Source organism: Haliotis cracherodii, unplaced genomic scaffold, assembly GCF_022045235.1.
Source record: "Haliotis cracherodii isolate W230 unplaced genomic scaffold, xgHalCrac1.p SCAF_3, whole genome shotgun sequence".
Taxonomy (NCBI): domain Eukaryota; kingdom Metazoa; phylum Mollusca; class Gastropoda; order Lepetellida; family Haliotidae; genus Haliotis; species Haliotis cracherodii.
Window position 1 is genome coordinate 44,024,319 of NW_027266286.1, and position 124,183 is coordinate 44,148,501.

The 124,183-nt window shown below is 40.6% G+C and overlaps 6 protein-coding genes and 1 pseudogene across 6 annotated transcripts; 2 read left to right on the forward strand and 5 right to left on the reverse strand.

Annotated features, from left to right (window-relative positions):
• Positions 1-9,187: 9,187 nt before the first annotated feature.
• On the reverse strand, positions 9,188-14,645 carry LOC139474772 (peptidase M20 domain-containing protein 2-like). The gene is made up of 6 exons (XM_071257897.1): positions 14,254-14,645; positions 12,831-12,979; positions 12,387-12,529; positions 11,603-11,757; positions 10,101-10,347; positions 9,188-9,516 (listed from the first exon to the last, which is right to left on the reverse strand). The coding sequence occupies exons 1-6, from the start codon at positions 14,620-14,622 to the stop codon at positions 9,383-9,385; spliced, it is 1,197 nt and encodes a 398-aa protein (XP_071113998.1). The 5' UTR covers positions 14,623-14,645; the 3' UTR covers positions 9,188-9,382.
• A 4,913-nt stretch (positions 14,646-19,558) lies between these two features.
• Positions 19,559-26,759, reverse strand: LOC139474648 (peptidase M20 domain-containing protein 2-like). The gene is made up of 6 exons (XM_071257743.1): positions 26,368-26,759; positions 23,615-23,763; positions 22,803-22,945; positions 21,569-21,723; positions 20,637-20,886; positions 19,559-20,003 (listed from the first exon to the last, which is right to left on the reverse strand). Exons 1-6 carry the CDS (start codon positions 26,734-26,736, stop codon positions 19,870-19,872), a joined length of 1,200 nt encoding a protein of 399 aa, XP_071113844.1. The 5' UTR covers positions 26,737-26,759; the 3' UTR covers positions 19,559-19,869.
• A 2,483-nt stretch (positions 26,760-29,242) lies between these two features.
• Positions 29,243-41,731, reverse strand: LOC139475444 (peptidase M20 domain-containing protein 2-like; annotated as a pseudogene).
• Positions 41,732-46,925: 5,194 nt separating this feature from the next.
• LOC139474866 (peptidase M20 domain-containing protein 2-like) lies at positions 46,926-64,514 on the reverse strand. The gene is made up of 6 exons (XM_071258050.1): positions 64,155-64,514; positions 63,482-63,630; positions 61,941-62,083; positions 51,012-51,166; positions 50,189-50,435; positions 46,926-47,174 (listed from the first exon to the last, which is right to left on the reverse strand). The coding sequence occupies exons 1-6, from the start codon at positions 64,512-64,514 to the stop codon at positions 47,041-47,043; spliced, it is 1,188 nt and encodes a 395-aa protein (XP_071114151.1). The 3' UTR covers positions 46,926-47,040.
• A 5,887-nt stretch (positions 64,515-70,401) lies between these two features.
• On the reverse strand, positions 70,402-78,282 carry LOC139473968 (xaa-Arg dipeptidase-like). Its single transcript, XM_071256835.1, has 6 exons — positions 77,875-78,282; positions 76,115-76,263; positions 75,372-75,514; positions 74,450-74,604; positions 72,301-72,547; positions 70,402-71,969 (listed from the first exon to the last, which is right to left on the reverse strand). Exons 1-6 carry the CDS (start codon positions 78,235-78,237, stop codon positions 71,836-71,838), a joined length of 1,191 nt encoding a protein of 396 aa, XP_071112936.1. The 5' UTR covers positions 78,238-78,282; the 3' UTR covers positions 70,402-71,835.
• An 8,707-nt stretch (positions 78,283-86,989) lies between these two features.
• Positions 86,990-101,526, forward strand: LOC139474752 (leucine-rich repeat-containing protein 74A-like). The gene is made up of 13 exons (XM_071257870.1): positions 86,990-87,507; positions 88,505-88,692; positions 90,313-90,420; positions 92,556-92,649; positions 93,910-93,959; positions 94,756-94,837; positions 95,263-95,348; positions 98,094-98,288; positions 98,864-98,956; positions 100,037-100,154; positions 100,391-100,527; positions 100,662-100,759; positions 101,005-101,526. Exons 1-13 carry the CDS (start codon positions 87,315-87,317, stop codon positions 101,480-101,482), a joined length of 1,920 nt encoding a protein of 639 aa, XP_071113971.1. The 5' UTR covers positions 86,990-87,314; the 3' UTR covers positions 101,483-101,526.
• Positions 101,527-115,481: 13,955 nt separating this feature from the next.
• On the forward strand, positions 115,482-118,070 carry LOC139475076 (uncharacterized). Its single transcript, XM_071258306.1, has 2 exons — positions 115,482-115,548; positions 117,053-118,070. Exon 2 carries the CDS (start codon positions 117,065-117,067, stop codon positions 118,013-118,015), a length of 951 nt encoding a protein of 316 aa, XP_071114407.1. The 5' UTR covers positions 115,482-115,548; positions 117,053-117,064; the 3' UTR covers positions 118,016-118,070.
• The last annotated feature ends 6,113 nt before the right edge of the window (positions 118,071-124,183 follow it).

Here is a 124,183-nt window from a genome sequence, read left to right on the forward strand (position 1 = left end):
TCACATTTGATGTATAGCCCCCGTCTGTTCTTCAGTGAACATTTTTCAGTCGTTGTTGCATGTGACACTGAATAAATGAGGTACAATAGATCAGGTATGCTACAATTGAAACGTTGTTATCGTTTTAAAGCTGAATGTGAGCCTCTTTCATGCATAAATGTCATTTCTGTTGTTTTTTATTTTTCTGTTAATTTTGATATCTTAATGTATACTTTTAGTATTTATCAGTCAGATCAAGTTCTGAACGAGAACGTATTCTTGGTAACAATTGATTTACGAGGCTGTGCTGGTGCCGACCCTCCAGTGTATCATGTCAGCCATTGCAAAAACAGACGCACTAGGTTAATCCTAACACCAGAGACATAACACCACATCAATAACTACTTTCTTAGTCCTTTTACATGGAGTGCTTTGATTCTGGTGTATCGAATAGCTATCTCTTTATTACCGAAAACATAAAGATGAAATGGGAGTGACGTTTTAACGAAGTCTTTTATATGTCTGTTTAATTAATGTCGGCCGAGTGGATCAATATCAGGCTTTGTCGAGCGATTCACGACATCTTGATGGCATACTGTTGATTAACTTGCGCATGGTTGCCCTCGGTACCGATATTGCCCCTAATTCCGCCTGAAGAGCTACGCCAACCTGGGCCATCTTGTCGGATGCTGAGTCTCTGGCGTACACCTTCACCCGAGAACATACCACAGATGCTTTATTTGGGACACGTCAGGGGACTTAGCGAGCAAGTCTAATGTCCGTATGCCTTCTCATTCGATCAGCGATGACGACCTGGGCACGATGTGGTCTGGCATTGACTTCTTGCAGTTCAAAATCAGACAATACTAGCCAATGGAACAGCGACAGGACGCAAAATGGTTCAAATGTCCATTTACAATAACAAACCCAATTCGCCGGCCATGTGTGATAACGCCCCACGCCATAACACTACCGCCACCGTATCATGGTTATTTATTGTTGCCCTGGCATATCGCTCGCCGCTTCGTCGCCGACAACGTTTTCTGTCATCTATGAATTGGAGGCAACACCTTGATTCATCCGTAAACATGGCGTAACGCCATTGGCACATAGCCCGCTATACCTTCGGAGGGCGCCTTGCGTTCAGGCGAGTTGTACAGAGCCGGATGTTGAAGATCGCCTTATTTGTATTACACGGATTTCTCTGGTCAGATCAGGTAATACACTAAATGTCATTTGACGATCTTGTCTATTTTGTCGTTTTTCCAGGCCTTTCACGCCCGGGTTCCATTGCAACACCTCACATTTGGTGCGGAACTTGTCCCACAGTCGAGCAATTACACATTTTGATTTGCCAAACATTCGGACAACTCTGGATATTGGCATCGTCACACCTCTATCATGCCCACATTTCGCCATTTTGTCTGTTCATTGAGATACTGTCTCGCAGGCGTTTTGAGCGTGTGCTTATCTCATTTCCATTAGTGGCTGTGAGGTCCCCTACGTACGGACACACTTTGGCATCTGTGTGCACGTTCATCACGAATTTCATTGTGATTTGATGTTGCGTTCAGATGCAATGCCACGATATTGTATATGTACAACTCAATCATAGCTAAATTCAAATCATAAGTTCCTTTTTTTTGTCTGTAGTGCATTTGGTACAGGTAGAAAACGTTGTTAGAGAAAAGCAACAGGATCTGATCCAATTGGTATTTGCCATTTGGGTCAAATGTAGTATAAACTATACAATTATATCTTCACGTATCCTAATGCACTCCAACGAATAAACATTTATATGAAACAGTGTCGCTCGAGCTGCAAATAGATTTGTACTGACGCCCGCGTAGATATATTTGATGGATATATTTGGACATATATCCACTTTGTACATAATCCTCCTTGGTCACATTGCAGAGATGTGAAAATCCATTCATGAGAGACAGAATCATATGCTTTCTTGCAGTCAATCCAGCACATCTAGAGGTTGCGGTGATAAGTGTTGATATTTAAGGTTCGTTGTAGAGGGAAGGCGGACAGAGGGTATTAAATATTCTGTTCTGATTTTATTAAAATAACTCGCCGGTAATACTTTTCATCCGTTCGTTTTTTCAGTCTATCAACCACGTGCTAATATGGAATGAGAAAGAGGGATAATTCTAGATTCTAATACCGAATAACTAAATGCAACTGAAAGACAGTCATTCCAGCCATTCCAGGCGATGTGCATATCTAACGTTGCTTGCCCCACTTCTGCTGACATTCTCGCAGCTGTGACTTTGATTGGGTGATAAAAAGTTAATGTATTGAATACAACAAAACGTACGGAAGCGTAGTAGGGCCACGGTGAAATTTGTTTTGTCTAAGTATCTCCCACGTTGGACTTATTATCTCCTACGTAGGACTTAGTATCTCTTACGTAGGACTTAGTATCTCCTACGTAGGACTTAGTATCTCTTACGTAGGACTTAGTGTGGCCTAGAATCACTATTTATGATAATAAGTCCAACGTAGGAGATACTAAGAGATACTAAGTCCTATTAAGGAGATAGCAATTCTAGGTCATACTAAGTCCTACGTAGGAAATAGTAATTCTAGGCCATACTAAGTCCTAGGTATGAGATAGTAAGTCCTACGTATGAGATAGTAAGTCCTACGTATGGGATAGTAAGTCCTACGTAGGAGATACTAAGTCCTACGTAGGAGATAGTAATTCTAGGCCATACTAAGTCCTACGTAGGAGATAGTAAGTCCTACGTAGGAGATACGATGTCCAAAGTAGAAGATACTAAGTCCGCAGGGGATACTTAGACCCAAAATAATTTCACCATGCCCCAACTAGGCTTCCGTAAAAGGTGTCTAACGTTTTGGCTGTTGGTTTTGTTTGCGTCTAATTGATAATAGCGAGTTATTTGACACTCACCGATGTGGCGTAATCGGATTTCACTGTTGGTACACGACGTGTTTAACACTAGTTTAGTTAGAAAGGATACCAGCCAAGCTTTTTCCTGTTGCGTAGGGATATATTTCTTTTGGATAACAGCTGCTAGACATTTAGAAGGTGGTAAAGAATAAAATCTCCAGAGGCTTGACTAAATTTGATTATGTGTATTATAAAAATAACCAACTGGGAATATTATGGTTTATCTTTCCCTTCACAATTAATGTCATAGATCTCTTGTTGAAACATGAAAGACTACGTATACCCTGCTGGGAATCAAGGGCATGCACATTGTGGGCAGGTTTTTTTTATAGGTTTTGTCAAAGTCCGATATTATCAAGTCGTTACGTAATAGCAGATGTATTACTCTCTGATATAGATGACAAAATCAACCGATGGGGGTACAAAGTTCCATTAGAAAATAATCTTACAACAGCTCCGCTGATTCCCCAGAGTACATTGTAATGCTTGCCTCGAACTTGGGAGATCGATTCCGTGTCATGTAACGTGTTTTTCAATATGAAGTCGTCTTGTAAATGTAGGAAGGTGTAGGCTTAGAATGTAAAGGGAGCGGCAGGTTATTTCTAGGGGTTAAGGTGATATTGTTAATATCGTGATGCAATCTACAATGTACGTGTAGACTATAATAATAGAAAATGGAAATGACGAATGTGAGAATGGGGACGTTTAGTATTTATGAGGATGATTGATCTTAATGTGATGCCAATTATATGGTTTCACGAAAAGTTTTTTTTTATGTTTTGAAAATTGGTTCATATATATGATACAAAAAAAATGAAATTGTATAAATAGAAGGTTTCAGCAGTAAGCACTATATTGATATGTAATCAGAATTAATTACTCATAAGCAAAGCAAATGACTTTGTTCGATATATGACTCTTTTCACCAAGTAGTGAATGGGTACCCGTCAGGATGAGACTGTTAACCCTCCATTACCTCACTGACAGCGTGGTTTGTATACTCCCATGGGAGTTAAGTATCATATAAGGAGATAAGGATAAAAATGTAGTGTGCATTTATCCATTGAGCGTGATAGCATGGAAAATCGCTATACTAATTAATGGTTTAACACGGTAATTGTTTTTAATTGCTCATTTGGGAGCGGGGGGTAGTGGCGGGAGGCAAGAGTCACGGGTGGCCCAGTCGTCTTAGGCGCCGCAATACGCTGTGCAGAGCTGTGCCCCCAAAACCTATGAATGTGGGTTTGAATCCCGGTTCGCCCCGTTTATATTTCTACGTTCCTCAGCACCATACTCGTGCTCGTGGGCTTTTCGCCAAAGTTGCAAACGTCTGAGATCTGCATCACTTCGGTCTTTCCTCCTACAACAAGCTGAGACGCTGTGAAAAACTGGAATATTGGTCAAAGCGCTGTTAAGCCCAACTCACTCACTCAGGATCACGTCATTGAATTATTTCAAAAAGTGGTTATATATTGCTCAGGAACGCCACACTAATCCGTATCTCTGATCTGTATCTTTGAGTGAAACATAGTGCTTTGATGATCTGGCATATTAGTATCACGTACATTGTGTATTTGTTCAGTTGTGAAAGCTAAAACTAATCCAATAAATAAATTTGTAGCATTGTTACGTTGATCCATGGTCAAAGGATATTAAACTTGCCTTGAACATGGCTGCAGCAATAACGTAGTTATATTCCAGCCTCCTGTGATATGGGAAGTCAGTGTTCATCCCAGCTCTATCGCAGATGATGCAATAAGAGATATAGCATTGCCAAGATCAAAGTAAAATGTAGCAACAAGGTTATGAGACTATTCGATATGATGTGCCAAGGGGACCTTAACTTCATTTGCGAGATCGGTCGTGGTACCCACTGACACATTCTAAAGAGGGTTCAAGTCTGGCTTTTAGCAGGGCATGTCAAGCTTGACACCAGTCAATATGGACCTGGAACCTGTCAATCGTTCTAGTTTTGTGTGAGCGTTCGTTTGTCACCTCAGTAAAAGATGTGATACCCTATACCGTGAGACTGTTAGGCATCTGTGACATAAGGAACATTCGCAGTCTACAGTTAGAGTGGTGCTGTCTTGATGCAGTACAAGGAAGCCGATTAATTTCTCAGTTGTCGCTTGCTCTCTGGGTCTTTTTTTCTGATTTTCTCCACCTAATTCAGACAAAATGAGAGTTGTCTCTCACAGCTAAAAATACAACAGAGACTCCTTGGTGAGAATGGCTATACGTTCATGTGGAGCCGTAAGTAACATCAAGGTAAGACGTATGGGGTCTAAATTACGTTGAAAATCGTCTCCTGTCTCCACATTCAGAGCTACCAGACACTTGACGTTAACGCTTCACAACACATATCAATCACATTACTTATTCGAAGGTTAAATTGCTCTTCTTCCTAGTCATTGTACAGCCTACATGTAAATACCTCACGCCTTTCTCGTTTTGGTCCCGGTTGGCGCTCGGGGTAGAATGGGTTCTCATTTCACCATGCTTGTCTTACGAATTTGCGAGTGATGGTCGGGTGGTCACAAGGGGTGAAGATGAAGTGGCTACCTATAACTGTAGCTTTGGTCCCCAGTTGGGGCTAGAGGTAGAATGGGTCCTAAAACACGCCCTGTGTCAATGTGAGACTTTATGCATATATCGAGACATGCTATGGTGTTACATCATCAACACTGGTCCTGTGGAACTCAGCATCCAACTGCAAGATAGATCCGACACTGATCGTGTCTGCAGTCTCTTGTCCTGCCAGCCTCCTGTTTCCTTGTCCAATGAGGATCAAGAACTGTTCCAAATATCTGTTATAACCAGACTGTATGATGTGACTCTCAATCCATGTAAAATCTCCCCTTGTCACTGTTAACTTATAACCTTTCTTGTACTCTCCTATGGAGGAATATAAGCATATACAGTCTGAACAATGCAGCAACCTATGCTGGTCGTAAGAGGCGTTTAATTGATTGGGTTGCCAAGCAAGGTGTTTTGGTTGATAGCGTGACATCGTTCACCAAAGGCGTCGTATGTTGCGCGTATCAGTCACTAGATTTTCTGGACCACAGGTGCAGCCATATAGCTGCAATATTGTACCGCGAGACTACAAACATACAAACAACACATGCATGTTATAATGATGGAAAACAAACAGCAGAATACAGACATTATTATATTTGGGGCTGTATATGTTCAGGGCAGAAACAGTATCCGTCTTTCATCAATGCAGAGAACGGAATCGAAATTACATCCCCAGTAAATTCGTATATCAGATCTGGATGGCATATACCGGTCACATGATAAACGAGGATTTGAAGTTCACTAATAGACAAGACTTGCTGTCTCCGTGAACAGTTGTTTAATGTTCTTGTCGACACTTCCATTCATATGATACTACCACGTTTAAGCGGCCTGACTCCAGATTTGACTTTTAAGCTGCTGGAATATGTATAGCTGGTCGCCCCTTTTGGAACCTGAGCAAGCTGTAATGTCCTCATACAATACTTCCCCCCAGACCGCTTGCATATCAAATGGTATAAATGTTTACATATCGCTACCGGAATATAGTTCATGGATTCGGTGGCTATTAACGCAGGCTTTATTACAGCTGTTTTGACTCCATATTTAGTTCCTGAGCCGTATACACGTAAAATTTGTTAAGGGATCTGTACTTTTCTGATTCTGTGATCCAATGAATGTCAAAACGACAGACAAAATAACTACGCGCAAAAATGTCAGTGTATTTCAAATCACTTATATGTCTGCCGATATCCAATTACATTTTCATTCTGATGACATTGACGTTGACATCGACATCGAGTCTGGGCCAGCAATCAAGTGTTTGACATCATGCGTATCGATTTACGCAATTGGGATACGATGACGAGCATTAACCAAGTCATCGAGTCTGGCAAGACGACCCCGTTAGTCGCCTCCTCCTAATCTTGATCTTCACGGGTCGGTGAATATCATGCATTTCTAGATTCAGAGCGGTCGATCGCGACTGATACAAGCAATCATGCATTGGGATAGGTCAGTGGTTCGACCGTTAGGTGGTCACCCCCAAGGCCCGGGTTCGATTTTCCAACATATACAACGTGCCCGAATCTGATCGTAATAATCGTCCCCTATCGTAATAATACTACAATATTGGCGTCATACATACCCACTCACAACAGCTCTTAACCGTGAACACGTATCATTTTACGAGCGCCTCTGGATCAGGATGTTCACATTTTAATGGTTGTTGTCTCGAAACGAAAGAAAATTACAATGACCCGAAGAGGTCTGCCTAGGTCGTATTACTTTTTTTGCGATTGACAGTGACAGAGAGGGTCTACACTTCTTCGTGAGGAGTTGAAATCAAGTCCTATATTTAATTGTGAAGTAGACTCGTTCCAAGGTGAAGTTGCTTGCAGCTAATCCATCACGAGTGTTCCCCCTTACAGCAGTACAAAAGTGATTATCTTTTAGGGAGAAATTTAGTCTTCGACTCTTTAATCAAAAGTACATTTGTACGTGATTTTTTTATTACTTTGACACTAACTCACTCATCTGTCATATTTTGATTTCACTGCAGAAGTTGTGTCCACGCGAACTTATTTCTTTGCGATCAAATAGGGTGAAGAATACATTTTTGATATCTTTCTGTACTCGATGCTTTATTTTCTCGCTTGTTTTTCTTGAATAGCCCAGCGTGAGTATATTCAGAATGTTTACTTGTGCTGCACAGCATCATTATAACACACTTTTATTATGCTATTATTATCATGTGCAGTTTAAAATACAAAATGCTGTAAAGAGGGATTGGGTGATCCTGGCGAATGGGACTTCTCCCAGGAAACGCTGCCCCGTCGAACCCACCCAGAACCTTTCGGGGAATGTCAAGACTCCCCAACATTGCAGCCTTCTGCATTAACAAGGTCGTCAGAAGGGCTGTTATATCCTGGCAGAAAACCCGGGTACTCTCCCAATGTCAGTCAACAGATTGGGAGGTAACAAACCTAAGCCACCGAGAACAATGGGCAACTTGGTACTTGTGATGCAAGCGTGACATTTGAAAGCGATGTCTGCATATTTGTCTGCATTATATGATCTTTCTGAATCTTGTGAATCACATTGGTGATTTATCAAAAAGGACAAGATCAGGTTTGTTGGCCTGGATACGTCTGAGGCTGTATACGGGCCTATTCCAAAGGCATCTGTATTTACCATATTCCATGACGCCCTCGATATGTTCTTGGTCGTACCATAGATGGACCTCTGTGTCAAACCCGTAAGCATGGCGAAGACGGTAATATTATGCTCGAGCCACTCATGTCGCTTATAAGATACTGTGTTTGTGCTAAAGCTGGCCATCCACTGACAACGTGTTGGACAGTCTCATTAAATTAATTGCATAATCTACTTCATATTTACATTTTGATGCAAAATAACACATTGACGGTTTCCAGTAAGAAGTTACTGGTCCTAGGCAGCAAACAGAAAGCCTGTACATAACTAGATATATAAGTTCAGAATGGATGATGACGATGTGAAATTTCTATCTATGTAAGCTCTTGTATCTATGCAACAGCGACTTTGTTCAGTGTATGAGAGGATTATCTTTTGAATCTTTATAGGCTGCATCATTTAGACATTCTTGCATGTGTATGCACGAGTGTCAAAAATCGATGTACATTTCATTTCATCACATTCACATGTCCAGCTGCATATAGATCACAACACAATACTAAATGACGTTCCAGATTTGTACAAGTCTGCTTACACAAAATTTGTTTGTTTGTTGTTTAACACCGCACTCAGCAATACTCCAGACATATGACGGCGGTTTGTAAATCATCGAGTCTTGGCCAGACAATTCAGTGATTGACATCATGTGCATCGATCCACGAAATTGGGATACGATACCATGCATCAACCACGTCAGCGAGCCTGATCACCCGATCCAATTAGTCGCCTCTTACGACAAGCATCGTGGCGTCTTGCAGCAAGCATGGGTTGCTGAGGACCAATTCTAATCCGGATCTTCTCTGGGATACGCAACATATGTATAGTTACGCAGTCGCTACTTCATTAACAGAAGCAAGTAGCCACCACGTATGCATGTATATCACCAAGATGCTCAAACCATCGGCAATGTTGAACTAAATACAGCAAACTGTTGTGAATTGAAGACGATGGTGCCATACTTGTGCCATCCTTTGCTATATATTTTTAACTCAGTGAAATACAATAATCTTTATTCATAATACACAAGACATGTGGAGTTACAAAAGGGTACTTTTGGGATTAATTCATTATTTGAACAATACGTGGCAGCATCGTATAACATATATTTGAAGGTAACACTATACTGTTTTGTGTATTTCTGCATAACAAGGTAAAATGCCATCTCAGTGATAGTGTTACATACAGTGACATTTTGTATTCGTGTAATGACCTAATCCTGCATTCAGTGGATGTTTCAAAATACAGTGTTTATTCACTTTGAAAATATTTGTTAAAATCTTCCTTGATCTTGGATAACATATCCGGTGATGTGAAGACGTCAATGGCTGTCATGGCGAGAGCCTTTCCCATGTCCAGTGTGTTGCGCTGTGCTTCCGGCGAACCTTTGAACACATGAGTTGCGGTTCACGCATTCGAGTATCATGAGATGAAAATATCTCCGCAAATTGACATACACCAACGCGATAACCAGAAAATGTAGGGCCTGTATAAACTTCAAGTGAACATGTCTACTCCACCGGCCAGACCCCATATATTGTCACAAAGCGTGTAGCGATTAGACATTTGGTATCTTTGTTGGACTGGGCGATCGTCAGCTTGTATTGGGCATTCCTTTACCTATTTCACTATGATAGGTTGGAGCGAATTGGTTCTCAGGGATATACAGCCTGAAAGTCCACAACACTGATCGTTTGTAGCGTAGGAAGAAACACTGATTAAAAAATTAAGTGCCCGAGTCATCACCAAAGAGAGAATCTTTACTTTTCATGTTAATGATCTACCAAGAATACATCGTCATGCCATGTATCACATCATATAATTTGGCTTAAACATCGGAACGTCAAACTGTCGTTTACGCTGTCATGTGACAGCCATCTCTCCACTTAAGAAGCTGTGTATATTTCGATCGTCAATTTAAATATTATTTTTTATTATTAAAAACAAGTATAATTTCGTTATATCTCACCTGCAGCCGCTGTGAACTCTCTTGTGTGGTTGAGACAGCCCTCAACCCCTACATAGTACATGGGGTGGATACTTGGAACGACGTAGGACACGTTTCCCATGTCTGTGGAACCCAACGCCTGTCCGGCCAGTTTTTCCTGCGGCGTGAACTCAACACCAAGACCCTTAGCGTTATCGACAAAGGCATTGGCCAGCGGCTTGTTGGTAACAACGTTGGCGTAACCTCGTGGATCAAAGTTGCATTCCGCCTGAATCAAATCAAAACTGGATATGAAAGTACGTGACTGTGATTCAATTGTGTTAAAATAACGTTTTCAGATTATCTGTATATACTATACTTTTAAGATATCTTATTGTTGTAATGTACTATGACGCACGCATAAATATAGCTGTCTAAATGTTCAGGTCCGTGTCCCCTGTTTAGAATCCGCACATACACTCGTTTAGATAATACTGACAGGGTATCCTAGTAACTGGTGCAATATCGACAGTGCCTTAATACTATTTTAGCAGACACACGTTTAATCGGGTTAAACCAAGTTAAATTTCTGCGAGTCACCGACCAGACATATCCTCCTCAATACAGGCCAGACACCCTACCAGACACTATCACAGACTCTGTTAACATCCTGAAATATGTTGACCAGGCACCCTGTTAACACACTACCAGATACTCATCACAGTCTCTGTTAACATCCTGCCAGATACTGACCAGACGTCCTGTTAACACACTACACGACACTCATCACAGACTGTGTTAACATCCTGCCAGATACTGACCTGACGCCGTGTACACTCTACCAGATACTCCTCAAAGTCTGTTTTAACAATCTGCCAGATACTGACCAGACGTCATGTTAACACACTACACGATACTCATCACAGTCTCTGTTAACATCCTGAAAAATACTGATCAGATTCCACGTTAACAGCCAACCAGATACTCATCACAGACTGTGTTAACATCCTGCCAGATACTGACCAGACGCCGTTTACACTCTACCAGATTACTCATCACAGTCTCTGTTAACATCCTGAAAAATACTGATCAGATTCCACGTTAACAGCCAACCAGATACTCATCACAGACTGTGTTAACATCCTGCCAGATACTGACCAGACGCATTTTACACTCTACCAGATACACATCACAGTCTCTGTTAACATCCTGGAAAATACTGTTAACACCCTACCAGTAACCAAATCGGCCTTTTATTCAGAAACAACATGGCGACTGCCGTGCAGATTTTGGTCGAATGCTCGATTTGTGTACCGTCAACTGAGAGGCGACAGATGTTTTCCAAATCTTGCCATGCTATTAATTACGGTGCTCAAGTGCTTTACTGAACAGCCCGAAGAAAGGCCATTATATTGCATTTAAGATCTTGATAAACGATCAGATCGTCTTGACTCTGCACCACCATTTTGTTTGCAGCAAATGCAAGTGATGTGAGAGGTGGATATTTTAGGGAGATGGTGACCAAGGGTCCTGCAGATACTGACCGTGCACCCTGTGGCTGAAGCAGCAGCCTCTATACACTTGGACACTTTCTCCTTCAGAACGTTCAGCTCAGCGTCAGTGGGTGCCCTCAGGTAGTATTCCAATTCCGTCAACTCAGGTATGATGTTGGGCTTGGCCCCGCCATTGCTGATGATCCCTTAACCAACGTTAGACATACGTTTTAGTTGTGGTATCTTCACGACAGATCAGAGCAAAATGAATATTATATTTCAAAAACATAAGCTTATGTTTCTCCGACAAGGAACTGGTCGCTAATTATAGATAGGGGTGTCGTTTGGGTTGGTTTGTAGATCGTATAATATTTTGCTGACGTCTCCATCCCCTTCCACACACACAAACACACATTGACATGTAACATTTCTTCATGCTACCCCCCATCCCATATTAAATTACCAGACACTCAATAATGTTCTGATTTATAACACATTATTATTTGAAAAAGTAGAAGTATTTGATATTTACATGCCACCCTTAGAAACGTTCCTTGTGATCAGTCAGTACTCGGAATATGCAATATGTATATTATTTACATTTGGTTCTCTATAGTCATATGTGGAGGTGTTCAGAATTGGCTAAAGAAAGATACTGAGTTGGAACTAACGCAACTTTGTACAGTATGAACAGTTTATATCACGGCTTGTCAGATTAATTTGAAAAGAAAGACCGATGTGATAGATGTTTGAAAGGTTTATCACTTTGGCAATTCACTTTGGCCTCATTCCGATAGGTTCTTATGTTCAGAACTGGCTGACAGAAACTAAGTACCATGCACTCTCCAGTCAGGTTTCATCTGTTGTCTGAGACAGGAGATGTTCTGGTAGCACAGGACGGCGGCGTCAAGAGCGTTGATGCCCTTCCAAGGAAAGCCGGCAGCGTGAGATGCCTTGCCGTGGAACTTGATATTGCATCTGAACCACATACATATTCGATATACAGTATTTTCACTTACATATCGACGTGTCTGCTTGATAGGGTATGAAAGCCAAAGTGTCACATGACATGTTATATATAGGAGAGCAGAGGAACAGGTCTATAAAAACATGAATTGCCCAAAAGAATGTCGAATTTGTCAAATGATACAAATTGTATGCTATTATTGTGTATACTGATTATAAACGCCACAAGCTCTCCAAATAGACTCAATAAACTACAGATTGTCAGAATCACTATTTGTGATAAACGTAGAATGAAGGTGTTCCTGTATCTTACTGTACTATGGACAGGCAGAAAGGGAACGCTGTTACCAAAGGCGAGGGGTGCGCCATCATCGCAATATCAACATCATCAAAGACTTTGGCGTTGATGAAATCAAGTTTGCCACCTCCACCCTCCTCCGCAGGAGTGCCAAGAACAGTTAACTGAAACACAGGTCAATTACTCTCGTGTACACATTAGTATTTTATCACGCCAAGGCTATAGGACTGGCCATCAGAATTTAGTCATTCGTATCCCCGTTTCAGTATATATTTGAAATATTCCTCAGAGTATGTTTACATACATGTAGAGCGAAATATCTATATGTCTTGTCTATATACATGTACATAAAACATTTATTGCTGTGTATTTAAGGACCAGTAAATAATATCTAAAGTAGATAACAAAGTAACCACGACGTAAACACACAGGCACGCACGCACACGCACACGCACACGCACACGCACGCACACACGCATACACGCACGCACACAACACACACACACACGTACATGTGCCACCTACTTATCGCCTTTCTCCGAAGCGACTTCTTCTATGGTCAGTGTAATAGCCCTCTGTCCGGAGGGGTTTATATGCGTTTTATCAGTGCAATTATCTCCTGAACGCGGCGTAAAACCCCATTTCACCTCACGTCACTTATTACTGAAGATTTCAGATATAAAATATATGTGAAAAGAGTTTTAGGTTTTGCAAGTGTTATACATGATGGTAGATATAAATTATGAGCCTTCAAGTTGCATGTATATATAACACCTTGACCTTGACCTCTTAGGCGTATCAGAAAACCTCTTATCAGTCTAGGTCTCGTTCTCAAAGATATATACATGTATTGTTGTCAATTATACGGTTGCTGTCATAAACCTTTACAGCTCTCGTTTCAACGTATCGTGGAAAACTATGACATTTGTATATCCGCGTGGCAATGTACAGGGCCATGTAAAATCGTTGACAATTAACATGAATAAATTATGTCCAAAAAGAAGAACCAAAAAAAAAAATGACATTTGTATATTTCAGGGCTTCTTACTTTTAATTATTCATTCATATACTTTTATTGTTTCTTTGCGCCCAAATACAGAACCACATCCAGTGTTCTACTTCTCTATCCAGTCCTCCAAGGGTAAGATTTTGTTATGCTTTATGAGGCATATATAATATCTACCCGTCCTTTACCATTTGTGAAAATTGCATGCATGCACGTTGCACTTTTAAAGATATTTGAATTTGTAAACTTTCTGAAATATTAACACTTATATTACATTATGTTTTGGTGGCCAAATATTTATTATATTATATTCATGTTACTTTAGGTGGGAACCCTGTAATACTGAATGAACTCTTGATATAACAAGTGGTCATGTACATATATTTAACAGTGTGGGATGTAACAGTGGTATTAATGCTGGTAAAATCTTACCTTCCCTCCTGTTCCTGTAGCCTGTAACGCCGCCTTCACCCCAAGGCCCGCTGCCACGCCCACTTCAGCAATTAGGTTGTGGCCACAAGCGTGTCCGATCTCCGGCAGGGCATCATATTCACACAGTACAGCCACATGAGGACCTGTCCCATCTTGACCAAACACTGCCCTGAACCCTGTATCCAGTTTGTAATTCCTTTCAACCTCAAATCCATGTTTCTCAAGAAAATCGGTCAGTACCTTGTGAGCATTTATCTCCTCAAAATTAAGCTCAGGCTTTTCCCATATGGCATGACTGACTTTGTTCAATTCATCTGCATACCTGTCAATTTCTACGCAAGCTGCATCTTTCAGTGGTTTCGCCGTCATCTTGTATGACCAGTGTGCTGTTTGTGCTGAGCCGACTCCTGCTTAAATAGACACGAGGCTGTGTTGCGGTGGTCTGATATGATATACAATACAAATAGAAATAGTTCATAGTTCAGCCAGGATTGTGTCTACAATGTCTCGACACATTATTCGACAAATATCGCTCGTTGGTCAACATTTAAAAACGAAGTCTAATTACCAAGGGACCAGCAAGCTGAGAAGCTGTGAGTCTCTCCAGCTGTGAGACAGTGGCTCGTTATGCAAGTCTGCCCAGCTAGGCTGACACAAAGGGTCACTCTCTCTGAGAACCAGTGATTAGTGAGGTAACTACACGTCATAGGGCCGGCACACATGGTCAGTACGACTGTGATATAAGAGTCAGTTAGGCAATATAACAACCTACTTGAATAAATCCGTAAATAATGACACCCACCCATGGTTACAGCCGATCAACAGCTGACACCTGGGATGTTGTGATCTTTAGTTATTTTCAAGATTCAAGATTCAAGATTCTTTATTCAGTATTTTGGGCCATGTGGCCTAGAGTACAATTACAATTACAATAATTGCTGCGTCACGTGATGTCAGGAAAATAAATACAAGTAGTCTTATTTCACATTACAATGTTGATATTTTTGGAGTTGAGTAGTTTACTTAAACTGTGATTATCATGATGGACATTGGATAACCAAGGCAAATAGTGGTATCTGACAGAAGAATATTTTGAACATATAAACAAAACATGAAATTCATCCTCTAATTGCCTCCCTTTACAGTGGGTACATAGATATAGACTCAAGTCTTCATTTATATGTTTTGACTTTCGTAGGATGTTAATCTTAAAACCTTGAGCGATATTCTGAATTTACAATATGCTCTCCTGAGTGATTTATTCGTGAGATTACTGATATAAAATTCTGGCTGTAAAAGTGATTTCAAATTTGCATAGTGTGACAGATATTTTGATGAAGAAATAGAGTCATGCCACTCTTGAGAATACAAATCACTCAGCCTTTGTTTTATTTTTAGCAAAAAGAGATTTTCATCGCCAATATGTTGAGAGATCCATACAAATGAAAAGCCTGAAGAAAACAAAATATATCTTACATCAGACACCCAGGTTTATCATTATCATCTAACTGTTTAAGTAGATTGTAACATTGTTTTGGATATCGACATTGATTCATACGTAGCAATCTCAACCAGTATTTAAGTACCCTTATTTTGCTAAACACGAACATATTTAATCGCCCAGTTTCACCAAGAATAGCTTTATCAGAGGCATATTTTCCGATACAAAGATCATTTTTAAAATAGGACGTATGTACTTTTTCTATACATTCATAATATTTTGCCCCCCAGATTCCAGCCCCATAAAGTAATATAGGAGCAATCTTACAATCAAACATTGTACAAGTTGTTTCGAATGTTATATAGCTATTTCTTTTGAAAACATGATAAATGGCTCTAGTGGCTTTAGAAGCCTGTGATGCAAGGCTTTTACTGGCCATTGACCAGATTAGCCTTGAGGAGAAAAATACTTGTAGTAAGTGACAAGTTTTACATTAATAGAACCATAGAACCATTTTTCATGTTTTCGTATAATGCCACCGTTTCGGAAAACAATTGTTTTTGTTTTATCAAGATTCACACTTAGGCCCCAGGTAATGCAAACTTTTCTTAAGATATCTAATTGTCTTTGTAGACCAATAACTGTATATGAAAACATAGTCACATCGTCGGCAAAAAGTAGTAGCATAATATCTTCAATACTTTCTGAAACAAACACATATCTTTAGTTATGTAACGTAATGAAGGCCTGAGTTGTATATATACGGCGGTCGGTGGTAGCAAACTTCACTCTGCTTCCACCAATAAACGTCACCAACTCAACAGCCTTCTCTGTCATTCAAGGTAAGACACTATTTACTTAACTGTTAACTTATTTTGTCAGCTACGATCTTATTACGTTAGGTGTAGGTTAGATCTATTTCGACTATATCGTAGCGTTGTGAAAATTATCATTGACTTAATATCCAGACAATACTTCCTCTCGCGAACGCATATTAGTATATTAGTATACTAGTTGCACGGCAACATCCCAATATGAGTATGTGTACCAATGTCAATAACTTGTACGTTCCTACATTCAGTGACACATATTCATAGCAATGATTTGCCTGCAACTTAGTAACATTGAAGACTGAGTCGGCCAACATGTATTTATATTGTCTCTTATAACATAATATCCACGCATGACTGTTTTTCTATTGTTTTCTACCAGACATATTTTCGCGTAATTCATGCCTTTTAATAACCATCCGTTTAACAAATATATTGTACATCTTTACAGTCATGTTATTATCGGTTGTATGCCGATTGTATTATTATGATCATACGTGTTGTACATGTATTGAATTATTATAATTATATGCATACAATTATATGAATATCACTCAACCTCTTAACGCGTGTTGTACACTTAGCATATTATCGTGTCATTATAATCAAATGTACTTCTGTGTAAACTCACTCTGCTTCTACCGAATAAACGCCATCAACTCAGCAGCCTTCTCTGTTCTTCAAGGTGATAGCCAGTCGTGACCGCTGCTACCGCCAATTCCCCCAATTAAGTAGAACACCCAAAAGACAAGCTACGTCACCCCAAAGACGCACTACATCACATGTATGATAAGGGCGCCTTTCGCCCCCGGGGAATCTGCATAATTCTCTGTGTGTGTCTCCATGTTGCAGACTGAGATAATGTCGGTTTTATTGTGGGCTATCATGCCGCAGCTTAACATATATACCCCATTCAGACACAATATACTGACTCCGAGGTGTTATACCTTTAATTTCAGGCAGGGTAACAACAAGTGCCGTTTTTTAACGTATTTCGGTATGACAGGGTCAGGGAATCAAACCACCGGCTTTCTGGTCTTCGAGCAGACGCTCTATCTATTCGAATAAAGAGCCGGTCTAATATAATGGAAATTAGACTGTGTTCAGTGTGTTCAGACTGGTGATTCAAGGACGCATGCTCATGAGATGGTCGGAATTGTACCGTCGACCATGCTTTTGACAGATATTTCTTATAAAATTATGTCGCGCATGATCAAAAATATTTTATTTGCTTCAAATGTTTTTGTTATGCAAAAAAATAAAAGTGTATTATGACACACAAGTCAATGTTAACTTAATTGAAATGATTAATAGCATTATTAAAATATCTCGCCCATAGGCGAAAAGGTTTGGCCCGTTGTCGAGAATAGTTTCATTTGCCCTGGCCTCATAAAACTTAAAACTTTTGCAAATGCACAAAGGTGTCTCTACAAGTATCATGACTCTTTTAAACTTAATTCAACTAGTTTATGGCGTACCCATTTTCAGACAGACTAATTTGTATTAAACACGGTTACTGTGCATCGATGAGAGAGAGACAGGGAGAGAGAGAGAGAGAGAGAGAGAGAGAGAGAGAGAGAGAGAGAGAGAGAGAGAGAGATGTATGTATGTGGCTGCTTGTTCTATGCCGATTTTCTAGTGCTATCCCAGCGACACCATGCCGCAGTTTAACACGAATGCCCCCCCCCTCCCTTCAGAAATAGTATACTGACACACAGTTCAGAGGATAATTTCTTTGGAGGTATGCAGATTATGATCATTATATTTTATTACGCTTTTTCTTGTAAGGACAAGGATTGACGCAGTCACTGTGGCCATAAATCACATGATATTTATCTGTTTTGTCATCTTTCATTCCTCTCCCACTTGTAATCCCGGTACCAAAATTATAGCTGCAAACATCCGTCTTCCTCTTCACCACATTGTCAAATATTCATTCTCTCCCGCCTTGTTGGGTTGGAAGGGTGACGTTAGTGGCGTTTCCTTGGCGGGACATATATTTCTGTCGCAGACCTTAGGTGCCTCGATACCGATGTTGCCAGACATAAATTGCTTCGTGTGTCATGGCATTTAGTGGCAGTGTCCATTCCGAGTGTTGGAATTATGATGTCGATGTCTGTATTGTCAATAACATCAGTGAATCTGTCAGCAAGTCGGCGAACACTCCACAAGCTTCCATGGAGTTGTTTAATTCAGTGACAGATCTAGACTCTTGATTGCAGGCTGGTTGTATCACTATCCACACACATAGATAGTCAGGCTAGAAGAACTGTGAACGTCTGATAGCAAAGACAATAACTTCAAAATCGGTGCAATAGCTGCAACATTGTCAATCTGGTTACTGCTGTAGTTTTCTTATCAATTAATTTGTCTTAAACATAACTACCGTTTATATAATCAAGTTATGTTGATATTTTTCCATGGTTATCATACTTTTCCACTGTCTTCTGAGAACCTGTTTATTTCTAAATTGACGGTATGCAACATGGCAATGTGATTTATTTCTACTATAATTATTTCTGTTTAGATATATGAAGTACAGTCGAACCTCGTTATGTCGAACTTGGATTTGTCGAACTCCCGGTTGTCTCAAAACTCGCCAGTATCCAAATTCAGCATAAAATAAATAAAACTTTCTTCCAGGTTCGCCGAGTTCGACACAACGGGGTTTGACTGTATAGGAGAAATAGATTTCGCTCGACACCAAAACATAAAACTTCACAATCACTGCAGTGTTGAATAACGTCCAATTCTGTGTAACTAACTGTGCTGTTATCATGGTATGGGGCGCCTCCGTGGCGATAGAACCAACAAAGATATCTATATATGTAGGTTTTGTTCCAAACAATCATTTCACTCCAGTTCATATTCATGTAAATTACAGCACACGGCACAGCACAATTCATCATAATTATGCAACACCATCACGTAGTAGCCACGACTCGTTCTTCATCGGTGATATGAATACAACATGTAGGCTAGGTTGCGCTAGATACAACTCCTCGTCAACAATAAAGGGATTTTGTATGAGAGAGAGGCATTGAACATGAGCCATCAACGTTCATTTTAAACATATTCATACGGATACATGTGTGTTGGTATTCACGGAAGCGTAGCAGGGCCACGGTGAATCTTTTTTGTCTAAGTGTCTCCTATGTAGGACTTACTACCTCCTACGTACGACTTAGTATCTTCTACGTAGGACTTCCTATCTCCTACGTAGGAGATACTTAGTCCTACGTAGGAGATGCTACCATTCTGTCTACTTTGTCATCTTTTTTTACAGTGAAAATGCTGTGACCACATTTTCTATTTGCTGCGGTGGGTATTTCAGTTTGGAAATGCTTATTCAGTTTGAAAATATTTGTTAAAATCTTCCTTGATCTTGGATAACATATCCGGTGATGTGAAGACGTCAATGGCTGTCATGGCGAGAGCCTTTCCCATGTCCAGTGTGTTGCGCTGTGCTTCCGGCGAACCTTTGAAAAGATGAGTAGTTGTTAACCTATGTTACAGCTCGAGTATATTTCCAATATGTATTGCATTAAAGTCCCTAAATATTTAATCACAACAAAAAAGCGATGAATAGTGGAACGTCATGATGTACTTCAAGTAAATATACTGGGCCCAATCAAAGCGGATCGATCCATATGCTGTCACCTAGAGTGTGGCGACTAACAATTTATTATCTCTGTTGGAGTGAACAATCATTTGATCAATTCCTTAACCGTGTATGGCATATTCCTTTGTTCCCAGTGATGAGTCGTAGCGATTCTTTCTCACGGATAAATAGCCAAAAATTCTACGTCATTGATATTGTGCTGTATTTGAAGAAACACCGATTTTCAGATTTAGTTGTCAAAGTGAGTGCCAAAAAGAGGAATTTGACTTTTCACGTTATTTAATTAGGATCTGTCTAGGATTTGTGACAGCATAACAGTTTTTACACCATGAATCAAAAACGATCAGGAAAAAAACACCTGAACGCCTTTTTCGCCTTCACGTGGCCGTCCTCTATTCCACTGATGAAGCTGTGTATGTTGTGATCATGAACTTTATGTATTATGCATGAATGTTAAAAGAAATACAGGTATAATTTCGTTATATCTCACCAGCAGCAGCTGTGAACTCCCTTGTGTGGTTGAGACAGCCCTCAACCCCGACGTCGTACATGGGGTGGATACTAGGTACGACGTAGGACACGTTTCCCATGTCTGTGGAACCCATAGCTATTCCTGCCAGCTTTTCCTGCGGCGTGAACTCAACACCAAGACCCTCAGCATTATCGACAAAGGCATTGGCCAGCGTCTTGTTGGTAACAACGTTGGAGTAATTCCCCCGTGGATTAAACTGGTACTCCGCCTAAATCAGATCACAAGTGTACATGGAACTAGAGTGCGCAAATAACGTTGTCAGATATTTTCCATATACTATACTGATTGGTTATCGTATTGTTGTACTATCAAGGAAAATATTTATTAGTTTCTGACTGTTACGGACCCTGCATCCTGACAGATACAGGCTGGACACCCTGATAAAATACTGGCAGATGTTTATAAGAGGCTGTTAACATGTTACTGGAAACCTGTCCTACTCATCAGACACCCTGTTGACACCCTACCAGATACTCATCAGAGATTCTGTTAGGATTCTGATAGTCGACGGACTCCGGGTTAACACACTACCAGATACTCATCACATGCTGCCTGATACTTATCACATTCTCTCTTAACATCCCACTACATATTCACAAGACACCCTGATAACAGGCTTCCAGATATACAGACTCTCTCAACATCCTGATACATAGTTATCAGACGCCCTGTTAACATGCTTCCAGATATACAGACTCTCTTAACATCCTGATACATACTCACAAGACGCCCTGACAATTATAACATCCTACCAGTAACTGGCCTGCCACCCTGTTAACATTTTCAACAACACCGACTGGACAGTCTCTACACACTCTGCCACAGGCTCACATTTAACAATGTTGACATCTTGTAAGCTACACCCTGTTATGGTCATGGCATATACTGACCGTGCACCCTGTGGCTGAAGCAGCAGCCTCTATACACTTGGACACTTTCTCCTTCAGAACGTTCAGCTCTGCGTCAGTGGGTGCCCTCAAGATGTACTCCAGTTCCGTCGACTCGGGTATGATGTTGGGCTTGGCCCCGCCATTATTGATGATTCCTTGACCAACGTTAGATGTCAGTTCACAGATCAGAGCATAATGAATATTACAAAGACATACGTTTGTGGCCCTTCGTCAAAGATCGGGTAATTTATTATAGATAGGCGGGCTGGTAGGATTGGTCTTAGGATGAGTGAGTGAGTGAGTGAGTTTGGGTTTATGCCGCTTTTAGCAATATACCAGAAATATCACGACGGGGGACACCAGAAATGGGCTTCACGCATTGTACCCATGTCGGGAATCGAACCTTGGTCCTCGGCGTGACGAGCGAACGCTTTAACCTTCAGGCTACCCGACCGACCCGATTGGTCTTAGTACTGTATCATATATTGCTGACCCCTCCCCCTCCCCCTCCCTATTTTTATGTAACACCCCCGCCATCCAACCCCCCTCCCCCCAAATTCATGGCACATTTCTTCTGGACTCATAGACACACTGCTCTGAACATACAATAAGTATATATACAATGCTATGCCTGTATTCATATGTTAACATATTCAGAATTGGTTGCAGAATTGGTTGGGACTCATCCAGCTATGTACATTAGGAATAGTTTATATCACGGCTTGTCAGATTGATTTGAGATGAATGACCGAAGTGACACACTCGTATGTTTGAAAGGTTTATCACATTGGCAATTCACTTTGGCCTCATTCCGATAGGTTCTTATGTCCAGAACTGACGACCGCCTCCGTGGTCTAGTGGTAGAGCGGAAGGTCCGGGGTTCGATCCCCGGCCGCGTCATACAAAAAGACGTTAAAAGATGGTGCTTGTTGTAACCCTGCCTGGCGCTCGGCATTAAAGGGCTCAAACAAGGACTGGTCGGCTCAGAGTCAGTATACTGTGTCTGAGTGGGGTATTCATGTTAAACTGCGGCATGGTATCTCAGTGGGCAAGCACTATAAATCGGCATCAGTCCGGACTAGTACAAGAAGCCACACACACACACGTGCATGCACGCCGCTATATAAGTGCAATAATCCTTGACGCGACGTTAAACCCAATTTCACCTCACCTCACCTCACCTCACCTCACCTCACCTCACCTAACCTCACCAGAACTGACTGAAACTAAGTACCATGCACTCTCCAGTCAGGCTTCATCTGTTGTCTGAGACAGGAGATGTTCTGGTAGCACAGGACGGCGGCGTCAAGAGCGTTGATGCCCTTCCAGGGAAATCCCGCAGCGTGAGATGCCTTGCCGTGGAACTTGATATTGCATCTAAACCATATACATATTCGATACACAGTATTAAATCGTGTCTGCTTAATATGGTATGAAAGCCAAAGTGACGCAGGTATAGATAGGATAGTGAACCGCTCTTTAAAATGCCGAATTACATTACATTATACATGCTATTATTTTGTGGAATTGATAATTTTAGCCTGAATTGATAATTGACACAAAAAGCTCCCCAATTAAACACATTAAACTACAAATTATTAGAATCATTATGAGCGATGAGTGATTGAGTGAGTGAGTTGGGTTTAACGCCGCTTTTAACAGTATTCAAGATATATCGCGGCGCGTCAGCTTAATGTGGGAGGAAAGCCCGAAGTGATGCAGCTCTCAGACGTTTACCACTTCGGTGAAACCCACGAGCACGGGTATGGTGCTGACAAACCTAGAAACATCATCGGGGCGAACCGGGATTCGAACCCACGATCATAGGTTTCTGGCGTGCCCAATGGACGCAACTCTGCACAGCGAATCGCGGCGCCTTAAACGACTGGGCCACCAGTGCCCCCTTATGAGCGATAATGGTAAGGGAGTAAAACGTCGCGTTCAAGACTTTACGCTCCCTGGGTAGACGCTTTGCAACTAGACCACGGAGGCGGTCTTGCGATGATGGTAGATTCATGATGTTGTTGCTGAAGTTGTATATCTTACTCTATTGCGGCCAGGCAGTAAGGGAATGCTGTTGCCATAGGCGACGGGTGCGCCATCATCGCAATATCAACATCATCAAAGACTTTGGCGTTGATGAAATCAATTTTGCCACCTCCTCCCTCTTCTGCGGGAGTGCCGAGAACAGTTAGCTGAAACACAAGACATATACACTCGTGCATACATTATTTTATCACCAAAAGGCTATTGGACTAACCATTTAGGTTAGTTATTGATATGCACATTAACCACTAGCATTTATTTATTTATTTTATCTATACCCACTATAGGTGTCGGGAGTTTCATTGCTTTGACGTCACGCCGAAGACCCGGGTTCGATTCCTGACATGGGTACAATGTGTGAAGCCCATCTCTGGTGTCCCCCGCCGTGATATTGCTTGAATATTGCTAAAAGCGGCGTAAAGCCAAAAACTCACTCACTCACACATTGCTTTGATCCATTCACAACAAAGACATATACACTCGTGCATACATTATCTTATCACCCCAAGGCTATTGGACTAACCGTTTAGGTTAGTTATTGATATGCACATTAACCACTAGCATTTATTTATTTATTTTATCTATACCCACTATAGGTGTCGGGAGTTTCATTGCTTTGATCCATTCACAACAAAGACATATAGACTCGTGCATACAGTATCTTATCACCCCAAGGCTATTGGATTAACCATTTAGGTTAGTTATTGATATGCACATTACCCACTAGCATTTATTTATTTATTTTATCTGCACATGTACCAACTATAGGTGTCGGGAGTTCCATTGCTTTGATCCATTCACAACAAAGGGTGTCAAAGATTCATTTAAAATTGCCTACAAAGTGACCCGAGACCCAGCCCAAGTCATTCGATTCACTTCGCAGTATCAATTTGACACATTTCTCAGTGAAAGTTTGCATACATGTACACGTTTAGCGAAATATGTATTTTTATATGTTGTACATATACCTTGTGTATTTGACAATATGTCTATATATATTTGAGCCGAACTTATAATTATATATATTAATATATGTTGTAGCAGAATCACGGGGTACATATGGTTTTATGCGTCATGTATTAGGTTAGTGGTATAAAAACTAACGGGGAACGTTGGTACCCGATATGTTTTATTATGTCATTGTAAAAGAATTAAGACAAAATCAAAATTGATAAAAATCAGCTGTTCGATTGAGCTGAGGTGCTAAAATAGGTGATTTCCATTGACTCGGACAAAAACGTGCGGGGACGGTGTATAAGTGATTTATCCTCCCGCTCCTAGGCGGCATACAAATTAAATTCGGTAAGGTTATGTGAACTAATCAGATCTCATCACGCTGACATGGAGTTATGATAACTATGCCTATCCATAATGTACAATGTAATAGCTATTAATTAATAAGTAAAAACATACAATGAAACCACAAACAAACACACACACACACACACACACACACACACACACACACACACACACACACACACACACACACATACATACATACATCACATTGGTTGATGCATGAACGCCGTTACATAAGTGCAAACAACTCTATAACGTTAAGGAGGCAAGGGTGGCCGGGTCGTCTAAGGCGCCGCGATTCGCTGTGCAGAGTTGCGTCTCTTGGGCACGCCAGAAACCTATGATTGTGGGTTCGAATCCCGGTTCGCCCCGATGATGTTTCTAGGTTTGTCAGCACCATACCCGTGCTCGTGGGTTTCACCAAAGTGGTAAACGTCTGAGAGCTGCATCACTTCGGGCTTTCCTCCCACATTAAGCTGACACGCCGTGATATAACTAGAATAATGTTAAAAGCGGCGTTAAACCCAACTCACTCACTCACTAACGTTAAACTCCGTGTCACATTACCTACATCCACACCTTACAATTCGTAAGCGGTATGCATGATTGTTGATATAATCTATCAACCTTCAAGGTGCAAGGTATATATATTTAACACCTTGACCTTGACCTGTCAAGGGTATGATATCAGTCCCATATCAGTCTAGGGTCGGAAAGTTGACAACACATTCATCCTTAGTGATATATGTATCTGTTTCGTGAATTGTTCGTTTGATAACAGAAACGTGTACTGCTTTCCAATCAGCGCATTGCAATTGGGCGAATATGTGTTACCATTTTTAACTTCATTAATATACTTTCATTGTTTCTATGCGCTCAAATGCACTAACAGATAGTGTTCTACATCGTTATACAGTTCTCCACAGGGTGAGCAAGATTATCTTCTCTATAAGGCATGTATAATATCCAGCTACCCTTACAATTTATGAGCAAAGAAATGTATGCACACAGCTTTCGTTCATAGATAGTTGTACAGTCGATCCTTGTTGTGTCGAACTTGGTTGTCTCGACCTTATTTGGGAGTCCCATGTTTCGCAATTAAGCACATAATTCTACTAATGTCTCGAACCCCAGATAACTCGATTTGTTTCACGTCCTAAGGAGTTAGACACAACGAGGTTGGATTATATTTGTGAACATTCTGAAATAGTGACACTTATATTATATATTATTTTGTATCATGATCAGTGGCTATATATTTATTATATTATGTTAACATAATGTAAAACTAAATAAAATCTTGATATAATATCCACCCAATACACAATTAGTCACAGATATATAGTTAGCAGTGACTCAACGAAATCACTCAATGTCAGGTTCAGCTGTGTGATCACAGCTTTACATGGGAGGGAAGCCACACAGTGGTATTAATACAAGTACAAACTGACCTTCCCTCCTGTTCCTGTAGCCTGTAACGCCGCCTTCACCCCAAGGCCCGCTGCCACGCCCACTTCAGCAATCAGGTTGTGGCCACAAGCGTGTCCGATCTCCGGCAGGGCATCATATTCACACAGTACAGCCACATGAGGACCTGTCCCATCTTGACCAAACACTGCCCTGAACCCTGTATCCAGTTTGTAATTCCTTTCAACCTCAAATCCATGTTTCTCAAGAAAATCGGTCAGTACCTTGTGAGCATTTATCTCCTCAAAATTTAGCTCAGGCTTTTCCCATATGGCATGACTGACTTTGTTCAATTCATCTGCATACCTGTCAATTTCTACGCAAGCTGCATCTTTCAGTGGTTTTGCCGTCATCTTGTATGACCAGTGTGCTGTTTGTGCTGAGTAACGTGGCGATCATAAGACTCCTGCTTAAAGTGACACGACTTTGTCGACTAGTATGCATCTGTACTGACCCCGCATACAACAAGGGCACCGTGACTTGCTTACAATGATAGCCCTGACTCTGCATTTAAATGAGGTAATCATACAAGTCGACGCAGTTTAACATGAACACCCGATTCAAATTTTGAATGTCTGTTTTTACTGTTTACTGTGATAATTGACTGAAAGTTTAATAATCTTCGCATCATTTTTTGTTTGTTTTTCAAACCACTGGAATATTGCTGATATGGATTATGGCAACACTCACTCACTCACTCACTCAACTCACTCATTAAAGGTGGCTATTACAATATTAATGGTGACGTCTACATTCTGAACCATTTGAGATGCTTCAAATGCCGAAAAATACGGCCATGGTGTCAATACTTGCACATTGTCTGTTACATGGGTTCAATGCAGAGAGAATACGCATGTAACGGAGTAACTTTAAAAATTGCATCAACTGAACAGGAAATCACTCATGCTTCTCTAAAGAATGCCCTTTCTGGAAACATCAAATGGGGGTCAATATTTAGATTTGCTGATGCCAAAACACTTGTTTACCCTTACCCCCCCCCCCCCACCCCCACACACACACACACATCACCCCCATCCCCATCCCCATCCCCACCCCTCCCCTCTAAAATCAGATGAGTCTTATGCCTCCATTACTAGAATATTTAGTTTTTCGTCCGGGTGATAGGGCCACTGGAGTTTCTTCAGTCTTTGTGAGGCATGATGTTATCCTTAGCCCTGTTTCACTTAAAACTAATCGCCAAGCCATTCACGTTCTACTTACTTTGAACATTGATCTTACACTGTGCTCACTGTATAAACTGCAAAAGAAACGTCACCATGGGTAGATATATAAGAAACTTTAATTGTCCAAACAGTGTAAAAATATTTGAGACATATTAAAAAGATGAGACTTTGCAAAACTGATCATCAAGATTGAAAATAAAGTGTCAAATGTTCTTAAAGTGAAACACAGCACTAGTCTCTGAGAAAATGGCATTGCAAGTCAGTATCTCGTGTGTCCGCCACGTATCTCGTGTGTCCCGCCATTTAACGTCGATACATGGAATGAATGAGGCGGTTGATGAAGGCCAGATGCACTTGAGCCCACATTCTGAGGAACACCTGACGCAGTTCAGCTGCAGTTGTCGGCCTTGGCCGGACGTCATTCAGCCGTCTTTGAATATCGTCCCACAGGTGCTTAATGGGATTTAAGTCAGGACTGGGGGCAGGCTACTGCAAGGTTCTGATGCCATCTGATGCCAGGAAGTCTCTTGCTGCTCAATCAATGTACCGAGCTGCTGTAACAACACTGCCTCTCCCTGGACCGATGTTTTGGAAGACCACCGAGCCGACCCTCTGTGCAAGATCAATTCCACCCCACACCATGATGCTCAGACCACTCCACCTAGTCTCTCTCAACAGCACAAGTATCCGAATAACGTTTCCCACGGCGTCGCCAGACTCTCTCTCTGCCATCAGCTGTTGAGATGCAGTAACGGCTCTCGTCTGAGAAGAGGACTCTTATCCACTGCTGGTGGCGCCAGTGCTGGTGCTGTGTTGCCAATTGAAGACGAAGACGACGATCCCGGCGATGACGTGGTGTCAGAACGGGTCCTCGGTAAGGCCTGTGACATTGGAGGTGTCAATCGTCGACGCACGGTGTATGCACTAATGTGTCGCTGTTGTGTCCCCATGGTCTGTCGACAAGTAATGGGGGAATGCATGTGCATTTGACTTGGCACGGGTTACCATGGCCGTTGCCGTGATGCTTTTTGGCGATCGCTTTTATTGTCATCTGCTTTGTTTTTTATCATCAAATTATTTTTTTTCGGACAAGGTTATGTTAAATTTTAGAAACTTTGACAAAAAATACCCAGATATTTTCATGCAGTGTTACTTTGGGTTACGTTTCTTTTGCAGTTCAGTATACAATGCATATTGGTGTGTTAAGTAAAAACAAAAGTGACATGAGAATCCACATTTGTACCTTTTATAACGACTTATAAGGATAGACAATCGACCAAATAAACGATATAATATTTTAGATTTTAAGATGACACTAACTGTTCACACATTCTGTTAACCAGGATATCATTAGATATGTCCTTTCAGTAGCATCCGTCGTTAGTGTCTGTTGATATCACACTGGAATAAATTGTACTTCATTCAAGGTGAAGGATGACGCATTCGGGGGGAAAAGTCACTATTTGGCAGATGTAATCTAAAAGCACTTTTGGTACAGAACGGATTTGATGACAGCTGCTCAAAACACGTTAAAGAACGCCCACACTTAGAAGGGTGTGTGTTGCAATACCTACCGGCCATGACAGATGTACTGTAGTCATATGATAAAACTAGGGTGTTTTTTTAACTTATTTTGAATAGTATATGGAACACACATACTACTGCAAAATAGTTCTTAAGCAGAACTCATATCCTTGCTAAAGTCCTCATATATGTCTGCCTGGATATTTTGTGATGTGTAGACATCAACAGCAGTCATGACCAGGGCCTTACCGATGTCCAACGTGTAGGGCTGTGCTTCAGGTGAACCTGGAAACAATCATGTTCAACACATAGAAATGTCATTTCAGCGTCTGTTGATATGAAAGCAATGAACTGAAGCCGATTTTTGAAGGAAATCTACAAAATGAAATATCTAACGCAAGATAGGTGGCTGAAAGGTTCAGAGCTTAACCATGATGGACTGCGTTTATGGAGTTACAAGCCAATCATATTTCAACAAAATCCCCTCCGAGGTCCACACAATGATGCTGGAGTGACTGAATCACACTAGTGTAGAAGGCTAGGTGGTGGAAGAAGTCCTCCTCAGCTGAGACGGCCTATGTGGTCTAGTGGCAGAGCGTTCGTCACCCGGCTGCGTCATACCAAAAGACTATAAAATATTGTACTTGCTGTTACCATGCCTTGCGCTCTGCATTAATGGGCTAAAACAAGGACTGGCAGGTTCAGAGTAAGTATACAGTGTCTGAGTGGGGTATTCATATTAAACTGAGGGCATGGCATCTCAGTGGGCAAGCACTATAACATCAGCATTAATTAGTTCAGACTAGTACAAGGTGGCCACTCACATACACATGCCTGCACATCGCTATAAAAGTGCAATAATCTTGACGTTTAACCCCATTTCACCTCACCTCATCACATCAACAGCAGCATGACGGTATCATCTTTTGCATTATGAGTCCCAGGCAGATTGCACTTCAAGTATCGGAAGAGGTGGGCATATGGCGATTCCAAATCTGGCAAATACGGTTGATGTCCAATGAATTCAAGGCAACAGACGTTCGGAGGAGCAACAAAGCTTCAGTGAGTTGTCTTGGACGTTTAGCCTTCATATTGTCATGCAGCGATCACACAGATTATAATAACTTTGGCCTTTAATAGCCTAACCTTTGAAGTAGTCCAGCTGTAGAATTCCTTTAGAATCCCAGAAAACCAATGCCATCATCTTGCCAGATGATGGAACTATATTTGCCCTTTTAAGAGTAGACGTCGGACTGTTTCCGCTGGTTTGACTGCTGTTTGATCTCTGGTTGATAGTGGTGAACCCAAGACTCATCCATAGTTACGAATATCTCAACAAAATCAGTCAGCAGCCTTGGAACCCAGCGTGCTGAAACCTGTAAAATTCCCATTTCTTTCCTCAGAATGTTCTCCATTATCTCCTGAGAGATGACATGTGGAGAGTACTCAATCCTCCAAAATTATAAAATGCATTTTATAAACATTTTTGTCAGTGGTGGTAGTTGAAGGTCTGCCTGATCTCGGCTCATTTGGAGATGTTCCTTCATTTCGAGATACTTCCTGACAACGTGGTAGCCAATTTTGATCATTAGTCATCACCAAAGAATACAAAGACACTTTGATAACTGAAGAAACGTGCTGCCCGGTTGTGTATTTGGTTCAAATGCAGACTTTAAGCATGGACATTAATTATTGTGCTAAAAACACACTGATCCGGAGTAAGTAAGTGATGGAGTGAGTAAATATTTCCAGCGATACACGGTTTCGGATACGCAGTACACCCTTCGTAGTTATGCTCATCATCTTACAGCCACATTTCTTATGTTTGAAATCAAAACCACAAAGGCAATATTTATTTTATTATCTAATATCACTATGAAGCAATTAAATATGGCTAACCTGTTTTTCATTTATAAAATAAGTTAATGTCTGAGACCATTTGGGCTCATCATGGTGCAAGATATCATCAACATATCCCTTAAGAAATCACCAAAATGTTCATGATCTTTAAATGCTAACTTTGTGGAGGCCATGCTGAATCTCTATTGCTCAGTTTTAGTGATCGAATTCTCTTCCTTACATCATATTTTAGAGGTTTGTCAGATCACAAGACTCATATAGTACTCTCAACAGTATTTGTTCGTCGTTGTGTTTGTTTATAATGATTTAATCTCACCAGCAGCTGCTGTGAACTCCCTTGTGTGGTTGAGACAGCCCTTTACCCCGACGTAGTAGATAGGGTGGATACTAGGTACGACGTAGGACACGTTTCCCATGTCTGTGGAACCTATACACACACCTTTCAGCTTTTCCTGCTGGGTAAACTCAACTCCAATAACCTTAGCATTAGCAACAAAGGCATTGGCCAGAGTCCTGTTGGTTACAACGTTGGAGTATTCCTTTGGGTCGAACTCGTATTCAAACCTGTGACATTCGAAACATGACCATCACTTTTCGACTTGATAACATAGGTAAGCATGTGTATGTATATTTTTTAGTACTCTCTGCGTTCAGAGTAAGAGAAATCGTAGATTTTATCAATTAAACATTTATTCCATTTAAGTAACGAAATACTACTACTAGCGATCTTCACCTTTCCAATTATGTTTTAGACTCGCCACTCACTTTTTTTTATTTATTTATGCATGTAGATTAATGTGTATAAGTATGATTAATAATATAAATAAGTTGGATACCGATTTTGTAAGCACAGACGATTGACCCCCCTCAGTTGTAACAGAGTTATTGATTTACGTGTATTCTGTAGGATGGTCATCAGGGCCCGGGATCAAGAAACTAACTTAAGATCATATTTTGTCTTAACTCTTAAGATTTAGACTTAAGACCAAATTTTGTCTTAAATCGGGGATCACGAAGCTCAATCACTGAGAATATCTTAAGTCTAAGACAAAATTTGATCTTAAATCCTAAGACTGCCCATGAGTAGACTTAAGACAAAATTTGTAGCAAGAAAGATGGCGGAGGTTGTTCGCCTCATGCGTTGCCTAGGGGCTAAAAAGGACAAAATAGCATTTCGAGACCGATTCAACCCTCTTGATCTGTACAACGACGAAGAGCTCTTTGAGAGATACAGATTTCGTCGTCCTACCATTTTTTTCATCGTTGGTATAACCGGTGATGAACTGGCATAGATTCTACCCCACTCAGCGTTCCCACAGTCTCCCACCTATTATTCAAGTTTTGATATTCCTTCAGTTTTTTTGCTATTTGGGCTTTCCACCTTCAGTTGCTCAGTCGCTTTGTGTCAGCCATATTGGATAGTGTTTACAAAATCACGCTATACGTACACCGGTAATGAGACGCAAATACCATCACGTATATTTCAAAATCAGCTGCGATACCTACATCCTTGAATTCCTCATACATTTTAGAATCAAATGCCAAATGGTCTTTGTCACCAATACAAATTGTCTAGATGTAATGAAGCAAAATAAATCAGTCGTGAAAACGAACGCTGAAAAAAGTGCACTTGTTGGAAATGTAAACAAAGCGATTCGTCTTTTCGTTGAGTACATTGGCTCAGCATTTTCAGAATAAACACGGGAAGAGAATCGTAGGGAGAATTAGGGAATATATACATTGCAATGATTTGATATTTTCAACAGAACTTGTCCAGTCTGACGCCATGACTGACTCAAAATCACGCATAAAGACAACGGTATTTATCAGTATTTATCGGAATTTCCGTTGGTTTCAATGAAAAATAAAAGAACAAATAACAGTACACAGATTGTAAGACTGGGTCTGATTACTTACAAGTCACTTTTATGTATATAAGATCCCTGAATCAACGAAAGTCCCCTTGTAAAATCCCGCGTACTGTTGACAGTCAACACGCCATTTTGTAAAAGTCGGTCACCGGTAGTGATGTCATACGTCAATATATGTTGTACATATTAGGTAATTTCTTTGAGGTGAAGGTCCTTGAATGAAAGTACACACGATAATTGTGTACTAGCAGGCTATTTACAGTTTCAATTATGATGTAGATCGTGCATGTCTTGTGTAAATTTTTTCACACATTTAATTTCACTTTGGATATTAATCAATGTTCAATATGATATCATAAGTAGATATAGGCCACAACATGTATGAAGCTTTTAATAATATCCTGTTTGTTTGAACAATGTTTACACAGGGGGAAATTGATAAGTTTATAGTGTCGTATACGATATTTCTTTATTTTGGACAAGTGATACTAGATGAAATGTAAATGCAACTGCAACATGTATGTATTTATAGGGAGTGTAATAGTCAATATTATAAGTTCATATAAGCAGTGTCCATGAATAGCTGTATAACTAAACTGAAGATATAACTTAAAGAAAATTGATATTATTTTTCGTTGAAATATATGCACAAATTTCTAGAAGAATTGTCCTTGTCTTGGAATTTTTTTTATGCCGTTTGATATACAGAACAGTGATATCTAACGATTCGCCAGGTGCGCGTTAGTCACAAACGACTTATGAATTATTTCTCTAGTTTTGCATTATATAATCAATGGGTTCATCCTTTATCAAATATTGTGACCACAAGATATTAAACTGTTTACTATATTTCTACAAGAATTGTAAAAAGTTTTAAAATATAACCCGTGCCATGTACCCCGTTGGTGGACGATTATCCTTATACGATTATCCTGTTAATTCTATACCAAGAGAGCTTTTTCGCATCTTTTATGGTATAATTTTGAGACAAGCTGATGAGAAATATAAATACATAATAATGAACAAATACATGTACAATATTGAATAATAATTTTGTTTGGTTCGAAATAATTTTTTGAGTACTTGCATGATTACGTAAAATTGATGCCAAACAGGTGCGTGTCTTGTCCAATTAAGATACACTGTACATTATCGAATTGTTTATTTATTCAAGACATTATTTACATGGTAAACGCAGTCTTTTTATGTTGTGTCGAAAAAGCGTCAAATTCCGTTTTAAACACATGGACTTTTTCCATATCATGAACGAAAATTAGGGGAGATATATATCAATCAAAATACCAGTGTCGTCTTTCTCCGACGTTATCAAAGACAAACAAGCAGCCATGACGTCAAATAGAATTGTGTCATTTTCTTAGTAATTAATTACATTTGATGATACTGCTAGTGATCCATTTAGATAGGTGCAACATTAGTCAAATTACACTTGCACAATCAGGAGAATGTTGGAATTTAAGGACTAATTTATGGTTTACATAGGGCCATCCATTTCACTATCACTAATTTTTTATGAAGTATAATTTCATAATTTCTGATGGCTTTTTTATGCCTAAACGTATACAGTTTCAATATCAATATTTGTGTTAGAATATTTTGGTTCCTCGTGAACAAAACACCACGAAAATACACTGTCCTTACCCACAGCTAATTCTCACCAAGTGACCCTAGTTACAATAAACTAGTGCTAAGCATAGCGGAGTTATGCCCCCTTTCCTTTGAACGCGTGTAACCTCTCTGTCGCCTTTTGACGTCATAGCGGTAAATCAGTTTTCGTCATTTACGGCAGGCTATTTTTTGTATTGAATTTATGTCGTCATACATACTCATATAACTCTATTTGATATATATTTATGTCGTTCAAATATGAGGCAGTATTTTGTTCGCTCACAGTTTCGGTAAAGCTGCTAAATAATTTTTTTTGTCGCACAGTACGTTTATTGGTGTACGCTAAAAAGCAGAGAAATTTCCTGTTTTTCGACGCAGAATAAATTCTCGGACAAAACTTAGAAGCGTCTTTTTTTCAAACCGGTTTAATATTTACAGTTAAATTTACACCATCAGATAGTAAATTTAATATTCTACATCACTGCGTAATTTTATAGCCAGAGGTAGATCCAGTGCCGAGTGAGCGCAATTCTCGCACAACCTTCTCTTTTCCGATCTTAGGAAAATGTGTGTCAGAAAAATAACCTCGGCATCCAATGATTACAGTAGTGCGATATTACGTGAGCGTGTCCCTATGACGACGGTCTTAGACTTAGACTTAGCTAAGATTTTGCTGAGACCGTTTCAAGATCCAGTCTTAGAGCGAATCTTAGCTAAGCAAAATCTTAAAAACTTAAGACAAAATTCGTGCTTAGCAAAATTTGAGCTAAGACCACTTTCATGATCCCGGGCCCTGGTTTATGATATTCACCTAGAAATTAATTAAGCACCCCACTGGTTGTCCAGGCCATAGCTGTACAACAACAAGGTATCATTGGCTTTAAGGCCTGAGCTATAGTGGAGAATAACGTGTCTTATGTAAGATGAGACTCTTCACTAATGAAACAAAAGAAAATGTTCAAATATTTCATTGCACTTATAACACAGTTGCGATAGTGCTGTAATTGAGCAAAAATTGATAACCACGAAAAGTATGGATCTCCAAAGTTCCATGATCTGATATGAACGACCATTGCTGTACAAAAAGGTTCATTGTTATCTTACAAAAATCCTGAAAATTAGTAACAAGTGTAAACGCCCTGAGCCTGGATGACAGATTCAACCCATCCTGTTTCCTCTAGCTAGTGAGTCTTCTGATACCATCAAGAGTTAACTGCTGCCACTCCCGATGCTATGCAGCCTCTAAAGCTGCACACATTCTATACTGGTGGGTCCATTGCCTGCAGCTAACGTCCAAAATGTCCTCAATATGTCAATAGCTTGGCAAAGTATCAATAGCATAAATGCCGTCACAGCAATTAGCGTTGTCGCCAAACAAACACAGGTCGAGTGACAAGAGCATGACCGTCAAAATGTGGCACAACAACAGGATTCAGGATGTCCTGTGTGTGACTATCGCCGATAAGATTGCCTCGTACTCGTGCCTTGTCCAGATTACAGTCATGAGATGTTGCTCCCCACACCATGGCGGAGCCTCCAGCATACGGGACTGTTGATGCAATGTTCCTGGGTGTTTCTGTGTCTCCAAACCTGCATCCACCCAACTGGGCCGTGCAGCAAGAATCTGCTTTCATCAGACCAGGGGTGGTCGGGTAGCCTAGTGGTTAAAGCGTTCGCTCGTCACGCCGAAGACCCGGGTTCGATTCCCGACATGGGTACAGTGTGTGAAGCCCATTGGAATATTGCTAAAAGCGGCGTAAAACCATGTTCACTCACTCACTCACTCCCTCATCAGACCAATGGAACCGTCGCCAAGTACACAGATTCCCATTACGTCAAGCCATACAGCAAACTGGGGCTGGGACGGGCAACTCGGGTACCCGGGTCGGGTGGGTACTGAGGAGGACCCGGGTACCCACAGTACTACCCGGGCCCGTGGTTAGTCACGTGATATATTGTTTAATGACAAACATTCTATACAGTACAGGTCAGTGGTTACGCAACAGGTCGCTAATGATTTCTTACTATGCACCCCCTCCTTCTGACTTTTCATATGGTTGAATAGAGATATAAATTAAGTCAACGTCAGTGTATGCATGATCAGATTGGTTAATACATGTATCTAAATACGTTTTGCCAAGGCCATGGTAAAAAACAACAACAGACATTTTATACCTCTCTCTTGAGACCTAGAGTGGGTACCCGGGTAGGGTCGGATAGTATGGGGTTGGGTACCCTGGTAGTACATTTTGACTCGTCCCAGCCCTACACCAAACCAATCGAATCTGATGCGCAGTTAACAAGGGACGTCTGGTGACCCTCCGCGACTTCAAAACAAATGATTGTATCCAGTTTTGGACAGTTCTGGTGAACAGATGACTGTTGGGAAGCCATTGTTCTTTCGGAGCCCTGTCTTCCCGTACAGTTGCCTTTCGGGGTGGCCCTGGTCGTGGACGGTCCTTTCCATCCCGTGTCTGTTTTCTGACGAGTCTGCTGATGACAGTATGGTTATAGCCAAGTTGACGCCTCATGGCTCTGTACCACATAACTGTGTCATGCATGCCAATAAGTTTCCAACGGAGTACCCTGACAGCCTCCTGCGTGTCATGGTTCTATGTGCTGACTAAACATTTGGATAACTGACACTTAATATACCTTTAATTGCATCAATATCTAAGTGCGTTTCGTATCGTACTAAGGTGTATATATATCATCTGGTTTTTCCTCACAATAAGTTATTTTCATGACTATACTAGAGCTCGACAGCTATTCTATGAATGAGAATCATGAAACTTAAATTTGTATAAACGGGTATATCAAGGTTCTTTATTTTGTCAGGAGGTAATATATAAATGTCTAGGTGTAAAGATTTCCAACACTCTATTGTCTGTATATTGGATTGCGGAGTTAAGCCTCAGTGACTTGGGTAATTGCGTTGCATCGTAAACTAATGGTTTCAAACGTTGGTCATAATATTAACCTCTAGTTTGTCTGGTCCAGATTGTTTACATGCCTTGAAAAAGATTGTTGATTGTGATTTTGCATGTTTACCACTCTAATTACGCGAATCTTTCTCTGCAGACGCGTTTATAGATTCTACCAGACAATTACCATTAAACCTTTTACAAACTGAAATAAATTTCTACCTCATATATAGATTACACACTGTCAGACTTCTGTCCCATACTCACGATACTCTCTTTTTTGTCGGACATAAATCCTGTTAACATTTTGCAGACTAGACAGTAAACATTGTAAATATTAAATTATCTTAACATTTTGTGACCTGCTGCCGATACACCCAGGAATGGTTCTTCTAGATACTGACGGTGCACCCTGTGGCTGAAGCAGCAGCCTCTATACACTTGGACACTTTCTCCTTCAGAACGTTCAGCTCTTTGTCTGTAGGTGTCCTCAGGGAGTATTCGAGTTCTGAGACCTCAGGAATGACGTTTGCCTTCACACCTCCTTTCTTTATGATTCCTGTACTCAATGATGCAATTAAATGGACGTGGCGTCGCAACAGGCGAAGGGGGTATTATGAATAAAATAGTAAAAAAAATGTAGTTCGTCATTTCCATTTGATTGACCAGAGAACTATTCCCTGCAAAAAAAATAAAACGTAAAAGTAGTAAAATCGTAAATATCTTAGTGTTGCCGACATCCATACTAAATTAATACCAAAAATGAATTGGTCGTTTTTGCATGGATTGGGATTAATTAGTGTGGAAAGAATGAGGTAGTGCAGGAATTTGGTGAAGAAACACACGAACATGTCATGCACGTGCAACATCACTTGTTTGGCTGTAAAAACGTGGGGTTTTCATTTTCATGCCATCAATCCTACAGCAAGCGAACAACGAAAACATGCCACGACGACGGCAGCCCAACGCAACAACGCCATCTAAAGAGAGATATATTCATCGTTGCTTCCATGAGTATATCAGTTATATCACAGTATGTCACTTTGGTGAGACCCAGGGGCGCGGGATATTTACAACAATAACAGCAACTGCAAACAGGAGAATCACATTCAGATTTAGCAAGGTTTCCCACGTAGTACCAAGTACCACTACAAGACTCTGGAACCGTATCCGGTCGACCACGTATCACTCCCAGAGCACAGGACAGATTCATACGTCACTTACGTGGAAAAAAACACCAAAGGCAATGCCATGATTGCGTAGGATGTTTTGCCCAGACAGCAAAAGACTTTTCTGGGCGACCAGTTCGAGGTGTCATTTTGACGGACCTGCATCGTCGCCTGCCACGTCAATGATGTCAAAGTTACAGATTATGCCCACAACTGCGATGGAGACAAGTTGTGTTTAGTGCAAGTCATGATCACGTTGTATTCTTCGAGAATTCCCAAAGACAACGACCTCACACGGCAAGACTGACAACAGCCTTTTTCAGGAATCACAATATCCAGGTCCTGCTGTGGCCCACCAGGTCTCCAGATTTAAACCCAATCGAAAATGTATGGGATGCACTGGATCAACGACTGCGAGCACGTCAGCAACAACCACACAACCTCCGAGAGTTGGCAAAAACACTACAAGCAGACTGGGTGAACATTCCCCGGGCCACAATCAGAAATCTCATTGCTTCCATGGAATCGTGGCCATACACGATATTGAGAACAGATGACCTTCACCTTGAGAATCTACTGTTCAATGTGTGCTATATGGAACCTGGCTCTAAGACAATGATATGTGTCAATTTTGAGCAATCGATTACCACATCTTGGTTATTTGAATGATTTGGTTTGTTGTTTAACGCCGCTCTCAGCAATATTCCAGCTATATGACGGCGGTCTGTAAATAAACGACTCTAGACCTAGACACTCCAGTGATTAATATCATTAGCATCGATCCACGCAATTTGGATCGATGACATGCATCAACCAAGTCAGCGAGCCTGACCATCCGATCCCGTTAGTCGCCTTTTACGACAAGCATAGTCACCTTTTACGGCAAGCATGGGGAATAGTATACATAAAAGTATCACTTGTGTGGGTTTTTTTTGCAAGGGTTACTTGTCAACCACCTTTACCATGCTCTCTCCAGTCAGGTTCCATCTGTTGTCTGTGAGGTAGCACAGGACGGCGGCGTCAAGAGCGTTGATGCCGTCCCAGGGAAATCCCGCAGCGTGAGACGCCTTGCCTTGGAACTTGATGGTGCAGCTGTTGATACAAAAATCCTATGTTACTCAAAAACGTTCAGGGCCACCAGATTATTTTATGTGACTATAGTTGATCTGTCATACCAAGAGAGCATAACAATAGTAATATGAAAGAATCGGATGTTCCTTATGAGTATTATATTTTACCTGGTAAATTGTTTGTGGAAGAAATATTAGTATGAATGACATGGATCAAGATATGAACAGCCACATATACAATTTATGCCATTTCGTGTCATTGAGTGTGGTGACATCATAATGATAAAGGGGCATGGGTGGCCCAGTCTACGGCGCCGCGATTCGCTGTGCAAAGTTGCATCCCTTGGGCACGCCAGAAACCTATGATTGTGAGTTCGAATCCCGGTTGGCACCGATTATGTTTCTAGGTTTGTCAGCACAGTACCCGTGCTCTTGGGTTTCACCAAAGTGGTACACGTCTGAGACCTGCATCGCTTCGGGGTTTCCTCCCACATTAAGCTGACACGCCGCGATATAACTGAAATACTGTTAACCGCGGCGTTACATCCAACTCACTCACTCACTCATAATGATGAATAAAGTTAAATGATCACCTGAAAAAACACTGGAACATATGAAACAAGTTAAAATTGGAATTGCATCGGACATCATTGTTGTCACTGATGTGCCAAATTTGGAAATGTCCTCCACATGTCTACCTTGATACGTTTTGAAAGCTTTACTTTCGAGGCCTTGATTATTGTAACCTTGATCAAACAACTTCTGAGCAAGAGTTGTAAGACACTCTTTGAAATCCTCGAAGTGAAGGAATGCTCGATTGTACCTCAAAAGTTGTGTAATTTAGTGCTGCAGCTGCTGGATATAAAGGGAAAGTGGACTGAGACATGACATTTGTCAAGATATGAACAGCCACGTACACAGTTTTATGTCAAGTGTCATTTTAACTACAGTGTTATCATGATGATAAATGATAGATTATATCAATAGTGTATATATCTTACCTTACGACGGCCAGAAACAAAGGACATGCGTTACATATGGTGAAGGATGCGCCATCATCGCAACATCAACATCGTTGAAGATGTTAGCGTTGGTGAGATCGAGTTTACCACCACCGTCCTCTTCAGCTGGAGTGTCCAGAACAGTTATCTTAAAGAAATGGACATTTCGCAATTTAGCAGGTCCAAACAAAAGCATTTCATTTAAACTGTCTGCTTTGAATATTATCTCGGTTTCTAGTGTATCAAGCGCGTCCGCTTGGTGTGGGAGGAAAACTGAAGGTAATGAAACATTTTGGAGAAACCCACTTACACTGACATACTGCAAAGTGATGGAAGTCTCATGATCAGACGTTTGAATCATGTATCATATTCAGGACAGATTGTGGAATCGAACCCACGATCATTGGAGGCGAGGGGAGGAAGGGCTGCTATTGTAACGAAAAAAGAAATTGTCCCAGAAAATGCTTGAAAAAATAAATTATGCTTAAGACCCTTGGGAAAAAAATGCTTGGCACACACAAAAGAACATTGTTGCAAAATGTTTTTACCGAATAATATTAAGACGCATGGTGTAAATTAAAACAACATCTAGTTTTGCAGTTGTAGCTGAAAGACATGCATATGCATACAAGTACAATATCTTGAACATGACGCTACCCTCCATTTAACCTCCCATTTCTACAACAAATGATACATGCTTCACATATGATTCCCTGAGAGTCAACACTGCATGACATCAGTACAACTGACCTTCCCTCCCTTTCCTGTAGCCTGTAGTGCCGCCTTCACTCCAAGACCCGCTGCCACGCCCACTTCAGCTATCAAGTTGTGACCACAAGCGTGTCCGATCTCTGGCAGGGCATATTATTCACATATTACGGCCACATGAGGACCTGTTCCATCTTGACCAAACACTGCCCGGAACGCTGTATTCAGTTTGTAATTCCTCTCAACCTTAAATCCATGCTTCTCAAGAAAATCAGTCAGTACTTGGTGAGCATTAATCTCCTCATAATAAAGTTCAGGTTTTTCCCATATGGCCTGACTGATTTCATGAAGGTCAGCCGCATACCGGTCTATTTCCATACATGCTGCATCCTTCATTGTTGTTGCCGCCATCCTGCGTGCAACAGCATTGTGTTAGTAAAAGCAAAACTCGATGGGACCTTAATCAGTAAACGAGCGTCATGCTCATCACACTGATATTCATACAGTTCACGTCATATTCCTATTAACCGCAATGTCTCAGTGACTCGAGGTGAAAATAAACTTTTGAACTTATGTATATTTGATGACCGTGATAAACTGGGCCACGACAAAGGTCGAAGTTCGTTAACCGGATATCATTGGCCTGTCGTTAAAGTTATATGTACATGGGTATACTCTACATAAATCCTTTTAAAGCAACACTTACCTGAAGAACATTTTTTGTGTACTATTAATCCTCGGTGATCTGTTAAAGTTTCAATGTACCTATGCTAGTGATAGGAGAAAAAAGTATATTTGAAACGAAACGTTGTTGATTTTGGCATGAGAAATAATCTGCTGAAAAATTCAACTTTATCAATGAATATAACTGTACATATCTTTGTCTTAGGAGAACAGTGTTTAATTGTAATTAATACCGTTATGGTCATGTTTGATGAAGTATGGACAACCGTCATTACAAATTGAACTACTGAATTGCTCAATGGTATAGATGTTGAATAACAAGGTCTATTTCAGCAACATATCGTAAGTGATTATTTTTGTTTATCTGCTAGATATTTCTGTTCCTCTGCAAGAGCATTTGACCTGTGTGTCTAAAAAGATATACCATAAGCATCACTTAATACAGTTAATAAGTTAATACTCTCGTTAATAATATATTAAAATACAATATTGTCCTATTGTCTAATTCTGCGGGATTTTTTTCATATTTGCCTGCTGTTTGTTTGTAATTCTCAAATGCTGCATGCACAGAACGCGTGCAGTGTTTGTTTATGTGTTGTTTAACGCTGCACTCAGCAATATCCCGGCTACATGACGTAATGACGTTATGTACTGCATCTTCCATTGTAATGATATGTGTAAATCTGCCTTCAAAATCCGTATTGAGCTATAATGCCACTCACAGAGAGTTGAAATCTTTTGATGCGTGTCGTCAAGTAGGTCCACTTTTGTTTCAGCCAACAGGCACTCCGTTCTGAGACATGATACTGCATTCATCGACGCCGAAGTGATGTAACAATTATATCAATTATATCCCGCCAAAGTTTCCATTAGGCTCAAACGATTTGCACAAGGAAGTGACAACATATGGTTAGGAAACGTAATGCAAACACATGTTAATATTATGTATACATTTGATATCAAACAGTACCAACGTCACATATTGTTAAGACAGTGGTACACTGTATGAAAACAATTAAACTGTGTTAATAAGGGTCCAGTAGACAATCCCCTTCCACTGATTTACCCATCTGAGCTAGAAATAAGAAAAACGCTGAAAACCGTCGTCTCTTTCTTACTTAGAGCATGAGGGTTCAATGACAAAAAACTATTCACAAGACTGTTTGACAAGATGTGCTCATAAAGGAGATAAAGTTTCAAGACTGACTGTACAATATCTCGCCACGAATTTAGTTGCTTACAGTGAACGACTCTTTCAGATGACCTTGTTTTCCTCATCACTATGATAGAGCTGAAATACACGGTGAAGTGAAACCAAACAATTTTGTGTGTGCATCATTTGGTGTTATTCAATTTTAGTTATGCCATTCGTGCATCTAAACCAGACAATTACAAAAAAACACTTATGGACACCCACATATGACGAAGAATAGATCTGCACTTAGTCTAGTTATTAAACTTTAATTTTAAGCAGCACTTTCTGTATCACAGTTCAAAAGCCAAAATATTGTTATTCAGTTCAAGTACTTAGCAGGTAAACCATTCAATTAACAACACCCTGAATATAACCTTCCCTCCTGTCCTGAAAAGGAGTCCAGGCAATAAAGTGTTAAACCTAGGACAAATTGCAAAAGTTTTCATTTTGCGTTTTTTAGCATGGAATAACTTATATTAGTATTAAACATACTTAAAATGTACATGATTAATATTTTAAGTGGAACATATAAAAATCAAGACTTGAAATTATTGACCAAAATCGAGATGGCCGTTAGCTCAAACGGAACTCCATGCCAACAAAGCGCAAAAGCGCACGTCAACATTCTACAGAAGAAAATGCAACTGTTTTCCTTGGTTTGTATACACAGAATAACATACTAAAGTATAAACCTATCCAGTTTTATATATATATATGACGTTAAATTCGTCACGTTTTCCCCTATTGAAAAGTATAAATTATGAACACTTTCCATCAAACTGGATAATAAAATCATAATTGTTTAAGCATATATGTACAGAATCATCATTTATATAAACGAAAATGGCCAAATTATACAAAATATGTTTGAGATTTATTGAATTTCCTAATCCCCGGTCTTTCATGGAAATATAAAGTATAGAAGACTAGTTATACCAAAATATTGTATAGAAGCAGGTAATTTGTATTTCATTTATCAAAATTCATTATTCTAAAACATTTTCACTTTCTAAAATACTTTTTACAAAACTGTGTATAGTTTTTCCTCCAATTTACTTTCCTTTCTTTATCATAATATATCTATATCTTAGAACTGTTAAAACAAATGATTTGAGGGTAACTTTTCAAAAAATAAATAAACTGAGTTTATATACGGATGAACAACTTCTTTATTACAATTAGTAGCAATGTTAGAACCTACACCGAAACGTCGTTCCTAATTGTAATAAAAAGGTGTTCACAAAGACCATGATGGTCTGAGCAGATACATCGTCAGCCACATTCGAGTCATTGTTAATTTGCATTATTTACTATTGGAAGAAGAATTATAACCAAGTCATTCTTGAGCCAGTTGTGGGTTGTATAGACACTGACATTAGCTCAGACCTGCATAGCTCACAACAGGCTTGAAAATTATAATGCTGGGAACACAGGGATAATCATATCCAGATAAGGATAGTCATGAGGACAAATACTATGGTGTCACCGATACTGGTGCGTGCTCTGGCTTAATAAGGAATGGGGAGTGAATCATTGAATCCAAATGTTGTTCGGCCCTTGCTTAACATTAAAGCAAGAACACTTGCTTTAAGAATAAAGCGAAGCAACACACTACGGGAGGAATATACACCATATGTACATGTACATGTATATTGATCAATCTTTATTCATTTCGTTGTGTAGGCCACATGTCCATTCTACATTACAGAGATACACGAAGAGAGAACATTCACAATACATCAATTAACATACAAAAGGCGTAAGCACATAGATTTATAAGTGGAAATACCTACATTTTGTGTATTGGATACATTATTTGATGACGTTATTATTTCAAACCTATGTAAAGTCAGGAAAAGATGGTATTTTCGAGGAATATATTTACATTACAAATAAACACAAACTTATATTCATTTTCATGAATATTTTTGTTTGACAAACTTAAGATAATCAGTAGTGATTTAATTCCTTTTTATATCGTCCAATCTCAAGCCTCACCTTATGCAATCTCATTAAAATCAGACCTTAGTTCTCGCTACCGCTAAACAAAGATCTGAAGACATCCCATTAGGGGTCACGTCCGAGCGACCTTTCATCCGACCAATCAGTGCGTCGCCTACCAGATTATGGAAGTGGCAGTCGGAATGTGATTTCTAATCATGCAATCTCGAAAACTTTAACACGGGGTATTCCGAACGATAGTTACGGGTTTAACGACTGAATTCTTACAACCTAGACCATATATTAGCCTTCCAGGGTGTTTTTTGTTCAGGTTTCAAATTTGTAATCGAGAATTTGTCAAAATATGTTTCGAAGCGTAGTCGCCAATTTGAAATTTGTGCTGTAAAGCACGAGAAAACTGCCTTCTGCTTGGTCATTCCTTAGGTCGGTCAAAGTTCGCGCAAGGTCGGTCTGACGTGACCCGTAATGGGATGTCCTCTGATCTTTGTTTGGCGGTAGCGAGAACTAAGGTCTGATTTTAATGCGATGGCACCTTATTATATGAATTCAAATTTGAAACCTGTCGTGTGACGATGCATAGATAATATGGGTGTGTTTTTTTTATATTTTGCATGTGTATGTGCTAGGAGATGAAACTTTGGTTTTGTGCCGCATTGAAAAATACAATTCCTCTCCTGTCACGGCGTGTCAGCTCCATGCGAGCAGAAAGGTCAAATTATTGAAACTCACGAGCTGAGTGTGATCCTTAGACGTCAAGGATCATTATTACGGGGATCTGGAATTCGAACCCAAGATCCCGTGATCCCGGCATGCTGAGTATTAGTGTAGGGATGATATGAAAGATATGTACTGAGCTACCAAAGGTGTTGTGTGTGCGTCTTGTCCTTGTAAGGGACATCAGGTATATCAGGACATCGTGGTGGCACATGTTCCTGTGCACAGCGCACAGATCACAAGTCAGGTGAAGTTAAGCAACGTCGGTCTCGGAGAGTAGTTGGATGGGTGATGGGTGACCACGTTGAGCAGCTTGACTCCAGAGAGTATCTATGGCTTTGGTCCTGCCCCACACTAAAGCACATGTACCACATGTGGTGTCTCCTTAGCCAAGTAACTGTATTCGAAATGTGCCTCTGTTCACCCAAGCAGTGAGTTGGTACCCGGTAGGATGAGATGGTAAAGTGGCTGTTGACCTTCTAGCGCCTCACGGGCAGCTTGGGTTGTGCACTCCCCAGGGAGCTTAGAATGAAAATCGAGTCCTCACTGATCCATTGACCGGGGTAATAATAGTGTAGCGCTATGAGCATCCACTTGGTGAATGGAATCTGGCGCATTATAAATGCACTATTATTATTATTATTATTATTATTGTTGTTGTTGCAACAAATAAAACTCAAAAGGCTCATTATATTTATTTCATGTATTTATACAATCTATGAAGTGTTGCTGTACGCTTATAATCTGGTAGATTCCTTTTTACCATCCAGTTCATCATCATAATTCGGTTGTACCAATATCATCCAATAGTACGAATATACAATGTATGTGAACTACCATGAGATAAGGGACCTTATGGTTGAAAAGTTAAAACTTCAATTCATTAGCATCAATTTAAATTTATTACACGTGAGACCCATGGCACCAATGGCATCAAACATTTGGACTGATTTTTTGCAAAGTATCATTTTTCATTTAAACGTCTTTCTTTAAGACGTCACAGCACAATTGTATCCTAGCACCCATAAGGTCCCTTTTCCCCTGGTAGGTCACATATATTAAGCTCCAATGGATACACTATACTTGCTTCATGTTCTTTTTTTATCATAAAACGTCAATATAATTATTATTCAGTCTGCTTATTACTGCTCCCACAGATGACTGCTTAACTGTATTTCGTGTCATTCTTGAAGTCTCTTTTTATGTCCGACAGCATCCCCGGCAGTGTGTAGACGTCGATGGCTGTCATGGCGAGGGCCTTGCTGACGTTTAGTGTGACGGGTTGCGCTTCGGGAGACCCTGTGTACAATAATTCACATTCCTATCGTAGTTATATAACTACATAGAATTGATTCACGTGACAGTAAACATATAGTGGACAGTAGACACACAACAGTGGACAGTGAAGACACAACAGACAACAGTGGACAGTGGGCACACAACAGTGGACAGTAGACACACACAATTGGATAGTAGACACACAGCAGTATACAGTAGACCCACAACAGTGGACACAACAGTGAACAATGGACACACAACAGTGGACAGTGGAGACACAACAGACAACAGTGAACAGTGGGCACACAACAGTGGACAGTAGACACACACAATTGGATAGTAGACACACAGCAGTAAACAGTAGACGCACAACAGTGGACACAACAGTGAACAATGGACACACAACAGTGGACAGTAGACACACAATAATGCACGGTGGACACCCAACAGTGGACAGTGGACACAGAACAGTGGAAAGTGGACAGTGGACACAGAACAGTGGAAAGTAGAGACACAACAGTGGACAGTGGATACACAACAGTGAACAGTGGATACACAACAGACAACAGTGGCCACACAACAGTGGACAGTAGACACACAACAGTGGACAGTGGAGACACAACAGTAGACAGTAGACTCACAACAATGGACAGTGGATACACAACAGTGGACAGTAGACACACAACAGACAACAGTTGACAGTGGACACACAACAGTGGACAGTGGACACACAACAGTGGACAATGGACACACAACAGTGGACAGTAGACACACAACAGTGGACAGTGGACACACAACAGTGGACAGTAGACAGTAGACACACAACAGTTGACAGTGGAGACACAACAGTGGACAGTAGACACACAGCAGTTGACAGTAGACACACAGCAGTTGACAGTAGACACACAACAGTGGACAGTGGACACACAACAGTGGACAGTAGACACACAACAGTGGACAGTGGAGACAAAACAGTGGACAGTAGACACACAACAGTGGACAGTGGAGACAAAACAGTGAACAGTGGACAGTAGACACATCAGAGTGGACAGTTAACCACAAAACAGTGGACATAGGACACCCAACAATGGACAGTGGACACACAACAGTGGCCAGTGGACGCACAACAGTGGACACACAACAGTTGACAGTGGAGACATAACAATGGACAGTGGACACACAGCACACATTGCCGATTCACTCGGGGATATATTTATGTTATGTAAACAGTATCAATGCATGCATTACGCCACACAACAGATGTGGCTATATAAAAAAAAAAAACATTTAACATTTAATTTCAGAATAACTGCTCTCGACAGAATTAAACATTGCAATATTGTATGATTTATATAAATATTGTTCATGCAACAGTAGGAATCCTGAATCAAGTGTAAGTTCCATAGTGTGCAGGTCATGCACTACATGACACACAAAATGTAAGTGATGACACACAATTGAAAATGGATTTTAATGGGGGCAATGATATTATATGTATTGTGTGTATCCTTTACAAGGATTAATTGAGTGCAGATGCTCATAACAAGCTGTTGCCATGCTTTCAAACATGTCAATACCGTGACATGTGTAAACTTCGTAAATTGAGATAATATTCCTTTTGAGGTTTAACGATCCTGCATTTGCTTTTGTACAAAGTTTAAATCTGATGAGTGTGTGTGTGAGTGTGTCAGTGGGTGTCTCTGTGTTAACGTCTATTTGCCCGCGTGTCAGTGTGCGTCGGAGTGTGTGTGTCTCAGTGTCTGTGTGTACATATACGTCTTTGTGTGTGTATGTGTGTCTCAGTGTCTGTGTGTACGTCTTCTTTGTCTGTGTCTATGTGTGTCTGTATGTGTGTGTCTCTGTGTCACACAGACGCACACACACAGACGCACACTTAGAGACACGGAGACATGCACACAGAGACATAAAGACAGACATACAGACGCACACACATAGAGACATAAATGTACAGGCATACATACAGACAGATACTCACATACAGAGGCACACACATACAAACATAGAGATACACACACAAACACACACATACAGAGGCACACACATACAAACACACACAAGTACACAACCACACAGGTATACAAACAAAACAGAGAGACACCCACAAACAGACAGAGATACACACACAAACACACACATACAGAGGCACACACAAGTACACAACCACACAGGTATACAAACAAAACAGAGAGACACCCACAAACACATAGAGATACACACACAAACACACACATACAGGGGCACACACATACAAACACACACAAGTACACAACCACACAGGTATACAAACAAAACAGAGGGACACCCACAAGCACACAGAGATACACACACAAACACACACAGACACAGGCACACACATACAAACACACACAAGTACACAACCACACAGATATACAAACAAAACAGAGAGACACCCACAAACACACAGAGATACACACACAAACACACACAGACACAGGCACACACAAGTACACAACCACACAGATATACAAACAAAACAGAGGGACACCCACAAACACACAGAGATACACACACAAACACACACAGACACAGGGATCCACGATCCACGCACTTGGGATACGATGACATGCATCAGATATCGGTACATGGCCCATTTTTAATAGTAATAATATAAAACTACGTTTCATTTTCGTGTCTTCGTTTTGGCCTTGTTATTTTCTAAATTTGATACACGTATTTCGTTAACATTTTATTGGCCACTTTGACCGTGTATACCTACATTGATTCCGTCGTTGTTTGGCTGAAATACAGCCCTTCCAACGTTATCTTTAACTCACCTACTCACTAAAATCCTTTTTGTGTATGGATTTGCGGGTCAAGGAATCGAATCAAGATTCGACCCGAAAATGATCGGTAATAAGCACCATACGACCAATTGGGCATGTTCCCAAACCTTGAGCTTGCACATCCTAATTGCCAAGGCAGTCTATAAAGACACTGCTCCCCAACTAACTCATGGAGCCCTTGTGCATACATTGTTATATGCTGCGCCTCACCAGATGCCGTTGTGAATTCTCTCGTATGGTTAAGACAGCCTTCGACTCCGACGTAGAACAAAGGATGGATGCTGGGGACAACATACGAAACGTTGCCCATGTCTGTGGACCCCGATGCCAGGCCTGCATATTTCTCCTTCGGCGTAAATACTATCCCCGTTGTATTAGCGTTAGTGGTGAAAGCCTTCGCTAGGGACCTGTTTGTGACGACGTTGGAATATGACTTTGGATCAAAGTCATATTCAACCTTAAATTTAGAGAGGTATCTATTAAAAATCCTCCTTTATTATGAATTACAATCATGTGTTTTCGGTGATAACGCCCACGGTTGATTGTTACGTGCTTCAGACGAAAAACCCAGTGTTGCTTATATCAAATAACGGATTTAGAATTTAGAAATTCCTTTGGTCTGAGAGAGATTGATTGGCCGTGAAATACTCTACATTAAATCGTATGTGTCTGCTTGGTGACGACATACCTGAAGTCGCGCTAGTGATCGTGAGTTTGAATCCCAGTGTCGTTTTTATTCTAACTATTTGTTTCAATACCAAGGCGTGTGATCTTCATGAGTTTCAGCAAATTCTCAAAAGTGTATCACCTGTATAGGTATGTGTCTCTAACGGCATTTTACCTACAATATGCATAACTTCCGTGATGTAACTGCAATACAGACAGCGTTAAACCAAAATGACTCACGAAATGACATAGATGTGACGAGAAATACATGTGCACACAACCCGACAGTTCTTCTCTTAATGTTAGGATAATGAATATAAGAAATGTAATCAGCCAGTTCACCAGGACATAATCTAATGCTATCCACCTTACATCCAGTTGCTGCTGCTGCCGCCATGATGCAATGAATAAACTTCTCTTTCAAAACACCCATATCGTCATCACTAGGTGTCCGCAGGTAGTATTCGAGTTCCGTCAGCTCCGGGATAATGTTGGGTTTGGCTCCCCCATTCTTGATTATCCCTAAAACACAAGTTTAGTCTGCAATATTCAAGCTGTATCACGGGAGTGAGCAACAGTATGCTCTATCGACCACGGTGACACACAATCAGCCAGATTCACATTATTAACTCCGATCTTCTTTGATGGAACATGCTATTAGAATTGAATTCTGTGAATTATATATTTTGCACCGGATGCGCACACACGCACGCAACACGTATACACTCACGCACACAGCTACATTCACACCTACATATATACACTTTCACGCACGCACGCACGCACGCACACACGCAACACGTATACGCTCACGAGTAGATAACTTTGGATAACTATCCATCCTCACATCCTCATTTGATGACGTCACAAGTGCACCTAGTAATCCCACGTGACTGATGACGTCACATAACCTTGACCTTGAGGGTGTGGGGGGTGTGTGTGTTGTCAACGTCATTGCCTCATTAATATGCAGAATAACTCATTAATATGCAAATGTATGCATGACGTCATAGGTCAATTAGGTTAAAAAAGGGTCAACTGACCAAATGCAATCATGCAATTAATGACTTGACTATTCCTTAACCGTAGAACACGGGATAGTAATGAATGTCCCTATATGGACATGTTACTATGACCGGGGTTGGGTTGGGTCTTGACTCACGCGGAATGGAATGTCATTGTGAGACCATTTTGGCGCGAGAACATGTGGTGAACATTTGAACCTTTTGCATTGAAGACATTTCTCTGTGGGCATTCGGTGGCGGGCTATGTGTGGCCCAGGAACAGGTTCATGTAGAAAGATCTCTCGATATTCAATTACATTCATTAAGGGTCAACTGATCGGATGCAATCATGCAATTAATTACTTGACCATTCGTTAAACGTAGAACAACACGTGTCTAAAAACAAGATGGCGGACGTTGCCATGAACGCTCACGGGCGTCACGTGACCTCGGTTTGAATCTCGCGCCTGACCTACAAGTCAGTTCTATGGGGCCCCATTCCACATCTTAGGCTAAGTTGATCCGTCATTGCAATAAGAGGTCTGTTGTTCCAATGCACGAATGCAATGTGTTAATGAGTCCTTCATTAAGTGAGAACAAACGGGTAGTAATGAGTGTCCCTATATGGAAGTGGCTACTACGAGGTTCAAATGTGATTCACGGGGAAAGGAATGTCATTGTTAGACATATTCCATTGATGCATGTATTTCGCGTAGTAATGACTGTCACATGTGGCAAAGAGGGGTGTGAGTTGAATTTCCATAGAAACCACATGTCCAGTTCTTAACTCTTCTAGTGTTACCTATTATAAGTTCCTTTTAACAAACAGTTGCCATGACAACTTTATAAAAAAACAAGGGTTAACAGTCTTGACGCCAAGAGGTCAGCTCGGAGAACTATAGAGTCGGTATCGCGAAACCCGTGTGTTGAAGACTGTAATGTATGCCAGTCTGGTATAAGACGTTTTAATACTGTAAAATTCCATTCTTTTTTCTAAAAGATGTTTGAGTTCAAAATGTCGATTCAGCTTCCTATTTCAATGGAAAAATACTCGTTTAACCCATACAAGGAATCATTTTGCATGAGAAAAAATAGAGTGAAATAACGTAGATTAGTAGATAACTTCTAAGAGATAAGATTACTTGAGCATTCAGTAACAAAGAACAATGGATAGTAATGAATATCCTTATATGGAAACTTAGGTCACCAATCCCTAATTAATATGCAAGATAACTCTGCTGAGATTATCAGCCCAGGAATAAGAGTGTGATCTATGTCAATATGTGTTATAAAACTCAACGGTCGTGTTGAGTGACTAACCTTGCTGGCAGTATTGAAGACGGAATGAATGAGGAGAATGGAGGTCACGTGCTGCTGTGTCAGAGTCAGTCTTAGGTGAGTAATAATTTTAATAGAAATATTTTTACAAATTATTTACTGATATGTAATTAGTTACATTGAAATCTTTTTTCTTTCTTTCTCATCTGTCTACCTCTAATGCATATTTGTGTAAAGCATTTTTGTAATGTTATGTATGCATTTGTACACCATGCTTTTGACAAAATAATTCAGATTATTTAACAGTTAAACTTAAAACAGATTCTTATTTAACTAATCCATTTGTAGAGTTTAATACCCAACAGAAATCAGATATAATTCTTCTTCTTTTTGTTGTTGTTGTTGTTTATAAAACATCACTCGTTAAACATTTTACAAAGCAAGAAATAGAATACTCATAGTGATTTTATGAAAATTTACTTTATATGAAATTTAACAAAGTGATTTCTGATACAGACTATACTTTGTTGTGCGAGCGGCGCACAACTTTTGGGTACATGCTATGGCATTGCAATTCATGGCTGTAGATGTTATAGTCTGTTTCTGCATGATGTATATGTATGGAAAAAAACCTTGATTGAGTTTATTATGTTATCATGAGTCCAACGAATTCTCATTTAGGAAAAAAAAAGTACATGTACAAACTCAATGTTCCCTTTGTTCCAGGATGTGTGCACCACAAATGGCGTCCCATTGAAGAACCATCATTATGAAGAGACATAGTGATGTAGTTACCTTTACCTATGTGCTCTTTAATAAAGTCAGACATCGATCAATGTATTCTTATATTGCCTTTTTTTATCTCTTTTTACAAAACAGTTACGATTAATCTTAAGGTTTTAAAAAGGTGATCTTTGCATAGTGTTAGTTAACCATTGTCATGATAAATTTCTATGACTCGAGATAAAGTTAGAATATTCTGAATTTAGCATGATTAGCTTTTTAAAACCTTAAGATTAATCGTTTGGTGTATTGTGTCCTCTGTCAGTGGTCAGGAAGATAACCCGATGATCAATTCAACGCAAGCTTCACCAAGTACATATTCGCTGGGGAGTCACGTGATCACCTTCTTTACAACGCTCAATGGGCATAGTAATATTTCCATATTTAGTTAGTGTACTATGTACACAGTTGACGACGCATCTAACAGTAGATCATATTGCTTATATGGTAACAAGTGAGGTTTATTTTACAACACTCAGAATGAGTTGGTATATGTTATACACATAACACCTTGTTTTGTCAGTGTCGCTGTTTTGTGAAATACTGACTAGAGAGCCTCCTGAAATTGAGGTCACCACATGCCATTTATCGTGAGCCTGCTTATGAATGGAGGGGTTTGGTTAACCACAGCTCCACTCCGTTGTAGAAAGTTCACATACATGTATGGTATGCGTTACTATACACATGCTATTCAATAAAGGCATGATGAATACTAAGAATATCAGGATCTAATTTTGTAAAAAAACAACACTAATTATATGAAAAAACACCAATTCGCCTGTGTGAAATTTACAACCATATCCTTTAACTCTGCAAAGTACGAATTTGCAAAATCATTGTGAAATATTTCATGATAGTTTTAACTTCAAACTGACCATGTTACCATTGTTTGCTAGATACATATTATAATAGCGCGATAGCTAGCCAACGGAATGGTCGTTACCTGATAACTTGGAAGTCAATTTGATAATTATTGGAAATTAATTGAGAGCATGGGGTGTTAGCTGGAAACTTCACCTCTGTGTGTTATAACAAAATCAAGTGGGAAACATGATATTCGGTGGGAGAATACAGTGTTTTGCACGAGAAATTAAAGTTGGAGAGAGGATGTCTTCCAAAGTGTGTGTCTATTATGTCTGATTCAGAGTATTTGTAATTACAGGAGAAACCAACGAACGACTATTTCACGAGTTGAAATTCGAGCATTTTACTTCAAACACTGCCCGAATGCATCTGACCCTTGACCTACTTACAGTATGAGTGTATATTCGTGTTAATTTGCAGTTATAAGAATAATTTTCGTTAATTGTGTTTATGTCTAATATCTTCCAAAGAGTATGTAGAAGTCAGGAGATCATCTCAGCAACATGTGAATGATTTTCATATGCATCTTTCCCTAGTTTAGTTATCGAATAGCACTTGTACATCCGTACATACTTTTTTTGATTTAATAGATATATCCATTTTGATTTTGAACGAAAAGACTAATGCGAGTTCGTCTGCAAGTCGGAAAATTTAAAAAAAAGTGTTATACATTGTATTTTACCAAATCAAAATTTCTTAAGTTTATTGATACCAATTATTGTATATTTTTTTCTATTATTTCACCATGTCACATCACAGCGTTCATTACCTTTAACTCAAAACCTCTGGCAGCGAAAATCACAAGGTTAATTGACTGTTTTGTATCAGGTTGGGTATATGTTAAACAACAAACAAAATGACAATACACTCACATCAAGAATATTTATTCGTTGCGTGTATACAAACGTGATTAAACAATAATAACACTAAACCGTTTTACAAAGATTCCAATTTTCTAAAGTCTCCGGGCACGCAAGATTCTCATTTAAATATAGTTCCAAAAGTTTAACCCCTTGAGTGCCAAGCTGGACATTTGTTCGTTTTAACAATCAAATTTCAGCCTAAATAGGCTATTGAAAACTTATCCTGTGACAATTTGTTGAAAAGAGCTCCTTTTTGTAAGTGCTGACGTCAGAGCACCTCAAATGAAGTTGGATAGATCTATGATATGAATCTGTACGGAGGGGCGGTCGGATAGCTGATTGGTTAAAGCGTTCGCTCGTCACGCCGAAGACCCGGGTTCGATTCCCGACATGGGTACAATGTGTGAAGCCCATATCTGGTGTCCCCCGCCATGATATTGATGGAATATTGCTAAAAGCGGCTTATATCATACTCACTCACTCACTGTAGGTTAACAGTTCTCGTTGAATTGAAGTGTTAACAGTGTGGTTTTACTATAGACAAGTTCGTGTTAGTACCTGTGTGATACTAAAAAAAAAAATAACCAAAAAAACCACAAGCAAAATGTCGTGTGATCGGCTTGTAGAGATAATTGCTTTTCAGAGGCATATTGACCATATGTATGAGATCATAGAAATATGAATTAAAACAACAACAAAATGTAAACTGTAATGAGGCTTTTATTAACAGCACAGGGTGTTGTCTTTACAAGTGTAGAGTTCGAGTGATTTCAACGATTTACAAAATGATTAAAAACCTTGACGGTTCAATGATTTTAGAAAAGTTTTAAGTGTTTAATCTCGACATGAAATACACCACTCATATGCACCTGATGGAGACGACCATCTTTGTGACATTTATAGATGTTTGCCTCCCGGGGGTCCCAATTTGACCGGTCTCCTGATGTATATGACCAGGCGTTTCTTTGACGCCAGGGAGCTGTCATTTAGAGAAATCTGTTTTGACAATACATGGCTAAGTCCAAATCTTCTTCCTTTACCTCGACTCGGTGATCGATTCTTCCGTGTCATTGCTTTGGGTAACACAAAATCTCAACTGAAGGGTTGTAACACGAGAACAAGGTTTTTATTCTTGCTCGCTCTGCTCGTCATCGCCATCATCGGCGGCTGAGATAGATTCAGTGTCACTATCTGCTTCAGGTATGTCTACACGAGTCAGAATGTCTTTCATCACAGTTTTCGTGAAACGAGCGATCTTGTTTTTGATAATAGATTGATCAGTGCCAGGATCCATATCACTCAGGCTGTCTAGGATGGGTTGAAATAGAGGCGTCTGTCTAAAATATTTGGAGAACTCTATGACACTTTTGAGACTGTCGGTCAATTCGCTTTCCCACATCTGTTTCATTTTTCTGTCAATCCATTCTTCTGTTCGACCCTGTTGTCTGTACTTTTTCCTCTTGAGTTTCATTGCGTCATGCTTGATGTTGTACACACGATTCCAGATGCGTTGTAAACCAACATTTTGCCACTCCTCCGCATCCACGTCGGCGTTTGGCGGTTTCCCACGACGACGTTTGACAGCGAGACCTCCACCTTTCTGTTCAGGAAGTCGTTCCTCATCGTCGTTACCGTTGTCGTCACTCTCATATCTGAGACATTTTCTTTTGCATTTCAAGTTGTTGTTTGCTGGACACCATGATCTAATATGTTGCTGTAGATCGTGCATATTGTCTATCAATACGACGCAGTCAGTATACGCAGTGGCCATGGTAAAAGGTCCTGTGTCGTCACTCGAGATGGATGCTGTTTCAACGTCGTCGTCGTCAGAGCTTAGAGACCTTTCTTTCGAAATTGAAGTGTGATCAGCACGAATGTCAGGAGCTGTCTGCACGTCTAATGCTAGAGAGACATCTTTTACCCGTTGTTGTTGTTGTTGTTGTGAAGCACTGTGATCAGGTTGATTGTCGCTGGTTGTCAAGACGTTGACATGTAATCTATTCTTCTCACTTGTACCGGGTTTGAGATCCACTGTAAGGTGTCCATAAGGGGTTTCAACAGCCCTTTCATAAAGAGTCATAAATTTACCAATGTCTTCAGGAAATATTCTTCTGGCGAATAACTTCACCTGCTGTCTGTCCACTGGCGAATTGAAAGGTGTGACATAATGAGAATTTAGAGCAATGTCCCTAGATTCCTTACCTCTCGGGAAGAGGTTTTGCAATAGCAAAAATATAATGACATTTTTGTGGTGGGAGGTTTGGGTAAACAGACGGGAAATCCGATTGTCATTCTTTGCTTCAGACAAAAAGTCATCCAACACCATCATGTTCTGATTACGGGCATCGAAGAAGTTTTCATCTTCGAGATTGTAAGGTATTCCTTTCACAAACCGTACTTGAGGTAAAGTTAGAAGAATGCTATCGTAAAGCGGTTGCCACACAGTATAACACCAGACAATACAGTCGGGCAGGGGTTGAACGAATCCACGACGTAATAGGTTGAAGACAAACACCGACTTTCCGCATCCACTGGGTCCAACAACGATGCTATTGGAGGGTATAAGAAACTTGAATCGTCCGTGTCGCTGGTGTTCCCGAGATGAAAGCAAACGTGGAGATATTTCCTGATGAGGAGGAGGGTGTTTATCGGGAGGAGGAGGAGTAGGAGGAGTAAGGTGTTTATCCAGAGGAGGAAGAAGAGAAGGCGAGTCTTGAGTTGATCTATGCACCTGCTTCTGATGTCTCTGTAGTAGGAGTAGGAGGAGGAGGAGGAGGGTGTTTATCCAGAGGAGGACGAGGAGGAGGGTGTTTATCCAGAGGAGGAGGAGGAGGAGGGTGTTTATCCAGAGGAGGAGGAGGGTGTTTATGCAGAGGAGTAGGAGGGTGTTTATCCAGAGGAAGAGGAGGAGGAGAAGGGTGTTTATCCAGAGGAGGAGAGGAGGAGGAGGAGGAAAGAAGGGTGTTTATCCAGAGGAGGAGGAGGAGGAGGAGGGTGTTTATCCAGAGGAGGAGGAGGAAGAGGAAGAGGGGGGTGTTTATCCAGAGGAGGAGGAGGAGGGGGTGTTTATCTAGAGGAGGAGGAGGAGGAGGGTGTTTATCTAGAAAAGGAGGAGGAAGAGGAGGGTGTTTATCCAGAGGGGGAGGAGGAGGGTGTTTATCCAGAGGAGGAGGAGGAGGAAGAGGAAGAGGAGGGTGTTTATCCAGAGGAGGAGGAGGGGGTGTTTATCCAGAGGAGGAGGAGGAGGAGGGAGTGTTTATCCAGAGGAGGAGGAGGGTGTTTATCTAGAGGAGGAGGAAGAGGAGGGTGTTTATCCAGAGGAGGAGGAGGAGGGTGTTTATCCAGAGAAGGAGGAGGAGGAGGAGGGTGTTTATCCAGAGAAGGAGGAGGAGGAGGGTGTTTATCCAGAGGAAGAGGAGGAGGAGGAGGGTGTTTATCCAGAGGAGGAGGAGGAGGAAGAGGAAGAGGAGGGTGTTTATCCAGAGGAGGAGGAGGAGGGGGGGTGTTTATCCAGAGGAGGAGGAGGAGGAGGAGGAGGAGAAGGGTGTTTATCCAAAGGAGGAGGAGAAGGAGGAGAAGGGTGTTTATCCAGAGGAGGAGGAGGGTGTTTATCCAGAGGAGGAGGAGGAGGGTGTTGATCCAGAGGAGGAGGAGGAGGAGAAAGAGGAAGAGGAGGGTGTTTATCCAGAGGAGGAGGAGGAGGGGGTGTTTATCCAGAGGAGGAGGAGGAGGAGGGAGTGTTTATCTAGAGGAGGAGGAGGGGGAGGAAGAGGAGGGTGTTTATCCAGATGAGGAGGAGGAGGAGGATGTTTATCCAGAGGAGGAGGAGGGTGTTTATCCAGAGGAGGAGGAGGAGGGTGTTTATCCAGAGGAGGAGGAGGAAGAGGAGGGTGTTTATCCAGAGGAAGAGGAGGATGTTTATCCAGAGGAGGAGGAGGAGGAGGAGGAGGAGGAGGAGAGTGTTTATCCAGAGGAAGAGGAGGGTGTTTATCCAGAGGAGGAGGAGGAGGGTGTTTATCCACAGGAGGAGGAGGAGGAGGGTGTTTATCTAGAGGAGGAGGAGGAAGAGGGTGTTTATCCAGAGGAAGAGGAGGGTGTTTATCCAGAGGAGGAGGAGGAGGGTGTTTATCCAAAGGAGGAGGAGGAGGAGGGTGTTTATCTAGAGGAGGAGGAGGAGGGTGTTTAAGCAGAGGAGGAGGAGGAGGGTGTTTATCTAGAGGAGGAAGAAGAGAAGGCGAGTCTTGAGTTGACCTGTGCACCTGCTTCTGATGTCTCTGTAGATTATCTTTTCGCGTAAAACTATTGTCTCAGTCTGAACAGGTGGTAACCTCCATAGTGATCAAATACAAGTGCCCGATGAGAGGGTCTGAAGCATTCTTATATTTCCTTCAGCCATGCGACGCTTCAAGGCAGGTCGGATTCGTTTCACAACAGCCTTTACTTTCGACATGGGTTGCATTTTCAGTATAGTCATTTTCGCTTGCTTGGTTGTCATCTTTTTCTTCTTAGATGCAACCAGTCTCTTCGGCGACCCCTTTGATGCCATTGATTTTCTCAGACATGTTTTTCTCGACTTGGTCTTGCTATGCTTTGTGAAAATGACTGTAGGTCCAAATATATCCTCTGAAACTCTCTTCATTTTGAAAACGGACGTCTTATCTGTCAGCAAGGTTAGAGTGCAAATGTTAGTCACTCAGTCAGTCAGAGTTTTATAACACATATTGACATAGATCACACTCTTATTCCTGGGCTGATAATCTCAGCAGACGCAGCCCCCCGAATGAGCATGGAGAAAAAGGTGCAAAAAGGCGGCAAAATTCGGTCGCAATAACATTCCATTTCGCGTGCGATGTCAAGTTTCCATATGAGGATATTCATTACTATCCATTGTTCTTTGTTAATGTAAGTAAATTGCATCTGGTCAGTTGACCCTGTATTCATCTAATTAACCTGATACATCACTTATACATTTACATATTAAGGATTTATCTTATCTCTTAGAAGTTATCTACTAATCTACGTTATTTCACTCTATTTTTTCTCATGCAAAATGATTCTTGGTATGGGTTAAACGAGTATTTTTCCATTGAAATAAGAAACTGAATCGACATTTTGAACTCAAACATCTTTTAGAAAAAAGAATGGAATTTTACAGTATTAAAACGTCTTATACCAGACTGGCATACATTACAGTCTTCAACACACGGGTTTCGCGATACCGACTCTATAGTTCTCCGAGCTGACCTCTTGGCGTCAAGACTGTTAACCCTTATTTTTTTATAAAGTTGTCATGGCAACTGTTTGTTAAAAGGAACTTATAATAGGTAACACTAGAAGAGTTAAGAACTGGACATGTGGTTTCTATGGAAATTCAACTCACACCCCTCTTTGCCACATGTGACAGTCGTTACTACGCGAAATACATGCATCAATGGAATATGTCTAACAATGACATTCCTTTCCCCGTGAATCACATTTGAACCTCGTAGTAGCCACTTCCATATAGGGACACTCATTACTACCCGTTTGTTCTCACTTAATGAAGGACTCATTAACACATTGCATTCGTGCATTGGAACAACAGACCTCTTATTGCAATGACGGATCAACTTAGCCTAAGATGTGAAATGGGGCCCCATAGAACTGACTTGTAGGTCAGGCGCGAGATTCAAACCGAGGTCACGTGACGCCCGTGAGCGTTCATGGCAACGTCCGCCATCTTGTTTTTAGACACGTGTTGTTCTACGTTTAACGAATGGTCAAGTAATTAATTGCATGATTGCATCCGATCAGTTGACCCTTAATGAATGTAATTGAATATCAAGAGATCTTTCTACATGAACCTGTTCCTGGGCTTTTAGATATTACCACACATAGCCCGCCACCGAATGCCCACAGAGAAATGTCTTCAATGCAAAAGGTTCAAATGTTCACCACATGTTCTCGCGCCAAAATGGTCTCACAATGACATTCCATTCCGCGTGAGTCGAGACCCAACCCAACCCCGGTCATAGTAACATGTCCATATAGGGACATTCATTACTATCCCGTGTTCTACGGTTAAGGAATAGTCAAGTCATTAATTGCATGATTGCATTTGGTCAGTTGACCCTTTATTAACCTAATTGACCTATGACGTCATGCATACATTTGCATATTAATGAGTTATTCTGCATATTAATGAGGCAATGACGTTGACAACACCCCCACCCCACCCTCAAGGTCAAGGTTATGTGACGTCATCAGTCACGTGGGGTTACTAGGTGCACTTGTGACGTCATCAAATGAGGATGTGAGGATGGATAGTTATCCAAAGTTATCTACTCTCACGCACACAGATACATGCACACCTGCATATATACACTTTCACGCACGCACGCACGCACGCACGCACGCACGCACGCACGCACGCACGAACGCACATACATACATACATACATACATACATACATACATACTTGTAGTCATATTGATCAGAAGCACAATTCATTTTGGAACCTTTACCATGGACTCTCCAGTCAGGTTTCATCTGTTGTCTGAGACAGGAGACGTTCTGGTAGCACAGGACGGCGGCGTCAAGGGCGTTGATGCCGTCCCAGGGAAATCCCGCAGCGTGAGACGCCTTGCCTTGGAACTTGATGGTGCACCTTTTGGATGAAAGAATTCAAGATCTCTACAGCAGGTTTCCATGGAATTTGTTGACGACATCCCATTATCTTTTTTACATCACATACGAAAACTTCCGATGAACATCAGAGGTGAGGTGAAATGGGGTTTAACGTCGCGTCAAAGATTATTGCACTTATATAGCGACGTGCATGCACGTGTATATGTGTGTGTGTGGCTGCTTGTACTAGTCAGGACTGATGCCGATTTATAGTGCTGGCACACTGAGATACCATGCTGCAGTTTAACATGAATACCCCACTCAGACACAGTATACTGACTCCGAGCCGACCAGTCCTTGTTTTAGACCCTTAATGCCGAGCGCCAGACAGGGTAACAAGAAGTACCATCTTTTAACGTTTTTTTGTATGACGCGGCCGGGGATCGAACCCCGGACCTTCCGCTCTCCAGGCGGACGCTCTACACTTAAATCACGGAGGCGGCCGATGAACATCAGAATGGACACAAGAGGCGGATCTTTATTGTTTTGTCTTACTTTTTCAAACGCTGGTTTATTTTGGCTCATGCATACAGTTAGAGCCAGCTGTAACACTTGTATGCAAGTGACTTACGACTATGACGTGTAAACAGCCGGTAAACGTTGAGAACGCTAACTATATATAGCTATAGAATTCCATGTTTGCTTTTTTACCGAATATTCTCACAATTCTCGCGGCGATTATCGTCACCTTTTCTCCGAATACAAATTGCCATGATATCACGCCTATTAGTGGATGCGATCTTTCGGCCATTGTGTTTACCAGCGTTGGGAACCACTCACTTCCTTCTCAATAATAACATCGTCAAATTCACTACGTCATCAAGTTGCGAGCGTCTGTTCTAATCTCCAGAAATGACATCTTGATAGAACAATGTTTTATCGTGAAATACACCACGTCGCGTTTTTCATTTTCCTTTTGATTTATCGCGTAGCTATCTTATATAGAATATACATGTGTAATATTATACTACTTGCAGAGTATAATTAGATGTTGTCATATATTCGCATAATTTTGAACATATAGCTAAATCTATTGCCGTCTAAGCCGTCACTCTGTGACACACGGAGTTGTCCCTTGAACGTACCAGGCTCCAGTGATCGTTGTTTCGAATAACAGACTGATGTAACCTGCATCCTTGTTGTCTCCAACCACCTTACGCTGATATGCCGTGACGTAACTGTAATACAGCTGAAAGAGTTGATAGATCCCACTCACTCCTCCAGTTATTCACTAAAATACCACAGTGACAACTCTTGGACATTTGCGCGTGTTAACCTAATCACAGCATCGCAGGCACACACTTAACAAGCAATGAGTCAGAGACTTCAAATATTGCGTCACAGATACACCGATGTTAAGGACATAACATCTACCTACTGCTCTCTCGATAAACAAAAGACGTCAACAGCTGTGAATGGTGCTGGATGAGCCATCATTGCCACGTCTACCCCTTTAAATGCATTGGCATGGATAAGGTCAATCTTGCCGCCTCCCCCCTCCTCTGCTGGAGTGCCCAGAACGGTTATCTGGAATACAATGTCACCACAAAAAACATGTTTATGCAATATCAGGCTGGGTTGCGTTTTCGACAATGGTTGAATGTTTGAATAATGATTTGTTTGTTTGATTGCTTGTTTGTTTAACGCCGCACACAGCAAATATTCCAGCTTTATGACGGCGGTCTGTAACTAAACGAGTTTGGACCAGATAATTCAGTGATTCATCTCATGAGCATCGATCCACGCATTTTGGATACGATGACATGTATCAACCAAGACCACGCGATCCCGTTAGTCGACACCCATGACAATCATAGTAGCATTGGGTTGCTGAAGATATGAAACAAACAAACAAAAGAGCCGACACAAAATTGGGTTCGGGTGGCCAGTTTCGCGTTATGTCATGGGTCTCGATACCTTCTTATGCTTTAAGTCACTGGTGTGCCTGGTTCGGGTTCAATTATTTAACAGTCACCGTGACATACTATATTAAAACAACATTCACGTATGATTTAATAAATGGTAGCAGATTTACGAAAGTTCATACTGACCTTCCCTCCTGACCCTGTGGCCTGTAGTGCCGCCTTCACTCCAAGACCCGCTGCCACGCCCACTTCAGCAATCAGGTTGTGACCACAAGCGTGTCCGATGTCCGGCAGGGCATCATATTCACATAGTATGGCCACATGAGGACCTGTTCCATCTTGACCAAACACTGCCCGGAACGCTGTATTCAGTTTGTAATTCCTCTCAACCTCAAATCCATGCTTCTCAAGAAATGCGGATAGATAATCGTGGGCAAACGTTTCTGCATACTGAAGTTCTGGGTGTTTCCAGATTTCCTGACTGAGTGTGTTGAGATCTGCAGAGTGGGCGTCGATCTCCCGACAAGCCACGACCTTCCCTGACATGCTCGTTCGGCAGAGTAACAGTTAAATGGCTCGGTGTTCCGAATTGTTCCTGTTGTTCGTTTCTTTGCACACGGCTGTGATCACGTGTGAGGCGTTAATGTAACGGTAAAGGAGTATTGACGCTATGTAAAGGTGGAGAAGCGAAATATAGTTTTTTTAATTACAAGAACTTTTAAACCGTACCAACGACTGCGCATGTCACTGTGTATTCTATTAGCACTTAAATAACAGCGACAATACCTTTCCCGTAATCGTTGTACGATTCCGACCACTATGCTTGATCGATTTTTCCTTGTGAAATCTCGACAGCCTATAAATGATACAGTCTGGTATAGGCAAACCAGCGCCCAGATTAAATAGTATGTAGGTGGCCATTTCGCCACATATATAGGTGAGCCGTGAACATCCGAGGTAGAATAGGTCTTCAGCAACCCATGCTTGTCGTAAGAGGCGACTAACGGGATCGGGTTGACTTGGTTGATGCATGTCATCGTATCCCAAATGCGTGGATCGATGCTCATGATGTCAATCACAGGATTGTCTGGTCTAGACACGATTATTTACAGAACGCCGTCATATAGCTGGAACATTGCTGAGTGCGGCGTAAGACAACAAATAAACCAACCAACAAAAGTAATACGAGGCACTGCACGCTTTAAAAGTGATCAAACCAACTTTTGAGTGTGAGTGGTATGACGCTCTTTGAAATATTCAAAGAAAGAGGTGGCACGGTTTGTCCAGTCGCCTAAGGCGCCGCGATTCCTTGGGCACACCAGAAACCTATGATTGTGGGTTCGAATCCCGGTTCGCCCCACTTATGTTTCCAGGTTTGTCAGCACCATAACCGTGCTCGTGGGTTTCACCTCAGACTGTATCACTTCGGGCTTTCCTCCCACATTAAGCTGACACGCCGTGATATAACTGGAATACTGTTAAAAGCGGCGTTAAACCCAACTCACTACAAAGAAAGAACATCCTCGATTTACTTCAAAAGTTTGCTCTTGCAAAGGCTAGAGCTAATGGAATGTTGCTCGACAAAACAACTTATCTGGGATGTATTTTTCCTGTTTTTCCTGTCAGGGCAGGATGATCACGTGGTTTATATAAGGGGCAACGATTCGCTGAGCTTTTGGTTGCTTTCCTGACAAGTACGAGTGTCCGATGCGCATTACCATTAAGTTGAATCGCCATTATGTAACTGAAACACTGTTGCGTTAAACTTAATTCACTTCCTATCTTTCACGAACAATAGTTCAAGTTTGAATAAACTGACGTGCATGTGATACTTCCAAAAGCGACATATATACAGTGGAACACGACTCATACATATTTATCAAGTTTGATGTTGACGTAACACAAAATTATACCAATGAAAACTGGTTCAGTATATTTCCAATATACTAAATCCTTTCAATGTATATTTCACCACCTGTGGTAGGGTCTACCAGCGTGCCTGAAAAACGTCCATGTTTGTCCCCAAATATGTAGTGAAAATGTTACAGGAATTGAACTGTTGAGTACGGGCCTTGTTTAATCCATGATCACGTTGTGCCCGACCATTGTTGCACGTTACACCTTTAATGGATCGGCAAATATCCCCTGCCGTGTCCCTGTTATTGTACATAGTTGGAGGTCAGATGAGGTCAAGGCATTGCTACGATATATGTTTACTCAGTCTGTTGGCGAAACAATGTCAAGTACATTGGTAAACTACTGTACAAAACAAACCGCCCCTCGGTCGCGATTGTGTCGCGTAACGTTCTCGAGCGGCAAAGATCAAGGTCACGTTTGGTACTATAAAATGCTCGTATGAGGCGTATAGTTGCTGGCTCAATGTGAGATGTGCCAGGGTGTTATATGATATACTTGCTGAGGAGGATCCCTGGATAAATCTATCTGTGTGTGTGTGTGTGTGTGTGTGTGTGTGTGTGTGTGTGTGTGTGTGTGTGTGTATGTGTGTGTGTGTGTGTGTGTGTGTGTGAGAGAGAGAGAGAGAGAGAGAGAGAGAGAGAGAGAGAGAGAGAGAGAGCGCACGTTAGTGTTTGTGTATACAAGTGGGTACTGGACTGCAGCTGGTGGTATCTGAGTATCTTTGTGTTTTTGTCTGTGTTACGATTATATGTTGTAATAAACATGGCATGATATGTGTAAATAATAACGTATGTTTATCAATGTTTTGCCGTGAATGGTGTCATATGCCAATAATGGTTACTAATACATATATTATTATTATTATTATTAATAATATTATATACAAACTAAAATTTTAAAAATGTAGCAAAGAGGGTTCGGGTGATTCTGGCACAGTCAGTCTGGTTATTCTCATCATCAGCCCCGGGCCCTTGCCCCCTCTACACGCAGGCCAGACAGCGAATGGGACTTCTCCCAGGAAGCGCTGCCTAGTCAAACCCACCCAGAACTTTTCGGAGAATTTGAAGACTCCCAACACTACCGCCTTCTGCATTACCCAGATTGTCAGAAGGGCTCTTTTTATGGTAGCAAACCCGGGTACTCTCCCAATGTCAGTCAACAGATTGGGAGGTACCAAACCTAAGTCACCGACAACAATGGGGAGTCGGACAACTTGGTACTTGGGATGCAAGCGTGACATTTCGAAAGCGAGGTCCGCATATTTGCCGTGTTTTTTCCTGTATCTTGTCATTCACATTGGTGTCAAAAGGGACAGAAAATTCAATTATGTAAATTTCTTTGGATTTATCAAAAAAGACAAGATCAGGTATGTTGCCTGGATATGCCTGAGGCTGTAAACGGGCAAATTCCAAAGAATGTTGTATTTATCCTTTTCCATGACGCCCTTTACATATTCCAGGTCGTACCACGGATGGACCTCTGTGTCAAAACCACAAGCATGGCGACTCAGCAGGGTTGCTGATCTTCTCAACAGACTTCACATAAACATGAAAAACTGAGTCTGTATACCCTGCAACAAAGTCAACGTTTCGTGACAAACCATTTAATTCATTACCCTGACATTTAAACGCATTTCTGCACGTCACATTGACGTGACGAGAATATCAAACGTGACTGGAATATGCGACTAGCAATTATATATTTATATATTATATATATTTTATCATAATGAAAAATACACTTGAATGAAGACTGAATATTCCTTCTGGTTTCATTTTAGCGTCCTGCATCAATGATAAAATATATAGCTTGCACCGGTTTTAGCAGTATTTCAGCCGCATCACACGGGGCACGCCCCTTTTTGAGTTCTCAGTTACTGGCATCGCTGGCGTTTGCTTCAACGAGCACTAGGCCCCCCTCAACCCCTCACATCCTGCTGCTTTGGAAGAATGTGGATCCACTTGTTTTATCAGTTCCCGTGATTACTGTGGTCACAGTATACAGCACAAGTTCAAGGGAAACGGTAAAACGGGAAAAATGTCTGTTTATCAATCAGTTCAATACTCGAAATTGGTAAATTGCAACGTTGTATTATAGTATCCCAGCGTTTAAGACAACATCCATGCAGTGTACTCATTGGTGTACAATACGAGTATTGTAGCATCATAGACGTTTGTTTGTTTGTTTGTTGTTTAACGCCGCACTCAGAAATATTCCATTTGTTTACGCGGACTGTAAATATTCGAGCCTGGACCAGACAATCCAGTGATTGACATCATGGGCGACGATCTGCGCAATCGGGATACGATCAGATTCATCAACCAAGTCAGCGAGTCTGACCAGCCGATCCCGTCAGTCGTCTCTTACGACAAGCACGCAGCAGTTGATGCATTACGCATGAGCAGTTGATGCACCGTAAGTCTTAACTGTAGTATTGGGATAACCAGATATAGTAGCATGATTGTAACGTATTTCTTTTAAGTTATAACAAAATTGATAGATTATGGAACGGAAAGGTTTTGATTTTGTTATTTTCGAAATTCCAGTCTATATCTGGCTAACAGTAACTGTCCTTCCTTTCAATAGTATACATGTTTGTCTAAAGTCGCGTGACATGGCTGTGATGCTGCCGCCACGGGTTTAAATTTAATTCAATTGTGAATATATTAACCCGGTCTTACAACAAGCATAGGACACCAGTATTCTATTCTGACCCGATTATACGTATACTGTATTATCATTCATGTAATTATCTTGCTAAAAGAGTTTGCACGCCCGTTTTATTCCTGGAAACCTATTTGTCCAGAAACTCTTCTGGATTTGTTGAACAGTCTCAATTTATGTCAAGATGCTGTTTTCAAGACAAACTGAAAAATCTAAGTTTAAGCCATTGACTTCTTCCATATACAGTGGTCCATTTTCATGTACTCGAACTCCTTTTTCCTTTTGTGGCTTTGCCACACATAGGTCTAAATGACCGTGTAATGTATTGAAACAAGAGCCCATTGGTCAGTTTGCCATTGGTTTTGCCCCCTGGGGATTGTTTCAATGGCTGGTAAATGTTGCCATAAATCAACTGCTTGTCGATCGCGGAAATTCTCTTACGTCTTTACCTGTTGCACCAGATGGTTGCATAATGATAGAAAGTATATTACTGATGTGCGTTTATCAATTCATGTTTCAGATGATTACTGTATGACATAGAATTGCAGATGTTAGTTCACATTATCTGTGCTTTCATGACAAATTGCCTGTATGGCAGAGTTGTCAAATAGAATGGCTATGTAACGTATCAAGTTTGCAACAATTGCACATAACATTGGCGGCTAATTTAACCATAGTATTGTAAATGCTACTGGTGTACAACTAAATTATTACACAAAGACATATAAGGGAAGTCGATATACCAACAAAGATGTAGTTAAGTTGGGCGGATTTTCTGGTCCAAACTTAATTATATAAGGACCGCCGTCATATAGATAGAATATTGCTGATTGCGGTGTTAAACAGCTAAGAAACAAACAAACAAACAAATCAATTGGGCGTATCACGGTAAGTATGCTGGCGAATGTAACATGAATGATTTAATAACAGGTTACAAACATATCTCGGAAAATTCATACAGACCTTCCCTCTCGTCCCTGTTGCCTGTAGTGCCGCCTCCACCCCAAGACCCGCTGACACGCCCACTTCATGATCAGATATCATGTTGTGACCACAAGCGTGTCCTATCTCTGGCAGGGCATCATATTCATAAAGTACGTCCACGTGAGGACGTGTTCCATTTTGACCAAACACTGCCCTGAACGTTGTAACCAGTTTGTAATTCCTCTCAAACTCAAATCCATGCTTCCCCCAAAATGCGATAGATAATCGTGGGCAAACGTTTCTGCATACTGAAGTTCTGGGTGTTTCCAGATTTCCTGACTGAGTGTGTTGAGATCTGCAGAGTGGGCGTCGATCTCCCGACAAGCCACGACCTTCCCTGACATGCTCGTTCGGCAGAGAAACAGCCGGAGGAAGGGAATGGTACCATTCCATGGATTAACGTTTTGACTCGGGATTTTAGTGGTAGACCTATGTTTCATCATCCGTTACTAATCTCCTGTTGAGTTTGATGGCATCCTCCTCAAGTACCTCTAAAGTTTCTCTGGCAATGTCAGTTCTGATTTCCTTAGATTCATAATTTAGAAACTTTGGCACCCAACAAGCAGATATCTTATTCATCTGTAAATGTTCATGAACAATAGTTTCAATGGATCAACTTCTTAGACCTGTGTCTTCCTCAAGTTCAGCAATGGTTATACGTCTATCTGACAGTATAAGTGTTTTCTATCTCCGTGATTGCATCTTCATTGATGGCAGCTGAGGGACGTCCAGACCTAGGGTCATCATCACGGCTTGTTCTCTCTCTATATATATATTTATATGTATTTATATATATACACGATCGAGATGGTGTTTGGTTGAACGTTAGCGTGGCTTCTAGAATAACCACACATGAGGCATTAATATGATGCCGAGACATGGTTCATGAGAGCTTGCGTTCACTGTTCACCCGCTAACGCATACGGGTATAGGCTGTGTTCAATATTCGACACAAATGTAGACATAGGGTACCACTGTTGAGATTCGAACAACGTATTATATTGTGGAAGACGTACATCTTGTCCATGTAACTAAAATGTAAATTTAATAGATTCTACATAACGATCACGGGGGGTATTGTCAGTTTGCCGTCACTGTTAACACAATATGGTTGAGATAAAAGCCGTTGAAATTACCACGGTGAAAATGCATCCTGTGATTATGCTGTGTCTGTGAGAGAGAGATGTTTGGTCATATACAAATATTCTCAAAGATGCATGCAGCATATTCTATATAATTTAAATTTTATTAGTTGTCATCGACAAGAACAGCATGACAAAATATAAGTTTCAATTTTTATATAACTACATAACAACATGACCACTTTTTCTCCTACATTTCAGATGTCGGAGTAATCGTTTTTCTTACATTCGTTTGTCATCAGACTGAATAAGTGATTGTCATTGAAAAGGAGTTGCAAGAACAATTAAACATTGGACACTCAACACGAGACATTAGATGAGACAAAACAATACCTTATCCTACAGTCACCGTACATGTATACCTGAGTGTCAACAAATGAATAGTTACTTACGATTAATACAATTCTTCTCCTATCTTTTTTTACATTTCGTGAAAACCTGAAGAAATATACAGTATTTGATAATAACTTTCAAGAAACGAATATCGGTGTTCTTTTACCGACTCTGTATATAGGTATATGTAAGCATAAGCTTTGACAAATAATCATAAAACTGATATAATGCAAGGCCCCTTTCCTGAGTAACAGTTTTCTGTATAAGGCCATCCAAATAATATGTTGATTTTTCAACTCCAATCTCAGCTTCGGTCAGTCGAAAGAAAAAAAAGTCAAAACATACAAATCTTCCTTTGGTTGATGATACAACAGGTATGTTGTCTGTATAGATAAAACTATGTGCAAAAATTATATGAATCTTGTCTTCAGGAGCTTCCAATTTTAACATTTACCGAACGCGCAGCCCCGACATTGGAACATGTGTTGGGTCGTAGTGCAACGTTTGCTGTATCGGTGTAAGAAGATGCAGCGTTGAATCGTTTTTCTCACAGCGGAATGATATCTGTATTGAGGCGGTGAATGGGCGGAAATATGACCCTTTCTTATTTTTGAACGACATAGTAAAGTAGAACAGGCTGGAATGAGGAACACACAAAATAGTACAGACCACCTAGTCTGAAAATATTAGACGTGACAAACAATAACAATTATTAACATCAAGTCAATTGAAAGTGCCCATTGGAAGACAGATACCAAATAGAACTCCATGTGAAGAAAGATAAACATACACAATATATGAATCATGGAATACAAATGTATGCATTTTTATGAAGACTGGACATCTGCAAGGAGATCCCTTTTAGCCTCCTGTGTCAATGACGGTTGTAAAAGTAGCTCTACACCCGTCATAGCAAGTGCCTTGCTTACTTTCAGTGTATAGGGCTGGGCGTCAGAGGAACCTGAAATACAAAACGTACAACGATGAGTATTATGTTTTTTCCTTAAACCTATATTGACGAGGGGAGTGGGGGTGTGCCGACACGCCATGATATAACTGAAATACTGTGATTTAACTGGAATACTGGTAAAAGCGGAGTTAAACTAAACTCTCACACACCTGCCTTGTTCATATCTAATACATATAGCCTGTGTAAAACCGTACAAGCCAATGAATCTTAGGCGGCAATTTGTCGCCAGGGGACTTATGGATAGATCAAAAATATTATTGTCGCCACTTTTGGTTTTTTATATCAGTTACTGATCACTCCGAGTGTGCTGTAAGAGGTATACCTGCTGCTTCGGTGAATTCTGTTGTGTGGTTGATGCAGTTTTTCCTCCCCACGAAGAACATTGGGTGGATGCTCGGCACTACATGCGACACGTTTCCCATATCCGTGGAACCAACGTACTTTCCCCTGACTCGTTCAGTGGGCGAAAATTCCAGCCCAAGGGACATGGCATGTTCCTTGTAGGATGTGGCCAGGATTTGGTTAGTGATGAGGCTTTCGTACGCTTTGGGGTGAAAATAATAGTCAGCCTGTAACATAATAAAAACACGCTTAGAAGCAGCGAGAAAATACATAAGCTATAATTAGGATTTATTAAATTAAGGCCAATTAGTTCGTGGATGTGTGACTGTCGACTGTATCACTTGCCCAACTACGCAATAACAGCTTGGAACAATCGAGTTTGTGGGGCAATCGCACCCGTTGCTGTTTGCGTTAATACCTATTGAGGACAACAATCATCAAACGTGCAATTATATACTGGGTGAAGGTATAAATTAGCAATGCCTGATGCCATATACCATAGAAAACGTGAATTCAAAGTGTAAAGATTAACTGGCCTTCCAAACGTCAACTTAAATGTGCTTTTGAACACTTGCACAAAGCGATCTAAGATGAACGTAACTCCCATACTGTAACATAGGCTTACAATAGTTGTAGCGCTAAGATAGCTTTGTGCAAGTGGGCCCAGGACTGCGATCTTCACAATCAAACAATTCTATAACATAAATGTATTCCTCTTTTACATTACTTCTCAATGCCGAATTATATCTGAAATAAATTACCATTGCAAAATTTAGCATAGCTTTGTCCGAGTTCGCTTGTATTTCCCATCACCTCCGCATAGCAATGGGACGGTATCATAATATTACAAGACATGAAAGGATTTGCCTGTAGTGTATACTAATATTGTGGAGGATGGGGACCATTTTATATTGATTTGTTGTAAATACAGTATGTTACGTACCAAACAAATGTGTTATTCATCCAACACAGTTTAAATTTAACCCGTTAATGTCTTCATCTGATAAGAAGGTAATTAAAACACTTGCTGTGCACATTTATCATGCAAATCATGTTTTAGGGTCTATATATCTATAAGTACATGTGGTGTTTTTACCCTGTTTTCACTGATATGCAAGATGACGAATCACCCTGCAGTACAGGATACATTTCATAGGTTTATACCTGTATTCACTGTTATACTAAACCTTGCAGTCTTTAGACACTGTCGTACTTTGCACTTTGGGGGTGGCTCTGTCGTCGTGGGCAAGTCAGGAACCTGTGATTGATCATACCTCTAGGTTTGTCAGCACCATACCCGTGCTCGTAGGTTTCACCAAAGTGATAAAATACCAAAATCGTAATACATTTGCATCAGGGGCGGTCGGGTAGCCTAGTGGTTAAAGCGTTCGCTCGTCACGCCAAAGACACGGGTTCGATTCCCGACATGGGTAAAATGTGTGAAGCCCATTCCTTGTGTCCCCCGCCGTGATATTCCTGGAATATTGCTCAAGGCGGCGCAAAACCAAAACTCACTCACCTCACATTTGCATCACGTGACTGGAGAGTTTTCATAGGTTGTCAATGAAACTGTGGTGATACCAAGCGTTACTGATCGCTGTTTGATTTATCGATCATTGAAAGGTGATGATAAAGATGTGTGAAATATATTCTGAGGTAAACGATAGACTGTAGACTGTATACTGTCACTGTCAGTCTAGATAAAGTCGATATTTGATATGCATATCTTCGTTTTGTTCTCATGGATGGATCGTAAAGAGGATATTCGTAACCGGGCATACAGACAACTCTTGGACGTTTCCCAGTGTAGGCCAAAATTCTGACTTCAAGATTAAAAGGTATAAATGATCTCAAATAATGATTCTTGGTATAATCGTGCTTGGCAATTCACAGGGGTTATACAATACAGTGGAAGCAGCTCATCAGTGTTTACGTCATTTTAAGAATTATACAATCTCATGCAAAACATATAAACGTCAAACTGTATGGTTCAGACACTTTTGAAAGCCAGCTTCACGGTCATGTGACCGTCCAGTGGAAAAGTCGTATATCGTGTAAACTTCACATTACAAAATTACAGTGCGTTAAGCTTGCATTCACTGTTATACATCATGTAGTTGAGGCCTCACCTTGCAGCCTGTCGCTGTAGCAGCAGCCTCGACACAAGCAGAGAACTTCTTCGTCAGCTCCTTCACCTCATTGTCGGTGGGCGCCCTGCAGTTAAACTCCATCTCAGTCAGCTCGGGGATGATGTTTGGCTTGACTCCTCCGTTGTGTATCACACCTAGGATTAAAAAAATATGTTTTCATGATTTTGTATAAATATCATGTACTGCTCAAACTAAGGTATTTACCAGGTTTACATTCGCTATATATCAAATATCTCGAATAAACTTACAATGTTTTGACCATTTTCTTCTTATATAAATTTCACTCAATACATTGTTAAAACCAATTTCTCTTTTCATATGTTTTCAATTCTTCGGGGTTTTATAAGATATTAATCTTTTTTAAAAATGTCGTGGTTGGTAGTATTTTTGTCCACGGAACATTCCGTTTGGGCAAAGAATACGTCTGTATACGAACAACTAAACCAATAAAGCATGAGTGAGTGAGTGAGTGAGTATGGTTTTACGCCGCTTTTAGCAATATTCCAGCAATGTCACGGCGGGGACACCAGAAATGGGCTTCACACATTGTACCCATGTCGGGAATCGAACCCGGGTCTTCGGCGTGACGAGCGAACGCTTTAACCACTAGGCTTCCCGACCGCCCCCAATAAAGCATGACCGAGCATTGATATTTGATAGGATCTTACCAAAATCATAAGCAAATTTAACAAGGGTCATACATGACGTGTATAATATCTTAAAATTCTTCAACAAAAGTGTATAGTAATGAATACGGAATTATATACAATAAAGGCTTATTTTCTAAAGTTTAACTCACTCCAGGGCATAGTCGTACTCTTTCGACCAAACAATACATAACTTACAACTATATTGAATTATATAACTTATATTGAATTAAAGTCTGGACTAACATAGTTACCATGCACTCTCCAGTCAGGTTTCATCTGTTGTCTGAGACAGGAGACGTTCTGGTAGCACAGGACGGCGGCGTCAAGAGCGTTGATGCCGTTCCAGGGAAATCCCGCAGCGTGAGACGCCTTGCCGTGGAACTTGATGAAGCACCTTGGTATGTCACAAAACATTCATATCATCATTTATTACCCAGAGGGTTAGAAATAACCGAGTTCATAATAATCGTATATGCACAAAGGCAGATAGCATTTAACGCGCACCAGTGTACTGTTTAAGTCATCCAGACCGTATTGTTGGCGTCATCCGAATTTTATTGTGACGTATGGTCGGAATGATGTCACACTAGAAACGACGTCATACAAGCTGATGATTCGACTATTGTGGCTTTCTAAGACGGCGGTCGTCATTGGTGTTTTGTTCTAAAGCGGAACGCAAATGGATAAGAAATAATGGGTAATATAAGAATTTATTACACTTGCATACATGTGTGCCATACTGATTGTACGAAACTCGTGTAAAAATGCATGTATTACCCTCAATTTCGCTTGGCAAATATAAGAATTCCGACATTCGTTTCGTAAAATCAGTATGACACGCTTCCTTTTATAAAAATCCCCATATAAGGGATTAGTGTAGTCGACTTACACGCATGTCTATGTTACTAGACCCAAAGTTTATATGTTAACTTTAAAAATCTGTTTGCAATTCTATTATTAATAACAGCGGGAAATAACAAAGTTAGATAAATACTTTTGCCTAGCTAATGCTGGCATATATTCCGCCGTCTCCGGTGTTGGGTGGGCCATCATGGCGACGTCGATGTCTTTGAATACTCCGGCATTGATCAGATCTATTTTTCCTCCCATTGACTCCTCAGCCGGAGTCCCCAGTACCGTCACCTGCGGAGACAAGCGTCCTCATCAGTGGCACGAGCAGGCATCAGTTTCGTTCATACACTAACAGTAAATACGTACCAACATAAACACAAGTAACTTTGACCATGAGCAGTCGAACCCCGTTATCTCGAACCTATTCTCCGAATAAATAGCATCTCATATGTTTGTGTGAAGTTCTTCTCGTTTCATGTATCTAGTACCTTTCATCACAGAAATAGTGGCACTTTGTTGTATTGGTCCAAATCGAAAAATTGCAGTGATGTGAAAGTCGTCGCAGCGCCTTGAAACTTTGCATGCGGGTAGACCTTGACCCGAAATAACCTCTGTGGGCGAGGCTATGGGCCATAACTGACAACCCCACGACCAAATACCAATGGCTGGTTGAAAATATGTCGATAATTTATCCGGGGAAAAACCCGATAATTAATACCTGGTTTTACAGATTGGTTGATCTTCAAATGTGTGCGGATGCACGGGTGGCCAAGTCGCCGTGCAGAGTTGCGTCCCTTGGGCACACCAGAAACCTATGATTGTGGGTTCGAATCCTGGTTCGACCTGATTATGTTTCCAGGTTTGTCAGCACCATAACCGTGCTCGTGGGTTTCACCGAAGTGGTAAACGTCTGAGACCTGCATCACTTCGGGCTTTCCTCCCACATTATATATATAATTAAACTGACACCCCGTGATAAAACCGGAATAATGTTAAAAGCGTCGTTAAACCCAACTGACACACTCAATCAAAATGTGTGCACAAAAAAATACATGTACCCGTCACTTCAGAGAAGGGCAGGTTGATGCTTTTTAGAGGCAAAATGTGGCCCAAGAGTTGGGCACACTTCAAATGTTCCTTCCCTTTCATATTTCAAAATGCTATACATCTCTAATCGGTGAGTGAGTGATTGAGTATGGTTTTACGCCGTTTTTAGCAATATTCCAGCAATATCACGGCGCGGGACACCAGTAATGGGCTTCACACATTGTACCCATGTCGGGAATCGAACCCTGGTCTTTGGCGTGACGAACGAACGCTTTAACCACTAGGCTACCCGACCGCCCCCCATCTCGAATCGGAATGAAAATAAATGTCACCTCATCATAATTCATGTAAAAAACCATCTGTTTTGAACTTTTAAATTGTTAAATTGTAAAATAAACAAATATAGAATTTTTAAAGTCTGTTTGGTTCATCAACAACCCGATTAAACACTAAATACATGACATTGTTTATGGATAACTTTTTTATTCTTTGTTACGACGTTTCAGAGCTACTTCTTGTCCTTACTAAAAATTGTGTGTGAGATTATTGTAGTAGCACAGTTGGGGTATGAATCTGGACGAGGTGGCAGTGGTCCAGAACCCCTATTCCCTATACTACTATATGAGTGACGCAGTAGGTGACATGTGCAGTGCCGTAGCCAGCCGGGTGTGTGTGGGTGGGAGGGCACAGTTGCCGCCACTCCCCCCCACACACACACATATTTTTTTTTAATAGAAAACAGTTTTATTTGAATTAAGTTGGGGACAATTGGTACTTGTACAAACATTTGCCCTCCTGTCAAAAAAAGTTAACTACGGCCTTGATGTGGGTCATTCTATTCAATACATCCCATACCTTGCCAATGGGTTTCCCCGCCGCCTGTAGCGCAGCCTTTATCCCCAGGCCTGCTGCCACGCCCACTTCAGCTATGAGGTTGTGGCCACATGCGTGTCCGATCCCCGGCAGAGCGTCATACTCACAAATGACCGCCACATTCGGACCAGGTCCGCTCTCTCCGTACTCTGCCCTGAAAGCTGTTGGGAGGTTATACCTCCGCTGGACATCGAACCCACATTTCTCAAGATACCCAGTAATGTAGTCATGTGCAAACGTTTCCTCATAGGCAAGTTCAGGGTGTTTCCAGATTTCTTGACTGAGAGTGTTGAGATCTGCTGCGTTCGCGTCAATCTCCCGACAAGCGACCTCCTTCAAGGACATGGTGATGCGAGTGTTGTTGATACAGCGGCGAGTCCTGACTAGCGAAACACCTGGCAGAGTAGACCGGGAAATTGATGCACACGGCACTTAACCACATGACATGCCACTGGCCTCCGATATGGGCGGTGTCTCCTCGCTGACATATGACGCGTGCCTGGTTGACTTTAGATTCACAATCCTATATCGTTCTATTGCACGGATAGCTCTAGGCATTTATTTACATTTATACATTCGGAAATTGTATAGTTGTTCGGGTATACTAACAGTAAGCTACAACACCGCAATACTTATAGAGCTGCCACAGTTGATATCCATTGGAAATGTATGGCGAATTGCCAAATCGTAAATCAAATCCTCCTTTTTCCTAATGTAAACGCTGTATTCATATTTGGAACATATATACATACAATAAGTTTGTCGAACAGTGCCGAACACAATATATTTCAGGCATATTACTTTGATTAAAGGTTCATTATGAATCGTTTTGATAATCATCGGAGACAGAGAATTTACCCCCTGCTATTTCCACCGATACGGGATGGCACGGGTGGCCTAGTCGTTTAAGGCCCCGTGATTCGCTGTGCAGAGTTGCGTCCCTTGGACACGCCAGACACCTATGATTGTGGGTTCGAATCCCGGTTCGCCCCGTTTCTCGGTTTCTAGGTCTGTGAGCACCAAAGCCTGCTCGTGGGTTTCACCAAAATGGTAAACGTCTGAGACCTGCATCACTTCGGGCTTTCCTCCCATATTAAGCTGACACGCCGTGATATGTCTGGAATACTGTTAAAAGTGGCGTTAAACCCAGCTGACTCTCTCGCTCATTCCACCTATACGGACAGTACAACTGACGGTACATTATTGTTTTTACGGCGGATAACTAAGCTCACAAACACGTTAAAATCAGATCTTAGTTCTCGCTGCCGCCAAACAAAGATCTGAGGACATCCCATCACGGGTCACGTCAGACCGACCTTTGGCAAACTCTGGCCGACCAGTGGAATTACTAACATGTCCATCATTGTTTAGCGGTAGCGAGAACTAAGATGTGATTTTAATGAGATTGACTAAGCTCATTGATTATCAAAAATGTACCATATTCAGAAAAGTGTACGCTTTTATCTATCTTGGATAATCGTGTGTATTCATTTTCTAGTGAGTTACAATTTAAAGCCACTCCGGCATACAGTGAGTCCATACATGCCCCGCCCCGTAAAGATCCGGGTTAAAATGGATCTTTTGCAACCCGTGCTTGTCGTAAGAGAGGACTCACGGAATTGGGTGGTCAGGCTCGCTGACTTCGTTGATGCATGTCATCGTATCCCAATTGCAGACAACCGTCATATAACCCAAATATTGCTGAGTGCGGCGGTGAACAACAACAAAAAAAAAAAACTGAACATACTGCAATAACCTAATCTCGGAAACGTGTATTAGTCGGTATTTCAGCGATATCAAGACGTGTCAGCTTGATGTTGGAGGGACGCCCGGAGTACACATATCTTAGAAGTTTACAGCATTGGCGAATCCCGCGAACGGGGGTATGTAAAACCTGGAAATTGAATGTATTCCCTGAAGAGTCACGAACGGCTGCATCAATATGTGATGCAGAGTTGCATCCCTTACTTGAGTCGCTGATCTTGACTTAGTGAGTGAGTGATTATTGTTTAACATCAACATTCTATCTATCCTTGGATTCTATCAGATGTTGAGCCTTCGTGTCGAATTGTTAAACGTCTGCGTTATACTAAATTCAACAAAAATGTCTTTCTCAAATTCGTACAACCGTTGATGCTTATTTTTCAGTTTCTTGTCCAACCTGCGTCGTTTGGTAATTATAAACATGTTCGTACTATCAACATAGCGATAATAGACAGAAAAGAACCTGTGCATGACAAAAACGATCTTGCTGTCAGCATGACAATAATATATTGAACAAAACGCCCCCATTGGGATCCCTATACCAATTGCGTGGCTCGATGTTCATGATGTCAATCACTGGACTGCCTGGTCCAAACTCAATTATTTACAGACTGCCGTCATATAGCTGGGATGTTGCTTGAGTGCGGCGTTAAACAACAAACAAACATTGGGATCCCAGGTGAGGACAGATTCCCATGGATCCAAATGAATCGTGTGGTCAGGCTCCGTGATTTTCGTCGATTGCGTGTCAGCGTACCCTACGGCATGGATCGTGGCTTATACTCTCATATTGATTGTCTGGTTCAGCCTCGAGGATTTAAACAACAACCAATTATAATTACAAACAAAAAGAGAAAAGAGCGTTAACCTATAGTATTAGGGAATAATGGATATTTTATGATCTCTTCTATGCTGTCGGGATCCAAAAGAAGCGTATACACAATATATTAGTTGGGCCATAGTCAACAGCAGAGGTCATTGTTAAAAGCGAGTGAGTGAGTGCGTGAGTATGGTTTTACGCCGTTTTTAGCAATATTCCAGCAATATCAGGTTGGGGGACACCAGTAATGGGCTTCACACATTGTACCCATGTCGGGAATCGAACCCGGGTCTTCGGCGTGATGAGCGAACGCTTTAACCACTAGGCTACCCGACCGCCCCCATTGTTAAAAGACAACATGCAGTGCCGGAAAATATTCTGGAGTGAGTTATGTTTTGTACCAACCTATTTTTAAGTGGGCATTATAGACGACAGGATAAGTCGGCATCACCGCGGGAGGATCATAAGTCCGCGTCAACCAGGGAGTGTATTCTGAGACTTCGTACGTGGCATGACGTAACCCAAGTCATTTTGTTTGTTTGTTGTTTAACGCCACACTATATTCCAGCTATATGGCGGCGGTGTGTAAATAATCGAGTCTGGACCAGACAATCCAGTGATTGACATCATGAGCAATCGATGATATTGATGACATGCATCAACCAAGTCACCAAGCCTGACTGCCCGATCCCGTTAGTCGCCTCTTACTACGAGCATAGTCTCCTTTTATGGCAAGCATGGGTTGCTGAAGACATGTTCTACCCAGGATCTTCAAGGGTCTAACCCAAATCACATGCGTCGGACATTTATACAGGCTTTTAACTTCGAGATAGACACGTTGATGAACCAGAATCAGATGTAGCGGACCAGGTAGTAGCAGAGAAAGCTATTATAGATTAAGCACCATTGTCTTAATTGCTATTTCAGTTTTCCTGTAAATAATAATGAGCCGATACGATCAGAGGCAAACAGCAAGCCGCCATTGTATGAGTAGACACGGTCAGCAATATCTCACTTAAATTCCCATCCCTCATGTATATAGATAGTCGGCTCTTTTGATAAACAAGTGGGAACTAGGCTGTCCTGAATGCCTGCAGGGAGACAAACACGGGTTACTGGAGACCTAGTTTGTCCTAGAATGCCTACAGGCAGACAAACATGGGGTACTGGGGACCTAGTTTGTCCTAGAATGCCTACAGGCAGACAAACATGGGGAACTGGGGATCTAGTTTGTCCTAGAATGCCTACTGGCAGAAAAACACGGGGTACTGGGGACCTAGTTTGTCCTAGAATGCCTACTGGCAGAAAAACACGGGGCACTGGGGACCTAGTGAATGCCTACAGACAGACAAACACAGGGTACTGGGGACCTAGTTTGTCCTAGAATGCCTACAGGCAGACAAACATGGGGACAGGGGACCTAGTTTGTCCTAGAATGCCTATAGACAGACAAACACGGGGTACTGGGGACCTAGTTTGTCCAAGAATGCCTACAGGGAGACAAACACGGGGTACTGGGGATCTAGTTTGTCCTAAAATGCTTACTGGCAGAAAAACACGGGGTACTGGGGACCTAGTTTGTCCTAGAATGCCTACTGGCAGAAAAACACGCGGACTGGGGACCTAGTTTGTCCTAGAATGCCTACAGGGAGACAAACACGGGGTACTGGGGACCTAGTCTATGCTGGAATGCCTACAGGCAGACAAACACGGGGTACAGAGGACCTAGTTTGTCTTAGAATGCCTACAGGCAGACAAACACGGGGTACTGGGGACATAGTTTGTCCTAGAATGCCTACAGGGAGACAAACACGGGGTACTGGGGACTTAGTCTATGCTGGAATGCCTACAGGCAGACAAACACGGGGTACAGAGGACCTAGTTTGTCTTAGAATGCCTACAGGCAGACAAACACGGGGTACTGGGGACCTAGTTTGTCCTAGAATGCCTACTGGCAGACAAACACGGGGTACTGGGGACCTAGTTTGTTCTAGAATGCCTACTGGCAGACAAACACGGGGTACTGAGGACCTAGTTTGTCCTAGAATTCCTACAGGGAGACAAACATGGGGTACTGGGGACCTAGTTTGTCCCAGAATGCCTACAGGCAGACAAACACGGGGTACTGGGGACCTAGTTTGTCCAAGAATGCCTACAGGGAGACAAACACGGGGTACTGGGGACCTAGTTTGTCCTTGAATGCCTACAGACAGACAAACACGGGGTACTGGGGACCTAGTTTGTTTTAGAATGCCTACTGGCAGACAAACACGGGGACTGGGGACCTAGTTTGTCCTAGAATGCCTATTGGCAGACAAACACGGGGACTGGGGACCTAGTTTGTCCTAGAATGCCTATAGACAGACAAACACGGGGTACTGGGGACCTAGTTTGTCCTAGAATGCCTACAGGGAGACGAACACGGGGTACTGGGGACCTAGTCTATGCTGGAATGCCTACAGGCAGACAAACACGGGGTACAGAGGACCTAGTTTGTCCTAGAATGCCTACAGGCAGACAAACACGGGGTACTGGGGACCTAGTTTGTCCTAGAATGCCTACAGGCAGACAAACACGGGGTACTGGGGACCTAGTTTGTTTTAGAATGCCTACTGGCAGACAAACACGGGGTACTGAGGACCTAGTTTGTCCTAGAATGCCTACAGGGAGACAAACATGGGGTACTGGGGACCTAGTTTGTTCTAGAATGCCTACAGGCAGACAAACACGGGGTACTGGGGACCTAGTTTGTCCTAGAATGCCTACTGGCAGACAAACACGGGGTACTGGGGACCTAGTTTGTCCTAGAATGCCTACTGGCAGACAAACACGGGGTACTGGTGATCTAGTTTGTCCTAGAATGCCTACTGGCAGAAAAACACGGGGTACTGGGGACCTAGTTTGTCCTAGAAAGCCTACAGGCAGACAAACACGGTGTACTTGGGACCTAGTTTGTCCTAGAATGCCTACAGACAGACAGACACGGGGTACTGGAGACCTAGTTTGTCCTAGAATGCCTACTGGCAGACAAACACTGGGACTGGGGACCTAGTTTGTCCTAGAATGCCTACAGGGAGACAAACATGGGGTACTGGGGACCTAGTTTGTCTTAGAATGCCTACAGGCAGACAAACACGGGGTACTGGGGATCTAGTTTGTCCTAGAATGCCTACAGGCAGAAAAACACGGGGTACTGGGGGCCTAGTTTGTCCTAGAATGCCTACAGGCAGACAAACACGGGGTACTGGGGACCTAGTTTGTCCTAGAATGCCTACAGGCAGACAAACACGGGGTACTGGGGACATAGTCTGTCTTGGAATGCCGTCAGGGTGACAAGAGAAGTCGTAGTTGCAGAAATGAATAATAATGTCCTAAATTGGACTAATCAGCTTCAAGTACTTATTGTGGCGGAAATATTCAATTGGTTCTTAAATAACTTTTCATTCTATAGTATATGTATGTATTAGAATACTGGAATATATATCTTATTGTTAATCATTAAATTACAAACCCAAATGACAGTTCACACATTGTGTTTCAGAATGAAAGCATTCAGAAATAGTTGCATGATGATCAGCTGAACAACGAACTAGGAACAGATTGTCAGTTCATAATTACCTTCCTTTCTGTGTGTGAGAGAGCTCAATGACAAAACGTAAAAACTCATTGAATGCATTTTCAAACCATAAATGTACAGGGCCTATTTGATTATGATGATCAACTACAGACCAATGACATATCTCGTCCGCTTCAAACATCACCCCTTACTTTGTTCATCGAGTGCGGATGAGGGGAGGTGAAATTGGGTTTAACGTATGGATCAAGATTACTGCAGTTATATAGGTACCTAGGTACATTTCCATTAATGAAAAGATGTAACTATTACAAATCAAGGACGACTGCCTCCGTGGTCTAGTGGTAGAGCGTCCGCCCGGAGAGCGGAAGGTCTGGGTTCCAATCCCCGGCAGCGTCATACCAAAAGACGTTAAAAGATGTTACTCGCTGTTACCCTGCCTGGCGCTCGGCATTAAGGGGCTAAAACAAGGACTGGTCGGCTCGGAGTATGTATACTGTGTCTGAGTGGGGTATTCATGTTAGAAAGCGGCATTGTATCTCAGTGGGCTGGTACTATAAACCAGTCCGGACTAGTACAAGCAGACACACACACGCACGCACGCACGCACGGACGCACACACACATACACTCACACACACGTGCATGCACGTCGCTATATAATAGCAATAATCTTGGACGCGATGTTAAACCTCTTTTCACCTCACCTCACCAATCCAGTACGGCTGAACAGCTGATTTATGCGATCACAGGAACATGTATAGTTGACTTAAAATCATGCATCTCAAAGAAAATTTTGTGCACTCATTAGCTCCATTAAAAATATTTTTTTACAGCAGTTACTCGTAATATTATGGCATCACGCACATAAAAATACAAATGCATTTGGGTGGAACCGACGATCGATTCAACGTAATGGTCTATTACATACAAACACGACATATCGGTCGCTTCATCAGCGGCTATTCACAGTGGTATCCATGAAGCATGTTGAGGACAATAGTTGACGTTTGGCCACACGCAATAAACGCAATTACAATTTCCTTCGCACCTTTTTTAAACAATGAAACCACTCCAAAGGGGGACAAAATTAAAACTTCAATTTCATTCGATGAACATATAATCCTCAAATAATATGTCCTGAACGTTTGTTTATTTCTAAATTAAGTGCCACCCTGACGTTATGTAACACGCATCAATAATACAATTGTCCTGATTGGTTTTATATACAATGGATCATTGTTAGTTCGGGCTGAGGTGACCTGGAAGGTGGAGGAACGATTGAAGTTTCGATTCAGTGACGAGCCCACTTGTGTCCCACTGTTTGTTGTCTATTAAGTTATTGTAATGTAAGTGGCGTCTTTCTTCTCCGCACACAGAGGGATAATGTCTGTCGATATATTCTCCGGTGATGGTAGGGTTTTGTCATGCCCTAGTGATAACATTAAACTTTCATCGTGCAGTGCCTAACTTCAACAAGCATCCTGTTTATTCCCAGGCTACATAAACTGATATTAAATCAATATAGATCCACGACAACCAGACGCAGAAACACACAAGAATCGATTCATATTCTGTCAGAACATCCAATGTTTGTACTCTCGCCACTGGGGCTATGGGCATTATATTTACTATCTAAATAAATTTTAGTTTATGGACATAACGAAAAATATGTATAATAGTGAAAACGTCTGTCCGGAAACCTCCTCGTCCGTACATGAACTGTTTGGAACGTCTACATATGTACAAAATGACATTACTCATGATCAACAGACTAGACTAATTAATCAGGAAATTTAGCATTCTGGACGATTTCACAGCACTGCCCAGATTAACGGGGATGCGTGCGGATGAATAATCTGAGCTGTTCGGGCTTCGGTGTTTGTTTTATGTGTGTAACGTTGAACGAATTTCATTCTGTGAACACTATGAAGGACAACCTGTATCCGCTATTACTCTTACGGGCACACTTGTATGTAATTTTTTAGCGTAAATCATTGTCCTAAAACAATAGAAAACCAAACATAACCAACTTACACTTTCAAAGGCACGAACGTGTCCATATATTACCAAGTCTGGTTCGACAGAAATTAAATGAGATTCTTGAGATAATCCAAGTTGAACGATACAATCGACACAGATTCTATTGATTGAGCAGGAAACATGTTATTTATCAATAACCATAAAATGGCACCGAAGTGTTCAGCATATCTCAATAACTGGTCAGACGTGCCGTTCGTTCGACTTTTGCAAAGGTAATATATTAAAATGTAACTTCAATGTTTTGTACATCAATTCAGGTTCAATAGAACAAAGAATAGAGTGTGACGTGCGAATCTTTCTCTGCGACAAAGACCAACAAAATCATTTATATCCCACAGAACATGACATTCATAAAATAGTTCATGCATAACTGTATCAATCACAATGACTATTTTCTCATTTTTGTCAACAATAAGAACTGTGTGATGATGATAAAATAAGTTGAGTCATACAATCTCAATGATTTGCAATCACACAAAAAACACAACGGTTCCGCTCAATGGGGTTGTCATGACGGCGCTCATGTTGTGGGTGGTAGACGACAAGTCAGTCTAGAGATGACATTGCTAAGGCAGGCGACATCTATTGAAAAGCAACACAGCGTAAAATATCGATCAAATTTGTTTGGAACTTTCTTCAATGTTGCTTTATGTTGTCAAGGTAGCATTTAGCAGATTATGTACATCCCAAATTAATTATTGAGTACATTTCATGGTAGCGATGAAGCACTCTCATTGATGTATACTCAACATCTTCTTTAAGAGCAGACACAATATTTGCGGGTAGTGGTATGTTGCTGTGCCACTTGACTTGTGATGCTTTGCGAGATGTGATTGTTACGTGACTCGCTGAATGCATTGGCGCTGACAGCCGCGGGATCGGAAAGTCCTAGAAAAAGGCGACGGAATAATACGTTTAGAGTCTACTTCTAAAGACGACACATTTTGGCAAATGATTCTCATTTCGGATTTTATGTGTGCCCAAATACATTTCTTTGGGACAACCTTAAACCATCATTTGTATGAACGAAATAGGAACCTTTAAGACTGATTGGCACATACCGATACCCGAATTGTTGAGGAATGTATCTACTGTATTCGTGATTGGACATTGTCTACAGCGGTTACATCGAAGTTAGTGATATCTGAACAATATCTGAACAAGTTCATATATTACTGACTGGTCCCTTGAGATCATTTGGTGACCGACAATAAAGGTAACAATGAGTAACCAGGTCCTAACAGACAGCGGTGTGAGTTCCGCTGCCAGGTCTATGACTATATGTTGTGGCAGCACGGACGATGATGACAGGATGACCAACGAGACGTATTTCTCTGAAGAAGGAACATGTGACTCTTCTGACGAGTATGACACAGATCTGGATCTTCCCCTGAATGCCAGATCACCACCTCCTGGTAAATATGAACGTTATAATTGAGAATTTGTTCTTAATTACAAAAATATGTAAGGACACGATGTTGACCCAAATGTGCCTCTCGTTGTCATCATTTGAAATGACCAATGTATAGCATTCAGCTATCCAGGGATTGAGACGTAAGGATTAATATAGAAATATAATGACCATTAAATACATCCGTTGGATTGACAACTTCGAATTTAATGTGACGACCTTGTCATATATCCTTTCGAATGATACGTTTGTAAAACCATGTTAAAACTGTGTTAAAAAACGCGCTATGCGACTGACCAGTGTCTGTGTCGTAAGTATCCATACATGTTGGCTGGTCACCAAGTACGGACGTTATGACGTCATAATGTTTGATGTGCTTACGTGTGTGTCACGTCATAACTGGCCCTGTGCGCACTTCGAGCTACCGAGATCGGATTTCGGTCACAAGATAGATTTATTATATTCATTCAATAACGTGTGAACCTGTTATGCTGCATTCGTTACAACTGTTTCCAGCCAAACCTTCGGTCTTTGTGGTGTACAACCCCGTACAACCCCGCTTACGACACATGTAACTCAAAATCCAAACAGAAGAGCAAGATAATATGAGACATCTCCTTTTACGTATAAAAATATATGTTTACTCAGTAAAGTATCGTCAGACCTGCGTTCGATATGAGCTACATTCAAAACGTCAACGTCTTAATATCTACCGAAACAGATTCCAATTGATTCAAACAGACTTACAAAATGCTTACTAGTGATCACTGAAAACCATTGATGACACCGCGAAAAGGGTACCCCGTGAAGATCTCGGTTGCAGTTGGTCTTCATCAACCCATGAATGTTATCGTATCCAAACTGCATAGATTGATGCTCATGATATTAAGCACTGGCTTATCTGGTCCAGACTGCCGCCATATAGGTGTAATATTGTTGAATGTATGATAATGGTGGATCTACAACAAACAAACAAAGTCAATACGGATTATTCGTTTCAGAAACACCAGACGAAGATAAGCTAGACGTGGTGTGTAGAAAGGTGTATCGGAGTGCTTGCAGTCGCCAGACTCCTGTCATGACGTACCCACAGCGGAGAATAGAGGACGGGCTGTCCAACAGGACACTGCATCTCAAGTACCGGACAATGGGTTGTAATGCAATGAGGCCTCTATCAGTTGCCCTAACGGTGAGTACACACAATCATAATCATATTTTAAAGAGCCCATTCTGTAAAACATATTAATATGGGTATAACCGTCGCATGAGTAAGTGAGTGAGACGAACAATACGCTGCTTTTATCAATCAATGTTTTATTCCAACGAACCACCATAGGTGTTACAGGAACAATACATAAACTATAAATTGTCGTGATCACTTGGTAAATTGTAGGTTATAGTGTTGTACTCATCTTCTGACAGCATTATTAATAATTCTTATAAATCGAAGATCTTCAATCTTCAAAAAGTGCCACGTGGGGGACATTAGAAAAGACATTTACACTTTGTACCAATGTAGGGAATCGAACCCGGGTCTTCAAAGTGACGAGCGAACGCCACTAGGTTACCCCTCCCATCGAAATCAACAGAACATGTTGGAAGTGATAAATGCATCAGCATATACATGCAACGATCACAACACGGCGACCTGTACGTTGATTTCAGGGCATTTAATATCTTCAAGTGACATCTAGCGTTCTTTTATTAATGAAGATATATTGACCTAGTAAAGGTACTGGTATTTGTATCAACACGTCGCACTGAAACAAAAGAAGACGATGCCATCAATGCCTGAATCCTTTTGGTTTTTTTTTATAAAATCAGATGTGATGTATATAGTTATTGGTTTTGTTTTCATATTATAAATATATATCACAGTCATGGCACAGGACTAGTAACGGCCGAAATTATCACATTGTGTACCATAGACTTTAACCTTTAACCTAATGTGACAAAGTGTTCCTTGTGCTAACAGTGAGTGAATGAGTTTGGGTTAACGCCACCTCGAACAGTATTCAAGTCTCTATCATGGCGTGTCAGAGTAGAATGGAAGGAAAGCCCAAAGTGATCCAGGCCTCGGACGTTTACCACTTTGATGAAACCCACGAATACGGATAGTGCTGGCAAACCGACAAACATATTCTGCGCGAACCACGATTTGAACCCACAAGCATAGATTTCTGGCGTGTCCAATTGTAAGCAACTCTGCGCCTTTCACGACTGTGGATGCTTGTACTAGCCCGGATTAATGTCGATTTTATAGTGCTAGCCCACTGAGATACCATGCCCCAGGTTTACATGGATACCCCCACACAGTATACTGACTCCGAGCCGACCAGTTCTTTTTTATCCCCTTAATGCCGATTGCAAGGCAGAGTAACAACAAGTAACATCTTTTAACGTCTTTTGGTATGACGCGGCTGGGGATTGACCACCGAACTTCGGATCTCCGGGTAAACGTTCTCTCTACAACACCATGGAGGCTGACCGAAATAACGAAGCATGCCTGGAAACATATAGACAAGTTTGCCAAAACAAAAGTTGGATTTCTTCATCGTTTTTTGTATAATGTGTGATACTTCAGATGAATCATAATTTATAGGTTAATTACTATCACAAGTGCCTCGTCAATCACTATCGTCCTGCTTGCCGTGAGAAACTACAATGGGGATCGTCAGATTCCATGAATTACGATTATTCACAGGCGTGTAGTTGGAATATTGCTGACTACGACGTAAAACAACAACAACAAAAAACATACAAAGTATTACGAGTTCACGCCATCAATCTCTTGAATATTGTATTTCAGAATAACCTGCGTGTTGAACGCCTGGATCTCCAATACGCAGACATGAAGGCTGAAGGAGTGAAGGACCTGGCCACTGCGCTCTCAGACAACATCACAGTGTCATATCTGGTAGGTGGAAACTTTTGCTATGTGTTGACCTCTTATGGCGCATTTCATGTGTCAGGAGAATCTTGTATCTCGAAGGATGTCCGAAATACAAAACGTCAACACCAGAGAATAGCTATAGTCATTCTAAAATATTCAACCATACCCACTGACGCAGATTTCATAGGGGGTAAAAGGCAACACGAGGATGCAAATTATGATCATGAAGAGATCCGGAAGTTCATATATGTGAATGAAGAGATCCGAAAGTTCATATATGTGAACGAAGAGATCCGAAAGTTCATATATGTGAACGAAGAGTTCCGACAGTTCATATATGTGAATGAAGAGCTCCGAAAGTTCATATATGTGAACGAAGAGATCCGAAAGTTCATATATGTGAACGAAGAGTTCCGACAGTTCATATATGTGAATGAAGAGCTCCGAAAGTTCAAATATGTGAATGAAGAGATCCGAAAGTTCATATATGTGAACGAAGAGCTCCGAAAGTTCAGATATGTGAATGAAGAGCTCCGAAAGTTCATATATGTGAATGAAGAGTTCCGAAAGTTCATATATGTGAATGAAGAGTTCAGATGGCACAGGGGCGGTCTTGACGCCGAAGACCTGGGTTCGATTCCCGACATGGGTACAACGTGTGAAGCCCACTTCTGGTGTCCCCCACCATGATATTGCTGGAATGTTGCTAGAAGCGGTGTAAAACCATAATCATTCACTCACTCAGATGGAACAGGGAGTAGTTATTTTATGAAATGGACAAGGGAAGGGATGACCCGGTTACAGCAGCTGTGATGAATCACATTTATGTACCTTAGATCTGCCATGATCCACTGATAGTGGAATGGAACCACACAGTCCCTACGATTATAATACTTGATGTGTTAGCACCATACCGTGCTCTTCGGTTGGACTAAACAGGTAAATATCTATAGCTTCCGTTACCAAGGGTTCGTCCCAGTAGACTGACATACGGTGACATCACTTCAAACGGTCAGTGCTGCGTTTACCTTTAGACTAGCATCTAGTCTCTGAAATGAACATATCGTACAGAAAAAAAACAGTTGTTCAGTTATCTTAATAAAAATATAATAAAAAGGAGCCCAGTGACTCTCTTCATTTTCAGACCTGATACTGCAGTGATCTAGACTTGCCAAACATTATAGACTTGCATGGGCTGTATTTGATATATATTTGTATGATCAGGGTCTGTGAGACAGACTACGTTTACCACTCACAAATATATTTACATATGTTCATCTCTGGAAAATATATGCGAAAGGTATATGTGTGTCCTTATACACGAGGTTAATTACACAATAAATACTGTCCATGGATAATTCATTTGTGTCAGTGTCGGAATAGTGTAAGACTCGCTGGTGTCAGCCTTGTATTTCTTGCTTGAATCAACACAGAGCAGTTCTAAAAACACCCTTGCAAAATGCATGTTGATCTATGTGCCTGTAAGTGTGCAATCGATGAGAATCTTTTGTCTCTGCACTTGTAGCAATGGCAAGAACGTCAATACTGGGTATTGTTGTATCTTGTACTGCTTCATTTAACACAAGGCAAAGCGCCAGAAAAGATATCCATAATTAAAACATCCCCTGTAGTAGCGTAACAACAGAGCATAAGAATGGAACATGACATGCAAATGCAAGCTATGTAGATAACTGCTCTGACCTACATGTCAACATATGACAGGCCGACACAATGACATACATTTTCTGAATATTCAAATGCGTGAATATTACTTTATACATAAATTTACAAGGAATAAGAATAAAAACAACACTTTGTGTTATCAAAGGAAATTAATGATAATTTTATTTTTGTGGCATAATACGTTTTGTCATTAAAACAATCTATCATCAGTACAATCATAAAGCTGCTTTACCGTCTGGGGAAGCCGAAAGGACACTTGCAAGTATTTCAAAGTAGTAATTATGACTTTACATAAATAATTCGTGATGACACTCAGCTTTCACATAGTATCGACACATCCGTGATTATAATCTGTAAATGGCGCTAATGAGCTTCCATAGGCTTCTAACATGCACCTCGTCTATAAACGTGCAATCATGTAACATACCCCGTATACATGGATCGTCAGTGACTGTGCATATTGTTGTTTCCTTTAGAACCTTGGAAACAATGACATCGGTACAGAGGGGGCGAAATGGGTGGCATATTTGCTTCTGAAGAACAGGCTGATAAAACACCTGAATATAGAAGGTATGTCTATTCACACGTTATCTACATGTTTTTGTGTATGCCAATGTTTGTTTGACAATCCCATTTGACAAGCATGACAGACGCTTTTCATGTACAGTCATTCCAAAAGTACATTTTGCATATCACCATGAATGGACACATAATTAATGTGTTGTACTATCCCCGTCTCATATTACTTCAAAGTCCCCCTCAAAACTTCATTTATATATGTACAATGAATATATACATGAACAATGTAGGTTAAACTTGTAAGATATGAATGTGATGGCCACGGATTTTACCTTAAAAAAATCACTTAAGACATTAATCCATGGTCAACGTTTCTAACTTGTTAATATTCACGTTCTTGTTAAGTCCTATTGCTCTGATATTCGGTATATGAATGTGTTACCAACACCAAAGAACCGTCTTGATATGGTTAAAATCCGATGAAACATATATTTATACAGATGAACTGGTAAAGGGGAACATTTAATGTCATGCTATTAATATTTATTCTATCATGATTTGGGATAGTACTCGATTTTGATTGGTCAATAAGAGGTATCAAGTCACAATAAACCTCCACTGAACAGCCTATCTGACGACCGGATCACCGCGGAAGCTAATATTTTATATAATAGTACGTCTCTTACAACCATTGTCGGTACGCATATTTAAATACTTATATGTACAATCATAGACTACAAAATCCAAAGTTGAGTTTGCTGCAATATTCATAGGCTGTATGGTAATACATTGCAGGCAGAAAAAAACGACAGAAATATTCAAAGAGAATGTAGTTCAAGCTTGGAGGACAACAGCGCTTGTCTATAAACGACTGTGAGGTTATCTCTGTTGCATCACAATGAGCGACATGGCGTCATAATAGTGACGTGCGATGTATAACGAAACCTTCCAAGGTTGTCTCAGTTTTGTGTAGGTGTGCCCACCCATCTTAAGCTTAAGAAGTTGCCGTGCTACATGCTTTATTATGGTGTGAACAAACTGCTTGAGCATATAGATCGACACATTTAGTTTAAAGGCTGTCGATGATTCCGGAGAGGGACTCATCCTATTTCGCTCCACTCAGTGTGTTTGCTGACACCAACGAGTTCGCTTATTGTTTAGTCATGGTAGAATGGAGAGAAACGCTGTGTTTTCATTGTTCAGCTAGCTTGCCAGTATATTTAACCGCGCTAAATCTAACTTTTGAATCCTCGATTCCAAATTCAATTTAGCGCGGCTAAATGATTAGCATTTCCGATTTGTACATTGCAGGAAACAAACTCACGGACAATGCCGCTCCTCACCTTGCTATGGTGCTTGAAGTAAGGCTCCTAAATATTTGAATGCGTGAGAGAAATAACGTCCATTTGAAAAGTATTTCAGTTTAATACGGCGTGTTAACTTACACAGAAATTTATTTGCTTGTTTGATCGTTTATTTGTTGTTTAACGTCGCACTCAGCAATACTCCAGCTGTATGACGTCAGTCTTTAAATAATCGAGTCTTGACCAGACTATTCAGTCATTGACATCATGGGCATCGATCTACGCAATTGTGATACGATGCCATGTATCAACAAAGTCAGCGAGTCTGACCTCCCGATCCCGTTAATCGTCTCTTACAACATGTATGGGTGGTCTAACCCGGATCTTCGCGGGGTTTACTGTTATAGGAGCGGTTAATGTGATGCAAACCGTAGACATTAATCACTTGGATGAAACCCACATGCCCAGAAAGGGTGAACAACAACGATCATAATTGGGATGAATGTGGGGATCGAACTCGTGACCAGATGATTCTGGCACTTCCAGGGAACGCAACTCTGCATACTTTGCTTCAGCACCGTAGATAACTTGTCTGTGCCCCTTATCTTTTAAAATAATCACAGTTGTCTGAAATTATATATTATATATTTTATTATATATTATAAGTAACATTATATCGGTTAGATTGCCAATGATTTTTCTTCACTGAAATAATTGTAAATTTGTCAAAATATATTTACAGAAACCTGTTTACAATTGACACAAATGATAATCGCTTCATTAGGGTTTGATGTAGAAGATCAACATTCTGTCTGAAAGGGAATTATCAGTTAATGGCATTCTTCCCTTACAGCACAACACTAGTTTGAGTATTTTAGATCTCAGCCACAACGAGTTCTGCGACAATGGCCCAAAGCTTATCGCAGCAGCACTTGGTGAGTACGCTGTTTTAACAGCTCACCATTTACTTAGGTGATGTCGGTAACGGTTTAGGAGATAACATATTAAATACGAGTATCTTCGTGATCGAACTACATTGGACAAACCCTGGGACACGACTTTTCTCACTTCTGAATATGGCTTTAAGGAAGAAGACTATTTTCCAACTTCCTTTATAGATGACCACTGTTCTTCGTGTGGCATATCAGTATTTACTCCAACTGTAACACCTTGTAACCAAACGATACCGTCTTCTTATTGTTACAGGCAAAATTCTCAACGTTGCACGTGTAAAATATTGATTTTTTTGAATAGAAGTATCAGTTGAGGATGGTCCTGTGTTGGGAGAGGCACCGAGGCGATATGCCATTTAATTACAGATTTTTGTTATTTACTGCTGTCGTTTTTTTGCATCTTCAAGGACTCAACACGGGTTTGGAAACATTTCGAATGAGCTGGAACCACATCAGAGGCAAAGGAGCTGTAGCCATTTGTCAGAGTTTGAAGGTAGGTTTGTGTTACAGTTGTATCTTGCAAGGAAGAAATCATCCATTATTCCTGTTACACTCATTTATTACAATCGTGATGATATTGTAATGAATAAACACATTAAGAAAACGTTTAAGGCTTCATGCGTTTGCAATTTCATGCACACGTGTTCCATCTAACGCAAACTGCTTAAAACAATAAGTTTAAGTTTAGATTGATGCATCTGCACAATGAAACATTCTTCCAGGACATTTAGAATACAGCATTATGATTGGTCTCCAGACAACAGAGGGTTCGATTCCCACTTTTGGTGGCCCCCGCGTTTTATTGCTTGAATATTGCCAACAGCGGCGACAACACCATACTCACTCACCGGAGAGGACAGAAAACCCGACGAACAGAGTAACAGAGTGAATTGTGAAATTCAGCACTATCAATGCAGTCTGACCTATGTCGCTACTCAACCACATACGATGACGCCATGTCTACCCTATTATTGGGTGGACTTTTGATCATGATGTCATTATAGCTGTGTGTACTTAATGTGCAAGACCACCTGATTTTTTCTCTAGGTGGGGCTGTTTGAATAATGAATATACTTACATAATATGCACTCACAGTAATTTTATTTCCTCATATAATGATAAAAAGAATAAAATAGCATGCTAAAATTTTGATGATTTGAGTGCAACATACGCGACTTTGGACCGATCGTCAATCGTCAAACCTTGGACTATTCATCTCACTGGAAACTGATGACACAACACTCATCACCTCTGCCACCACCAAATAGTTAATTATTGTGTCATTATGTTCCCAATTTCAAACTCCAATCGAAATCTGTGTATTTTCTTTCAAATTCGAAATTCCGTTCGCTTCAAAAACAATGTGCAAGTATAGAATCTATGTTTGGATCTTCAAAATTGGAAACACAAGAGGTTTATCTCCGAAATGAACAATTTTTGTAGAAGTTATTCGATGAATCATAATACAAAAATGTTCACATACGACTTTGTACATGACTTTGGTGATTATAAGATCGTCGTTCGATCAAATCGTTGCATTTAAATGAGGTATATTTCACCATCTGATATTTAATTTTATGATTCAGCACAACATAGCATTTCACCATCAAAACAATATAACATTTCACCATCAGTACAACATAAAATGTCACCATCAGCACAACATAACATTTCACCATCAGTACAACATAACATTTCACCATCAGTGCAACATAACATTTCACCATCAGCACAACATAACATTTCACCATTAGCACACCATAACATTTCACCATCAGTAAAAATATCATTTCATCATCAGTATAACATAACATCTCACCATCAGTACAATATAACATTTCACCATCAATTCAACATAACATTTCACCATCAGTAAAAGTATCATTTCATCATCAGTACAACATAACATTTCACCATCAGTACAACATAAAATGTCACCATCAGTACAATATAACATTTCACCATCAGTACAACATAACATTTCACCATCAGTACAACATAAAATGTAACCATCAGTACAATATAACATTTCACCATCAGCACAACATAACATTTCACCATCAGTACAACATAACATTTCACCATCAGTGCAACATAACATTTCACCATCAGCACAACGTAACATTTCACCATCAGCACAATATATCATTTCACCAACAGTACAACATAACATTTCACCATCAGCACAACATATCATTTCACCATCAGTACAACATAACATTTCACCATCAGCACAACATAATATTTCACCATCAGTACAACGCAACATTTCACCATCTGTACAATATAACATTTCACCATCAGCACAACACAACATTTCACCATCAGCACAACGTAACATTTCACCATCAGCACAACATATCATTTCACCATCAGTACAACATAACATTTCACCATCAGCACAACATATCATTTCACCATCAGCACAACATAATATTTCACCATCAGTACAACGCAACATTTCACCATCAGCACAATATAACATTTCACCATCAGCACAACATAACATTTCACCATCAGCACAACATAACATTTCACCATCAGCACAACGTAACATTTCACCATCAGCACAACATATCATTTCACCATCAGTACAACATAACATTTCACCATCAGCACAACATATCATTTCACCATCAGTACAACATAACATTTCACCATCAGCACAACATAATATTTCACCATCAGTACAACGCAACATTTCACCATCAGCACAATATAACATTTCACCATCAGCACAACATAACATTTCACCATCAGCACAACGTAACATTTCACCATCAGCACAACATATCATTTCACCATCAGTACAACATAACATTTCACCATCAGCACAACATATCATTTCACCATCAGTACAACATAACATTTCACCATCAGCACAACATAATATTTCACCATCAGTACAACGCAACATTTCACCATCAGCACAATATAACATTTCACCATCAGCACAACATAACATTTCACCATTAGCACACCATAACATTTCACCATCAGTAAAAATATCATTTCATCATCAGTATAACATAACATCTCACCATCAGTACAATATAACATTTCACCATGATCACAATATAACATTTCACCATCAATTCAACGTTACATTTCACCATCAGCACAACGTAACATTTCACCATCAGCACAACGTAACATTTCACCATCAGCACAACGTAACATTTCACCATCAGTATAACATAACATCTCACCATCAGTAAAAGTATCATTTCACCATCAGTACAACGAGACCCTGAAACTGCTGGACGTATCCATGAATGGATTTGGGTACGAAGGTTCTGTCGCCATGGCAGAGGCTCTCAAGGTCAACATTTCCCTCCGAGAGTTGGACATGTCCTCTAACCGGATCACATGGAAGGGAGCCCTCATCATATCCGGGGGTCTTAAAGATAATAATGGCCTTGAGATACTGAGGGTAAGAGCAATAATCACCGCATTTCAATTTGCTTTATACAAAGCCTGTTTAGAATTACCAGCTCTCATAATTATTAACGCAAGTACTAACGTCCGAAAATAATCTTAAGCTCAGGGGGAGATGACGTGAGCTGAAATGTGAAACCCTTTTCTAGTGTCCCCGCCATGATAGTGCTGGAGTATTGCTAAAAGCAGCGTGAAATCATACTCACTCACTCGCGAGCTGGAAGGAGAGACATTATTTCTATGCATATGGTATTGATCTTGTGAAAATAGAGTTCATTTTTCATGAAATTTCAAATGTCACGAATCCAATATTGTCAATCTGTGATACATTGCAATGCAGTTATTAGACCAGAGTTACATTTTCTGTATGACAAAAAAAAAAAAATTGGGTGGTAAATGTATTCGCCGAACTGTGTTTCAGTTATAATGAATATGCTTTTAAATATTATACAAGTTTTGAAAATGATTTACGATTAAACTCATTTTCATCAGATGTGACCCTTTCCAACATGTACCATTACAGGTCTTCACAAACATTGCTCTCTAAGTAACTCTTGTTTCTCCTTGCAGCTTGGAAAGAACCCATTGTCCACTACAGGATGTATGGATATCACAGAGGCCATAACGTATCCTGACTGTAACGTCAAGTTCCTGGATCTAACAGTAAGATTATATTTGAGTTGTTTGTTTGTTTGGTTGTTTGAAGCAGCACTCAGCAATATAACGACTATCTGATGGCGGGCTGGAAATAATCGAAAAATCCATTGAGTATGTTCTACATCGTCTTCGAAATCATCGATCATAATTATGAGCACCCAATCTTACAACCAGCACATCTTGCTGTGAATCAATTCTAACCCGGAATCTCCACAGTGTCTGGCGATATGAGAAATTTCGGAAACGTGGATTTAAAAAATAGGTCGGGTGATCTATTACCGAATTCTTATTTTGGAATTTGTACTTCGAACAGTAGCGATTAATGGGGTTTCACTAACTAGCTATAGAACACGGTATACACAAAGAGATTCAATAACATATCGGTCATTATCTATGTCTATATGGTGACGAGGTGATTTCCAAATTGAAATGTACATGTTATCGGTACGTACCAGAAATCGGTACGTACAGCACTTAACTGTGAAATCTGTAAATGAACTTTTAATATATTAAAAAATCAAAGATAATTAATAAAGGCAATACAAAGGATCAAATAAATAGCAACAGCAATAAGTAACAGGGCATATAATATGTGAGTGCACTCAAGAACGTCCAGAATATTGTCACTGTCGAGTGTCTGGAAACAGGCCTGTCTCCGTTCTTGAATACGGAATCATCTTGGAAACTTGCAGGAATTCGGTGTTTTCAGATAGGTATTCCATCCACAATTGTTCGAAAAAGGTCTCGAACGTCCCTACTGTCCCTCGTATATTGGTACAGCTAGGAACTGTCACATCCCATATCTTCTCGGATGATCAAGCCTATTATCTCTGTAAACATTCAGGTACGATACATGTAACTCTAAATTCTACTCACTCTCTGACGCCGACAGCACTCGACATTCTAATAGTGCTTCATGTATGTGCCTCTACAGACAGCAACTCCAAATACACTTTCCACAACTATATATAGTGTTCATATTATATTCATATGTTATTTCGTTGAGTTATGTGTCCTCTGACAAAAAGGCCTTCCACAAAATGCATTCACCGTCAATCATATCGGAATTAACATTTACCTCAACAGGGTGTCTCTATTCTGGCCGAGAACGAGGTTCTGGCTGATGCGATCAGGATGAGGAAGGATTTCCGGTTTCTCCACGGAGGGATAGTCCTGACTCCAGATGTTTTGGGAGAGCGCATAGGTTAGACAAAACACAATAATATTAACTTTTTGACAATTTGTACTTTTTGACAATGGTTATTTATGAAAGATACAGTTTGGCCAGAAGAATAAATCCTAGATTTAAATCCAAGACATTAAACATAACAATGTTCAAGGGGACAATAGTTCAGTTCGTGTCTAGAAAGAAGTGAATACAAAGACAAAACCCAGCTCATTCCCCAATAGTAATAGTGATGCACTCTTTGTGATCTGCAGCCCGGAAGAAGGACCATATGGAGATATTGATGGAGTACATGAGGAAGACATGCATCAGGCCAATAGAAATCATCCGAGACTACGACAAGACGGTCAACTTTAAAGTAGCACAAGACAACTTTGTCGAAAGACTTGTGGTAAGGCCTTTTTCAGTCACATCTGTAGCCCATTTTCGGCCATTTCAGCAACTGATGTAACGACCCAAGTTGAATTAGTGGCGTTTAAGGGCTCATTATCACACGGAATAATGATTATCTTATGTTTCTTTCAGCGTGCGAATGTACCTCTCCACAGGTTTGAGATGAGAGCCCTCGCCAGAGCAATAATTGAGAACGATAGCATCCAAAATAAAGACAAGATCGACTACATGTATGTATATCTTCCCCCACTCTCTTTTGAAAGAATAAATCGTCAGTAATTTCCTAACGACAGCATTGAAGGGACTACAAGGTTGCAAAATAATTACTTGCATTGGCAATCATTTCACAATTTTCTTCACTATGTCCCAAAAAGATTATTTCACTGATATAAAGATTAATAGACAGCTGTCAATTTGAAAACCGCCACATATCTTAAAAGGAATAATTGATACAAAATCGTTTTCTACTTTTCAGGAAACTAGTTGAGTCTGTCACTGAGCAAATACTACAGGACAGAATCCGCATTAAAAGTGAAAAACGTGAGGTGAGAAAGACTAAACAGCATCACAAAAGGATTCTGGCAAGTGGACTGCCACAGGTACTTTACGACCGTGGTGAGGGAAGAGACAGTAAACAACGCAGCTCCAGAACAAGCGGCTCCCCTTCGATGAGCGCAATAAACTTCAGCCGCCTTGACCTTGGTACTATGTCCTATACGTCACTACCTAGTGTACCCGACGTCAACAGAAACATCCAATCATTTGAGAGCTCTTTGATTTTGGGCCAAAAGAACGTCGTAAATACACACGTTCCAAAACCAAGAGTGATATCAATGTGTGCCGACCTTGGTGATCAAGGTAAAAAGAAGAAGAAAAAGAAGTCTAAGTTGGTTCGAAAAAAGAAGACCAAATCGAAAACACACGTAGAAACATGGATCTCCAGATCAAAGTAATGTCACCAAAAGCTGCCTGAAATGGGATCCGGATTGGAAAGAAAAATTCAATATTGACACTAGTGTTTTCTTGTTATCGTTCGACACAGATGCATATACATGTAACAAAATCCTAGCCAGATCATAGCGGGGACAGAAGTAAGGCGTCCACACATTGGATCGTTTTGGGAGTGAATGCACAGTTGAATTTCTACGGCAGCGTTGGACATGCTAAGCCTTTTCTCGAATGCCTGGTGTCCACTGCCGTATACTTTCCACCGCTATTTTGCCTTACGCCAAGTGGACTCGTTTTTTTACTTTGACTTTATGTATTTTACATTGTGGTGTGTTAAGAAAAGGTTTGTGCAGTATTGTTTATTGCCTTGAGTTACTACCCAGGATTCTACTTTGTTGTTGTTCCTGAAAGACCATTAATCATCAAAGTGTGCAAAACCAACTTTCTGTGACCACTTTGACCACAGTGACAGTGACACCAATTAGACCGTTCTACAGGTTGACAACACCAACTGAACATTCCAGTTATGTAAATTTTACCAGAAGCTTCAGTACTGGATATGGGGCTTTACTAGCATTCGGGTTCGTTATCATGATCCCGTGGTGTATTGCAATTGTTTGCATTACCTGAAATGCAGATGTGTTATGTATTATTTACGACTCATATGTGTGTTCTCATCAACACTGTCCACTGTTGTCCAGTACATGTTGCTGGCAAAACAGTTATCATGATAACGGCGAACCATACACAACCATACGATCATGGACCCGTGAAGATACGGGGTTGAACAGGTCTTCAGCAACCTATGCTTGCCGTAAAAGGCGACTATGCTTGTCGTAAGAGGCGACTTACGGGATTGGGTGGTCAGGCTCGCTGACTTGGATGATGTATGTCATCGTATCCCAATTTCGTGGATCGAAGCTCATGATGTCAGTCACTGGGTTGTCTGGTCCAGACTTGATTATTTACAGACAGCCGTCATATAGCTGGGATATTGCTGAAAGCGGCGTAAAACAATAAAGCCATATAATCATGCCCCAAACATGGACAAATGGACTATGCACGGTGAATGCACCAGCAATTTATTCATAACCGCTCGATATCACATATCGGTGTGTCGTATTGTATAATTCACAACAACTGATAAAGCTTTTTGTGCAATTAAGATTTATATCAACAATAGAAACGTTCGTTATGGTTTTCTTTCCAATGGCAACTACAAGAGTGAACTGTGTGAGTGAAGTGGGAATTTAATAATTATTTCGGATTTCTGCAGTTTTTCAGTAATGTCACTGAGGCTATTTGTAGCTGACAGTAATATTATGATTTTCTTTTTCAACGCTGATATATGAACAATGAGAATTTGTTTTAAGGATTGACAGTTTTTTTCGGTTCATTGAGGTATGTATAAAAAAACTATGAATCCGCGTAGTGAATTCTTACAAGAGTTTGAACATCGATTTTTCGATTCTTACCTCAATGAACCGAAACAATACACATTCAATGCTTATTATTAAATTGGACAACGTAAAACATATTTTTATAAACAAATATTTAACTAAGAACAGTTTTATTTATCAAAACAGACAAAACTTGATGAGATTGATAAATATTCCAGGTGTTTGAATACATAATGTGGCGTGACATCAATCAGGTGATCGTTTAATTAGGCACATAACTTGACACGCCTACAAAGTCAGGAGCCAATCTACAGTGTCATGTAGTTCCAGTGAGCATGCACCAGTGTTAACTCCTCTCTGTCCACAAACAATCTATACATTGATATCAGGTAAAATAACATCGTAAGTAGGTTTGCATTTATTAGATTACATACATTAAGGCTTACGGTGTGGGTTGGGTTATCGCCCGATAAAATGACTCTGTTATTATTGAAGAAGGGACAGTATTTACTTGACCTTCATCTATTGTATATTGTAGGGAGAGAGCGTCAACAAGGTATACTAATGCGAACATTAAGCATACACAATGTCATGTAGTTCCATGTTAGTGTCATTCTGCTTGTGTAGTTAAGGTCAATTTGGACTAGCCACTAGGAAATGAACTGTAGTAGTAATGGTTTGTGTGTATACATATATTGACCGTAAGCAACATTCAGGTTTACTAAAAACTTCCTTGGAATAGTACTAACTCTTAATAGCCGATTTGCACAGGTCAAATGTTATGGTAGTGGTTGCATTTGCTTCGACAACAAAAGTATGAGTCCCACACGTTGCATAAAATCGCAATGCTCAATTGCTATTGCCCAAAAGGAGACCCCAAATATGAAACTTGTGGGGGAAAATGAGGTCAGAGAAGGTCGTTCAGAGCATGGACACCTAATGTTAAAAAGCATGTCTAAACTATGGATGTACTTGTGTGTTATCGTATTAGGGACGGTGGTACTGATGTGTACCTTTGCCTATATGGAGGTAAAGCAAGACACGGCACCATGCCAAGTGATTGAAAACCCTGGCTGCTTCGTCAAGGAAGAAGTGTATGCTCCGCAATGTCCCTTTATCGGAGCCCTACCAGGCGAAGTCGAGGATCTCTTTTGCTCGGTAGTATTTCCATCTCGAGTATTAATAACATTTCATTGCATACATGCCCTTAGACAATGTCACCATAACAAGCATTTAAAAAGATAGGGACCGACCAGTTGATAATCGTGTGTGTGTGTGTCTGAGGGGGGGGTGGCTAGTTTGATCGAAAAACTATTGTCCAAGAAAAAAATTATGCTTTTTATATAATTGATAGACAGTGAAGTCCCTGCGTTTTGGTTTGTTTGTTTGTTTGTTTGTTTGTTGACTTGTTGGTTTTTTTTGTTTTACATGGAAATTTGTAATATTACAGCTACTATCAAGGCCATTAACACGTCTTTTCTGAGCAAGCAAAGTCATATACCCAGAGCCTGACCACTCGTTCTAAGTACGACCAATGAACAGGTGCTGGGTGTGCTGGTATCTACGCCTAGTCAAATAAATCTAAATGTGGGTCTATATCAACACATTCTGCTGGTGGGGCAGAAAGATTAAACTCTCCTGTTCGGTATGCTTAGGATAATTGTAAACTGTCAAGAAAACAGCATCGGGAACAAAACTTCCGCCTCTCGTTTTGCAATTGTAAACTTTACTTCAGAGTCGTGTTTTTATCCTACTCTAAGCAAACAATAGAGTATGCCACAGGCTGTGAAATGAGAGAGGAGATCAAGGTAAAGCCAGATTTAGGTTATCATGGATCAGGTGTGAATCAGTATGAAGGAACTATGTCTTGGTTTAAACTATGTCGCAATTGACTGTCATTCAAATTTTCAAGTTTGAATATGTATCAACGTAACATCAATTTAATAAACGTGCTTAATGTGACATCATAACAAAACTGTTATTATACGTATACTCCCAACAGACATTTTTGTCCGCAAATATTTGAGTTTTCTGGCAGTGAATTCGAAATGTATGCATATGGACACGTGGCAAACAATAGCAGACCGTAAAAGCTGTTGTCTGTGTCCTACGAATCAAAAATATGTCGGGAATTGCATCATGTGGTCAATAGTCCTACATCAAGGCAACGGGTGCTCTGTGTCTAGGACCGATGGCCTGGTTTATATTGTCCAATGACTTCTATTTCCACGCAGTCAAAGTCTCTCATTGAGGTAAAATCAGGCGTGTATGTAACACTACAGGGCATCACCTTGTATCATGTGGCCAATAATCGTCCTACATCAAGGCAACGGGTGCTCTGTGCCTAGGACCGATGTCCTAGTTTATTGTCCAATGACTTCTATTTCTACTATCATGTGGTCAATAGTCCTACATCAATGCACTCACTCATCATTTACCTGACGAAGGAGCAAGAAGTACCTCTGAAACGTCTTGACAAAGAATAAAAGAAGTTGCTGTCCATAAAAAAGTGTCATGTATTCACATTTTAAGGGGGCACGGGTGGCCCAGTCGTCTAAGGCGCCGCGATTCGCTGTGCAGAGTTGCGGCCCTTGGGCATGCAAGAAACCTATGATTGTGGGTTCGAATCCCGGTTTCTAGGTTTGTCAGCACCATACCCGTGCTCGTGGGTTTCACCGAAGTGGTAAACGTGTGAGACCTGCATCACTTCGGGCTTTCCTCCCACATTAAGCTGACACGCCGTGATATAACTGGAATAATGTTAAAAGCGGGGTTAACATTACTCACTCACTCGCTCACTCACATTTTAAACGTGTATTCTGTTTAGACTTTAAACACATTGCGATCTTAACATCTCCACAGTGACCAGTTTACCACTGGTTTGCCTTGCGCAGGTTAGAGTAGGTTAAAGAAGTAAAAGTTCCAAATTCAATTGCTTACTGAACACATGCATGTTTCTGTTGATGTGTTACATCGAGCAGACGTAATACAAACATGAGTGGATGAGTATTGTTTTAAGCAACATTCTAGAAATATCGTGGCGTACATAAATCGGCTGAGCACTTGTACCCATGTGTGGATTCGAGCCAACGCCTTCATCACAAAGGCTAACCCACTACCCCTACAAACATGAAGACATTTTGAGTTGCGTCCCTTGGGCGTGCCAGAATCGTGCATACGAAGCCACGATTCGCCCTGATTATGTTAAGTTTGTGCGCACCATATACGTGTTTTGGATTTCACCAAAAAGGTAAACAAATGTTATATTTTGGATAACACTTTCTTAGTAAAGGACAGATTTTCGTACTTTTTTTAGGTTGAGTGCCGTCCGGGATTCGAACCAACACTTGCCAGAGTGAGGCACCTAATCGCCAGCACGCAAAGTCAGCGAGCTAACCCACTCAGCCACCGAGGCTTCCACAAAAATAAGAGTCCGACAACTGGTAGTCTAGATCACATACTTTGAGTACTTTGAGGTGCCTCACTCTGGTCAACTATTTTAGGTTTAATGCTGAAGTATTAACAAGAGAAATAACAACAGTCACCAAAATCCCACCGCCCTTATTGTGATTTGAACCCTCTGATTAACCAATGGTGGTAGAGTGCCTTTATTCCCCATTTTTTTTAAAAAAGGTGGAATTTGGGTACAACTGGCAGACACTTCCCATTATACAGATCACATTTGTAGAGATGAGCAATACTACAGAATATGAACAATTCATGTACATATTTGTTTATGAAGTATTCTTTAATACTTGTCTTTTAGGAATGTGGAATAAGAGTCGAGTGCGTCATAAAACCTTTGCTGACTACATCGACATGTTTGGGAATGCATCCGTCAAAATAGCAGATTATACAAGGGGTGATTATCATCCTAAAGTTGTAGGTGAGTTCCTCAGTAGATCACTATAAACTATTTGCGAGAGTATGAAACCTACATGTAGAATCCCGACATGTTGTTATTGTCGACATTTATAACAGAAACACAATATCCGTAAACATACAGTTATGGTTGTGAATAAGTGAGTTGAGTTTAATCCCGCTTTACAATGTGTCTCCTTGTCGTGGGAGGAGATCCCAAATTGACTCAGGCCACAGACTATGCCCTTGTGGGGAAACCGACGAAGACAGGAATAGTGCTTATAGACCAAGGCTCATAAAAGGTGAATCCGGGATTCAAACTTGTGATCAGCCGATCCTGACGCAACAAAGTGACGTAACTCTACAAAGCAAGGCCGAGGACAAGGACATATGTGTTATATTGTGACATGTCTTAATTGAAGCCCAACTATCGATGAAACTTAATCAAATCATTTCCAATTAACTCTAAGATATTTGTTTAAATTGGAATATGTGACTCACTGTTCACCTGTACTTACGACGACTGGAGTGCTTTAATTACAAACTTTTATAGTTGCCAATATTTCTCTGCATTTATTTTTATAAATAAGGGGACGGAACACCGATGGACCTCTGGGATTACCGAGGGTGGAAGAGAATCCCTCAGAATAGAGGGCTCAAAGAAGCCTCAGTTCTCACTCCACATTTACTGCGACATATGTACAAAAACATGAAATTCCTTCTCATCTTAAGAAACCCGATAGACAGGTAAGTTGTTAATGTGATCAATGTAGTAAGTACATGTATCAAGTGGATAGAACGTCCACCGTGAAAGCGGAAAATCTGTGATTCGATCCCCGGTCGCATCATTCCAAAAGACGTAAAATGATAATACTTGTTGTTACCCTGCCTGGCGCTCGGCATAAAGGAATAAAAGGACCGGCCGGCTCGGAGTCAGTGTACTAAATAGGGTATCCGAGGAAACAGCGTCATGGTATCTCAGTGGGCGAGCACTATAAAACCGGCATTAGTCCAGACTACAACAAGGTGCGGTGGAATTGGGTTTTACGTCGCGTCAAGGATTATTGCACTTATATAGCGACGTGCATGCACGTGTGTATGTGTGTGTGGGGCTGCTTGTACTAGTCCGGACTGATGCCGATTTATAGTGCTAGCTCACTGAGATACCATGTCGCAGTTTAACATGAATACCCCACTCTGACACAGTATACTGACTCCGAGCCGACCAGTCCTTGTTTTAGCCCCTTAATGTCGAGCGCCAGACAGGGTAACAACAAGTACCATCTTTTAACGTCTTTTGGTATGACGCGGCCGGGGATCAAACCCTGGACCTTCCGCTCTACCACTAGACCACGGAGTCGTTCCCGGACTACTTCAAGCAGTCACACACATATACATACATACACGTGCATGCACGTCGCTATATAGGTGCACAAGAATCTTGAAGCGACGTTAAACCCCATTTCTCCTTAATGATAGTATTGCCATTGTTAAAACCACTATTGTGATTCTATTGCAGAGTTGTTACAACTATTGCAATAGTACAACGATTATCATACATGTAGTGTGATAAACACACGCACTGCCCTGCACCCCTGCGTGATGCGGCATTATGACAATGCCAAACACATCCTCCAAGTCCTAGGTACAGCAGTTTGCTGGGGAAGTTGTCTCTGAATATTGTCTCCTATCAAACAATGAATGTTTTCTAAATCGATAACGACATGTGTATTTTGGACCAAAACGAATTATGGAAAACAAATAATGATTAATGATTTTCTCATTGGACGTCTATTGATACTGATATAGCTCGGCATGTTAAGTATTGATCTCCATCGGGTCAGGGACAACTGCGATGCATCGATAGTTCGATCAGTCATTACATCCTTAATCAGCATCATTGTTGTGACTATACTGAATACTTACGTGACCGACTGGGTTTCGTCAGCGTCATATACATACATTGTACCATCATGTCCATACATTTAAAGTATTAATTAACTAGCCCGTGGAGATCCAGGTTAGAATAGGTCTCAAACAACCCAAACTTGCCGTAAGAGGCGGGTGGGATCGGGCGGTCAGGCTTTCTGACTTTGTTGATGCATGTCATCGTATCTCAACTGCGTAGATTGATGCTCATGATGTCAATCACTGGATTGTCTGGTCCAGACTGTAGTTTTTACAGACAGACGTTATATCGCTGGAATATTGCTGGGTGCGGTGGTACACAACAAACAAACAAACCAAATAATTAACGACTGATTATCTGACCATACTCGTCTGAAGGACTGATGCGATTTTCATACGTTGCCGAACTCACCCTATCAATACAGCATTGCTACGTTGTGTTGCTGGAACTGACCAATCGGCAATGAAAACCACTGAAAGCACAAGTGTAAATATCCCTTGCATTCCTTTTTGACCGCCTCCGTGCTGTAATGGTAGAGCGTCCTCCCGGTCCCGAGCGAAAGGTCCAGGGTTCGATCCCCGACCGCGTCATACCAAAAGACGTTAAAGGATGGTACTTGTTGTTACCCTGTCTTGCGCTCGGCATTAAGGGGCTAAAACAAGGACGTGTCGGCTCGGAGCTAGTATACTGGGTCTGAGTGGGGGTATTCATGTTAAACTGTGACATGGTATCTCAGTGAGCTAGCACTATAAATCGGCATCAGTCCGGACTAGTACAAGCAGCCACACACACGCACGCACGCACGCACGCGCGCGCGTACATGCACCTCGCTTTTTAAGTGCAATTATCTTTGACGCGACGTTAAACCCCATTTCACCTCATCTCACCTCACCTTGACGTTTTAGTCCTTGAAGGTATGAAAATGTGTTACGCATAATGAAATTCAAAAATCAATAGTAAAACAGGTCATATCAGTGGAATAACTAGGTTATTAATTGATCGGAAGCACTCAAAAATGATAGGAAATGAAAACTAGGTAACCTATGGCCGCGAAAGTATAGCGTCTCGGTCCTTTCATTTTGTGTCTCATAAACCGTATCCCCAGTAACCTCTGTTTGACGTCGAGGCGACCAAATGGTGGTCAGGCTTGGTAATTTGGCTGATTAGGCATATTGCTAGTCACCGTACGTGTCATCCGAGGATCTGGATTGTTGCTCATAATAACAATCACCTTATTTTACAGGCCGCCGTCATATAGCTTGGGTGCGGCATTTAACCCAAAGCAAATAGTGTTTCCGTTAGTACAGACCAATGGTTAATTCCTTGTCGAGAGAAAAGCAGAGCATGTATGATGAACAGGGTGCCGTTGTACAAAGCGATTTTAGCGCTAAGGTGATCGTAACTCCCATACCTTAGCATAGACTTACGAACGTCGTAGTGCTAAGGTTGTTTTGTACAAAGGCACCCTGGTCCTTAGATGATGCAATACAACTTACACAAGATACACGTCCACCGTCGAAATGTACCTCCAGTCATAGCAGAAAATAAACCGGAAGTGACCGTGAAGCCCCCTAAACATGGGGTGCTTACGCTTCCCGTGCAAGCGTTGGGATACACGAAATCTACAGGCTGAAAGCGAGGATTATATGCGGTTCCGTGGCACACAACTCCGTTGCCTTACACAAAGAGCAAAATAATTAACATTAGGCAATGCAGCTATTGCAGTGTTCATTTTTCAGGAGCTCTTGAAATTGAAGAGATCTTAAAGTTTTTCAAAGTCAAAGTAATTACGAACCCGTAAATCAAAAGAATTATCTGGCTCCAGCAATCGAGAGCCTCACACAAATGATGCTTGATATCAAATTGGACCTAATGCCATTTAACTAGAAAGGGAACCTCTTAAAATGTCCATCGTCATCTTCTCCGAAGGATATTAACTAAAATGAATGGTTCCATTGTGTGGTTTACAGTTATCCGTGAAGTATTACTCTGCTAACGGAATAAGCCGAGTGGATCCGAATGCACAGTCACGTTCATGTAAAGTCCTGTTGCACAGTAATTGCCATTATACCGACTTGATCAAATTCTGAATTCAATACATCAAAAGATGCCTGTAAACCAATAACTGCTGGTATAAGTGCCACGGTAGTTACAAAAGACGAAATATTCTGTGCCCTTCACTCAAAACAATTTCAAATGTATAATGAAACCTTGTTAATCCGGATGGTGCGGTCGATAGTAAATCATCCGGATTAGCAAAAGTCCGGATTATGGATGGTGACTTATGTTACTCTAAATATACCTGTGGGGTTTCCGGATTAACGGGGTTTCGCTGTATTTTTATATTTATTTTCAGGTTATACTCCGACTACTACTTTCTGGACTATGGAACGTCACCTGAGTCGTTCCATAAACATGTTCTGCTTTCCGTCAGAATGATGAAGAACTGTTTCCGGAACAATTCTGTCAGAAGATGCATGTTTAGTTTGGAATTATATACAATAAACTGCCGGTATTTACTTTCTTTAAGTTAGTTGCAGCTATAACACTAATGATACAATTGCAGTATATCGGATATCAGACATATTTGTTTGATGCTTCAACGGCGACAGTTGGCCATATTGACAAATATATGTTCCTATTGCTTATTAATAGTAGAAAAATTGATCGCAATGCACAAATTGGTTTAAATTATACGAAATTTGACAGCAGCCCAATTCATTCACATATATATATATGCAAATTTTAGAAATTCAATTAATCGGACTACAACTTGTTGACGTCCGATATATACGTTGAGAATTTATTAAAGGTAACATATGTTGGGAGAAGACCTATTAATCACACTGGCATTGTTTAGTCGAGCAAACATAGAAGGGGGAAAACAAACTTGGAAACTCTTGTTAGGGCGGCTCTTCACGCACCAAAATGCTTATGCCTTGCCTAAATGGCGGAAGGTATCGGAAATACTGCAATCTCGCCAAAGGATATATCTACATATCTACAAAATCCCTCTGTCCCTGAAACAGTAGCTCGATATTATATCAAGTGTGTCATGAAATCGATTGTGCTTCATAAAACTGTATATTCAGAACTTATGCATATTTCACACATATTCACACTTAAAAGATAAAGTTATGAGTACATTTTTTCTTTAAAAATAAACTGACTTGCCCTTACTATTCATGTAGCCTTCTGGCTGAAGCGTTCGATTGTCACGTCGAAGACCGAGTTCGATTGCTCACATGCGTACAATATATGAAGCTCAATTCATGTTTCTTCCCGCGGTGAAATAGCTGGAATAGTGCTTATAGCTGCATAAAACCTGCTCACTCACTCGAGCGAACGAGAGATCAGAATCTCAACACCTAACAGCTGCTTCAATGCACGTGGACGGCAAATTGTAATGTCTTTCGTCTTTTGGTGTTGATCACAAATAGTCTGATTGGAAGATACAAACCCGTCCGATAAAATGTATCATAATCTCAAGCCAACGTAATTTAGTTTCGAACTACAAACGTTACAGTAGTGGCAAGTACATGTACGCTGAGCCCCTTGATTACGAAAATACTAAACGTATAAGGTGCCCTTTGATATTCTTCTGAGTATCGACCCAAACGCTTGTTTGTGTACTTACAAAGACACACCGACAGAAAGGTTTTTAAAGTCTTCCCGTGTGTACACGGCCAAATCCAGTTGTCTCGAACTCGGATGTGTCGAATCCCGGTTATGTAGAACTCACACTCCGCCCCGGCAAACTCTTCCAATATTTAACACCAGTTTGATATGTCGAACTGGATGTGTTATCTCGAAATCAATTTGTTGTCCCGAGAATTATAAATTAAAAAAACTTTCCCTGATGAGTCTAACTAATATAAAATTCAAAACTGCAAAACCGTACCGATGAAATGCAAAATAGATATATAGCCCAAAGCAACAATTCGTCTTAAAAGTTATTTATTTGTCCATACCAACTCGTCACTATAATGTCAAATATTGTCATGGTGGGTAGAAAAGTTGGATCAAGTGGATCTGCACTGAAAGCGGAACAGCCCGTCATTCGCGCGTGACATTTGAGCGTGCTAGACCTATCTACTTATGTCTTGACTGTAATAAAATCATGTCAAATGAAAAGCCTAAATTAGAAGCTTATCTTTCTTTGGTGTTATTAAAGGGAATATACAATGATAATCTGTAAGCTATTCTCAAGGCAGTGTTATTGATTTTCTTGGTCTTGCTATTCAGTTAATTTCAAATGCAAATAATAAAATATACAACACGAACTCAACATATCATTACATTACGATACATGGTGAAATCCACAGATAATTTGAGTGCGGTCGGGTAGCCTCGGGGTAGAAGCTTCGCTTCTCACGCCGAAGACCCGGATTCGATTCCTGGTACAATGTGTAGCCCATTTCTGGTATCCCCCGCCGTGATATTGCTGGAATGTTGCTAAAAGCGGCGTAAAACCATACTCACTCACTCACTCACAGATAATTTGAAAACATTGGTAATTCAGGTTTATGATTATTGCAGGGGGTGCACTGACAAAGGTAAGACCGCAAATCAAGTTTCATATTGTGAAAGAGATGGTCTAGATCACCCAACTGTTAGTCAAATTTTTTTTTCTGTTGAGAGTAATTTCAGAATAGAGGTTTTGAGACTATCCCTATGTTCCGGGATGTCCCTCGGCTGTTATGTTTATTGTGCAGACCCCCTTGTAATAGCAGGCATTGAATCACGAACAATTACATGACAGTTTGTTAAATAACTTGTTCAACCCATCATGACAATGACTGTAATGATGGTGACGGACAAATAAATACCTTTCATGCCATTAAAGACAAATTGTTGCTTTGTGATTTATATCTATTTTACAGCAAGCGGACTATATATAGTACGTTGAATTTTATAATCTTTATAACTTGCATATACAAGTATGAATGGAGCTTTGATAAATGCTTCCGGGTTTGTTTATTTTTCTTATCCTATGCTTTCTGTTATCTTAAGGTAATAAGGTCTGTTCGGTTGTGTCAAATTCGGATAAGTCGAACCATTTATCAGGTCCCCAGGAATTCGAGACAACTGGATCTGGCTGTACTTTTAAAACAAATAAACGCACTATTAAATGTTAAAACATTTATTCACATGCCGTTCCATATGAATTTACGATATATCATTAATAAATGTCGACATAAAGTACACATAGTTTACTTTAAGGGTAGAGTAATTTATCAATTTCAAACCCAAACGTGTATAAGTCGGACTGGGTGTTGACAGTAAATGCTGACTTTCTACATGACCTTAATAGTTGACCTATCCCAGCCGTGACACGTGTCATCGCGTCCTTACCGTAAATAGCTCCAAACGTGACTGATTGTATATGACATCCATAAGACTCAATGGCTTGTCATTTATTCTCTCGCACTGTTCGAACAGAACGCCTTGTGTTTGAATTGAACAAGGACAGTGATAGTTATACGAAGAACTAGACACTAACCTTTGGGACATCGCAATATTTAGTATTCAAAGCTCTAAAACGGTTTCAGCTGATGACATTCTGGACGCGGACTTTAAAATATGAACACAACATACCCGTATCGCTTTGGATTACATTCGGGGCGGTCGGGTAGCCTAGTGGTTAAAGCGTTCACTTGTCACGCCGAAGACCCGGGTTCGAATCCCGACATGGGTACAATGTGTGAAGCCCATTTCTGGTGTCACCGCCGTGATATTGCTGGAATATTGCTAAAAGCGGCGTAAAACCAAACTCACTCACTCACTCACTTGTATTACATTCTCCCGTTGATTTCCCCAAAGGGTTCCATTTTGATAAGACGGTATTTCATCCATCGCGAATCCCTTTAGGGTTGATCTAGTTCTGGATATCACAGAAGGGTTATTTGTCGGACAGTTGATTGATATCTAAGAACGAGTGAATACACTTTTGGGGATCTCAGTACCTGTCCGGTCGTTTTGTTAAGTGGTCTCTATACACCATAGCCTGGTGCTGTCAGCGCGCAGTACAAGCTAGTTTCCAAAACAACAATGTAGGTCACGTACGATGGAGTAATACAATATCCCTGGTATCACAAGATGTATGTGGAATACAAACAAAACACTTGTCACCAATTAAAGCTCGTACCACTTCACTTAAGCTTATCACATACCATGAAACAGGCTGGTGATGAAGCTGAACCTGACCAATAGAGTTGTCACATCTGTTCAGTCAGTATCAACGAATTAACCATAAGTAATGAACCTTGTTCTTTAACTCTCTTGTTGCTGGTTTGGGTGTAATCTTCACCAAATAACGCATACGTCGGAGACTTAAAATCGGCTGGTAACGTGTCGGTTATATGTAGTAGAGTGGAATCTTTATCACTTACAGCATGCATTGTAGTCTTACAAATCGGCATGAATCTATAGTCGTTATACGGGTGATGCATCAATATAGACTGTTCAGACGTTCATTTATTAAACAGAATCACATGATATCGCAGGATCACGTGATATCACAGGATGTGATTGGTTTTCATTGAGAAATGTTGACAACACTCTACACTGATGCCAAGACAAGACACTGTTGACACATGGCCTGACCGTGTCCCACGCTACTATCACGTGCTACATTACTCTACGTCAACATGTATGTGATTTGAAAAGTGGGTCATTTGACGCCTCTGACCTGATCCAGCGCAACTCCTTGCAACGTCAGTGACCTAGGGGTGGAACAATAATAAACCACGATCTTAGCTGCTGAGTCATGCTAACTTGTACAATGTTATCTCGATATCTACTTAATATATAAACAGAATATACTGAGAAATATTTATTCTGAAGGAAGGTTTGACCAGAACCAGGCCAAGGAGCCCAGCAAGACTTTGACCATAGTCAGGTAGGCACTATCGGGATTATGTATATGTGAAGTAAAATATTTCTATGTTGTAACCATTTTTGTAAACGTTTATGCCATTCACTTGCTATTATGAAACTGGAAGATGTTGCTCACCTAAATGTTTGCATGAATTATTGTAAATTGATAATGAAACCCTTATTTTGGAATATAATGCTTTGTCAATCAGAAGTGTCAGTTCACAGTAACCACCTCTGATTGAAACAGATGATTTGACGACCGTATAACTGCAATTATTTCTTTCTTTTTTATTGTCGGGAAATAACTATATATACATTTGTAGTTTTCACTGTGGTCCTGAAATATATATATACAATGCATGTAGGGCAATACATCCTGTTCAGAAAACGACGAGGACAGTTATTTCAACATTTTGAAACAACGGGGAGATTAAAATTTATCATGTTTCTACCGCCGACTGTGATGTCATATCCGTTTCGTAGCGTCACGATGAACGTTCATAATAGAGCTATATTTTGAACTACTTGCTATATTTACTTCATGGCTTACGAAGTAGCTGTGTTGTGCATTTACGATGCCTCTGATATATGCGAGTAATTTATGAAGAATATCAATGTAAAAAAATATTTTGAGTATATATACAGCGACAGGTTTTACACTGCTTTACCTATATATGTGACGGCGCTCATTTGACATTTGAAATCATACGCTGATTTAAAAATATTTCAATAGGAAACCGCCCCTGAGAACTTGTTTTGCGTATAAAGTATGTTTCTAAGTTATGTTCGTTAAGTTGTAAAGATTATTGAACAACATTGGAGATGTGATCAGGTAACAGGTTATGGTATAACGTAAATACCGCTCGAAGTGACGTTAAACCAAACTGCCGACGCACTTGTTTCAATTCAAATACCAAATCCATCACATTTATACCTTCTAAATAACACTAACTTGATGACTGAAGTTGGTCGTAGCTTTTATACACAATATAGTTGAGTTAGATGCTGTACCTTATTAGGCTTGATTATGTTTGACACGAAGAAATAATTACCATAGGTTTTATAATAATTGTTAAAATTGTTTTGTAAATCTCATGTGTTCCTCATTTGTTCATTTACCTTAGAATATATGTTAAGTTTTATACTTCGTGCTTTCAAGTTATACCCGTCAAATATGTATTTGTTACATTAAACGTATATAAAAAAAACGTGCCATGTCCTTTACATTTGTGGCCTTTGAGGCAATGAACAATATGTAAAAATATTGCATTCAAATATCAAATGGCTTCAGTTTTACCCTTTATTAATCTTCGTGCAGGCCTTTCTGATCATGAATATAAAGAAGGTCTTCGGAAAATAGTGCTAAGAGTCTCCTTCCGAAACCCCTTTCAGCAATAATTACTTACTGCTATTGTTAAAAGGGGAAAAAGGAAAGTAATCATTTATCAGTTCATATAGTAATGAGTTATGCATAAGTTTTATATTTGTTGTTGTTGTTTTTTTAATCGAGCTTTATCACTTTTCAGTTTAAGAAGAACATGTCCAGTAACGGGAAATACAAAATAATTGTCCTTCATGACAACAAGGAATGGTTTTCCTTCCTGAAAGAAGCATTCAAAGAATATGACGTCACAATGGAACAGTGGATCTCTGACGAAATAGATTTTGATGTAACCTCTGACCCCCCTAAAAATGCTGTCTTTTACAACCGATGCAGTCCATCTTCTTACGTCAGAGGACATCGCCTGTCTCTGGATCAAGCAAGGGTAATAATTCAATGGTTGAGAAGTCACAACCGGATCGTTGTCAACGGGGAGATGGCTATTGACGTGGAGGACAGCAAAGCCTATCAATATGTGATGGCGAAAAAGAGTGGACTCAACGTACCAAAGACAATCTTCACATCCAACCCAACTGCACAACTGATTGAAGAAAACTTTGGAAAAGATTCAGCATTCGTTATCAAACCAAACCGAGGTGGGAGAGGCCTCAACGTGAGAAAGTTCGACAACCTAGCTGATTTCGAACACGACACGGAGCCACTTCAATCCACAACTGGTCTCTACGTCATCCAAGCTTTCATTCCGTTGACCAGCGGACTTTTCCGGGCGGAATTTGTTGGCAAGAAATACCTGTACACCAGCAAGGCTACGGCCTGCGATGGTTTTAACTCCAACTTTTGTCCGTGTGAGGTACCACGCGACCGGTTCAAAATTCTCCCCGATTTGGAGGATCCTTTCATTGAGAACTGTACAAACTTCTTCAGAACGACAACCCTTGAGAACGGTGCCATTGAGTACATTTATGACGCCAATGGTGTTCCATACGTCATTGACATCAACTGCAACACGGGTTATAACACCGAGGCGGAAGATGAAGCTGGTTCCAAACAGGGTTATGTTGAAGTGGCCAAATACGTCTACAGCAGAGTGACCGAACTAAGGAAATCTCATGCTGAAAAGTTGAAGCGCTTAGATGTGATTCAATAGTGGATGCAGGGCATCTGACCGCTGACTGTATGAGTTAAGTATAATACGATAGATCATCAACATTATCACAGTATTCAAATAAAATTTCAACTATATCAACTAAATTGTTTGTAATTCTTCATATAATGATACACTTTGTCGAACGACGACAAAGATATGAGACACACTGTGATGTCCTATGTTTGTTTGTTGTTGTCCATGCCTCACTTAGCTTTATTCCAGCTATATGACGGCGGCTGTAAATAATCGAATCTAGACCAGGGAATCCAGTGATCGATATCATGAGCATCGACCCAAGTCGTCAGGGTACAATTACGCGCAATCAACCACTTCACCGTGCCTGATTGGTTCTACCCCTGTTGTCAAACATACATAAAATCCATCAAACACATGTACCGGATTATATAGAATCCATCAAACATGTATACCGGATTATATAGAATCCATCAAATATCCATACCACACTATATCAAATCATTCAAACATGTGTTTCAGACTATATACAACCAGACTATATGTAAACATACAAGTCAAATGTTCATATATCATGAAATCCATCAAACATACGTACATACGAAACTCAACATAAGATGTTGTTAAAATGTTCTCCGCAATTTGAGAATATTGTCAATGTCATGATAAAACTGTTCCGAGAATAGAGAACATGGTCTATCTATTTAAACAATTTGAGAAAGTAACAATTCGTCATGTTAACTTTGTTTGGGGTTAGTCCATTGTATGGATAGGTTTCAGCCAATGGATTAGTAATCCCCTCAACCATGACCTATGTGCTTATATAAGATAGCTACGCGCTAAATCGCAAAGTGTTCATTTCACGACAAAACATTGTTCTATCATGACGTCATTTCTTGAGATTCCAACATGCGTTCGCAACTTGATGACGTCATGTATTGGACGACGTTACTAGCCCCTATCTCACATTCACGAATGAACACGATTTAACGTTTTTCCTTAAATCGTGTTAGAACGTATGAAGGTCGCGCACTCATTCGTGTTCATTCGTGCCTCGTACCATCAGCATAGGTTGTTGGGGACCAAATTTAACCCGGAATCCCAACAGGATGGGATATATTTGGAAAATATATGTACCTTCACATTAACTTTGCTGAAAGTGTAAAGTATGATGTGATTCTTGTTCGATTATTGGAGTGATGCTATTGATTCATTCATGATAACATCATACACAACAATAACAAGAGACCGCCCCCGTGGTCTTGTGGTAGAGTGTCCGCCCGGAGAGCGGGGGGTCCCAAAAGACGTTAAAAGATGGTACTTTTGTTACCCTTTCTGGCGCTCGGCATGAGGGGCTAAAACAAGGACTGGTCGGCTCGGAATCAGTATACCATGGCTGAGTGGGGTAGTCATGTTAAACTGCGGCATGGTATCTCAGTGGGCTAGCACTATAAATCGACATAGTACAAGCTAGCAACACACACACACTTACGTGCATGCACGTCGCAATATAAGTGCAATTATCTTGGAGTCGACGTTAAACCCTTTTTCACCTCAACCTTATCGTGAAGTGTTAGTTTCCCTGAAATGTGCACGGGGCCGCTGCATGTAGATTCGTCCTTAGTATAAACTTTGGCTCATTTGGGTGCTACACTCCTAAGCTAAGCTGCCGCGCCCTGATTCAGCTTAAATACTGCACAGTCCACCCAACTTCACCGATTAACTCACCCAGCTGTTAAAGGAATTAAGTTCATAAGCCTTGAATATAGTAGAATTGGTTGCAGATTCAGAGTGATACACTCGTGCACACTCATTACTCTATATAATGATGGGTATCCCCGACTTACTTAATAGGTTGAAGCTTACATTTTATATACGTATTGTAAACATAACTTATGTGTATATTTTTACCGGTAGTCAAAGTGACCACGAGGCATTATAGGATTGGCAATAATGTAATACAACAATGATACCATGCAAAACATTACATAAAATCATAGAATGTATTTAATTACCGGATTTGCTTAGAAGTAATACCAGCATAATCACATTAACCTAATACCATAATCTTATATACCACACATGTCCACGACACAATGGAGGTGTAACGAGTGATCGAAGTATACATACATCGCAATCTTCCATACCACGGTGGCATTTTATTGATGTGATACTGAAAAAGCAATACTGTTGGCTTTCTAGACTATCAAATGTGTCGATAGACGTGATACAGGGGTTTGATATGGCTGTTTCTGCTCTTTCTGTTCATATAAGCGTTTAATACAAACTCGTTGTCAAGTCAGAACCTGTGCATTTACCTGTAGTAACAATAAAAAAATAGTTACCCAAAATATTTCCGGTGTAATGTATTTGATACTTAATATTGCGATTGCATGGCAATATAATACTAATTTAAACAATTGCAATACTATTCAAATCTCGCTATCATCGTTCGTCCATATTTTAACAAATACAATTATTTATATTCTATCCAAAAGCATAACTGTTTTTTCAAATATTAATCACAGTCTTATTTATCACTCTGGTATGTTAATGTAGGTCATCAGTACATAGTATTCACAGTGTCTCTTTGGGCATATACAGTTGCTTAAAACGTGTAAGGTGTGATTTACATCGTATACACTCTGTGTTTATGAACATATACATGGGTTGATATATGTAAAAACTATGTGTGTGTAGGTGGCCCAGTCGTCTAAGGCGCCGCGATTCGCTGTGCAGAGTTGCGTCCCTTGGGCACGCCAGCTATGATTGTGGGTTCGGATCCCGGTTCGCCCCGATTATGTTTCTAGGTCTGTTAGCACCATATCCGTGCTCGTGGGTTTCACCGAAGTGGTAAACGTCGGAGACCTGCATCACTTCGGGCTTTCCTCCCACATTAAGCTGACACGCCGTGATATAACTGGAATAATGTTAAAAAGCGGCGTTAAACCCAACTCACTCACACACTATGTGTGTGTACCTCTCACATCAAACTGATAGGCAAAGGAAGTTAAATAGGTGCACAGATCTTTGTTTTCAGACTATGGTCAAGGTAGCATTGTTAAGACAAAGAAAAGAGCGCTAAACATTTTGTCAGTTCTAGTGTATATCATGTATTAAGTTGAATATTTACCAAATTACAATAATCCTTGTGCTTAATCATAAACTGTAAAACATGAAATATATTTCAACAAATTAATGTGGAACATTGCTATATATAGGTGATTTGACGACACACACAGGCTGAGTGTTGTGAACATGAAAATAATGACGGTATATGTACTGTTTACTATGAATTTCATTTATACCAGTTAATTGACAAAGTGGTTAGGTGGAAAAAAATGAACCTTATTTTATGTCGTATCCGAATAGTTACCACCAAACACTACATTATTATTTACTGTTTATTGTTGTACACCGGAGATTCAAACGACACTATCTTCAGCCTTATCTTTTACTACGCACTATGATAACAACAGCTGGGTATATTCTCAATGACTGCTTCAGTATAGCACCCGAAAGTATGGCGTTGGTTCGCTTTTCTTTCTTCTGACGATTGCTCTTGTTTCGCTATGGCACTGAGGCGGTACGTGCACACATATTACTAAAAAGTATTTGTATTTACTGTATACTTCAGTGCGAAAGATTGAGTTTTTCGAAGTTGAAAAGGTGAATGTTTTATTGCAGTGAACTTAACACTTGACAGTTCACTGCTGTGAACAGAGCACTTTGCAGAACTATTATCATATATATAAGGGTTACCTCCCCTCAAATTGTCTCATTTTTATTGTAAATGCCCGTACACAAACTGTTGACTTCCATTTCAAGTTAGTTCCACATTGACAAGGCAAAACAATGACAGATGGTCAATTATAGAGTGAATTTCGCTTCATGTCGTTGGTTATTCTCTTTAAAATGTTTCGTTATAAACTGTAAATTTCTCATTTAACTCGACAATCGAGACTGTTTGTTTGGCAAAGCGCTATTTTTCTTCCTTGACCAGCGTGTATTCTGTCGCTTCCAACAGCGGTCTCGTAGTTTTTAAGAATATATTTTGTTAAAGTTGATTTTGTATATGATCATATCTATATGTATGATACAGAATTTTCGTGACCCTGAATATTTTTTTGTTACTTTTGTTTATATTTTTTTAAAGATTTTGTAAACACGAAACTACTTTTTAGTCGCAAATACAAGGGGTGGTGAACCGCCCCTGTTATCCTGTGCGTTAGATTCTGTAAAAGAGTTGTACACAGAGTGTAATTATTAATTGAATTTAATTTCAATCGTGATTCTATGCCCTTGACATTGCCTACACCCATTCACAGAAATTATGTCTGTTGACGTAATTATTCAACACCTTTCTTACTGCAAAAAATATATTTTATCACCTTTATTTTGGATTCTTTTTCTTATTTATTTCTGGTTCGACCCCCGGGGGCGTCATACCAAACGGCGTTAAAAGAGTGGTTGGTTGTTATCTTGCCTAGCGCTCGGCATTAAGGGGATAAATCAGTATAATGTGTCTGAGTTGGGTATCAATGTTAAACTGCGGGGTTGTCGTGGGTTCTATCCCCGACCGCGTCATATCAAATGACGTTAATGACGTCTGGCGCTCGGCATTAAGGGGCTAAAACAAGGACTGGTCGGCGCGGAGTCAGTATACTGTGTCTGAGTGGGGTATCCATGTTAAACTGTGGGGTGGTATCTCGCTGGGCTAGCATAAGGAAACTGTCCGAACATGTACAAGCTGCCACACACGCGTGCATGCACGTCGCTATATAAATGAAAAGAATCTTGAACATTACAACTTCATTCCACCATCGTTTCTTTTAAACGATTCCTCTCCAGACGACTTATCATTTTCCGTGAAAGAAATACTGATGTTTGCACAATAATGCCATCCTGCATGGAAAACAAATACGAAACTACGACAGGCTTGTATCATCTACTTCCTATTGTTCACATTTCGTGAAAGCATAACAGCTTCAGCGACAAACCCAGGAGATGTAGTGAGTCTGTCGTGTCAACACTCAGGGTGGATGATGACTGTGGATCTGAGCAATATGTTCCCTCGTCCCAATGCTATGAATATTGTCAGACTAAGTCCAAGGTAAGCTGTCAACAATATTTAACACTGTCTTCATATTATAAAATCATGATTGCATACTATCCGTGACCATGGTGACAGTCGATTGTACGATTCCGACTTTATCTTGAGCATGTGCCCATGAATGACTATCAAAAAGCTATGATACCAGGCGTTCACAAAAAGGAGAGCGTATCTGACCCCACCGGTGCCTCCTGTTACAAACACATGCAAAAGCAAGTCAATTGTTAACCTTAACAAACATGGGGAAAGTCAGAATATGGAGCTTCATTCTTGTCATTGATGCGTCAAATTTGAAAATGTCCTTTAATGTAGCAACCTTGATCAAGCAGCTTCTGATCAAGAGTCAAATGACGCTCTTGAAATCGTGTCATACATTCTTGTGGAGAGTGTTTTGTCACTGTGAGTCTTTAATTCATAGATCTAAATTTGAAACAGATGAGGCGGTCTCATTGGTCTCTTTATTTATAGTTATGGAGGGAGTGGAGTGAGTTTGGTTTTACGCCGCTTTTAGTAATCTTCCAGCAATATCACGGCATGGAACACCAGACAAATGGGCTTCACACATTGTACCCATGTCGGGAATAGAACCCGGGTCTTCGGCGTGACGAGCGAATGCTTTAACCACTAGGCTACCCGACCGCCCCGGTAAATCAGTGGAAGGGAATTGGCTATTTGATGGTTATTTATCGATATCAGATCATCGATATACCTGAAGGTTAAGTTAAACATCTAGGTCAAATTACCTTTTTTGACAAACGACAAATTGATTACTATCCCACATAATTGTGACATGGTGCATATTAAAGAATTTAAAATAAATACCTTTTTAAAGGCAATAGTCAATGAGAACATGACTGATATATATCTCATATATGTTTAATTCAAAGAAACTCAAAGCTATACATATACATGCTTTGGGGGCATTAAACATAAAAATGTACAATAACACATAAAACATTCATATTGTTATGCTGGAAACATCGATATAAATAATACATGGTCGGTTGAAATCCAGATAACACAAAATAGTCCCCCTTTGATTTCTCCTACCGCGAAAAGATTTGCGAAACGATTGGTAGAAG

What these genes read in the sequence shown, in the direction of transcription:
- LOC139474648 (XM_071257743.1), bottom strand. Translation starts at nt 26,736, where the DNA reads ATGACGGCAAAACCACTGAAAGATGCAGCTTGCGTAGAAATTGACAGG. An exon ending in CTACAGGAACAGGAGGGAAG is followed by an intron (nt 23,764 to 26,367) that starts GTCAGTTTGTAC and finishes CTTGTGTTTCAG; the next exon opens with CTAACTGTTCTCGGCACTCC. An exon ending in GCCTGACTGGAGAGTGCATG is followed by an intron (nt 21,724 to 22,802) that starts GTACTTAGTTTC and finishes ACGTTGGTCAAG; the next exon opens with GAATCATCAATAATGGCGGG.
- LOC139475076 (XM_071258306.1), top strand. Translation starts at nt 117,065, where the DNA reads ATGTCCAGTAACGGGAAATACAAAATAATTGTCCTTCATGACAACAAG.
- LOC139474866 (XM_071258050.1), bottom strand. Translation starts at nt 64,514, where the DNA reads ATGTCAGGGAAGGTCGTGGCTTGTCGGGAGATCGACGCCCACTCTGCA. An exon ending in CCACAGGGTCAGGAGGGAAG is followed by an intron (nt 63,631 to 64,154) that starts GTCAGTATGAAC and finishes ATTGTATTCCAG; the next exon opens with ATAACCGTTCTGGGCACTCC. An exon ending in CAGCAGCAACTGGATGTAAG is followed by an intron (nt 50,436 to 51,011) that starts GTGGATAGCATT and finishes TCTAAATTTAAG; the next exon opens with GTTGAATATGACTTTGATCC.
- LOC139474772 (XM_071257897.1), bottom strand. Translation starts at nt 14,622, where the DNA reads ATGACGGCGAAACCACTGAAAGATGCAGCTTGCGTAGAAATTGACAGG. An exon ending in TTCTGCCTGTCCATAGTACA is followed by an intron (nt 12,530 to 12,830) that starts GTAAGATACAGG and finishes TATGTGGTTCAG; the next exon opens with ATGCAATATCAAGTTCCACG. An exon ending in AGAGTTCACAGCGGCTGCAG is followed by an intron (nt 9,517 to 10,100) that starts GTGAGATATAAC and finishes ATGTGTTCAAAG; the next exon opens with GTTCGCCGGAAGCACAGCGC.
- LOC139473968 (XM_071256835.1), bottom strand. Translation starts at nt 78,237, where the DNA reads ATGTCCTTGAAGGAGGTCGCTTGTCGGGAGATTGACGCGAACGCAGCA. An exon ending in ACCTGACTGGAGAGTGCATG is followed by an intron (nt 74,605 to 75,371) that starts GTAACTATGTTA and finishes TTTTAATCCTAG; the next exon opens with GTGTGATACACAACGGAGGA. An exon ending in CTACAGCGACAGGCTGCAAG is followed by an intron (nt 72,548 to 74,449) that starts GTGAGGCCTCAA and finishes ATTATGTTACAG; the next exon opens with GCTGACTATTATTTTCACCC.
- LOC139474752 (XM_071257870.1), top strand. Translation starts at nt 87,315, where the DNA reads ATGAGTAACCAGGTCCTAACAGACAGCGGTGTGAGTTCCGCTGCCAGG. An exon ending in TGCCAGATCACCACCTCCTG is followed by an intron (nt 87,508 to 88,504) that starts GTAAATATGAAC and finishes TATTCGTTTCAG; the next exon opens with AAACACCAGACGAAGATAAG. An exon ending in TCAAGTTCCTGGATCTAACA is followed by an intron (nt 98,957 to 100,036) that starts GTAAGATTATAT and finishes TTACCTCAACAG; the next exon opens with GGTGTCTCTATTCTGGCCGA.